Source organism: Parus major, chromosome 10 (assembly GCF_001522545.3).
Source record: "Parus major isolate Abel chromosome 10, Parus_major1.1, whole genome shotgun sequence".
Lineage (NCBI taxonomy): Eukaryota > Metazoa > Chordata > Aves > Passeriformes > Paridae > Parus > Parus major.
In genome coordinates, this window is record NC_031779.1 from 3,116,381 (window position 1) to 3,239,595 (window position 123,215).

Sequence of the window (123,215 nt, forward strand, 5' to 3'; positions counted from 1 at the left end):
TAACCCTCAACAAATCATCTAGGGAAGCACATAGAATCTTAGAATCTTTGGCAAAGGAAAGATCAAGACCCTAGACCTGCATCACAGGACAATACCACCACAGTTTGTTCCAGGTAACCTGTAAAAAAAGAGAAGTGGGCTCTTGCACTTTTCTAGTTAAACAAATATCAGTTTTTCCTTGGGATGCTGTGACGACACACAACAATTGTATCACCATTGGTAAGTACAACTAATGCCTGGTGAACAAACTTGAAATCCACTATTACTTGCGAAGGAGATTTGAGGCTCACCTCTCCCAGAGGGATTAGCTGACACCTAAACCTGTGTTGTTCAACAAGCCACAGCAGAAGACAGTTCCACCTCTACTTAGCTTCACCAAGACCAAGCTAAGTTTCTGCCCAGATTGCCATTCCCAGGCAGCCCCAGGTAAGCACATAGATTTAGCTGTGCCAAGACAGCTTCATCCACACCTTTGCAGTTGTTCAGAGAGCTGCAGGACTTCTTCACTTGCTCCCAGCCTGTGGCTGAACTCCCCTGCACCAGTGGCACACACCCCCATCCCTGAGGCCTGGGAGGGCTCCCCAGGGAGCATTTCAGCAGGGCAGGGTGCCCAGCAGTCTGAGAAGGGGATGGGGGAAAAGTATCACAAGTGGGGTTGTGAGGCTGTCTTCAGCCCCACAGTAAGGTTCACATTGTCACTCCCCCTTCCATTCCCCTTCCCCTAAGCGCTGTAACTGTGTTCCTCATGCAGACAGGGCAAGGAGGTGAGGGGTAACTGTAGGACTGCCTGCCCTACTGATGCAGGTACACTCTGGGTGGGATCACCATATCCTCCTCTCACAGTGTGGGCAGCCCCCGGCCATCTCCCCAAACATTAACTATTCTGGACACTCCCATGGTGACTGGTGGGTAGTGTAAAGTTTAAATGGGTAAAAAGAGCTTTCCCTGCCTTAAATGTTACCTTCTCCTTATCAGATCCAGAGAGCAGAGCTACTCCTCAGCAGGCAACTGAAACAACAGCTGTGAGATGAGATGGGGCACAGCCAGCCCCAGGAGCAGAGGGTTGCCTTCCCCAAGCAAGGAGATGCTGCTGTATGTTAGGTTACATCCCAACCACAGGTGCACACACTGCCCCAGCTGCTGAACAGCTTTTTCTGCTTACAGATAAGGCATGGGGATGCCAGAGCAGCTGCCAGCACTGTGCAGGTAAAGGTAAAGGCCCTTTAAATGTCAAAATAAGCCTCAACAGGGAATCTGAAAGAGGCAGTGGAGACTTAAATACTGTGAGAGCTGCTGCACACTCCTTCAGGGCATGAGGGAGAGGGACTCACCCAGCCAAGAAGCCATGGATGCAGCAAGGCAGCTGCAGCCCCCCTGACTGATACGGGCCTGTGCAGAGCACAGACCCCTTTTCTATCATTTCCACCCAGCATCAGCAGCACTTTGGGCCCTGGCTCACTCTTACACTCATTACTCTCCTACCCTTCTCCCTCTTATCCTCCCCCTCACTGCCTGAATGCAACTGAAATGAGGCCTCAGGTGCTTCCATCTCATGGCCTTATCTTTATGAGCAGCAAAGACTGATAATGCTTGGCTCTGTAACTGCAGCCTTCAGCTGAATTATCCTCAGCATGGACAAAAGTTTTAGAAAGGATTTGGCAGCTCAGTTAGCAGCTATCACGGAGTCCAGGCAGATGAAGGCCTCAGACTTGACAAACCCAAAAAAAGCTTTCAAGAGGCACGTTGCTTGCCCCAGGGAGATCCCTGCAGAACCAGAGCCACTCACCCAGGAAATGGTGGGTTCTGGTGCTTTCCATGCACTGTAGCCATCTTTATTTTAAGTCGTAAGTGAAACAATATACTCTTTCCTAGTTATATTCTTGGAAACCACCCTATATCTTTAGCATTTCCAGATATAATTTAATCCATAGCAAAATTCAGAATGAAAAATTTCACCCAGAATCCTGAAATTCTGAAAAATCTGACCTCCTAAAACTGCATTTTCCTATTGGCAAATGCTATTTTTGCCTAACCCCCATCAGCTCTACCTACATAATAGCTAGAACTACTCCCAGTTTGACTTGTCAAAGAATTACAGGGTTTTCCATTTGATTTTTTGGCAAAATTTTAAAACTAGAAGACTGGAGAAAAGGAAATATCAAAAATGTCTTCTTGCTGGCAAATACAAACAGGATAATGTCCCAGCTCATTGAACAAAATAAACTTCAACATTTCTACTTTTCAGGGGTTTTACCAAAATGCTTTCCATTAAAAAAAAAAGTGGACATTCAAAATGTATTTTAGGTTAAAATTGTTTTTCAGTGGTAGTGTGCAACCAGTCTTTGCTTCCTACCAGCGAGGAAAAACCTCTGTTTGGTTTCTCTCCATTCCCTGCCACTGCAAAACTCTTCAATCCTGAACCAATCTTGCTTTCCATCAGAACATACAGAAATTCTGACACCACCACTCACATGCACCACCTACATCAGATGAGTTTACTGGGGACTCTTTCTGCACCCCTGCAGCCACAGCAAACTGGGAACAAGAGCAAGCAAACTGGGAACAACTGGGAGCATCAATACCCAATACCAAAGGTGGGGAAATATTCTTTTCTTCATCACTTGAGTTAATTAGGGTTTGATCTTAACAAATCTTAACAAAGCAAAACCCCTCTAATAGCAGCAAGTTTATTAAAGAATGAAGACTGCATAGTTTGTTATTGCAGAGCTTCCTGGGTAGATCAGCTTCCCCCTACCCATACAAATTCTTCTTCTGTTTAGTTCTGCAATGCAGTCATGGTGACGTGTTCTCATCACATCGCCCTCCCCAGCCATAAAAATAATTCTACCACAATTCTGAGCTGATTTCACCAGGAGATCCAGAATGGTATGTTAGAAACAAAATATCTGTTTGCCATACAAACACCACTGAATATTTCATTAACTAGGCAAATTAAGCTAAAATACCTATATCTCTTGATGCTACGGCTCTTTGCTTCCTCTGCAGATCAATGTTTCCAAATTATTCAGGTTAAACACTGATCTTTGGGGAACACAGATTATGATCTCATCTTTGAGGTTTTAACTCATTTCTAGTTGGGATTAAAAAGAACAAACAAAATCCTCAGTTATAATGTTGCTCAGAGCAAGGAGACAGAAAGGGAAACCATTTAGCCTCAATGCCCTGGAAATGCAAAACCAAAAGTATCCACAAAGGGTTAAGGCAAAAGACCAGGCAGCTCACTTCTCTGGAAAAAAAAAGAAATAAAATCAAATGGACAGTGAAGCCTATTTCCTCCATGCTAATAGAATTACAGAAATTATCATAAGAGCATGTGTCTGGGACAAAGTGAATGATGCTCTGAGAGATAGGGCTAACTGGATAAACAAGCTCAGTGCCAAGAACTGAACCCATCCAGTCTGGTGCTCTTTCTCCCACTGCTACCTCTTAACACAGCACCAGATGGGGTCATTGCTTATCCTTTCCTAAGGGCAGGCACTGAAGCACCTATTGGTGCAGCTCCTGTCCCACAGGGCTTCCTTCTCCTCGGTTCTAAAAATGAGGGTAGAATCCCATATTTTTCTCTCCCCCCTTTCTCCTTTTACATGGATGTGTGCAACAATCACTGCATGAGCCTTGCATCGCCCGGTCGTTTCAGATGGGGAGGGCAATGCAAAAGGTGACATGTAAGTTAACAAGGAAGGTGATGGCTACCTGGGAAATGCCTCATTTTGCAAATCATGATTTTATGGCTGAACTTCAAAAAGTTCTACCTTCTTTCTAGTGTCCTTTTCCTTGAACAATAAGGTTTTGTGGGATCGAGTTGGGATCCTGTGCTGGTATTCCCCTTCTCAAATGTCATCTTTCTAATCTATAAAATAGGAATGGTCCAAAGACAGTTATTCTCAAGGGTTTGGTCAAGCTTGATTTCCATTCAAACATTCAAAGCCCCAGATTCTTGCCTGATCCCAGCTTCTTTGTTTATCACTCTGGGCTCAGATTCCACCAACAATTGTACATGCCTTTAATTACTCCTTGGGAGCAGCACATCCTTTTTACATGGTCAAGCATCCAGCACATGTTCTTGTGACATGGGACACAAGCAGGAAAAAAACCTCAACAGCATAATTGGAAATCAGGTCCCAGGATCTCAGTTCACTGCTAAAGCAGGCATCCCTAATGTTGATGTTCATTTCAGAACAATTAAATGACAAGATTTGTTTTATTAAATATATTTGTATTAATTATTGTATTAATTAAACTTCCCCTAGGAGATTGGCATGAGCTTCTGATAGATAAGGATCCCATATAGCAGCTGGCTGGAAAACTCTTCAGCGTTGTCAGATTACCAGGCTCATTTATGTCTCATTTTACATTTACATTTGCCCACTATCTGTGCCAGAAGACTGCTCCTTGCCTACAACAACATCTGTTTTTCCTGCACTTTATTTGCCATTTCCAAAGCTCTGACAGCCTGGGTAGCTTGAAAGGGGGCAGCACAGCAAAGCTAATGGGAGCTCAGTGCGCAGAGGCACACTCAGGGTCCTGCTGGCTGCTGCTTGCAGGCATTTCATGCATCGGAGGAGCCGAGCCCTCCCTGCTCCCTGTGCTTCTACAGTCCTGGCAGCGAAGCTCATTCTCAACAGCCCCTGTCCACAGGCAGTAATTCATAACACCATGGAGAGCCTGAACACCCTCCTTCTAACTGCTGCTGCTTGTTTTCTCTGTCAAGGTGAGTGATCCTGAATTTGTTATTCTTTGGTGGTGAAGGGAGGGCTGAAAAGGGGAGCAGGAGATGGTTTTGGTGCAAATTATTTTTAGGAAGTGCAGAAGTGCGCTCCAGCCTAAGGGGCAAATGTACAGAATTGTGGTACAGCTCTTTCTATTACATAGCTTGTTGTTCATTTTGGGGGGGAGTTTATCTTTGCAAAGTAGTTAGGTAGTCCTGATTAAAGATGCCAAACAGGACACATAAAGACATTTTAACATGAAGGAAAAGCACCTCACACATAAAGGTGTGGTTTCACATATTGCAGAGAAGACAAGAAAGCGACAACATTAAAGAGCTTTAAGTATGTGCTGCAAACAGCACATATTCTCTCTGCAGATATGGAAAGCACAAAATATTTAAACAAAAAAAACACATGAGTGCACTTTTCTAGAAGCAGTGGATGCTAGATTTAATTGGAGTGCTGATGACATGTAGAAAGGCTGGCAGTTTGGGATTGACTATAATAGTTGTTAAGATCTAGATTTAAAATTATTTACCTAAAAGATTAGGGGGTATTTATTCCAGGAAATCTCAATCTAAGAGATAGAAGGTATCAAGAAATAATATAGGCAAGACTAGCCATTAAAAAGTGTTCAAGCTTTAGTTAGCAAGTTGGCTTGAATGATTTCACTAATCTGAAAACAAAATTGCACTCCAAATGAACAAGAGAAGGCACAAGGGGTAAAAATCCACCAAAAAAACCCAAAAACAAATAAAAGAGTTTTTAGCTGAATAATTTCACATGAGGGGAACCCTTGTCTTAGGGAGGTGAGGTCTCACAGATTTGAAAGTAACACCTGCCTTGTGTAGTCTATCACCTGCAGATACTTCTGCCTCCCCCCTATATCTACTAAAAAACAACTGGCAGAAAATAAACATGTAATTGCAAATATTCATCTCATATATATCTATATTTCTTTTTCAAAGGAAATGTAGAATATTTGTTTGTGATTGAATACTTTGTGTCTTTGCCAAATTTGCATACTGCTATCCATTAATGACAAAACAGACCTTTTCTGGTGTTTCAGTTAGAATTCATGAGGATGTGTTGTCCAGAAGAGAGTTTATAGCCCTCTAAAAATAAAAAGCCACTGGCTTCTAATGGTGTCAAGATGGTTATTGCCTAGATAGTTTGATAGTAAAATGGCAGTGTAAAATACAGGCTCTCACACCTCATCCTGAAACAGGTGAAGTACCTTGTCGTTTAAGAATTTCAGTTTGTAGCTTTTTTTGTTTGCCACAGGGTATGATGAACTGCGCTTATGAGTGGCAAAAGGACAATAGGAATCTGTTATAAATAAAAACTACTTAGAATAATAAAGAGGTAATAAGCATATTTCTTGGAGCGTGCTTAAAAGTCTTTGAATGTAACAGTTAAGCAAATTTTAATCCTTTTAAAAATATATTTTAAGAAGCAGGCTGTTATCTTACTGTAATCGTGTAAACATGACTCAGATTTCTCATTTCCTGGGACTTCTATTGCAAGGCATTCCGACCCCTTACCAAAGGCCTGGTGTGTTGGGCTATATTTTATCTTACCTCCGCTCCACAGCCCTGTGGCCTTGACAGGTCTGAGGGACTGGGACTGTGAGGGGAAAGGGCTTTTCTTCAGTAATTCCCCGAAACTATTAACTCATTTGCAGACTTGTTAGAAAACCTCTGTCACAGCATTACCTTGCACTGCTCTCCTTCTCGCAGCCCAAGGGAATGCGCCCATGGCACAGTGCTCCCCTCTTAGGCGGGGCTGGGGTTCTGCCCAGCCCGGAGATGCTGCAGAGCAGTCGGGGCAGTGCCGGGGCTGCCCTGCCCCGCTCGGGGCTGCCCCGCCGCTCACCCCGTGCCCTCCGCAGGCTGCGGCGGCTCCGAGGCCGAGCACCGGCTTTACGTGGCCCTCTTCGAGAGCTACAACCAGTTCGTACGCCCCGTCAAGAACGTCTCGGACCCTGTCATCATCCAGTTCGAGGTGTCCATGTCGCAGCTGGTGAAGGTGGTGAGTACTGCCCCGCCGGGCACCGCGGCAGGGCCGGCGCTTCTTCCGACACTCCTCTCTTTTCCAGGACGAAGTCAACCAGATAATGGAAACCAACTTGTGGCTGAAGCACGTAAGTAGCGCTCAGTGACAGCCGGGACAGCACTGGTTCACTTCCCCTCCGGCGTGGGAGTGTTCCCTGCTCCGCCAGGGAGACCCAGGGCGGGGGGAGCCGCCCGCCCAGCGAGGCGTCTGCGGGCTCCGGGAGCACCGGGCTTGCGGGGCCGGCGCCAGGTTCGGGTCCCTCGGGACACAGAGGCATCCCGGGACAGCAGCCCTGGACGGGATCCCAGGGGAGCAGCCCTGGACGGGATCCCGGGAGAGCAGCCCTAGGCAGGATCCCAGGGGAGCAGCCCTGGACAGGATCCTCGGAGAGCAGCCCTAGGCGGGATCCCAGGAGAACAGCCCTGGACAGGATCCCAGGGGAGCAGCCCTGGACAGGATCCCGGGAGAGCAGCCCTAGGCAGGATCCCAGGGGAGCAGCCCTAGGCAGGATCCCAGGGGAGCAGCCCTGGGCAGGATCCCAGGGGAGCAGCCCTGGGCAGGATCCCGGGAGAACAGCCCTGGACAGGATCCCGGGAGAGCAGCCCCGGTTCCCCCCTCCTCTCCAGCAGTGCCTCCAGGGCCCATCCCCGGGGCGCTGCTGCCCCCCAGCGGCCGCCGCGCCGCCAGGCAGCCGGGGACAGAACGGGAGTGGAGCCGCGGGGACGGAAGGGAAGGGAAGGGACAGGAGCAGAGGAAGGCAGCCACACTTACTGCAGTCGCTAAATACAAGATTTTGTTCATACAAGGGAAGCGCCTCGGCTTCCTTCTGTGTGAGGTCCCACACAGCGCCACTTGGTGCTTGTTAGCTCCCGTAAAGTGGCAACAAACCAAAAATATGTACTTCATGTTAAAAATGCTTTTTAAAAATGCAGTTACTCACCGTAGCAGTCCCCTTAGCAGCCAACTTAGTTCCCACCTTAAGCTTGATATTCAAGTTCATTAAAAGGGGGTTTAACAAGTGCTAGTGATTGAGGCTGTTAGGTGAGCCATAACACGCAGATGCTCTCTCTGACCCCAGGTCCCTCAGTTGATGCTCACATCTTACACCACAGCCTCCAGGAATTTGTTCTTACTGTCCCACAGATACTTGGTTTTTTGAGATCAAAGTTATTATTACAGTCATACACTCTCTGCAAAAGAGTGTCTTATTCTTTTAGCTTTTTCCAGCAACTGAGTAGGCATTCCTGGGCCAGAGTCACATATATTTAAGTCATATATGGGTATGACCAACAAGGTCTAGATATCTAGGCCTACCTACAACCTGCATATGAACTAACACCACACGTGTTTGTTAAAGAAACATCTGAACACTGTAGTATCCAAAATAAATCAACTCAGCAAGTGGGTTTAGCACTTGGTTCAGATCTACTCCACTGAATTTCAGTTTCTTCACAAATCTAACATAGACTCATTTCTACCATAATTAGATCTGGAATGATTACAAGCTTCGGTGGAATCCAGCAGACTATGGAGGTGCTGAATTCATCCGAGTTCCATCTGGCCAGATCTGGAAGCCAGATATTGTTTTATATAACAAGTAAGGCTCTTGCATATTTAAGTTCTTAATTCAGGGAGAGGGGGGTGATGTTACCAGTTCTAAAAAAAACCCAGCAAATCAGCAGCAAGTTCACAGAATGCACTGAAATTCTGCTTTTCAACACACCTCTGTCCTGCATCCCCCCATTGCTGCTCTCACCTTCCTGCCAGCTATGTCAGCATCACTGGGCAGGATCCAGCTCTAACCTGGAGCTGCAAACCTGGCATTTCCCCTTCACAAGCCCCTGAGAGTCATAACATTAACTGAAAGAAATGCAAATTCTAGCTTTTTAGCAGTCAAATTCACAACTTGACACCTTTGACAAATAAAACCTACAGATAAAATTCAATTTAGATGACAATTTCTGAGGCTGTAAAGAGTGAAACCATAACTAAATTGATCTGTAAGAAGGCAATTCTCAATAAAATGGACTCAGCTACACAGATCCAAAACTCAGGTCTATGGATCAAGAGTGATGACACTCCTTTTCTAACTGGGGCCTTAAAACTTCAAATTACCCTTTAATTTTATCTTTTCATATACTCAACTGGATCATATAAGTTAGCAAAGTGTGACTTAAAAAAACCTCTTACACTCCTTATGCAAAGATACATCCCAACACTAATCCCTCCTTCCATAGTTATTACCTGCACTGTCCAAGGAAGAGGTGGAAATACCAGTAATATTCTTATCATCCCTTGAATTCTGATGTGCTTGATCAATCTAGAATAGAATAGAATGAAATAATTCACTTGGAAAGGGCCCACAGGACTCATTTAGTTGGACTGCCATTTGCAATTGTTATTTGCCATTTTGAATATTGATTCCATCAAGCCATGCTATTAATAAGGGAGAATATTTGCTTTCAGCTCCTCCCTGGTGAGTTTATAGAGCTGTTTGTTTCAGTTTAACCATGCAAGTTTATGATGGTCCATCTTGCATGAGCAATTCAGCTCCAAGCAAACAAGTAATTGCTGACTTCCCCAAAACAGAATAAAGAGTTAATGTGTATGATCTGAATGTATGAAACTATCTGGCGTAGATCATTCTAATTTTTGTTATTTTTACTTGCTTTACAGTGCAGTTGGGGATTTCCAGGTTGATGACAAGACAAAGGCCCTTTTAAAATACACGGGTGACGTGACCTGGATACCTCCAGCTATATTTAAAAGTTCATGTAAAATAGATGTAACCTACTTCCCATTTGATTATCAGAACTGCACCATGAAGTTTGGTTCCTGGTCTTACGACAAAGCCAAAATCGACTTAGTTCTAATTGGCTCTACAATGAACCTGAAAGATTACTGGGAGAGTGGAGAATGGGCTATAATTAAAGCTCCTGGGTATAAACATGACATCAAATACAACTGTTGTGAAGAGATATATCCAGACATCACATATTCTCTTTACATTAGGCGTTTACCTTTATTTTACACGATCAATATGATTATTCCCTGTCTGTTGATTTCTTTTCTGACTGTATTAGTTTTCTATTTGCCCTCAGACTGTGGTGAGAAGGTGACACTCTGCATATCAGTGCTTCTCTCTTTAACAGTGTTCCTTCTTGTTATCACAGAAACCATACCTTCTACTTCCCTGGTAATTCCCCTTATTGGGGAATACCTCCTTTTCACCATGATTTTTGTAACTCTATCGATTGTCATTACAGTATTTGTACTAAATGTGCACTACAGAACACCCAAGACACACACAATGCCCGTGTGGGTGAGAACTATATTCTTGAACTTACTTCCCCGGATCATGTTCATGACAAGGCCTGCCAGTGATGAAGACAGTAATCCAAAGCCAAAACCATTATTCACTTCTGAGTTTTCAAACTTAAATTGCATCAACGGTTCTGAAACCAAATGCTGCAAAGACGGCTTTGTTTGTCAAGATATGGCATGCAGCTGCTGTCAGTACCAGCGCACAAAGTTCTCGGATTTCAGTGGCAATCTCACTAGAAGCTCAAGCTCTGAGTCTGTAGATCCTATGCTTTCATTTTCAGTTCTGTCACCAGAAATGAGAGATGCTATTGAAAGTGTGAAATACATTGCAGAAAATATGAAAATGCAGAATGAAGCAAAAGAGGTAAGAACATATTTACTGTTATTCAAACTGCAGATACCTTTTGCCATTAGAGTGTTTGGTAAGAAAAAGATCTGACAAGAAAGATAAAAGAGATCATTATTATATGCAAGTAAATTACACAAGCTGTATTACAAATATGTACAATTTTGAACTTATATAATTAAGAAGCAGCTCTGCTGCACAGTGATCTCTTTATTGACAATATATATACTGAGTGAGGCATGTTAAGGTAACCACTGCTAGGGGAATGTACCAAAGCACCCATCCCATGAGAGATGAAACTAGGATTTTCCAAGTTATAATCTAAATAGTGGAATTTGTTGACCCTATGGCCTTCAGAAAGTTACATTCTCCTTCCCACAGCTTACCATCAACAGAAATGTAGGAGTGAATGTCCCTCACAGTGATGATGGTGCTCGTTCTTGTTGCTGATGCAAAGTGCTATGACTAAATGAGGCCACTACTGTAAGACAGGGACCAACATCTTTCATAAAGCTGCATCTTAATACAATAAAGGAGAAAAAAGAGAAGGGTTTTTTAGCATATTCCTTAAACATACTTTGAGCAGTAGACACACCATCACAATTTTTAAATACCTGAACTGTGGCACTTCATTATAACTTCATTTTGTTTATACTGAAATCAGAACTCTAGTTAGATTTAATTGGTACAGAAAATATAGGGTTGCTTTGGGTTTTTAAGTTTCTCTTAGCAAACAAGTTCTAAGCTAAAAAGAACAAATTTCAAAAACAACAAATGCATTATTCATTTCTTATCATTTGTGAAGAAAAACAAAAAAATTTGAATTATAATCTCAATAGTAACTAAAATGATCAATATATAACAAATAGAATACTTCATTGTCACTCTTGCTACCAAATTCACTGTAAATAAAAAAGAAAATTAGAAAAATCAGGTTTTTTGAAACTTTGTTCCCTTTTTACATGAAATATACAGAGATAAATTTTACATCATGCATGAAAACAGTCAGATTTCAGTACTACATAATAAAGTACCAAATAATTATATACCAATTAATCTTTGCTTTTTACATACTACCTAAAGACCAGTAGGAGCAATCTGTTTCAGGATCATTTTCTGGACAAACTTGTTCATCTAAGAATGTAAAGTTTTACACTTTCATTTTTGGAATAGAGAACTTGTGTCTCCTCAAGTCCAGTGTCTTGGTGAACAACTTTCTGGATTTGGTGCAGCAGTTTTTGGCTTTGCTCCAAAGAGCATATTCAAATAAAGCTTCTTCAAGATGAATTCATTTGACAGTGAAACAGATGTGTAAGCTGTGTATTCATAAGGATATCTACATACAGAAAAAACTGTGCTTCTTATATGAAATGGTATTATTGCTAATGCAACTTATTCACCTAATAAACATGACAACTTGTTATTCTTTTTTTTTTCTTTTCAGATTCAGGATGATTGGAAATATGTTGCTATGGTAATTGATCGTATTTTTCTATGGGTTTTCATCCTAGTATGTATTCTAGGAACAGCAGGATTGTTTTTACAACCTCTGATGGCTGGAGATGAAATGTAAAGATTAAATAAAATCTTGTGAAATCAAATAAAACTGCCAACCAACTCTGCATCCCCCTCTCAGCACCTCATGTCTTTTCCATGTGTAGTAGAACAAGGATCTTCCTTGGCTTCAACTTCACTTGACCACGACAGCTTTGTTCAAAATGCAGAAAAAGAAATTATTTGGAACTTTTATGACAGCTGATCTCAAAGTAATACAAGCTACTTCCTGCAATAACTGGAGAAGATGGAGGCAGTATATTAAACTTTATAGGAATGATTTAAGCAGCAGTTAACAAAGAAATGGAAAATTCCATGAATATTTGGAAAGTCAAGATGTGTTGAATGCTTTGGGCTTCTAGGTTTGTTCTGTAGTCTGGTGCCAAGCCTCTTCACAGCATGACAGGATCTTCTGGAAGGAGTTCATAGGGGGGTCCATGTATGGAGGATGGAATGGTGGCAAGCACAAGTACCAAAAGGCTGGAGTGCAGACATTGCCACCTGCTGTACAAACTGACCCACACAGTGGCAAGAAAGGACTGAGGAGAGGTTTATTACAAAAGGAAAACAAATAGGTAAATAATAGATTATGGTAATAAAGCAGCCATAAAGTAAACTCTGTGTATCCCCAGACTGAAATGTATGTGAAGGCTGTCAGGAAAATAAGCTGCTCAAACATAATGACGTTTAGAATTGTGTACGAGTAAAACACAATAAGACAGTCTGCAAGTGACACAAAGGATCAAAACACTCTGACAGGATAGTTTGGATACAGAGGCATCCTGCTGTAGTGAAGTGTTTTATGTCAAGGGAAGGCAGGCAGACAAAAATAGTCCTGTAAAGTGTGCTAAAATTGTTGCTTAGGCATATATATATTTTCTGTTAATCAGTAATTGCAGATTATTTAAGATCATGAATAAAGAATGCAACAAAACGCTGTAATCAGAGCATATTTTGTAAAAATACCAACTGCTCTCTCTGCACCAAACTGAAAACTTTGTGGAAATACAATGTATCAAGTGATATTTATGAAAATAAAGAGAATCAAACTGTTGAAAACTGTGCCTTTTTTTTAAATTTATTTTGAGCAAGTGACAGAATGCTATACGGTAGCATTACCTACAGTTCAATACATTCAGCAGTAAGTTACAGAAGTAAAAATCCATGCTTCTGAGTATATTAACATTATTTTGTTTCAGATACACCTGATAAGCAAAAGACCCCAAGGATTCCAGTGTCAGCTATGTTATCTGAATCTATCATGATCAGACTAGAAGTCACTAAAAGAAATTCATGCATTTGCAAAAACTGTGAGTTACTATAATAGAGTGACTCCACTGGGCAATGTGCTGTCCATCATGATATAACTGGGCAGCCTGGAGACATCATTTAACAAGGAGAAAGAGATGAAATGGAGAGTTAAAAAAATAAGATATATATCTAATCTACAGTTGTACTCACTTTGCTTTCTCTTCAGGTAAATTTCAGTAATTCAAACCTATGGAAGACTTTAAAAAGAAATGTAGTATTTGAAGAGGAAACAAGCTATCTGAAGTACTTCTGCAACTTGAACTCATAGAAAGTCATTGATGCATTGTTTAACCTCAGTAATAATGAGAAGTTAAAAGGTCTTATATTAATGAATTAAACCAGACAATCTTTACTAATTAACCTTTAAAGTTATGATTGGAATAAAGGAAACATATGTATCTAATGTCTGATGTAATTGTGTAACTGAAGAAGAGTGACTCCCTAACTGCTAATAAAAAAAAAAAGGAAAAAAAGACAAAAGGCCTGCCTGATATCATTTCCATACCTGTGAGCCTTTAAAGGCTACACAAAACCAAGAATATCCTGCAGATTAAAACTTTTTGAAATAAATATTTAGTTATATATAAATTATATCATAAGTAATCACTATTATAATCAGTGCAGGGCTATTCTAAAGGAGATCTGGGAGGGGGTGTGGGAGAAATATCTATCTGTTCTAATTCATAATCACTATAAAAACTTAAAATTATCAAAGATACCACAGTTTACATTTAAGCTTCTCACCTAAACATGTTATTATTCATGTGGTAATTTAAGGTAACAAAAACTTCCTAAGATTTCCTCTAGCCTGGCACTCCTGTATTAGGCCTACAGGATGAAATTTTATTATGAACAATACTGAAAAAACTTTAGTGTAGGAAAACACCCAACTATTTTAGAGTCTTTTCCAGAAATAAAGCTATTAAGAAAGGAAGAAAGGTAGCATTGGAATCAATGTAAAGGACATATTTTAATGGAATAATTGAAAAATTCTAAGTTTGCTTTCAATGATCTTAGGAAAAAGAAAATATTGAAAATTCTAAGTCCTTGGTGTTTAGAATTACATATGGTTTCATAAGTGAAAGAACTAATCCAAGGTACCTCTCTTAAATTCAGTTTAACAAATGTGAAAATCATTAATCATCTCCATTTGGTTCCACACCATAATGATTTATAACCCATTTCCTTCAGAAAGACACTCCACAAATTCCTTCTCCCTGTGCTTAAATTCTTCATTCTGAGTAACACTCAAAGACAGGAAATAATGAACATGTCTGCAATTCTTCATCAAGGGTAAAGAAATCTGAATGTTCCAGCCCCTTAGAATACTTATGCACTTTGTGAATTTAGTTAACTGCCTTTGTCTTCACCTTCCTTTCTAAAATTGATGGAGACATCAATATATACACGTGCTTTAGGCATTTTAAGGCTTATTAAATGCTCATGTTGGTATCACAGAATTAATAAGCTTTAAAATTTAGCAGCGAATTCCAGTGAAAATTTATAAAGGCCAGACATGGCCAAATTGCTGTTCTTAGTTGTATATTATAAATACAGGAAGTTTAACTTGTATTTTTATTATTATTTTAAATTACTCTGGTGAAATTTCAGACTTCTACAACACACTGAAGAGAACTTATAAAAATTCTCCTTTATATACTAAATTGAAATAAGCAACTCTACTGTGTAACTGCAAATATTTAATATTCAGTATAACAATTTATCTAGTAATTAAATAATTGGACTACAGTGATCATCATTAAAAAATTGAAATCCTTCTATATCACAGTAGGTGTCAGTGTATGCTTTTTTGATAAATCATACATGCCATGGCTTGAGAAGGTTCTTCTAATTCTGAGTTGGCTTAGCAGTAACTCAGTAGACTGGTAATAAGCAAATGGACTTCTATTGTGTCCTGGGAATGCCATGCTTTAAGATAAACCTAATTTTCTAGTTTTGGAAATTTTTTTTCACTCTATCAGAAACACGTCTACAAAGAACGTGCAGGGAAACAGAGCTACTGCAAAACTTAGAGCCAGATCAGCAGGACATGGCTCCAAAGGTATTTTATGCATTTGTACTGCCTATATGTGTAGGTACTATTATACTTGCCCATTTATGAATAACAGGAATAAATAATACAAGTGATCCAATTATTGAAACCAGAAGAAAAGCCCACAAGAACATTCGATCAAGCACCTGAGCTATGTATTTCCAGTCTTCAACAACCTAAAACACAAAGAGCACAGAAGTTGGTCAGTGTGTGCAAGAACAGGTAAAAACACAGTACCAAATCCTGCAATTGTTAGTTATTTCAAAGTATGCTTTTTTCAACCATGTCCATATGATAACCCTTTTGAGCAATATTTTATAATAATACTGTAAGTTAGAACAGGTGCAAGCTTCCCTCTGTTAAGATTGATAAGCAATGTAGATTTTGATGCAGAAATTGACCCTGACAAGCACCAAACATCCTCATTTGTAGGGATGAGACTGGCCTGCCATTTTCTAACGTACTGCAGGATTCATAGCACATGACATCATAAAGTGGAATTCCCAAGCAGGAACTGGAAGCAAAAGCTGTAAAAAAAAACCCAAACAACCACCAACACCAACTGACAGCAAAAAAGTAACCAGAAAACCAAAACCAAATCCCCCAAGTAGTAATAATATTTTTTTTTTAAATTGTTAGTACAAAGCAGCTGTTGTGTTCCAAGCAATTCCTGAAGGCTGCAAAGTTACTGCTGCACAGAATTATACACTGGGGAGAATACTCACAGAATACTCAAGACTACTTTCCTTTTTGATAAAATTATTCATATCTATACACAGTTTTGCAAGTATTGCAGATATAATTATGAAAACAAAATAAAACCCTGCCAAACAATTGTCTTGGATTTGGACTGGAGCTGTCCAAGCCTAATGCTTCCTAAAATGTAAGGCTACAATAGTATTAGCTGTTTAGTGTTTATTAACAACTTTTGTAAATAAAGTTTGCATTCTCTGGAGCCCATAAATAATAAAACAAGTGAATCCCTGGTCAGCTGTATATTAATTTCCAAGGTTTACTATAAACAACATTACACTTGAAAAACAAAATACTTACTACTTGTCTCTCACAGTCAACCCTTAATTTACAGGAAATTATGTATTTAATAGCAAACCATTCTATTTCTGTTGTTCATACAATTCAGGGTTATTGGATGCTGCTTTAACAGTACAGCAGATGCATTTATTAAAAATCTAGGCCACATCCCTTGAGACAATGTCAGAATCAAGTCTTGAGAAGGCACATAGATGAGGCACACTACTCCTAATCTCGTATGGCTGAACAGAGCTCTCAGCAACCAGAACCTTCTGAAGACAGCAATTCCCATATAGACTGAAAGAACCTCAGGCTTTGCCATCAGAAACAGACAGTATACAACAAACTTCTAGATTTCTATAAGCTTCTACACTAGACCGGAAATTGCATTTAAGTTTCTGATGTACCAATGGTGCTAGCTTAAAAAGCATGTAAAGAAAACAGATTTCTAATGCTCTTACACAAATGTTGTAAACATTCATTAAGGATAATTCAGAGTGCAAATGCACAGACTGAAAAAAAGCCTCTTTTGATAAAACTTAGGGACAAATAATAGTAAGGTAGAAGAGAACACTTAGGAAGTCATTGAGTCCATGTTTCATTTGAGCACAATATGACCAACATATGGTTATAGCCTGTATTTAAACTAATATAAGTTAGAGCACTGAAACTGTTTTTATTTGGAACTGAAAGCTGCAAGGTAAGCCTTGGCAGAATTTATTTGGAAAATACAAGACAAATGAATTTTTCAAGATAGCCTTCAGGTACAAGAATAAAGTGAAAAAGAGCTCCTCCCATCATCTCATCAGTGCTGTAGGGAACAGTTACAGTAGATGCTCTTGTCACAGCCAAGTGTCTTACAACATGGAACTAGTAACAAGAATTTCTAGAAGAAAGCAAAAGACTTTTAAAGACCCCAAATACTGTACTGTATCAGCCAAATATTCTCAGTATTGTACCATATTTGCACTTTTTTCCACTGGAAACAACTACACAACTTTCAGCAAAGTACAAAAGCTGGGAATCTGTAGCACATCTTTAATATGCAACTGCACAGTAAGACACTTGGTTTTCTAATTTCCACTTGTATAAGATCAGTGTAGCAGGACTAACACACCCACCTCGCGAACTTCATTCTCCTTCATAACGTGTCTCGTAATATAGCGGATGGAATCCAGAGCTGCCTCCAAGGTGTTCCTGGATGATTCTGATACATTCATATTTGCTGTTTCCTCCTTCTGGGCAAAGTACCTATCAACGTGGCTTCTCATGCAAAGCAGCTTGGGCAGCTTGTGCAGAAATATCTTGCGAACCCAAGGTGCCATGGCATTGTGTGTGGACGAGGAGCGGTGGTGGATATTGATAGCAAAGACAGTGATCACAATGGATAAGGTCACAAAGATCATAGTAAACACCAAGTACTCTCCTATGAGCGGGATAACTTTAGAAGATGATGGAATAATTTCTTCAATAACCAGAAGAAAAACAGTCAAAGATACCAGTACTGAAGTGCAAAGTGAAATTTTTTCACCTTCATTTGAAGGAAGATAGAAGACAAGGACAGTTAAAAATGAAAGCCCAATACAAGGAATAATTAGAAACAAAGTGTAAAAAAGTGGCAAACGTCTAATTATAAATGAATATGTAACGAAAGGATACCAGCAGCATCCATCAGTCCTATTGCCTTTGCTCCCTGTCGCAGTCACTATTTCCCATTCTCCATTATCAAAAAAATCTCTTTTGTCAACATCATAATCTTCAAGAATTAGATCAACCTGTGAGCCATCGTAAGTCCAGGAACCAAATTTCATTGAGCAATTTTGAAGGTCAAAGGGAAAGAATGTTACATCAATAGTACAAGAACTTTTGTAGTTTGCTGGTGGAGTCCAAGCAATGGTGCCATCATATTTTACCACAGTTTTTGTAGATGTTCCCTCAAAACGCCCATCTGCACTGAAAGAAGAGAGATAAATGCAGGTAATTACAATGGGATGTGGGGCTGTAGTTAAAGAAGAAATATGCTTTGTTAATATCATTCCAGCTGTCTATCCCTTGATAACAAAAATTTTGTATTGTCTTCATAGCCAAATTTTTTCCTCTAATCTGAATCTCACAGAGGCAAACAACTTTGGAAGACTGAAGAATATTTTCAAGTCCTGAAAAGATCTGTGCAACTTTAAGTGGTCCAAATGATTTACAAAAGGATTGTAAAATCCTGATCTTTAACATGAGCATGACCCAGCTCTGGTGTTTCTATTAGTAAGACAGATTTAAGTACTTTTAAATTTGGTCAAATCATAATTATTAAAGAAAAAGAGTCACGAAACAGGTAAAATAATACTTGTGTCCAAACTTGAATTTACAATCACTGCAACAGTCCTTTATCCTGACTCAACAAGTCAGGAAATGTAAAATCACTGTATATGAACCTGAATTGTGCAGAAGGGTTAATTCAAAAGTTATTGTTTCTGAGATCAGCTGATTTTCAAAAGAAACAAAATCAAAACAACCCAAGCCCCCCTTACAGTTAAATGTACCCAACTTTCATTCCATGCTAAATGTTGGAGTCAGAGGCATGAAGTGTGTGCCCTCATCTATGATACCTGGCTCTGACATCCAAGAAAACACTGAGTTTCACATAACACCATGGAAACAACTGTTAAAGTTAAATAGACAAACTAAGAGTGTGAGTGTGTAAGTTAGAGTTTTCTTAAGTCACTGGGTAATAAAGTTAGAGTTTAAGGTTTAAGCTCTTTTAAAAAACAAAAAAACAAGATGAAGGATTTAGGGTGTTGTCTCTTCTTCCTTCTTCATCTTCTTCTTGTAGGGGTTTTTGGGTAATAATAAGTGATTGGATAGAAGATATCGCAGTGCAGCACACAGGTGTCAGGTCATTGGGTCACTTGGAAAAATAATTTACTTGGCATTTGTTAATTGGATAAATAGACATATAAAAGGTGTTGAAGAAGTTCTTTGTTAGCCATTTTGCACCTTTCTATCTTAGTGTATATAGCTCCCTCTACTCTGTATACATGTAATATAGATTAGAGAAGAATAAACAACCAAGTCAGAATAAGAGAAAACTGCCTCTCTCTCATCAATCAGTCCAAGGGGAAAAGAACCCAAGGATCAGTGTCACATCCCAACAGCTAAATATGACTTACAACAACATTAGTTGCTTCTCTCCCATCACTCTACACTATTTTTACCCAGCACTGTACAAGACATTTTTTTCCAATTAAGAAAAAAGTTTACACAACAAAATGAAAACAACCTTTTCAAAGGGACTAGAAATTCCATTCAGAAACAAAACATTTGACATTTAACATATCAAGGAAGTCCATTTTCATTCAGAGACAAGTTGCTCAGAGACAAGTGGGTTCTGAGCCCACTAAATGTACATTATGTCTATCCCATGAGCCTTCTAGAAGTAGTTTGGTCAGTGAAGTTATAAAGTATGTGCATTTTGTATTAAAAGATTCAAATCTTACTTGTCATACAGCACAATATCTGGAATCCAAATAGATTCTGACGGGACACGGATAGATGTTATTCCAGCATAGTCTTCAGGATTCCACCTTAATTTTACATCTATCCATTCCTGTGGATATGTGAGATGTAAAAATCATTATTATTGGGAAGTGGATTCAAGCAGGGTGATACCAGATGAAAATAGATAACAAGGCAATTAACAACAATCAAACTGGTTTCTAAAATTTGCATAAAACAATGAATTTGCTGAGGAGGCATGTAGTTACCTCACTCAGTATTTGTTTTCTGTTAAGAAAGAGCTACTTGATAATGTTTCTGTACAGAACTGAAGATATGATGTTCCTTTTTCAGAGCATGTATTTATAAGTAAGAGCTATTATAATGTAATTTAATTGTATAAATTAAATTTGAAAAAAGCTTGTTTTGGATGAATACCAATGACTGGAAGCTAATCAGAAGCAATTTAGACATTTTCATTATACAAAAACCCCATCATGCTCCAGCTCTTACAACTGGTTCAACTTCAAGAAGATCTGCAGAAACTATTAAAGAGGGCACAACGAATCATCAACCCACATGGTCATCTCATATTTGCTGACTAGTCTCAAAGTTTTCCTAAAAATAAAAACTTGGCCTAAAATTGAAGTTACTGGAAAAGAAGGAGAATGGGAAGCAAAAGGAAAAAAATCAAACAAACAAACAGAAAGGAATTAGCACAAACAAAAATAATTCCATAAGCTAGTAAATATACCCAGCATCTGCAAAGATTCTTCTTAGGTAAATCAAGAATGATTTGTAAGCAGCATTACCCAAGTAGATTGTGGCAATTAAGTTTAGCACTGGACTCTTACAATTACAAAGCTGGAGGCTTTTTCTTGCCCAAATCCAAATATTCTTAAAAGAAAGAAGTATTTCCTTCTAGCAAGCATATTTAACTTCGAAACTGGAATTCTTCAGTAACATATATCCAAAAATTTCAAATATCCCACAGGAAAAAGACCTCAAAACAATTATACAGAAGAATATACCAATGATACTTTTCATAATAAAGCTTTTGAATGAAAACTTTTGTACTGAAGCAGCAATTTATGGTTGCATATATACACCTTGGTATATTAAATAGCCATGCAATGCCATATCAGATTTCTCTAAATTTGGGGAGCTTTTATTTGCCTTGTTGTTATGGTTTTTTAATTTTTGTCACAATTCATCCTTTAAAGCTTTTCCAGGGACCTTCTATAAAGATACCATGTGAAATAAAATTTCATGCAAGAACTAAGTTTTTTTAATATACAATTAACTAGAAAAGCTTCTCCCAAATTTTGATTTGCAATTATGAAGCTTCAGAATTTTTCATCGGTATTTTACACATACCTGTTTCAACCATACATTTGTTGTCATCAATTGATTTTTCTCATCCTGTGAAATAAAGCATATATCACAAAAAATAATCTATCCATAGGAAGTAGCTGCTTTAGTTCACAGAGGTCTGTAACTTAAAATACAAAACACACTGCTGAAAACAATCTAATCACTAAGTATGTTTATATGAGAACATTATATATCCATCTACAGGGCATTTTTATTACACTGATAATAATTTAAAATGTTTAATCTATTGTATTTAACAGGCACAATTATTTCACATGAAATTATGCTCTTTTTAAAGTTAGTGGAAAAAACACAACTTATTTACTATACATACCACATCTACTAGCTGAGAGATTGCAAGGCCAAACTTGATTTTTATTGTGTCATTCAAGCGTTCCACTGGACGTACCCATCTTTGATAGTCTTCAAATAAATGCTTAAACAAACGATCTTCACTTTTAGCAATAAAAGAAGGTTCAGATACAGCTATATTAAAAAAATAAAAATAATAACATTGATTCAAATGAGCAGTGTTCATCTGCATTCTTGTGTCCAAACAGTTACAGCTTTTTTTATGCTGAATTCAATTTCTCATCTCATCCCCTTCTCTCCAGAAGCATGCCCAAGGTCATGGAAGTACAATTTTATAAAGTTACCTGGTTTTATTAGCATCCTCATACCATTATCATTATTCTAAAGTCGATGATTCAAGAACATTAAGATAATCTCAGTAGGCAAAAAGCTCTTGTATCATTTACCTTATATCATTTACAATGCCTTGCAACTATGGAACTCCCCTAAATCTGAAAGCTGATCTATGACTGAAGTTCTGTCAACCTACATCCACACTACACATCTGTAGAATGTTTCATAACTTGCAATCCAGTTTAAAACTTCAGTCTCTTCATGTTTAATGTATTTCTTCTAATGTTTGGGCATATTTATTGCATATACATTTTGCTGCACTTGCAGAGCACTTTCCCTCACACTGTTTTGTATCTTAGATGTATATGCCAAACTATTTACCAGTCGACTCTCTAGCCATTCTAATGTTACACGGACTGGAATGCACCTTTCTAGCTCTTTTTCATAGCTCTCAAGGGGTCAGTTTGGGGAAGATGGAGAGAGAGGGGAGGAAAAAAGGGAAAATCAGACTCCAGCTAAATAACTTGAGTAAGAACAGCTTTCAAAGGTGGTGTGAAAGACCTGAAGATGGCCACGGCCTTCAGAAGTATGAACTAAACACATCACCTTGCATGGAAGGGTCTCCAATCCCCAGATGTAAATTAGGATGACCACCAGAAAACACTGACTTATGTTCTAGATAAAGATTTTTACTACTTACCAATGAAATTTAAAAGTGAAAAGACATAGCAAATATTATCACCAGTTTAAGGGACAGCATAAACAAAAGAAAGGAGCTCTTCACCATCTCTTTTCAATGCATACTTAAAATATTATGCTATTACATAAATCTGTGGCATGACCTCTCTAGAAATGATGTGCTCACTAACAGCATCCATCTAAAAAAAGATATATCAGAAGCAGAAAATCACCAGAGAATGTCATAAACAGATTAAAACCAGAGACAGTCATCCATACAAGGAGAGATTTAAAAGATTAACATTACTTTGTTTGGAGAGGAGGTGAATTTAGTCAACATAACAGAAACAGAATGATACAAGCAGGAAAAACATTGGTGGTATTTAATCTTTCTCATAAAAGAAGCTAAGGGAAACAAAGTATCAATTAAAGACAGCATAAATAAAGTCTACTTGAAGTTCATTACCATCAACATTTAGTAAATCAGCAATTAAAGAGGAAGAGAATTAAGATTTTAGAATTGCTTGGGCCGACTACTCTGTATGTCAGGTAGTGTCACACCTGCATAGGGGATCAGTTCTCATTCCCACAAAACTTGCAAAAGCTACCCGAGTTTGACCAGCACTTCCAGAACTCTGCATTTGTGGCAGAGGCTTGGCTAACACCACTTAAGCCATTGACTTGAACAGATCTAACTTAGTCCCACGTGACTGCAGCCACTGCAGCCTAGACAAGTTAAGATGGCAGCCTAAATTTTACATTCCCTTTCACTCATCAAAGTGTGACAGCAATGCATTCTTACTCTGCTGCAAAAGGCTTCATGTACAGGTCCTTTGGATGACACACCTAAAGCACTGCAGAGCCCAGCAAGGCAGTCCCCCACCTTTGGCACTGCAGGTGTACAGCAGTCCAGTAGAAATATTATTATCTCACACACTAACCAGATTTCTCTGAAATAATAGTAGCAGCAAAAGCAGAATGTAGCTTTCTTAACAGGATCAGTGAAGTGGGAGCAGCAGGACCTCTTTTTCCTACAAGTCTCACCCTACACTAATCTGCTGCTGAATGGTTCTTGCTGTGGGCCGAATCAACATTTGGGGTTTAAGACAGATCAACCTTCTGTTTCAAAACACAAATCTTTCTGTTTAGAGTCCATTTAATTTGCTCATAAAACTACTGTTCTTTGAGATATATTGTTTGTATGTGTCCTACAATTCGACACGTCTCCATTTCAAGATTGTGGACTTGTGGGATGTGTAAAGAACTGATGGGAAACTTACACCGTACCATAGCTCAGGATGATACAGGAAAACTCACAGGACATAACAATTGTTGCCAAAAAGGATCCAGCAACAGAATGCTGCACACATGCAAGTTTTCTTGTAACGTACAAGTTCCAAAAATATATTTAACTGGTTCAGTATATTCTTATTAGCCAGTGATTTTTTTTTTATTTGTAACTATGCACAGATTTGCCAAGCACTACATTTTACAGATATCCAAAAGAATGCTTCCTGAAGACACAACTTAATTTCTCTTTTTCTATATCCCTATTTCCTGAATTATGAATGGTTTTGTGTATATTTCAGCCTAATATTTCATAAATACTTGATTTTTATATTAACATTAATTACATTTCCCTCCTCCAGTTACAACTCTCAACTGAATTTTTCATACAATTTAAGACTGAGTATGCAGCTGGATATTATCTCTCCATTAATTGACCTTGAAGCAGTGCAGAGGTAAAGTTGCACTTTCACCATTTCTGTGTTCCTGTAAGATGACCTCCTGTGCAACGATACAGCATCTTCAGGGTACATGTTGTTTCCAGATTAAGCTTCTCTTAAAACACAGCATCTTTTCTGCTGTGCTAAAAGGGGCCTGTTCTTTTACTACTTTTATATACTCACAGATTATTTTTCAAACATTTTATACTCAGACCTACAGTATACTTCCTGATCTATTACAATGAGCATTATTTACTAACAATATAGTTCAATTATTTCTTTTTTTTTTTTTTTTCTGATCACAGATGTAACCACATTTTTCAGTATTTCTAGTTTACTCTGTTTATTAATAGACTGGGGCAAACTGGTCTAGAAAAGATATCTTAAACAAAGGAGAGCTCCATGAGGAGGCTGGGAAGGGTAACAGTACTTGGCAAAAACAAAAAAGGTAATCACTCCTACCTTGTACATTTTATTTAATAGGGGCATTCAAATAATTTGTTACACAGACTGCATATGTTTTATATCTCTTTTTCATGTAACTATGATTTTAAGATTACAACAAGAAGCTGTGATTCTGAGTTATTGCTTGTATTAACATCAGTTAAAAAATCATGAAGAGCTGGTGACAAGTGGAAAAATGTAAAGAGAAGAAAACAGGTGAAACAGTTTTAGTGGCTTAAGGCAGCAGAGCAGCTATGCTGGTTGGAGAAAAACAGAAAGAGAAACAGAAAAACTAGCAAGATTAGCAAACAAACAACTCAAAGTACAATCTCATACTAAATCAGATGGCAAGAGATTATGGCAACACTCACTCCTGCCACCAACTCAGTGTACTAAGAAATACTTAGGAGATCCGTAGCCTCTGAAGGACAGTTGAAAGCCTGCCTGAATTTGAATATCTTCATTTTTATTGAGGTAAGGTAATCTCTGTAGTTTAAATCCAAGCTAGATTTAAATCTGTAGTTTAAATCCAAGCTAGCTCTCTGCACTGTTCAGTGGTAACTCCCGATGATAAAGTTTACTTTATTATTTGCACCTTAAACTCTTCTCATTGCCCCTCAGTATGAGTCCATATTAAGCAACAAAAAGCAATAAAAAACCACACCAAAATCACATATGATGTTGGATGGCCTAAATTTTAATTCTGCACAAAGGAGAAAATGTTTATGCACAAAGCAGACTATAATGATTCAATATTTTTAAAACTCTGAAGTAGCTGAAGAACACTTTTGACAAAAGGCTAAGTAAAAATTCAAATTAAACACTTGACCTTGAAAATATTGTATTTAAAAATTCAGTTCTACCATTTCCTCTATAAGTTTTTATTAAAGTGCTTTGGAAGAACTATTTAGAAAATTGGATTAAACATTACATGGACCTTGGATGCATGAATAGCATGATAAAACATGTACACATCTATTCATCTTAACATTCACGTTCTCAGGTCAAAATTTTGCGTGGGCTGCTAATGGCTGACTTTTTAAATTTTGTAGATAAGAAACAAAAAATGGATTTTACAAATGAATAATACTTTTGTAATTTACTGTACCATTATGGGATTAAATTTCCTAGAATCTTAATATGATTTAGTAACATTATTCCTTTTGTAAGAATTACCATTGAAATACTTAGTGTTACAGGCTTGATCCCAGACATATTTTCATAAATCTTTCTTTTTAAATAGGAGAACATCACAGTCCATGTTTCTCCAAATAATAAGCTTTCTTTGAATTCTGTATTCCTCTGTGCTTCCTTAGATAAAGAATCTAAGAGCAAGATTGACAATGCAGGTGTAACACTGGCCCTTACAAATTAAACAGTGCAGTTCAAAGCATTTTCTGATTTAAATAGTGTAACTCAAAGCATTTTCTAATTGACAGAATTGAGCATTAATAATGTCAGGTTTTCTTCACATCACTACTGGGTGCAATTTCAAAGGAGGCCTTGGAGAAAGAGAAAGGCTCCCTTTTTAGAAGTGCAATGTTAAGATGTATATTCAGAAGTAGTATATATTATTAATGCATGTTTATAATCATATACCATTTTTAAAAAAATGTTTATTGTCCTTATTACTAAGGACAATAAACATTGCAAAATAACCAAACTTTTCAGTTAACATTGTATTATTTAACTCTGGGCTATTATAACACAAACTATTATCCACAAATATAACTGCTACATACTACAATGAATAATTTGCTTAGAAATCTGGAAGGTGAATGAATATATACAGTACACCTGCCTTCAGTACTCTAATATATTTATTATCTCCCATCATTATTTCATTAGGTAGAAAAGACAGTTAATGTATTAAATTGAAATTTTATTTTTATACTCATTCCTCTGGCTCTTTGAAAAGGATCATGAGGCATACTTCCTGCATGGTCTTTAATTTTTTGGCCTACTTTTCCTTCTATGCATTAGCAATTACCCAGAATCCAGTAACAGTCAAGAGTTTAATTAACAGCAAGCATTTATAAAGATCACAATCAACTAGGATGTCTGTAAGTCAAAGCAGCAATACTAACACTATTCCATTTACTGAATAGAAGTCAGAAAAGCCAACTATTACATTATGAACTTCCCAGAATTATCTTTTCCTCCTCTATTTAAAAAAATAAAGGTAAACTGTAACACCATACCTACAAGCATGGAAAAGGTGGCTTTAAAGTTACTGGGAGGATTTGGGCCTTCTCTCTTACCCAGCACATCAACCTCCAGCCAACCAGTAGCAAAATAAAATTACATATTGGACATGAAACTGTGAGGAATTTTGAACTGCAATACTGCTTGGTACTTACCAATATGCACGGAGGTACAAGAACTGCTCATAGAAAGCAGGAAAGGTGTTTCTTACATTCAACTAAAATTTAAAATGCTAAAGTTACAACTTTACAACTATTACAAAGTTAGAACCATTCCCATCTGAATACCCTTCCTAGGGATTCTGGGGTAAATCCACACCATGTGCCAAAGAGCCTCCTGACCTCTGCAGCAGCAGTGGCAGCTGCTTGCAGCTGAAACTGCAGGTCTGTGCCATGCCACAGCACTTCCTCCCGAGCTCACTGACACGCTAATGTGCTCCACTCAGTTCCCACAGACAGAACGGGGATCCTTCTCCCTGCCCAACAGCCAGGCCACAGGAAAAGGCTGCTTCATGTCAGCCTGCTCTGGGGAAATATCCTGTCACTCTGAAGGAAAGAGGATTTTCCTGTAACAAATACAGGATTTTGTCATCTCTCTTTGAACCGCTTTTAATCATTGCATCATTTTCACTGATTAATGACCTATCAGTAAAGACTGAAGATGTTCTGTGAAGTCAGCACCAAGGAATGCAGAAAGCAAGCAGCAAAAACCATGTATAGAAGTACAGATAGGAAAGAGCACAAGGAAGAACAAGTGTGTAGAATCTGATAAATAGAGCCTTTTATAAATGTAGAGGCTATGTGTCATGGAATTAAACACAAATCTGAAATGTGTGTAAAAAAGATGTTATGGAAATAAGAAAGGCCAATGCTTCCCACAAGCTGCCAGTGCAGCCCTGGGTGCTGCAGACGTTGGGCACTGGCCTTACCTTCTGCCTCAGGAGCATTTTGCCCACTCAGTTCCACACTAGTCTTGGATACACTGAAAGAGAGAACCCAACAGCTCACAGAAATCAGCTACATTGATCAAAACCAAATAAAGAGTAGGAGATTTCAAAACCTAAAATATCACAACAACCCCACCTTTCACCATTCTAAAATGTGGGAAACTATGCAAGTACTTCCTTCCACAGCTCCTTCTACAAATCAACACAGACATTTCTCCACGGATTGATGCTCACATTTATCCCCCTAAGAATCTCTAGAGAAAGCACAAAATATTTTAAGAAAAAATCACAAGAAACCCATACAAACAGGAAGGTTTGCAGCTTCCTGTTGGATAGGGAGAGGGATTTGATCTGTTAAACTGAGTGGAAAATGCTTGGATGCATGAACTGCCAAGGAAACACCATCACAGGTCTGCAGCACAACACAGCAGGGCTAGAGATTGTTGTTTAACCTCAACTCTATTTGGGCATTGGAGTCTAACCTGTTAATTTAAAATTCAGAGCAAGAATAAAACTTATACTTTGACTGTATTTTAAATCAGCAATTATTTTCTTCTGACAATTCAGAGTTATCCAAGATAAAATATTAGTTTTCTGTTAACTGAAAGAAACACCAAATTAATTTACAAGCACTCCTATAGCAAATTTCATTTTATTTTAGAAAAAACAAGTTGTGAAAAGAAAGCTTTAGCCTCACTATATATGATCAGGTCTCAGTGAAGTCAAAACTGCTGGCTTGTGCCAAAAGGCAAAACTTGGCTTACCCTGATTGCAGATAATTACATGCAGTCATATAAATCACATAATGTAACACAATGATTTTGCATCTTCTGTCATGAAGAACATGAAAAACACTACTTTTCTAAATGTTGAGACAAAGAATAATCTTTTAAATCACATTCAGCAATAACAGACTAAGTATTTGTAGGCTGAATTAATACCTATGTCGATACAATCAACTTTACATAAACCATATTCACAACCACTTTTCCAATATTCAGTTAATATAAAAAAAGAGTCAAATTTATCTTTCATTAATTTTCTTTCTGCCTGTAATTATTGCACTTCGGGTTTCAAGACATTCTGCAAAACTCTTGGCAATGTACTTACAAATTATGTAAGTGCAACATTTTAAAACAACTGTTTCCAAATAAACATGTGGAAGAGAAAGTGATTTTGGTCCTTTAATCTTTGTGTAATTCTATAAAAACTCCAGCTTCACATGCTATTTTACATCCTCCAACTCAGAAAGTTAAATCCTGATTGAATTATGAGACTGCCTCTTTTGAAGTCAAAGAAATAACGCACAACCAAACACAAGAGAGTTCTGTTATAAATTCTTAAGAGGGTTTTCACGTGCAGTCACATCCATATACGAAATTCCAGTTATTAAAATATATTCTGCAAGTTTACCTCTGTACCACAGGCAGATGCAGAGCACGCACCACAAAGCCACAACTGCACCTCCTCTCAAAAAGTGAGCAGAGCAAAAACTGAAAGCCATGGCAGCTGAGATCTTTAAAGATATATATATATACATACACATCTAGAAAATATGTGTAATGTAAAGAAATGTGAGGCAGTCAAGACTGATAATGCACCTGAAAAGCTGTAGTTTGTAGTTAAAGAAATTTTCTCCCTCTTCTGTGAGGGGGCAGCCCTGGTGAGCCCGTTTGACAGCGGCCTCAGGAGGGGAGTCCCGCTCGTTTTCCCAAAGCCAGCGGAGCCCTGCGATCGTCCCTCAGCAGCCACCACCGGACTCGGCACCAGCCTTGCCTTAACCTCGTCCGGGAAAAAGTTGATGGCGTGGAAAACGATGGTCTCTGGTGCGCAGAGACCCTATCGCCGGCGGCGTTCCCCCCCGGCAAAATCCCTCTTCATTTCCCCTCAGGAACTGCTCCCGCTCCCGGCGCTCCCAGCCGGGCACAGCCGGGGAGGGCAGAGGTGCCCACAGACCCCCGGGCCGCGGGAACACCTGCTCCATCCCCGGCGGCCCCGCACAGCACCAGGTGGGCTCAGAACCCCCGGCCGACCGAGTCCTCCCCTCCGACACCCTCCTGGCTCCTCACCGGAGCGCCTTTCACCCTTCACTCTTCTTCCCAGTGGCCCTGCCGACCCTCAACCCCGGCGCCGCCCCGAGCCGCCCTACCCGCGTGTGAGGCTCCGGGCTGGCCGAGCAGGGGCGCGCAGAGCCAGGTGAGGAGGAGCAGGGACGGGGGGCGGCCGCAGCGCAGCCGCGCTCCACGCCCGGCCATGGCTGGGGCACGGCCCCCGCTCCCTCGGAGCCCCGCGGCGCGGACGGGGCGCGGCGGCGGGAGCCGGGAGCCGCGGAGGGCCGGGCTGAGCTGGCACCGCCCCGCGGGGGCCGTGAGGGGGCGCGAGGGGCGGGAACCTCGGTCAGCGCGGCCCCGGCGCCCACCGCCGGCAGCCTCCCGGGCGCGGTGCGGGAGCGGGTTTCGCCGAAGGGGCTCCGGGCAGGTAACGCGGGGAGGAGGCGGCAGCGCTGCACCCACAGGCTCGGCCCCCCGTGCCCGTCCCGCAGCCCGGGAGCGGCTCCTGCCGAGGTCGGGCAGGTGCGCGCCCGGTGGGGCCGGGGCCGCTATCCCGCTGCTGCAGAGCTCAGTAACACCGCCACATCCACCCGGGCAACGCCTGCTGCTGCCGCACGGTGCTTTTGGGAGGGTGCAAGTGTAAGTGAATTCTGGCGAAAAATATATTATTCATTGCATTTGGAACACTCCGTAGGGTGTTTTCTTTTTAAGCTTCCGAATCAGTATGATTTTAAAAGTTTCTAATTCAGAATATTTCGGAACTCTTAGTCTAAAATAGATAAACTGGTACAAGCTAAAAAGGCTTAGGATATTTCCACATCTTTAGGTATATTATAAATATACAACATATAAATACTCAGTAAAAAACACCACTTTTTTCTGTATCAGATAAATAAATCTGTTACAAAAGACGACTTTCAACACACAAACTCTGAAATTTAATCAGTGATTTCTCCTAAATTATCCTAATGGAAATGTACCGTGTACACATTACCACAAAAAATAGAAGCAGCTGGCATTAATGCATTTTTTACATCTAAGTGTTTAATATTTTATAGAGAGAAAAGACTTGGAAAGAAGGGCTAAATAACTTTACAGTGTTAATCAGCTTCTACATGAAAAGTGCTGGATATCAAATTCCTCAGGAAAATGGTCCTTCTTTAACTCAAATAATTTTAGCAACTTTACACCTTTCTAAAATGAGCCCTACCCAGACAGCAATTTCATTAAGCATGTTGTCAATTGTCAAAATTATTTTATACCAAGTGTTTATTTTACAGAAAAACTGCATCTCTCTGTGTAAACGGTGAATATTTTCAACGACCAAAACAGAATACCGGAGCATTTCAAGCCCTTCCTTAATTTTTAAACTCTTTTTTTTTTCTGTATTATCTTTTCCTGTAGCCATATTTGGGTTGTGCATGTCTGTGCAAGACATAATGCAGTCTGTACAAGGACACCAAAAAAAGCTGCTTACACAGGAGTTTCTTCCAGCACACTTCTAATGACAGGCTGTATTGATTTGAATGCTCTGCAGTAAATATGGTCATTTTATATATTGAGAATCCATTTGTTTATGGCATATCTTCCACAATCATAATAATTATGTAAAGCATGCAGCATGACTCTTATTTTGAAATTTTGTATATGCAGTGGTCAACTCAAGATCTTACAGTAAATGAAAAATATATTTTAGCCAAAACAGGGCACAAACCCCCACTTCTTTTTTTGTGACACTCTGTACTTCTGATATTTTCTGAGTTCTTCAAGAATTACTGGACAATATCTCTACTGAAATTGCAACTCTGTAGTTTTTGATGGAAGCTGGTTCACTACTGCACTGCACCTGGTGTTCCTAACATAATCATGAGATTATCAGGTAAAATCTGTATTTCTCTCCACTGCAGTAGATGCATTTTAGAGCCATAATGTCTTGCTACCAATGTTGAACATAGCTGCCACTGGAACATGCAGGACATAGGAAACTGGTTTTATTACATAACTGTGGATTTGTGTGCAGCTGGGTCCTAACTAGGCAAAACAGATGCTGTAGGATATAAAAGGATTAAACAGTCTGGGTTACATGCCTAACATTTTGCTAAATATTTTATGTAGCATCATCTGGCACATGTTAATTATGTTGCATTATTACTGTTTTAGAAAACAGTAGTTATAAATAAATAGCTGGTTTTTTCCTGCTGCTTTGAACCTGGAGCAGAATGTTAATAGCATCAGCAACATGTTAAGTTTAATATTTACCATGAAGTGAAAGCCTAAACAATTACATGAGTAATGTTGTCTTTCAAAGGACCCCTGTCAGCAGAAGGTGATATCTGAAGGTCCCCACTGAAGTACGCTCTAAGAATCTGCAATAAATTGGCTGATGGCAGCTTTTACTGCACACCAAAGAGTAGTTTAACTGGAAAGCCAAATGCCAAATTAAACCCAGATAAAAATAGCCGGTTGCTCAGTTCTATTTGTAAAATGAGAAATATTCTAAGAGTTTGTGAAGCTGAATTTTCTCCAGATTAAAGCAAATGAAAGGCAGTCTTAGATCCAGTAACTTTAGAGGGTTTTCATATTGTAGTAGAAATAACTGCAATTAAAACTTCAAGATGATTTTTTACTGCAGAACTGTAGTGGAAAATACTCTTTAAAGAAAATGAAAGACATTTAAATAAGTCTTAGAATCTCCTCCAATCTCCATTTCTCTCATGTATGAAGTATTTGAGTGCACCAGCTTCTTGGGGCTTACTTGTCTTGTATGCTGAGCTGTGTTATCTATGTATCACTTACAGTTCTGAGGCCTCTGAAACCACTGAACACCTTTCAATCATTACATCCATTTTCACAACACAGTGGAGAAGTATTTTTTCCTAATTTTAAGGTTATGAACAGAAAGAATAAATAATTATCTTGGAAATACATAACAAACCAGAAGCAGCTGTCAAATTTAACATCGGGAGTCTTTAGTTGTCTCTTAATTTGTGTGCTTTTGTAACTGACAAATATCTGGATGAAGAGGGGAGCATACCTAAAGGAGGTCATATAAGAAGCAGTCTTGGAAGTTAATTTGACTTTATTTGAACAGAATACAGTCACCTAGAAAACAAGCTAACTATTTTTAAACACTGACGGATGCAAGAGACAGCACAGGTAATTATTGGAGAAGCAGTAGTTTCATTATGTCTTAAACTACTTAGAATAACAAACCACATTACAATTTCTTAGGACAATCTATTTGTGAATATTTGCATATTTGCCCTAACAAGTTCTATCATGCACTCAAGTGAGATATAAGCTATCCAGTTTTTTAAGATTACAAACATCATATTACACAAACAATTTTAAGTAAATATTTTTACCTAATTTGAAAAATGTCACCTTCCACAGCACCACATGAAGTTCTTGTTTTAAAATAACATTAAATCCACAGCAATAGCTAAATATCTTAAATACTTATGTAATACACTGTAAACTCTACGTAAACACTACGTACACCAAAAAAAAAAAAAAACATACAAAGAACAGGAAGATCATTTTGATTAGCAAAGATACCTCAAATGTATCGCCAGAATCATTTTTCTGTTCTTACGACTTATCCCCAAACCACTCCCAGGAAAGGCACAGTTGGTGGTGATTTTTTTTTAACTTTTTTTTTTTTTTTAAACACACAAAGCCAGAATCAATATAATAGGCCAATGCAGTCAAACACTCCTCTTATTTCTAGGAAGAACAGGTAAGAAACTTGCATCAGTGTCCAGATGGCTCAGGAAGATTTTAATCATGAAAGATCTCCAGCATCTGCTTACTGCCCAAGGCTCAAATGAAGAAAAGAATCACAAATTAAATTTTGGTTAGGAGAACTTGGCTGTACATATTGGACATGACTGCCAGCTACAGTTACTTTCCTATTCCAAGGCAGTACTGAGGCTCAGCTCACAATCAGCTAATAATGGCACTCAGGAGAGATGATGTTCTTTAAATTATATCGGTAATTACTGTTCAAAGATCATACTCGAAAGTATTAGACAATACTTCTACCACTTTGTGCAAACAAAACTTTTAAATAAACAGATTTTTTAAAACTTATCACACATGATGCTTCAATATGTTTATTAAAGTCATTCCAACTTATTATTACAGTATCTAAAAAGTTCTCCTTTACCACCAAATGATGCCATTTTTGGCAAAGAAATGGTATTGGTAATTCCTTAAACCAAGATATGCATATATGAGTTATCCCCATTATTTTAGAAAAAGATGCTTCTAAGAAAAATATTTTAGTAAGTCTATATTCTAAGCTATCTGATAATACACTAAACAAACTGCCTTTTATGAACTATATACATTGATGAACACAAGCTCAGATGCTTTAACAATTTCCTAGACAACAGAAAGCATTGCTGGAATCTATCACGCATTGTTGCAAGTAATCTTTGAGATGTGAGAAAAAACTCCATTTTGGCATTGCTGCTTTTAGAGCATATTCCAAGCACTTGTATAACCATCATCAGTGATCCAGAAATCTGCAAAAGATGCTGATATATTGCATTCATGGTATCAAAAAATATAAAGATTGAGCACTGAATTTCTACATAAAATGGAACTTGAGGTATTTATACAATCCTTTGTAATGGAGATTAAATATTGCCCATTGCATGTTGTCTGCAACTATTCAGGACTTGTTACATGAAATACCACTCCTGTGTTGTTATTTGGAAGACCTACTGTTGCACAAGGTGTAAATAAAAGTCAGTTGAACTTTCATTAGCTATAAAATTTGAGTATTGACAAAGTGCTATCTAAGTCTGGTGCTAAAGACTAAAGCACCAAGACTTATAGAATGACCAAGCAGGTCCTGCAGAAAACCCACAGCCTCCCCCTTCTCTGTACAGAGGCTGCCAGAGTGAGTGCAGGACAAGTACACAAGCTGAAGCACAGACATCTTGAGTCAGATTCCTTCCCTTTGTTCTCAACAGTGACTCTTACAGCAGTGAGCTCAAAAATGGGTTTAGTCGAGAGGAAGGGTCACTTCTGGCCATGTTGACAAAGTACATTTTAGTCAAAAATGTCTGAGATGGATTAAAACCAACAAAACACTGTATGGATGCACTCAGCTCCTTTAAATGGTCATATATACATCACGTATATAAGAGTCCTAAATACATCAGATATCCTTTGAGGTAAGAAAACCAAACCAAACCAACCTTCAGGATGAGTACAATTCAGGGTGGGCACAAATGGGCTGGATGGCCACTGTCATAGTTTGAAATTCAGCAAGGCCTTACTTTTAAGCATGGCACTCAGGCTTTTCACTTTGCTGTTCATATCTGAATGGGTGCACATTAATTTTTAATAACTTTGTTTTTGTTTCCTTTGTTCACTCCAGATCACTTTTTTTTCACAAGTAGAAGAGATTTTTGCTAATCTGACAATCATACGTTTTTTTGCATTCAGAATAGGGGCAAGCTGGACAAAAATGACTATGATTCCTAATTAATGCACAATTATGATTTCTTGGTGGTTAACTGGTTAGTTTTCTTGACTGGTGTGTCAGAAAAAGGAGCTAAATTCACTGGGGAACTATCAGCAACTCTAAACTAAACATAAAACATCTCAATTTCCTTTCAGGATAAAATGTGAAATAGTCAACATGGCCTAAAAATCATGCACTATTTTACTTACCTATTTGTACTTTGACAAGATAAAAGCATTTTCACGTGGCCTTTGTAAAATGTCTTTCTAGTTTGTGTGAATATAACTAGTGTTATATGATTAATTCCTTAGAAAACACATGCACTTGTGAAGGCTATGATAAAAGGAACACATTTGCTACAGGGCATTTTTTAAACACTACTGCTTGCAAGACCATCAGTTTGACAGAGCCTGCTATAGAACAAAATAGCCCAAAACTAAAACTTGGCATGCCAGCACACTTTAATTCTGTATTTGTGAAATGACTTTTCAAACTTAGGAGCTCTTTTCACTACCTTAAAAGGAAAACCCACAGATACACACAAAATTCTAACAATTCTAACACCGTATTTGTTCTTTACCAACTAGCAAATACCTTGTTTTAATGGTTTAAAGCAATTAAATTCCTCAAGATTGTGCATATCCACGCATTACTGAGGAAATAAAGACACCCATCACTATTCTTCTTAAATTTTATTCCATAATAAAAAAGATGAAAGAAAGAGTGTTCAAGAATTAAAGCAATTATTGGTCAATGTAAGGAGCAGTAAACTAATTATCTAAATGATGACTAAGGTCCTGGTTCATCAAAAGTACTCTGGGTCCTACATGGCATAGCTGTAGGCTTCCACAGCATAGAAATCCAGATTATCTTTTGCTGAAGCAGGTCCTTTATTATCTAGAGAACACTTGATTTCATATTCTATTTATCCTTCTCTTTTTGTTCTTTCTCCTTCTTTTCACGTTCAGCTTTTGCTTCCTCCTCCTCATGTTGTTTTATCAATTGTTCCACCTCCTTTTGCTTCAGAACCCTTATTACTGTCTTTCCGTTCTCTCTTGTCAGTGTTGCAATTTCAACTGAAACACATGGAACAGACAGCAGTGTTTAGGCAGAGCAATCATCAGCAGGGCAAGGTTTGAGATTACAAGTGACAGTGAGGCAGAAGGCTCCAGTGCTCCCTGTGCCACACAGCCTGGCTGGAGGCAGCCCCCCGCAGTCCCCTCCCTGCAGCAGAGCACAGCAGCAGGGGAGCTCCTCTCAGGGTTCTGCTCCCAGACACGCAGGCATTTCAATCCCCAAACTGCAGCCTCACCTCTGGAGCTGGCCAGCAGGGATCAGTCTGCACTAAGCTATCTGGACTAAGCCTCTTAGGCTAAGGCTGAGAACTCCTGCATCTTCTGAAAACATTTTTTTGTGACACCTGACACTCCAGTGAGCCACATCTGGAATATGTGCACTCACTTCTCCCTTTGTTTAAGCGAGGTGCTGTCCCGTGTCAGCAAACACTCACCTTTCTCAGCAGAGAGCTTGCTGACATCCATGGTTTTGTTTAGAACCTTAATGGCCAATGCCAGGGCAGTCTTTAAGGTCATTTCCCCCTCTTTGTAGTCTTGCTTCAGCATTGACACAGCTGCCTGTAAATTTCACAGAAATTAAAATGGTGTCTTTGTGCAATCAACCACACAGCTGGGGTTTTGCCAGATAATACCAACACATGAGTTAACAGCAGGATTTCTACAATTATATGTAAATCTCTCCTGCACTAATAATGAACAATTCAGCTTAACTAATACAGTACAATTTACACTTTTTAACTCCTCTTTTTGTGAAGAAAAAACCCAGAACTTACAGCGCTATTATTCCCAATGCATGTGGCTTTCCACCCTCCATAATTTCCACTAGGATCACTTTGATACAGCTGAAATCCATAATGCTTATCCCAGCCAATATAGAGCAATGAAACACCAAAAGGACGTTTTCCTGTTGAAAAGAAGGCTATTAGCAACCTAAATTTAGTAACAAAATTGGTCATGAGTGACAATTATTTTCTTTGATTTTGTTTTTCAATCTATTCCTGTGAACTAGGATTTAGCAGACAGTTGTGCACTTCTGTTGCTTGAGATAAGCACACCAGCATTTCCTTTTAAGTGATGGGGTGGGAGGCAGCAGAGGTCTATTCCATTTAACCTTAAGAGCGGTTCATTTTTCTCTCCACAGATTGTAATTTATCATCTCAGGACTTTAAATCAAAATTTAATATTTCAAGTATTAGCTGTTAAAGCATTTAACTTAGCAGTGTCAAAAGTCAGGTAGTTTAAAAGGTAATTCTCTCCTGCTACATATATGTAAAACACCAGAATCATCAGTTCACATACTGAGGAACACAACTTACAGTATCATTTTCTAACATGTTGCTTGATCCATATAAACAGTACTTTTTTCAAGTGTTAGAATATGGATACCCACACATACAGCCTTGGTTTTGATTCATGGTGCCATTATGCTGGATGAGCCCAAAAGGTTGCCTAAGCAATTCTCTGCTGGACTTTTGAAGGCATTCATTAAATGCAAGAGCACTCAAAGCACTCTATACAATGGGCCAGCATCTCAGCCATCAATTTCCCAAGCCATAAAAAGTAAAAAAGCCTCAGCAGCAAAAACCAGTAACCATGACTACCCACTCCCCTCTGAAATTAGGCTATTTTTTTCTTAAGTATAACTTTTAAAGAGAATTCAGCAGAACTGTCCACAGACTTAGATCCTTCATATTATGTAAGAGAATTGTTCTTGAGACATTTAGTAACACAATGATTCATCACACTTCATTACCTCCAAACTGTGTATAAGCCTGCTTGATATCACATAATGCTGTTACTAGTTGTTCACAAGGAATGGGCTCTTGATACTGTAACAAGTACCTAATATCAAAGAGGAAAAAAAACAGTTTTCAAAACTTATTTTGCTGGCCATATCCTGCACAACATTTGAGAGCAGACAAGTTCCCAAATTAGAGCCTCTGTGATCTTATTGTTCCATTTCAACCTACTTCTGATCTACTGAATACATGTTTATTCTGATCTAATGCATAGAGAGTTAAACAGCACAGGCAAGTAAAAACCATGTTAGCTGACAGCAGACCTACCTCTGTGCAATCAGTCTCAGCTCATTTGTTAGAACATTGGCATCTGAAGTTATTCCTGCAACACTGCACGCCATATCCCTACAAGAAAAGCATACAAATTAACTGAATTCCTGTCAATCTCCAACCAACACACATCTTCACAAAGGGGTACAAGCAGAGCACCTGCAGTCAGGCTTTTCTGATCAAAACTACACAGCTGCCACACAAAATGGGTTCATCAGCTCCTGCCTTTAGGGTGCACCAAAAATATCAGTAACCATTTGCTAAGAGCAAAGGTGGACAGCCAAAGTCAGTACGTCAGTATGTTAGTACACATACAGTTCTGAGAAGAGGGTCATGCCAAGGATGATTAAGTTCTGAGTAGTTTCACAAGAACCATTAGGCACATACATACAGGTGTCTCTCAGGAGGCCACCTGACACAGCACACCCCAATACTGAAGGAGCCACACAGATGTGACAGGCCTTCAGTGGGAGTTGCTGGCTGATACATGGCATCTGTGTAACTGGAACTTCATGGTCTTGATAGGCATCTAAGAAAAATAGGCACTTCCATCCTTGATTGTTTTGTTGGATCTTAATTTAGTGTCTCTAGCTCAATCTGATATGCTACAAACCTTTTCCTACACAAAAAAAATTTGTGAAATTAGGAATTTTCCAAAAGATGGAAGGGCTGTTCTAGGTGACTACTCCAGTATGCTGTTTCACTGCCTCCTTGAAAATCCAGTACTTCCTACCATTCAGGTGCTTTCAAGATCAATATGAAAGGGGAGGCAGACAGGATGGAAGACTATTTGTGCAACTTCTGTCAAGGATGAAGCTCTACTTCCCTTGCAACATGAAAGCATAATCCATAAGACTCTTTGCTCTGACATAACAAATTTAACTGCCAAAGGTTAGAATGAAAAAGGTTATAGAAAGACTTTTCATCTCTGCTACAATTGTGGCAAAGAAGCCTAAGGCACATTTTACCCAGTTATCTCATACTTTTCAAGCCACCAAAGAGAAACAGAGAAGGGAAGGAAGGGGAGCTGAAATAGCATGGTAATGTTTGTGTGCATTCTTTATGGTGTTTTGTAAAACTGAGATTTCCCAGTTCTCTTAACTGCTGCAATACTATTACCGTGTATGACCTAGTACCAACAATAGGCTATTCCACCTACAAAAATCTCCTAGAGATAAAAAAAACCAATACAGCAATACTTCTACTTTAGAAGGGGAACTACTAAAGTGAACAATGACAGAATAGTCATACTTATCCAAAACACCAAACAAAAAGATTATTAACACTTCAAATAAAATAAACCCAGGTTATGTGCTAATCACGGCTTTGTTGTTAATAACATCATTGGACATTTAATCACCATTTCAACTTACTCATTAAGTTTGTATATTTTCTCAGAGAAAAACACTTCATCAAGAAGCTTGTGAATGTTGCGCCGCTCTGCTGCCAGCAGAACTCCATCGTTTGCTAGAATTCCCAGGCAAGTGCCTGCATGCCCGATGGCCTCCATTGCATACTCAACCTGGTACAGGCGACCTGGGAAAGATTGGAATTCCTACCATCAAAAAATGACACTGAACCAGACCAACTACACAAGGTGACTTAAAGTTACAAGAATCTGACAAGGGCTCATTATCCCATCTACTTCTTCAGTCTCTTACCAGTCAATTGTAAATTAATTGGCTGAAAAGGAGGAAGAAGTCAGAGAAAGAAAATAAGATAATACTGGACATGGCCACTGGGGGAAAAAAATCCCTTTTATTAAAAAAAAAATAAATAAAAATTTAAAGAACTCTCTGCTGCAGTTAAGCTAAGACAAATTTTCAATAAACAAAGAAAATATTTTGTACTGGATTTCTTGGGTTCATTCCATCCAAGAAGTAAGAAAACATGCTTTGTACACGTTTCAGCACGTACAAGAATAACAAGAAGAGGTGTGACTGCACCAGCAGGATATTATTCGTTCTCAGAGGATAGTGACAAAATCTAACCATACTCAAACAAGTGATAAATGGTTACTTCAAAAACATGGCAGTGATATTACTCACTGTTGGGACTCAGTCCCATTATTGCTTCAATTAGAATGAATTTGAAAGTGTCCGCTTCGGACCCTTGCTGTCCCTACAGAACTGGGTGTGGGTAAATATGATTTCTTTAACTTATATTCAGACAAAAACATGCTATACTAACAACCACCTTTTGTGTAAGTGTTTTTATAGCTTTGAGAAGACAGAACAGTCAGAGTTTACTTGAAAGTGTCGGGTTAAAAAATACCTTCCGGAGAAAATATAGTAGTTCTGGAGTCATATCTTCGAGACTGTAAAAGGAATAGCTCAGTAAGTATCACCAATCTCTTGTGTACCAACGCCCTAAAGCCCCTGTATAATAGACCCAGACACTCGGTGACCTCGGGCTGGCCACTGGCGACCGCCGCCCCCCCCCGGGCCGTGACTCGGCAGGACCCGCGGCTCATCAAAGCTCCAGGGAGGGCGGGTCACTCACCATGGTGCCGGGGACAGCGGGCCGGCAGGAGAGCACAGGGCACGGGAACCTGCACCGGGCCTGCAATAGAGCACAGGGCACGTGAACCGGGCACCCCGGGAACCGGCACCGAGCGCACCCCGGCACAGCCCCAGGGGGCGCTGCAGCCCAAGCCCGCACTGCACAGTCATCCTCAGCGCAGCAGAACGCGAGGGCCGCGCCGCCTCCCGCGCCGCGCAGAGACGCGTCCCGCGCTCCACCGCCCACCCGCCGCCCGTCCTCACTCACGGCAGGCCGGAGGGAACCGCTGGGCCGGGCGGGGGGCGGCGAAGCCCGGCCGGCGGGCAAGAACCGGGCGCTGCGGCCGCGCCCGAACCTTCACCGCCGCGTCGGAAATGGCCGCCGAGCCTGCGCGGTGCCGCGTGCCAGCCTGGGGCGGGGCCTGCGCCCTTTCCTGTCGCCACGGGGCGGGGCTGGCGCGCGCGGCCCGGAGGGTCACGTGCGCGTGCTCGCGCTCCGCCGAAAGGGGCGGGAAACGGCCCCGTCTGCCGTGTGAGGGAGAGTAATGGTGACACCACATCCCTACCGTGTGAGGGCGAGTAACGGCCCTTGTCCCGCCTGCCGTGTGAGGGAGAGTAATGGTGACACCACACCCCTGCCGTGTGAGGGCGAGTAACGGCCCTTGTCCCGCCTGCCGTGTGAGGGTAAATAATGGTGACACCACACACCTGCAATGTGAGGGCAAGTAACGGCCCTTGTCCTGCCCGCGGTGTGAAGGTAAGTAATGGTCACGCCACACCCCTGCCTTGAGGGCGGGTAATGGTCACGCCACACCCCTGCCGTGAGGGCGAGTAACAGGCCTTGTCCCGCCCGCCGTGTGAGGGCCGGTAATGGTCACACCACACTTGTGCCGTGTGAAGGCAAGTAATGGTCCCAGCGCACCCCCGGCGTGAGGGCGGAAAAAGGCGCGGCTCCTGCCATGAGGGTGCATAATGGCCACATACACTCCCCCCGCTGTGAAGGTGGTAATGGCCACACCCCTGTGCCCGTCGTGAGGGCGGTAATGGTTTTCTCTCTCGGGGAGATGAGCCTGGTCCCGCCCCTGCCCGCGGACACAGCGCGGCGAACGCGGCCCATCCAGCCCAGGAAGCGTTGCCTTTACCGATTTATTCAGTCCGGTGTCACCCCCAGTACATCAGCAGCCGCGGACCTACGGGGCAGGTGCATGGTGCGTGTACGCCTGGGCAGTCTCAAACCACATCTTCTCCACAGCTTCCTGGCCCACCTCAAACATTGTCATTAAGTGTTTCCAGCCAGTTTTGGCCGTGACTGTGAGGTACTCCTTGTTCTCTGGGTACAGCAGAGCCGTGTGGGCGGCAATGACAAGGGACTGTGCAAACCTCCCAGTCACAAGGAGAAAGAGGGCACCTCTCTCCTCGGCCGTGAGTGGCAGGATGCTCTCAAATCCTGCAAGAACGTGTCCCCCAACACTCAGAGGGTCTGGACTCTCAATCATCATGTACATAATGGCTATCGCAACCTCAAACACGTAATACCCATAACTCATGTCGCTAAAGTCCAGGATGCCAGACACTCTGTACTGGGGATTCTCCAGGGAAGCAGAACTGGAATCTACTAGAATGTTGTGGTCATTAAGGTCTCCATGATTGATACCTAAACACAGAAGAAATAGAAACAGAATTTAATAATTATTAAACACCTGAAACAGCTTTGGGAAGATGCATGTCAAACTAACACTCAGCTACAAAACCACCCTAGACCCCTGCAGCATCAAGTGCTGCCTTTCACACCTTTACTGCTTCCCATGAAGCTCCATTGCATTGCCAGATGACCAACAGCAGTGGAGAAGAGGAAGCATTACAGGATCATGCTCCAGCCTGCTGTGATACACTCTGTGTTTACAAACGCACAACAGTAGCTTCTAATTACAGAACTGTCACATTATCACCAATGTCAACTGAATTCCAAAAATTGGATTAAGTACTTGTTTGCATTAAGTACTGTTCTCCATATATATTTAGTAAGCTGATAAACCAGCATGAAAATCATAAACTTAACTGGAAGTAAACTCATCAGAAAGATAAAGAACTGACCCTGACTGGACAGAACACTTCTCTTGGCTTACTCTGTACTGCGCACATTCAGCACAGTGTTTGTCCATGTCTAGGCTAGGGAAAAGAGATTTACTTTTTTCACTATTTTTGTTTTCCTTCTCTATGGAGACAAACCTCCTGTAAGAAATTTCTGTGTCTCAGTTCAAAATAATTACAATGAGAATAAAATACTCACAGGCTCGGAAACTGCTTAGCTTGGGTATTACTTTGCCTTTAAACTGTTCAATAACTTGCTCCACCACTACACGGTATTTGTTCTGACCCAAAGCATAAATATACTGATCTAGAAGAGGAACATTTGCCAGGTTCCAAATGAACTGATCTCGATGCAGACTTTTTACTGATGGATGCTGGAATTTCTTTGGAAAAAGCACACAATAATACAGGCATAAGAAAAATTGCAGACTTTTTGATTAAAGAGCTTGATTCAAAACTCCTATTAATTTTAACAGGTTTCTAATAATATCACTGAAAAACACCATGAGTTTTGGACTGTTGTTTTATATCAAGTAAAAGAATAACCCAAAGAATGATTAAGGCAAGCATCTAAGTGTCTACATACAACCTGAATGGTTTTCCTCCATGTTTTAGGTACAAAGATTACCTTAAGTAATTTGTCAGTTTGATAGTGTAAAATTGCTGTTGACTGTCCATAGGGTAACATTATGTAGAAACTTTGAACCTCTGCCAAGGCCAGAGTCCTGCTCTGGCAGAGCTCAGCCTGCACAGCTGATGCTGCAGAAAGTTGTGGGAGCACCAGACACAAAACCTGACAGCATGCTGTGAGCAGGCACACTGTGCTTTTAAAGGTGGAACCTTTGGGGGACAAGCCGAGGAAAAGCTGGTGTGTGAAAAATCCTGAGCACAGTGGTTTATGGAGACACTGACCATGGTTTTATGCTTATGAAAATTTGTCTTTGTACATCCAGACCTCACTACTTTAAACATACAAGGTCCTTAACCCCTCTCTCACTAGCAAGTGGACAGGATGGTTTGGAAAGTGACATTCAGAGAGGAAAAGCATCTCTCCCACTGCACACCCCATGCTCATCTTAGACTCCTCAGATGCTTATTAAGGTGACCTCTGGGCCAAATTGAATCAATGCATAGGGCAAATTTAAAAAAAAACAAAACAACAAACTTCCCACAAGAATATCTGGCTTCCTTTTAAGAAGAACTATGCTTGTAATTTAGGCTCCTAAAGATCACTAAATGATAATCAAAAGTGGACAGTGTATGAACAAGTAAAGAGCCAGATCGACCCTAAACCACCTTGATGGATGATAATCCATATGTTAAGGGAATAAAGAACCTTTTCCATCAGAACTGCTTCCTCCTTAGTAGGATCAGTCACAGGCATATTTTGAGACTAGCTTATTTTAATCAATAAGAGTGTGATCAGTGTGTCAGAAGGCAACAGTAAGTTATCTTTCACATATATATATAATTTATATATCATTTAAGAATGTGCCTAGTAAAACTGGGAATTCACATCTCATAACTGTCTGAAACTGGTAGCCAGAACATGAGAAGGAAAGGTTAATGAAAGGTTAATAAATAATGTGAGGTCTTTCATACATCAAACTTACTTACTGGCTGATTGATCAGCTTTATTATCCTGTGTAACTACAGAGTACAGACAGAACTTACTTTGCATTAAGACTGAATGGAAGTGATGCAAATGAAAAGTGTCACAGATCTTTGTTTGCTGGCACAGCTGGCACTGTAGGGAGGGTACCACTGTGCCATGGTCTGTGAGCACTGTCACAGTGCTAATGACAAGAAGAAAGTCAGTAAGTCAAAAGGAATTCAAAATAATAGATCAGCCAGCTGTGCACTACACAAAAATCCTTTAAAACGAGCTTGGCATTCTTCTAATTTGATCACCCTAGGGTTGATTCTCCATTATTTGTCAGGTTTGAAACACTAACAGGTGAGCTTTGCATAAGTAAAAAGAACTCCTTATTTCCCTATTCATGGTACAAAAATGCATTGCAGAAGGATCACCAGTACCCTGTCACTTGTCATGTACTTGTCATGAAAGGCTTTAGTAGCAGCCAGCTTGGAGGCTGCAGCTGAGCCATGAGTCAAATTCACATCTGCAGTCACCAACTTGCATTTTGCAGGTCAGAAAAGCAGGCAGCAAGCATGTGAGCAAATGCTGAAGAGACATTGATTAAGAGAGAAGTCTGAGGCTGAAGCATGAGAACTCACCTCTGAGAGCACTTTATCCATGCTGGCAGCAAGCCTCCCAATCTCATACAGAATCTGAGCATTGGTAGTGATTTTTGCCACTGGAGTACCTGGCAGGTAAGTCAGCAGTCTGACTATGTATTTCTTGCTCCCAGGTCCTGTACCTGACAAGGAGAGATGCAGTCAGTCACTCTGCTATGTACTACTGAGTATTAGTTAATGCAAAAGGTAAAAAAGGTGTATCCCAGGGTAGAAGTTGACAGATGTAGCTCACAAAACAGATTTCATGCCAAGATTTGATTTACCAGAATGTTGTATAATAATGTACAAACCTTAATACACTGAGAAAATCTATGCTGGATTTTTAGTCCTTGTGTTTGGACCCAACTCAGCACCAAGCAGGGTTCCTCCAGTGCCCACACACACCCACATAAAGTTTTTCAGCAGAACAGGTCTCAGGAATCCCAAATATTGTATGGAAATTACAGTGACAGTAAAAGCTAAATGCCAACACAGTTTTTCTTCCAAACACTGTTAAAGCAATTTATTCTGGCATCAGAGATGGGCTAGAACTGTATTTTACACCACGGTGAAAGCAAATAATTTCAAGCACCATGTAGTCAATGAGGCATTTTTAACTTTTCCTGTACATAGACGCAAATGTCAGGTAAATGTTTTCTCCAATTCCTTAAGCTGAAGTGTTTTCCAAGGTAATTATTACTCTCTCCGAGTTGTTTTGTTTCTGGTATTTTACGTTTGGACTATTATGGCTGGAATACAGGTTACATGATGCATATCCCTACTATTCAAGTACAAGCCTAGAGTTTTCCTTTAGCATACACACGGTATGCCATACAGCAAGCTACTGTGGAGCTAAGGGTGAGAGCGGGGCAGTGGAGACTCACAGCGGCTCACCTCCTGACTCCAGAGACATTATGTTACCAGCTTTTGTCAGATAAGGAGTAGCTGAAGGGAAGCCTTCAGCACTGAGAAACATCATGGCCTGGGTCTGCACTTCAATGAGGTCAGGCTGCTGGCTGTCTTCTGAATTGGTGATTTTGAGGACATACTCATCAGCACCTTCAGCTGAGACACGCACGTGGAAGTTCTGGTCATCATAGCTGGGGAGTGACCTGATCCAAGACACCTTCAATCCAAACACCCTGTCAACCAATTCAGCTGCCTCCCTCTCACCAAGTGCTGGTTTGGTCAAGGTCTGGGGTTGACAGTAATTCCCAGAAGACATTGTGTCTATAGGAGAAAAAGAAAAGCTGGATCTAATCTGTATTCTGACACCAGAAGCAGTAATTACTGCAACAATTCATTCAGCTACTGGAGAAGAGTTTCCTACATTAATTAAGCAAGAAAAAAACAAACCAACCCCCCATGCCACCTTGTGTTTCTTACATCACAGCTTATCAAATACTTGGGCTGCAGCCCCTCCAAAGAAAGACTGCTAGACAGATGCACTCAATCTCTTCAGAACAGCAGACATGAAGAGCTTATTAACCAAGCTTTTATTAGCTCACTTCTAGCAGCAGCCTAACCTGGTATTTTTGATAGGTGGAAATGACTCCCTGAGGAACGGAGTTGCTGAATCCCTGATCAGGAGATCTTCAATTCGTGCCTGCAAAAGGCAAGAAGTATTTTAGTAAATTATAACGTTAAAGTAAATTAAATCTTTTCGCTTGGTCACAGCCTTCCAAATTCCTGTGCTAAGAAAGGCAGCCCAAACCTACAGACGCTCGCTCGTCTCTCACCTGCCCAGCTGCAGGAATCTCGAGTTTCCCCAGACGAACGCAACCCTTGGACTCGGCGGGAGCCGCGCCAACCTTTGCCCAGCCCGAGGAGGCTGCAGAAGGTGCGGTCAGCCGGGGGCCCGGCCAGCCCAGCCCCCGCCTGGCCGGTTCGGAGCCGGAGCGGGCCGTGCTCAGCGGAACGCGGGGCTGCGCCCGGGGGCCCCGCGCTGCAGCCGGGCCCGGCCGCACCTCCCGGCCGCGGGCAGCGGCGCCGGAGCCTTCCCGCGGCGCAGGAGCGCTGCCCCAGGCCGTGGGCCTTGATTTCCAACAGCACGAGAGGGGAGGAAAACTACGACTTCCTGTCACAAAGGCAGAACTCTTAAAAAACCTTGCGCCCACAGCGGGCAGGAGGGAAGACGTCCGTTTTATATTTTTGCTTAAAACCCTTTTATCAGCACACCACATCAAAATCTCTGCCAAATGCTTAGGTTGAAGACCGCATAAAATATATATAACAAACCTGAGGCATCTTGCTCAGAATGTTCTTTAGACTGTTCCAGTGAAATTTTTTACTGGGACAATGGGTCCAGTCCTAGAATATTTTGCCCTTAATGAAAGTAATGCCAAAATTACTCAATTTTAATATAGATTAAAAATATATATAAAATTATAATAAGCTCTTAAAAATATAACTATAATATAAATAATAAATATAATATATATTATATATAAATAGATATTATAATAATATATATTTATTATAATAAATATAATATAAAATATATAATAAAATTACTCAAGATTAATATAGAAATATCTTCTGAAACTCCTAATGGAAAAAAGTAATCTGCCATGGTTGACATCCTGCTATGACAGAATTAGGAACCTGAAGAAAAAGGAATTTAGGAAAGGCATGCAGAAAAAAAACCCAACAAACCCCCTCCCCCAACCCAAACATCAACAACTAAAGCATCTTGACTTTAAGTAAATCAGTAAAAAATCCTCTATCGCAAAATTTCAGTATTGTTTGTAATATTAAGGACACAAAAATGAAAACATTATCTTAATCAAATGTCTATTTTAATCAAATAGGGAATTTAGAAAAGGGAAACTATTTCCCCAAGAAACAATTTTTTCCTCTCCAATTTCAGAACAGATGTTAATAAAAGGAATTGACAAACTCTTCTCACTAGAAATCACAAAATCGAGGCTTTTTTTCAAAAAAGAAAAGAGCTCTGTGAAATACTTAGAGTTCCCTCTCCCGATTTCTGAGGTGCTGAAGCTTTAGCTCATTAGAATAAAATCAATACAGTGGGAAAGCATTCTTGCTGTGGTTTAACATAGCTGATTACAGAAATGTCCTCCTGCTCTCTGCAAGCAAGATGACAACACATTTTGCAGATCTGTACTCCTTACTCTTGCTTCAGTTGCCACACTGGAGTGCCAAAACCAAAGACCTATAAACTTCTGTTTCTCCTGCCTGCCTGGTACTCTGAGGGAAGCTCACTGTGGTTGTGAGGCAAGGCAGAGTTTGAAGGTTGTACTTTGCCCTGTCTTATTATCTGTAGAAAGACAGACTTGAACAATTTAGCATTTGTGAGTTGAACTCCAGTCTAATGCTTGTGCTGAAAGTGAGGGCTGAAGTAGGTTAGTGCTGGACATCCCCAAATCACTTCTGAGGATCTTGTCAGAGTTGTAATCTTGGCCAACAGTTTGCTTTAATACAGGATTTAATCTCAATTCTAAATTAGACATTTTTCTGAAATGGGAATTTTTCAAAAGGGAAAGAAAAAATTATTGGAAAAGCATTTGATATAGTATGCAGAGTGGTGTCTGGAGCACAGCTAACCCAGAGAACAGACTACACCAGCTAAGCATACTCTGTGCTTTGTGAGCCCAAACTCACTCTGAACAAGTAAATGGAACATGCATCATTATATAATTACATAATATTACCCCCTTTCTTTATTCACCTGTCCCTTCACACACAGTACCATTTTAAGTGTATTCCATACTATCTATTCAAAGTAGACGGTAGCATACAAGAACTGTGGTACAATTTACTTTATTAAAAATAATTTACAGCATTGGTAACATTTTATGCACAATTTTCATCAACTGAACTTAAGATATATCTATACAATACTTACTGAACTTAAAACTTACACTGTTCCGTTGGCTTTAAACAGCAGACAATGATTTGCAGTTGCTTAAATAGGATTAATATACATAGCTTCTTGTCCTTATACTTAGGTGTAAAATGTATAAACATCAACGCTATCCCAGAGCTTTGTAGTTTGGGATAGGGAGGAAGAGGGAAGCAAGAAGAGGAAACATTTACAAAAACTTCAACAAAATTCTCTCCCCAAATCCAAATGGAGAAAAGTCTAGGTTAAATACATCTAACACACTGAGTCACTTGTCAAACAGGAACATGTCCTCCTATGCTTTAGGATACTAAAGAGAGGTCTAATTGAGTGTTTCATGTGTGAGCACAGCAATCCTGACTGTCCCGGGCTCTGCCAGAGGGCTCCTGCCACACCTGCCCACCTATGGCCCTCAGGGTCCCAGCAGTGTGTCCAAAGTTAAATGTCTTCAATGGCTGCTGGGCTCCTGAGCTGCACTCTGCAAAAGGGAAAGGGAACAGGGCTGTTCCCACGGGTCACAAGCCTGGTGTTCCCTGCACAGGCAGTTCCCCACCACTGAGCAAGTGGTACATAGGCAGTGCTGTCCCACACAGCACCGCCACACCACAGGGTCCGGGTCCAAGGGTAGGAGTCAGCCTGCACACCTCAGAGATGCCACTGACTTGGGCTTGTTTAGAGCTGGACCAGCTGCAGCAGCAATAGGAGCCACCAGCAGAGCAGTCCCTGTGCCCAAGCACACCACAGAACCTCTCTCTTGTGGACTACAAGACACAGTAGTGCAGCAGAATTAAAGCAGCTGCCAAGGTAATGAAGCCCCATGTCTCTAAAAAGAGCTGACTTGCTTTACTGCTGACAGCTTGCAGGTAAATCACATGCCTTGAAATTGCACTTCACCTTATCAGTCTGATATGGCTTGGATCCCTGTCTCCTGAAACAAGGAGAGAGGGCAGGGGGCTGTGTTTCCTTCAAGCATTAGTTACATAAGCTGTAAATAGGCATGGAGGTGCAGTTGTATCATCTGCATGAGGCATCGTATGAACCAGCACTAAACTCCCATTTTCTCTGCAATAACATTTTCTTGAACTAAAGCAAGAATATACCTTCGAGCTGGGATAAAACAGTATTAGACACTGCTGTACAAGAAGTAATATCAGCCCAGTCACTCTGGATAAAATTAATGGAAGTGTACCACAGAACAGGAACTCGTTCAGCATTCAGTTGAATACAATATTTAAAACTGCATTGATTTATCCCCCTTAGAAGTGGTAGGAGTCAGTGGAATGATTTTCATCTCACCTAGAAGAAAATCATATCAAACTAGTGAAATATAAAAACAGATTATACAGAGCTTCAAATTTCAGTGAACTCTAACAAAATAGGAAAATATGTATCAAATTTATGTCAATCAAATTAGTTTGGCCTTTGAACTGTCAAAAATGAATACATTATATTGATATAATTATTCAAGAGGCTTGGGGTATTTTGGTTTGGGGGCTTTTTAAAGGAATGTCAAACATACTATTTGAAGATTTGAACACTGCATCTGTTAGTTCACAAGTCAACTATCTCAGTGTCTGATTATAAATTAAAAGCACATGTAAATAAAGCCAATATAGTCCTCTTTAATGGTTTGATATTTAAGACAACATTTGTCAACAACAAAAAACCTTAAAGCAAAATCCTGACAATTTATAGGCAAGTTCTGCAGTTTTGCTCTCCAGCAGAAATCAATCTCTACACAAACTAAGTGGAGTTACAAAGCTTTTCAAGACACAGGAGAGCACAGGTAGAGCCTGCTAGAGCTGCAGACTCATTCGCATGGCTCAGACACAACCAAAGCTCTGTGAAGTGGGAACACAAGCTGCAGCAACTCTGCATCTCCTGCCAATATGAGCTATGGAACTTGGGCTTTACCCTCAGTGGGCTGACAATTCCAGCCACAGCTACTGCAGTGTGGTGAGACAGGTTTGTCCAGTGCTCTGGGCTCCTTCTCAGAAGGGGACACTCTGTAAGAGCTGGGAGCTGCCAGCAGGTAAGAAAGCACTCAAAGGCAATGTGGCCTCCTGGCTCTTCAACATCTGACAGGTGTAACGTATTAGACATAGGTTGTATTTAAAGCAGAGGAATTTAAACAGCCCTAGCAAATGTTTTAAAAGGTTTTTAAAGGTTAAAACAATTTTAGGAGGTACTTTATCTGATGATATTGCAGAGAGCACAATAAAAACAGATGTCACAAACGACAAAGTGCATCCCTTGAAGCAGAAGTGACAAACTTCAACTGAAGGGTATGAAGAAACATGGCTTAGCCTGCATGAATGAAACTGGGAGATATGTTTTTAAATGCAGAAATGTTTCCCATATTTCTAAGAACACAGTATTTCACATATTAAACGGTTTGAGCAGTTTAAATCTGGATCCAGATGAAATATAATCCCATAAAGGTAAGGAAATCATCATCTGTGATACAGGATACCATGGGCCTCATGTGGACTGCATTTTATTCAACCCATAACCCAAAGAAATTGAACTCAGTATCTTTTCTAAGCTCTGGATGAGGAAAAAAAAAAAAAGAAAAAAAGCTGTATGGCCTTTAAGATCCCATGCCATCTGCTACTCTTAAACCAACAAACAGCAGTACACAGATTTACAGGTCCAAAAACTGAGTGGAAACAACTGCAGAAAATCTTCTTACGTAATAATCTTCAGCACAATCAGTTTCAATTTCGCATAGTTTATTTACAAAATGGTCTGATAAAACATCCCCTCCATACTTACAGCTCTCTTGTCACAATACACATGTTGATTTTAGCAATGTTTAATAGCACCATTAGAATATTATTTAAAATCAGAAAGGATCTTGTTGCAGTTACAATGATTCACAATCTTTTACATCCATGGACGAAGTAACTTTGAGCACACTAGGACTGTTTGCAGTTCCACAGTACAGATTCCTGGGCTCACACAAGGCATTTGCTGAGTTAGCAGTTATGCAGGGTACCCAGAGAGTCAGTAGCTACTATAAGAATCTTCGAGCTACAAAGTTTAGACTTCCACCATTCTTGTATAAAGTTATCTCCATATTGTTTTCAAACAAGGCAATCACGCTGAATACTTTTCCAGTGCTTGTCTTCAAAAGAAAAGCAAAAAAGAGAAACCAATTAAGCTTTGCTTTCACTTCCCCTTGCTTATTTCTCAGTCAACATTCTAACCCCAGTTTTGTTGAATACAAGTGAATTCAACCCTCTGACATGTCTGTACAGCCCCAAGCCTGCTGGGGCCAGATGGAAGGCAGGCTTGTTGTAGCACAGCTCAAATGCAGCTGGGAGCACACTAGGGGCCTATAGGCAACCGACCACATCCCTAAGATGGCACTGACTGTGTTATGGGCTTGTTTACAGAGCATGGAGAGCTGAAGCCTCTCTCAAATCCTCACACCTATGTGAGACAAACTCATTTCTATCCTAAGACTGAGCCCAGAAGGGGCAAAATACTACTCAGAATGATCAAGAACATCAGGCTGCATACAAAGTTGTGTACAAAGAACATGTGTATATGTACTTTGGGAAAGCCCCAACAGCCATGACAAACTTCAGGCAGGACTATAAACTATAACCTTCCAAGAGAATTAAGTTTTGTCTTTTCTGGCTTTGCTTCCTATCAACAGAATTGTTTTTTTTTTCCTCTGCATCAGAACATCCAACAGAGAAATGAAAAATACTGCAAAGATACCTTAATATCCAAAGTCATTCTGGGTGACAGGTCTGGAGGGAACAATATAGAAAACTGCTCTCTGCCAGTGAGTCCCAAAGTACTTGGATTTTCCCCAGGACGAAACTGAAGTGGAGCGATGCCAATTCCAATCAGCTGACTCCTATGAACCTTCTCATAGCTCTCAGCTAGGACAGCTTTAACACCCTGAAAAAATACAAGCAGAGTGTAACACAGAAGTAACACAGAAGTAACACAGAAGTAACCTTCAAACACAATTATGTCTAACATCTTGTAATTCAAACTCAAGAGTAGAGAGAGTGCTTTGCACAGAGTCCTTTAAGTACCCTGGTAACATCTTTTAGCTTCCCAACTAGATGGAAGCAAACAAGCCAGAGCAGGCCCCTGCAGTGTGAAATGGAGTTTATTATAGACAGGGACCATGCTGTAGTTAACAGGACATGAATCAATGGCAGACTTGGAATATATTGTCAATATTAGTGGAAATTAGTCACCAACAATGAGATACGGAATACCTCATGGAGTTCAAACAGAGATCAGCATAGACAAATCCCTAATTTGTTGCAAAGTCTGGTATCCAAGACAGTAAATTACATAATGAGGAAGTTCAGATCTAGCCTGACTAGTGATTCTCTCCCATGAATATTCTAATGAAGAAATTATACAATGTGTTTTCAGGTATTTTCAGAAAAAAACAAAACCACTCCCAAACCCAAACAAACCAGCAGTACCAGTAAAAAAGGCCCTTTTGCAGCCCAGTCTCTTGAGCTACCCAGTCCATACTTCTTTCCTGCTAGAATTATTACAGGAATGCCTTCCTTCTGGTACAGCTCCGCTGCTTCAAACACATCTAGCTGTGGAATGACAAAGTGACACATTTTGAGTGAGTTCTAAATCTACACTCTCCACTCCAGAGTAGCTGTGCAAACAGATTTATTCCTACCGTTTGTCCTGATGGGAAGTGAACTGTTTTAGGAGCTGGCTTTCCAATGAACTTATTCAGAAGCTTGATATTTGCAAAGGTACCTCTTGTCATTACAGCATCATTACCTCTTCGAGCCCCATAAGAGTTGAATTCACGAGGTGTGAGTCTGGAATAAAGACCCAATTGAAAGAAATCTGTTAAAGATGATGTGATTTAAAAGGATGCTACAATTTTTTTTTAATAATTATTGCAGCATATCTAAGTCTTCAGTGGAAGATGCAAAGAACTAGACCTCCAACAAATGTAATTATTATAAATCATGAACAACATGTTCATGCTAGGTTATTCATGAGGAAAGCTGCAATTTTAAATTAATTTTCTACAGTTTTGTTATGAAGTGCTGCAAGCAATGTGGTACTTACAGAAGAATTATGGGGAGACTGGACTGCTCTAAGAAACAACCCACCTTACTAATCCCTCTTACCATTACCAGCTTATCTAGTAACATGGATTAATTATTTTGCTTTTCCACATGTAGTCTCCCCTTTCTGCATTAGAAAGGCATTTCTAGAGGAAGGTGACAGTGCTGATGAATTTCTCAGCAGGTGAGCAGTCCTGTGGCACAGCAGAGCTCACCCTTTGCTGGTCAGGTACTTGGCAGCAGCACTGCTCCTCGCAATGCTTCCAGCAGGGGAAATATGATCCGTGGTGACAGAGTCCCCCAGGAACAGCAACACATGAGCATTCTCAACTGCTTGTGGTGGAACTGCTTCTTTGGCCTGACAGGGCGGGGGCAGAAACAACAGAAAGAAAGGAACAAAAGGAACATTAAACGTTTTCTTCCATGATCTAGAGATATAAAACATATCTGCAGTATAGAAAGGCACCTGGATGGGCAGGCCCCACTCATTCCAGAGACACAAACAATATTTAATAGACTGAGAAATATTAGTGATAATGAAATTTGTTGGTTCAACATTGAAGCGTTCCTGTAATAGCTATTCATTTACTTAAATGCAATGCATATAATCTAGTGGATAGATCCACTGTACTTACAAGTTTATCAAAAAAGGAAGGACATCTAATATAAGTAGATTTTAAATCCCAGGGAAATAAAGTTGACTCTGGTGCTTCCAGTAAATTCCATCGTTTGTTTCCTTTCTACAAGGAAGAAAATTAATCAAAAAGAACAGAAGTTAATTTATTGTATTTTTACACTCAAAAACTGAAGAAATACTGATGATTTTATTAATTACTGTTATTTAGTAAATAATTTTCTATTACATATTACATCACTGGGTATTATTTAGGAATCACTTTTAAATACAAGTACCCATCTCAGTTAAGCCCTCCATTACAATAACAGAAATAAATGGCAAACCAATCAAATTCAACTGCAAGATATTATAAAGCTACAATGAAATGCAACCTTTAAATTATGTAGAACAGTCCACTCTTACCTCCATCTTTTCTTTCAATTCCTTAAACATGGATGATATCACACACTCTTCCTCCACTGTGTGAAGTTCTTGTCGGGTGGGCCAAATATCTCGTAAGTAAATACTTTTGCCGTTAAAGCCAGTGCCTGAGTAAGATTTTAAACACAACATTAGTTTGGAAGAATGAAGTATTAGACTTGAGATCTGTATTAGAATATAGATGTATATATATTCAGGCCTGCAGAGATGGTACCAGATAGGCAAAGAATTTGATCAGTTAAGTGAATGCTTTGCTTTAGTCATGAGCAAACCAAATATGGCTCTGCTTTCTCTTCAAATATATTGATTCTGGGCACTGAAATCAAGTGCAGAAATCTGTGCCCATGTGCACCAGCTGCAGAAACAGAAGCTGTAGGAAAACACTCACCCAAAGGCTCCATGTCAAAATCTATCCGCACAGTGCCCGCGATGGCGTAGGCCACGACCAGCGGAGGGGACGCCAGGTAGTTGGCACGAACACAGTCACACAGGCGGCCCTCAAAGTTCTTTGTGCCAGACAATACCCCACAGGCAATGATATCACCCTGAAAGGCAGACCCAGACATACTGGTCCAGTAGTTTGGGGTTTTTCAACAGCTTATTCTATTTCTGTTGACTAAGTGAAATGTGCTTTTAGCGTTCCACTTAAGTATTTACTCTTAACACTACAAGTGAAAAACATTTTGCTCTCTCTCACTACCCTTCACATTTTCCCTTCTGAACCTCTGATGTGCTCTCCAGTCACTTCAGTCAACTCCTCTCCTGCCATTTATTTCTTTTATTTTAATTCTGCTTCAGAGGAGAAAAAAGCTGTAGTTGTTAGACACAGCTGGTTAAAATTATTCAAGCTCATAGGTCTTTAAAACCCTCCTCTTCACTTATGATACAAAATCTACACATTGCAGCCTCTGCAAGATTAGATCATATGTATTTATCATATAATTTTTAACTGTATTCTACAAATACTACTTATGACATTTATTTTACATAGCAATGAACTGGCACGGTCTCATTCTAACATGCAAATACGCTGTTAGCATAACAAGCAAACATGATGTTAGCATCATGCTAAGTCCAAACCAAAAATGAAGTGTATTTTGCATGGATTACTGTATTTCTTGATTTCTTGACTGGGTGAGAAATACATTTCTGTGTTCAACAAGCCAGCCAGAGCTTTACCTGTTTGATTGCATTCCTGATGGCTTCTGGCAAAGGGGCCATGTTCCCAACACAGGTGGAACATCCATAACCAACAACCTCAAACCTATAAGGGAAAAACAATCAAGTTACACATGGTCACAAGCAATTTGCTAACATAACTGCTTTTTCTTTTATTAACAATATATTTTGTCCCTTGACAGTTAAGACTTTTTAGAAAATTAACAGCAGATACTACATGTCACTGATGCAAACAACAGCTAGGGACTGTTACAGAATACTGAACATATTCTCTTACTGCTACAGAGCATCCAAAAACACACTAAACAACCCTTGACAGCAGCAATGATATGAGAAGACTAATACAGACTATCCTGACAAATTTGCAGTTTCCACTTTTAAAATACATCAAGTACATCCTGTCCTGCAAGTCACTTAAAATTAAGTAATTTGTGACTGGAAAAACAGTTCCGATGTATTAGAGCTACACATCATAAATTTTGATATGGGGAATACAATGAAGCAGAATAATTTTAAGTCAACAAGTAAATAAAATGGCAATATATTAAATTAGGCATTAGCCAACCCCAAGTGAACAGCAGTCCTATTTATCAGCCTGTACAACCTGCCCAAACTCACCCCGGGAGCCAGGTCTTACCCAAGCTTGCTGAGGTATGGCAATACTCCACTGGAACTGAGGTAATGTGTAACCATGCCACTGCCAGGTGATAAACTTGTTCTGATGTAGGGTTTCACCATGAGGCCAGCCTCAACAGCTTTTTTGGCCAGGAGTCCTACCAAACAAAAAAAGAAAAAAGGACACAGATTATGATTTGTATATCCCTTCATAGGAGATCTGTATGCTTCTACCTTAGTTAAATCAAGCATAAGAAAACCCAGAGGATTAGACAACTTTCAGTTTATTAAACTATTCAAGCAATCACTGGCTTGAATCAAGTTTCTTAATGCATAACAATAGCATGCATGGTTTTATTCCCATTCCTGGAATGTGGACACCCACTTTACTTTCTCTATGACAAATCTCTTTCCCTTGTTCTAGCTCACAGTGCCAATCCATTCAGTCTCCAGAGACAGCCCACACAGCCCTAAGGGGAAGCTCATCTTGGCCACAGAGGATGTTAAAAAGAGCAAAGCAAAGTCTGACAGATGAGCTGTTCCAGCAAAACCATGTGCAGCTTGTGAAGGTGTGGCAGATACCCCTGAAGCACTGACAGAATAACTGCTCAGCAGACAGAGTTTCTGTCCTGGCTGTGGCATCACAGCTCATCATCCAGGACATGCTGGAAGCTAAGGCTCACCTCCTGCATCAGCTGTGCCACTGTGTGCATCCACCTGACAGGAGCCCTAGAACTGCTTACCTTCTGTCATACTACTAAATGTAAAGATTTTGTAATTACTCTCCTTAGTACTGTGTTATGGGACAAACTTAGATCGTATTATGGAAAAGCAACTTTCCCTATATAACATCCAGAAGCTACAAGCTAAGGCTACAAGTCTGCAGTTTCAAACCTACACAACTAGGTTACAAACCTAGGTGAAGAGAACCTACAAAGGTGAAGGTGAGGGCTATGAAGCATGGGAGCACCATTGAGATGTCTGGTCCCAACATACCTGCAGCAAGCATGACAGATGGATTGCAATTGTTTGTGCAGCTGATGACTGCAGCAATGACAACGCAGCCATGGGACAGCTTGTATTCATTTCCTTCATATTGAACAGGCACAACGTCATTCTGCTTCTCAGCTGCAATCTGAAAGCCTTTAACACCAGACTGGATGACAAAAATACATGTTAGCAGCTGTTACAGTACAGAGAAGATGACATTACAGCAAGACCAAGTGAACACTGGCTTTGAAATAATACTCAGCTGTGCCACTAGGAACCCTTACATGATTTTAAAAGCAGCCCTCAATTCATGTCCCTGTCTGTACACTGGTCTCAGCCTTCTTCCTTCACAACTGCTTTAATTTTGCAGCAACTGTGAACAAAGTCTGTGTGTGGCTGTTCCACAACTATCTTCCTTTATACATGGAAGAACATTCCCTTAAGAATACATGTCTAATCTACACAACACTTGTTCCTGAATTAGAAGCATGTCCAAGATTTTAATTGCAAGAGGGTAAGTAAACCAGAGTAGGTCAATTGGCATTTTCCACTTCAGCACTCAAACATCCTCCAGAGGTTCCCATCAACCTCACCCTTTGTCTTTCACCATTAGCTACAATCTCTCTCTAGCACAACTGAATCACAGTACCACAGGCCTCATTATAAGCTGTTTCTAATACTGCTGCCAGTCTTGAACCTGAACAATAAATGAAATTAAAAGGAAGGTACATTCCTATATTAGCTGCACTCTCCAGATACCTGTGGATATCCCTAACCAAAACCAGCACCTTCTGAGTAAAAACATTCACTCTGTGAATTAAGCTGTAAGCAAAAATCATTTGCTAATGCAAGAACTCAGAACACTCAGCTACAAATCTTGGTAGTCTTTCCTCAACCCCTTTAAGGTATGATGAGTTTTCTAAGGGTAAATTCTGTTTTGGAAATTAAGTAATGCACAATTGTCTAAAAAAAGCCTGAAGAAATGAAAATGTTTGCTAAACTCATACTACGGACTACCTAAAGTTCTTTCTCCCTAGCAATCTAAACTGTGAAATGAAGGACTTTGGGAAGATCATGTTCCTGCCAAACACACCAATGATTTACTCTTGGGATGCCTGTCAAGCAAGAACGGTCAAGCACTTGTGTAGCAATAAGGAGGGTTCAGCAGGTATGCAAGGAACAGGTAATATAACGTTTATTCATGTGAATGATAGGAAATACCTTCTGAAGCGACCATCAGCAATACAAACCTTTTCATTTAAGCAGGCTTGGAAGTCACTTTTCATGTTATTAACAGCCACTCTATCTTGGGATCTCTTGGGGCCACTGACATACGGAATTATAGAACTTAGACTAACTTGCACTACCTAAGGAACCAAAAAACAGAAAGTGCAGGCATTACCAACCCAGCCCTCCAGTGCATGGAATGTATTCCTGAGACACCCAAGAATTCTTGTTCCAAATTTCAATGTTCTCAGACATTTAGAACTCTGGGATTCCATTTTCAACACCACTCACTATAATATTTATATTTATACTCACTATTCCTCTTATTCTAAATGTTTTGACATTATCCCTAACATTTCTACCATTCACAGTCCTTGGGATGACTGGAATTCAGTATCTGTATTGACATAATGTTACCATGCTTCCCTTTTTTATCCCCACCCCCTCTGTTTTACAAATTCTGCTCTCTCAAAACTGTGAGTTAATAAAAACAACTTTGCTGAAAGCAATGTAAATTACAGTGGGAGATGAGACTGTGAAATAATCCAAAGTTATTTTATGAGAATCAAACAAACAACTCCTTTCAAGCATACCTGAGAATACTCAGGCTCTCTGGAAGAACTCTCATAATCTCTAAATAACTTCACAGCTTTAAGATATGCTTCAGTGACTTCAAGCTTGGCCTTATCAAAACCTAAAGAAGATAATTTCAAACATGAGAAAAGTCACATTAAAAACATAAATAAAACAAATCACACAACTTTCAGACACTTTGATTGTTTTTTAAGTGTAACATTCAAAGTACTATTTTCAAGTACACCACTTCTATATCCCAATGACACACAAATTAAAACATTTATAAATTATTACAATTTTTTCTAAATTAGCTTCAATTATCTTCTTATGTCAAGGAACAAAATAAGCTATTCCAGCTCTAGCAGTGGTAACTCTAAATTGACAGTTGTGTCCCTGAAGTCCATCAAGCTTTTTTTTGTCTGTTAGGGCTTCCTTGTTTAATACAGACCCTGTGCTTAGCTGACAATAGGCAGTACTGATGGCTACTCTTCCCACTCACCTGCTCTGAACTCATCAGACAAAAATGTTTGCTATTGAAATCATTTAACTCTTATTTGAAGGTGAAGGATTTCAGTCTCAGAAAGTCTCATTCATGAATAAGCTTTTTTTGGCATCTGTCACCCTGTGTTTTTCTGTTTGCAGTAGCTCGATAAGGAATTGACATCCTCCTTGTTTACCTTGAGATGCAAGTGAAATCATTCACTTCAAAGGGAAACATAAACCACTTGGAAAAATCAGAGACATGGTCAGATTTGTTCTGCAGTTTCCCTTATTTCTAGTAATCATTTTAAATTTTGATGTAGTAAAGAATCTCCAGGTGGTTATGGGATTGATTTTAGATCAAGAAGACTTTCATTCCATATATATTTCAAAATGAGTGAAAACTTCCTTAATATTTTTATAGGCTTACATACGCTTCCAAAAACCAGGACTCTGGATGTTGAAAAGCAGTATCATGTTTGTAAATCAGGCATTAGACAAATGGACCAGACTGGACACAAACCTCAAGCACAAGTCTAATTACACGTTAAATCCATATCACAACTCTGCAGAAAAGCACCATACAATAATTAAGGAGCTTTAAGCAAAAACTCAATAATTTTTGGATTACATTGGGTTTTTCTGCAGAGCAAAATACATGTATTACCACAACTGAAAAACACAATTACAATGAATCCCTGCTTTACTTTAATATTTACCTGCATGCTTTAAGTGCTTCAATGTCACATTATCAACAGGGAAAAAACTCAGAATAGCACCATATTCAGGACACATATTTGCTATTGTGGTTCGGTCTGCTATGGACAGTTGGGAAACACCACTCCCAAAAAACTCAACAAATTTTCCAGCGACATCAGCTTGTCTAAGATGCTGTTGGAAAGAACACACAATACCTGGTATATGAAGGGAAACAGTGCAAGCAGTTTTTGTCACAATTCACAAGTCACGAGCATTTAAAATAAAAAGTTGAAACCCTAAGGCCTATGTTTGAAAAAAAAATATTATGAATTATTTTTAGTTGAAGAGGATCTATAAGCAAAGCACTATAGAGGGGAAAGAAAAAAACCCCACTACTTCAAAGAACCAGCAAACAAAAATGGTTAGAGATTATTTGTACCTTTCTGCACTGCCATGATTAAAGGTATACTAAAAACTGAATTTAATTCATTTCTCAAACACCACTGGCAGTACTTGCACAAATCCCTATTTTGTTTGAAAAGGCACTGAACTCTTACCTTTGTAATGCTGAGAACAATATCTATAGATGTGGCAAAGGGGCTGACTGTGCCTGTCAGCTCACAGCCCACCACCTCGGGCAGGGTGAGGGTGAGCGGCATTCCCAGCATCACCGCTTCCGTCTCAATGCCCCCGACGCCTGCAGGGAGAATGGGACACGCTTGTCACACCTTCACCAACCTACACTCCACGTGTTCAGGCCCAAAAACATAATAAACACCTAAGCCTAAACACTCATGACAATAAACATATTGCTGCTTTTCTCTCACAAATGAAGGGCATCACTCCATTTCCAACAGACACAGCAAGAAACATAAAAGTTCAATTAAATATTTGCACATCAAAAAGAAAATCAAGCAAGACTATTGCTCAAGTTAGACATCACAGTCAACTAGAAAATATTTTATCTCTAAAACTGATTTTCTGTGAGAAAATAAATCACACAAATTTCTGCTGTGGAAACAGCAATTAAATTTGAGAATCAGCTGGTTTTTGGTTGCCTTCTCTTTAAATTACAAAGAGTGGTTTCTCAAGAGAGATAAATGTTATTCAAGATTACCTGTAGACAAAAAAATTCAGAACAATAATTCAAGACAGTCTGTTATGCTTGAGATACAAACATCCAGTGGGAAGAAATATTTTTTAGCAAAGCTTTAGTTGCCTTTCCAAGAGCAATGAAGTTCTGAGCATACTTACCCCAGCCCAAGATACCCAAGCCATTTACCATGGTTGTGTGTGAGTCTGTGCCAACCACGCTATCGGGATGCAGGAAATCTTTCACATCGTCAAAAACCACTCGGGACAAATATTCCAAGTTCACTTGGTGCGCCATTCCAGTCTCAGGTGGAATTATGGAAACATTCTCAAAAACTTTTGAACTCCACTGTAATTTTTCCAAAAGGAGAATAAAAGAGTTGGATTTTTTTCAAAGCTATATTCAATTCTTAGAACATAACTAGAAAGACAAAACAAAGCCACAATAAGAGTCCTTGCTATTTACGCAAGTGGCTTTTGTCCCTCTGTCAAACAGAGGTGTGTGATTTCCTTGGCTACGTTCTTAATCATCAACAAAAGCTTTCACTCAGTTCCTCTGAAGGTTGAATCAGTAATTCATGCCTACCTTTCAAAAGCCAGGCTGCAGAAATGTCTTTCAGTTCACACAACTGATTACAAGCCCACCTAAGACTGCTATTTCAGACAACAGAACCTAAGCACTTGTATCTATAACAGAATTTACAGCATAATTGAATTTGGGTTTGACACTTCAGGGTGAAATTGCTTGCAGACTCAGGATGGCACATTTAATAGAGCTGACATGGAAACCTGTAACAAGATTCAGCCTGGCCACTTTTCTCTTTAATAATGTAAAAGCTAATTTGCAGCTTTCAGAATGAAACCTCTAGTCTACATCCATGAAAAGAGTTTTAGATCATTGCAGTGAATTCCTAAACCACGTGAAAACAGAGGATAAGGATCAAATAGGAATGCTGCAGAGCCTGCCCAGCAGCAGAGGAGCTGATGTTCACTACAGGACTTCAGCTGCCCAGTTTGAGCAACCATGTCTGATCACATTTCTCCACTCAACACTTCCACCTTCAGGAACCTTTGTTAACCCAGTTATGGATAAAGGGCCCTTTCAGCCAGAAACTCACTGTGACCTAAGGCACTCAGCTCATGACAGGCATTAAAAACACTAATGCTTCATAAATCCCCACTGAGAAGAACCAAATCAGAGTAAACTTTTTCAAGTTAGAAAGCAAATTTTCTGTTCTTGTTTAAAATCTAACACTTCCAAATAATTACACTTATTTTTTCATCTAAACCTGAATATTCATAGACAAATTATTCTTTAAAAAGACCAAACCACAAAGCCTGCAGGTACAGAGACATACCTTAAAAAATTGAAGCCTCTCTCTATTTCTGCCAAATTCCATTTCTTGATTTTTCAATACTGTTTCAGGCCTAGGAAGAAAACAAGTTTACAAGTACTGTCATAATTTATTTCAAATTACAGAAGAACAAGTTGTAATTTTAGTTTGTTTGATGAAAGACTTATTTAAGCCTTCAGGACTCTTTGAAGAGGTTTATTAGAACAAAGTTAATTGCTTCCCTGCAGCAAGCTTTCTGTAAACAGTGAGACATAGCTGATTTCATATGTGCCATGTCTGAGAACCTGCTTATTCTAGGTATGGTTTGCCTGAAGTGTGATCTCAAAAATACTTTAAGAGATCTATTCCAAGCATGTGCTGCAATACACAGAAGCATTTTTACCCCCATCAGCCGATTCACACACTGCATATCTCAAAACTCCATACGTTAAAAAACCAAGATGTACACTATTTCAATTGTAACTATCCTCCATTTTTGTATTTTCCTCCAAGCCACAAGTTTTTCTTCACAAGTACTCATTAGTACAGCCTCATAAAATGAACTATCCTTTCTTAGTATATATTATTTATTAAGATACTGATATTTGTTGTAACAGAGTAATCCATAATTTAAGAGGAATAACCTCTGCCTTAAGGAGCTGAACAAGGAAGGGAACACACTTGCTTAGTACCAGGAAGGAAGTCCTCAATTTTTAGAAGTGTATTTTACAGTCAGGATACTTCCCTTTCCTCTCTGCAGCAGGGTCAGCAGCTCTCCTGCTGCTTCACCAAGCCCCGAGGGACAGTCATTCTTCACAAGTACGACTGCTGGTGTGCTGCCAGAACACCAATATTACTGAAAACATCACTCATTCTGCATTCCTACACCTGTACTGAACAGGAACATTTCCACATCCATAACATTACCACAGCACTCCACACAGTATCACTGTGGGATACAGATCTGACCAGCATGGGCAGATAGGGATCTCAACAGTCCATCAGACAGAGACAGCAGCTGAAGGAGGAGGATTATGCATAATTGGCATAGATGGAACAGTGCAGAATGACCTGTTAATAACACAGAAACCTGGGAGAGGCACAGACATGAGGCTCTGCTGGGCTACTACACAGGCAGGGTATTTACTGAATTTTAACTCCGTTACAGATGGACTGTGAGATCCTGTACAGGTTGGGGGATGATGTATTCTTTAAGAACAAGAGACATCCAAAAAGTTATTACAAAAATCTATGAGTTGCTTTTAGAAATAAATTCATGCCTCATTGAGTTATTCACTCAGGCTTTCTTTGCAAGAGACAGAGAATTACTCCTATGCTTAGTTGTTGTTGTAAAGAAATAAGAGAAGGACTAATATTTAATTTAAAAGCCACAGCCATAAGCCAATAGGTGGCCTCTGCAGTGTGTTCAGTAAAGCTCTTCTTGTAAAAAAGAAAAATTTATTGTAGACTAATTCTTACCTGCTACATCTGACCTACTTCTAGATACTGAAACAACTTTTCTATGGCATAGCTGAAAACTACAGATGGATGTTTAAAAAAAAAAATAAAAACACATTTCCCTGAGCTGTCACAGGCAGTGCTCCACAACACAAAGGTACAACACAATTTAGCAAAGGAGCTTTCATACTCAGGCACCGGCTGCAGGTGGAAGGGGCAGAGGATGGGGGTGTTCTCGATCTGCGCAGAGAAGGGTCCTGAGCTGCGGCCGGCTTCCCCCGCCCCGCACGAGCCCCGGCAGCCGCTGTGGCCCCGGCACGGGGGCGGCTTCCGCAGCGGTGGCTTCAGCGGGGACAGCCTGGCCAGCGGCTTCTGCTCACCCCCACCGGGGTTGGGAGCGTTCTGGATTGCACTGCAACATCAAACACAGCGTTCATTGATACACCAGCGATCTGCTTCTTTGTGCACACACCCCGTCCCCACCCCCTGTCCCCCCCATCCCCACCCCCGCCCCACCTCCGGGTTTTTTTGCAATCCCTTCAACAGATTATAAAGCAGTATCTGAAAAAATAGAGTTCCTTTATTCCAACCCTGTTGCAAAGTAAACTACTGCTGCATAAGCTTGGTTAAGTAATGTAGTGTGCTAAGAAGTGAACAGAACTCGATTCTCTGAAAGATTAACACCAAACAACTCCTTCCATTTGTTCACAACAGACCAGAAATCTTTATAAACATCATTGCAAAGGCTGAACTCAGAGTTTTAAACTTGGAAGGTGTGGGTAGAGTCTCATCCAAATGGCAGACTGAACTTGTTTTTTTTAAGACAGTGCTGTACATGTTCTGTTAAAACCACAGAGGAATGACTGCTGGCAAAGCTTTCTCAAGGAAATAAAAAAATAATCAAATAACTTGATCATAATTAGGCTTTTTATACAAATTCTCAAAGGTGCAGATAAATTATAGACACTATTCAAGTCAGAAGTAAGAGAGAAAAGACTTCTTTTTTTTGAATATGAAGTCCATATAGCACACTACCCTCTATTTGTGTAGCACTCAGTCTCTGTAGGAGAGCAAAGAAAGCTTATTGTGAAAAATGAATGATTTTCACCTCTCTCCATAATTATTAAATCACAAATTTGCAATTAAAACCACTGCTTTCTTCTGCCTCAGTAATACAGCCAGATCCTTGGTTATCCAAGTGCAGGGCCTCAGAGGATACCTTGTCTAAATCCCACTGCAACCCACTAGGCTGTGACCCACAGATGGGAGCTCTATAAAAGCAGCACAAACCACCCTGCAGTGAAGGGTTTCTTATCACAGGCCAGCAGCTGCTGAGCCCCCACAGCTTTCCAAGGGGCTGCTCCAGAGGCCAGATTTATCATCACAAAGCAGCATGTGGAGACCCCTTGCCAACACCTGGTCTGCCTGATAATTTTAGGCTGGCCTAATTGCAAAGGAATCAGCTGTGCCTCCTGACACAGGCATGGACAGAGCACACAACAGACACGACACATATGCAGCACAACAGATCATCTGCAGCTTCTTGCTCTTCTAACACTCAGCAAACTGAAATCCTGTGAGCGTTTGGAAGGTTGACAGAAATGACTCATGCATCCATGTCCTTTGACCACAGGCTTTTTCCCCATGAACTTTTAATTTCCAAAGAGCCTGAGCAGTTTATGCAATTATGCATGGGTTTTGGAAGGCTCCACAATTGAGAAGCAGGGGAGAAGGTAAAGGGAAGCTACATTATTTAGTATTTACTTCAGCAAACACTAAACAAAAGCTTCAAGTTTTTTTGTCTTCTACAAAAGCTCCAAGTTTTTTGTCTTCTGTTTCTAGCAAAGGCAGCCCCAGGCTGTATCCATCACATCACTGTCTGTCAGATAAGGAAAACTACGCTAGTAGCTTTCCAGTCCCCTTACTTTTCCAGACTTTTCCCAAGTACACTTCTCTCTGAAAATACCCACAGCCTCATTTATCTGGTGTTAAATCAAAGCCCATCAAAATCCCAGACCAGTCACAAGCCATAGGCTGCAATGAGAGTCTTTCAAAACGTCCAGTAGAATTGCAGGCCCCTTCCCTGGAGTTGTGTGTGACAAGGCAACCATGTTGAGAAACAAAGTTCTCTTTAACTTGAACAATAAAATCAGAGGAAAGCAAAATAACTAATGCTCTCTCTCTCATTCTCTTGAGACATGTTATTTTCTGGAAACCATGCCAGATCCCATTATTTCAGCAAAATCTTGCCCAGAATTTCGATTATCAGACAGCTTCACCCATAAGGCCTCACAAACATTCCTTCTCTCCCTCAAAAGTGCTTATCCATTTTTATCCAACCCTTTTTCAGATACCACCATGTCTTGTTTTAGGGATCCACACCTTCCCAATGATTTGTTGGGACAGTAACTAGACCTGAATGAATCCACACTTCAGTGTCAGACAACAATGTTTGGCTTGTAAAAATAAAATAAAAAAGGTACATTACCATTTGCTGAAATCAATCTGCAGAGAATGGTCAACAGTGAGATCAGTTGGGCAGGCAGGATTGACTTTCACCGGATCTCCTCCAGCATTTCTCACAGCTTCCCTCATGGCAGCAAAATCCACCATTGCTGGAATTCCCCTGACAGATGGAAAAACAAAATAGTAAAACATCATGAGACATTAACTCACTGAAATGCACAAACTTCTTTTTAATTTCATTTCAATCTAGAAGGAGCTGTATCCTATTTCAGAAAATATACCTGCTATTCTATATTTCTAAAGTCACTGGAGTTGGTACCCCCTCTCAACAAGCAACAGCTTGTCTGAAGGCAAAGTACCAAACAAGAACATGGGACCATCTCAGAGATAACCACACTTCTCTTGTGTCTTGCTTTACTTCTCAAGTCTGATGGTACTTCAGCACAGAAGGGATCTTTAGATACTCCTTACCTTTACAACAGAATCTTGCTATGCAAGCAAAGCTCATGCTATACACATTTAACACCTTAGCATGCATCATTTGTCTAACAGAGCCATTTCTGAAGCTTGTAGCATTTCACAATATTCATATTGCTGTACAAAATAGACAGAGGCAATGTTTATAGAACACAGTACTATGTAAATCTTATTGGCTTTGCCTGCTAAACAAATGTTACTGCATTTTTATTATCATCATAATTCCTTTTTTTAATTATCTCACTTCTTAATAAATATATAGTCAGCAAGACAGCTTAAATTGAGTATTTGCAAACTGATGAAGGGCTGCCCTTTTAGCTATGCCATAGTCAAATCACAAAGAAGTTAACATCCTAAGAGGCTGCTTTTTCAATATATGTATTATTCATGGATTTGACTGGATTACTCAATGTGGAGTAAGCAATATCTCATCTTCAATTATCTCAAGGAAGAGCTATCAGTGACAGTATGAACTCTCAACTGTCTGGCTACAGCCAAAACATCACCACTTCCACTTGTATTCTGGTTCTTATCCTGTATTCTTTGAAGGCCAGCAGTTTCAGCCTTGCCAACTTGCCCCAAACCAGAGTACCCTACAGAAACAACTCCTACCCTCACATCATATGGAATTATCATGAGGAATCTATGGCACAGCAGAGACAGTGCACAGGTTTCCACCTGGGTATCAAGAGGGGAGGTGTAATTTATTCTCATGCCAAAGAATGGAACACAAAGTCGGTGAGTTTGCACAGGTTTTTTGGGGGTTTTGCACACACACACACACACACAGACAGACACACACACACTCTCTTACGTGAAGTCTTGAAGAACAACTCTGGCAGGACAGAAGGGCACTTCAACATAGTTCTGTTTTGTTTTCCAGTCCAAGATGTTCATAGCATCCGTTTCTTTCACTAAAAAGCCATCGCAGTTCCGGACACTGGACTCAAACAACACTCGGATGGAGTAAGGCAGAGTGTCTGAGGTGAGGAAAGGAACAGACCCCATGAGTGCAGCACTTGCAGCTTACAGAGTATTTTAAAATTACAATCTCACATTTCTAAGGAATTCCACTTTTCTAGGGTTTGGAAGGATGAGAGCTTCAGGAGCCTGTTTTTCCAGTTGCCTTTGGGTTTGATCTTCCCTACACAACATGGAACAGAGAACTGCACAATGTACACATTGATGGATTACCCTATGGGATTTTCAAGGGAGATCCCAATGCCTTGGCCACACCATTCTGACAGTACATAAGGTATATTATGTGAACAGGGGAGAAATGCAAGGAATATAGACCTGGGATTATTGATCAGAGCAGGTCAAAAGCAACAACTACTGGAATACTGAAAACCATTTTAACTGTAAATTTTGCCATTCCATTACTCAAGAGACAAAGCCAAAGCAACCAATGCCAAAATATTATTTTCAATAAGCAGTGATACAAAGACCAGAAACCATTCTGCCATGTGCCCCTTTTAAGATTAACACACTTCATAAAATATAAAGAACATTTCATTAAATAAAACTTGAGTTAGTTTGCTACTGATATGAATCAAGCAGCACTTTCCTTTGCAGAAAAAAAAAAAAGGGAAATGGAAACGAGAATGAAATAAGAGGGAAGAGAAAAAAAACCCCAATGTCACTATTCACTGCAAACAAAATAACCACTAAAGAAAAGAAAAATCAAGATTGATTGTCATTTCTCCCCAAATCTCATTATTTTCAGCATCATTTAAGCAGGCAAACATCTTCATAAGAACATGAAAAATCCTAAAAAAGTTAGCTGGCAGAAGGTGAAACAATTAAGTTCAGGCCTTAATTAAAAAAAGTTTGGCTGTCTGAACCTAATCCAGTGGTTTGTTCACAAACTATTAATACAGAACTTGCTGACTCTGTTCTCACCAAGTCTTTCTGAGATAACATCCACTGTTATCTAGTTAGATAAGTCACTATTTTGAGTTTCAGATTTGAGTTAATTTGAGTATAAAGATATCATCCCATAAGTCTCCTGTATCTTCATGCCACCACTCCCTCAATTTAAAAGCCAGGTTCCCAGAGAAGAACTTGTTTGCTTTCTTGTGGGTTACAAATCTCACTGTCCCAGGGACAGCTCAGCACCAGCTCTGGAGGAGCAGCTGCTTCTCTCCATGAGACACCAGCAGTTCCTCTCTTCAACACCATGTGCAGTCTGGGGCTTCCAGGATACAGGACAGCTCCAGAAATGGGATCACATCCAGCACAGGGCCCTCTAGGAGGCTCTGGGACTGCTGTGCCTGGCACACAGGAGCTGCAGGGAGAGCTGGTGACCAGGCTGCAGTGCCCAGCACCTCCCAGGGACTGCAGCCAAGGGGAGCCCTGACTTAGCAGCGGTGCCCATGAAAGCACAGGAGGAGTCCCAGGGTGCAGGAAGGGACACTGGGACTGGGCACAAAGGAAAAGCAGCCCAAAGGAGCACGGTTAAGCACAGGAACATGGAACCTCTGTCCTCCCAGACTAGCACAGCTTAACCATGGAAGGTTCCCCATATCAGCTCCAGCCTCAGCAAGAGCCTGGTCTAGATCTCCACATGTCCTCTCTGCCCTAAATCCTTTTGAACCCTTCTCATTTTCCCCATAAGTCTTAAAACACTAGAAAACTGGCAACTAAATCAATTAACATTTACATTAGTAATCTGATTAATATTAACTGGCAATTAGTGCCAAATTACAGCCAGAAGCCCCAGGGCAGAGGGCAAACAGGTAAACCTCAAACTGTTCTAGCAACAACTGCAATGAGCAATTCCAGATGCTGGATTTGCTACCAGTGCTGTCCCACACTGTGTCTAGATGTTATTTAGTATTTTGCTACCTTGAAGTTAATATGAGGCTTCCAACTTCTGCACAGAAGTTTCTATTGGAAGATAAAGACCCTCTTAGTGCAGTCTGTTTAGACTCCTGAGAATATCTTCAGGAATACCCATTGCTGCTGCAAGCTTTATGGTACATTTTAACAGAAAGTTGTATATTGTCGTTTTATTTCCACTCCTGTCATGAGGCTTTTCACAAAACTGCTGGGAACTGCCTGGTTTTGTTACTAACACAGCACTGCTGCTCTCTGGACCAAGCCACCAGCAGAAGTACCGTTTCCTCCATGTGTGCTTATCTGAAAGATAGATTTTGTTACTACAAGCAGGGGAAATGTGCAAGAGCACACAGCTGTTGCACAAAGTTTCAGCAGACACTGTGCCCCCCTCTCTCTCCTCTTTAAACAACATGGGGTTAATAACTGTGGTCAAATATGGTTTTAAAGTGAAATATCCACTGATATGTTTTTTATTCAAGAAGCATATCACAAATTCTGTGAACACTGAAGAATTCAGACCTTGCAAAACTGAAAAATAGCCCAAAAGCCTTTACTAAGTAGCCCATGTAAGTATTTCAGTTTAACATGAAGACAAAGGGAGAGGAAAACACCAGCATGCTTTGATTACCTGCAAGACTAAAGCCTGCTCCAGCTGGCACTAAGCAAAGCTCCCTCCCACCACACGTGCAACACTCTGAAAGGCACTTGGACACAGAGACCCAATGAAGGTCTCTCTGGCACAGACAGCCACTGCATACTAATGACAAGCTGAGATTAAGCAACAGCACCACAAAACCTCACCCTGCAGCAGGAGCCATGTTCTAGCAGTCACCCACTATGTGAGGCTGCTGGGGAGGAGAAAGCAGAACACCATGAAGCTGTACAAAACCAGAGTAAAACCTGTATTTATTCTTGAAGCACTAAATAGGAGTTTTTTATCGCTTCACTTTTATTCTAAAAGTGTAATTCTTCTGATTTGAAATACTGTTGAAAATTGCAGAAACACCTGTACTGTGTCCCTTACTAAAAAAAAAAACTACAAGTAGTATCCCTGCCAACTCCATAAAGCACTAAGAAACTGGGATATGATCAGCTTCCAAACACACCCATTAGGCATTCCCAGCTGCATCTCCTGCCAGCACAGGGCACCAGTGGTGCAGTTTGCTGATGGAACCACCCTGATCACCCCCAGAGAGCACCGTACCATACTTGGCACCTCCGAGCTTCGACACGTTGTAAAACTTCTTCTCTGGGTGTCCTTCCAAAGCTTCAATGGCGGGCTGGTAAGGGCTTCCTGCGGGACAAAACAAACAGTTACAGCCACAATAAAACGGGTCGTCACAGCACTGCCTGAGGACTCACAAAACGAGATTTTACTTCTGATTCTGCCAGAACTAACGTTCATTTAAACTGTAAGTATATGCAATATGGAAAGGTTTCTAAATGGATTGAGACTCCTCGTGATGTGGATGTGTGACTAAGGAGAATTTGAAAAGCATCACTAACAGTAGGTCCGTACAGGTCAGTGCAGGTCGCCAGCACAGCCTGAACACAGCTGACCTTTGTTGTCTCAGTTTGCCATCTACACACAGGATAACACACCACAGCAGTGCCGATAAAAGACACGGCTTTTAATACAGCAGGAAGCACAAAGCACTGACTGCCAAGCCAACGTCAAGGGAACCAGACACAAAAATAAACCTCTCAGCAGCCATTAGGTGTTCGGAAAAAATAACCTCCGGGAGCGAGCAGCCAGCGGGGCGGGGACGGGGCCGCTTTCCCCCCCCCGAGAGATCCCCGCGGCCTGGCACAGCGCCGTTCGGCAGCGCTGTGGGCGAGGCGTTGTCCCGGGCCGCGGTGTCCCGGTGGGCGGCGCGGCCCCGGCCCCGTCGCCGCAGTGACCGACCTGTCCTGGGAGGGTCCATCGCCGGCGACCATGTCAGCGAGAGGAAGCGGGCCGGGGGGCGCCGGCGGGCCGGCAGCTCTCGCGAGACTGCGCCCCGCGCTCCGCCCCCGCGCCGGGCTCCGCTCTCGCGAGACTCCTCCCGGCGCCCCGCCCCGCTGCCACAGGACGCATTGCTCTCGCGAGACTGTGCACGCCGCCCGGGAAGTAAGGGCACGAGATCGCGCGAGGCTTCGAAGAAAGGGCGGAAGTAGCGAGGACCGGTAGTCCCTGCTCTCGCGATAACAATGACGAGCGCGCGAGCAGAGCTGCCGGTCAGCACGCGCCGGGGGCGTGCTGAGGGGTGGAGCCATAACGGGGTGGAGCCATAACGGGGCGGGATCTGCCGGGGCGGGGCCTGCTGGGGGCGGGGCCTGCCGGGGCGGGGCTGCCTAGGAGAGGGGTCGCGGGGCTGTGCGGTGGCGCCGCCTGGTGGCTTGGCGGGGTCGCACGCGCGGGCGGGTGATGCTCCCGGGGCCGGGCCGGGCCGGGCGGTGCTCCCGGGGCCCCTCTTGACCCATTCCACAGCCAGGGGCCACGCGTGCGAGGCTGACGGGTGCAATGGGCCCTAAAGATCTTGAGCTCCTATTTCAAGCTCCATCCCACCTGACGTTGGGGCATACACAGCCTCCCTGGACAGCCTGGTCCAGTTCCTCACCACTCTCACAGTAAAGAATGTCTCCCTAATATCTCATGTAAATTTTCCCCTTTCATTTTGTACCCGTTCTCCCTTGTCCTATCACCATAGTTCCTGTCCATCTTCACTGTAGGACCCTTTCAGGTACTGGAACCTGAACATTCCAGAGCCTTGTGAGCTCCCCACACACAGCCTTCTCTTTCCCAGGCTGGATGGCCCCAGCTTTCCCAGCCTTTCTTCACAGCAGAGCCCCTGTGGCCTCCTCAGGAGCTGCTCCCACAGATCCAGCCCTGTCCAGGCCGGCACACAACACAGCTCATGGTCCCTCCTGCCACTGCTCCGATGGCAAAAGGTGGCCCTTAAGGAAATAAACATGTGCTAGAAAATTTGTCCCAGGGCAGGCCATCAGAAGTCTCCATGAGCTGTGTCCTAGTGCAGGGCATGAACATCACCACAGCCCACACTGAGCAGAAAGGTGTGTGCTCAGTGTTCTGCCCTACAGCTGGCTCTTGCTCCAAGTCTCTGATGCGAGATTTCTTCAGAAGGCTCTTTCCTTTTCATATCTTTCTTCTTTTCTTCCTCTGAAATAAGAGGCTTTTTTCTTTGCTGGATGGTGGGATTTTATTTTTGTCTTCATCTTTAGTGCAACAGTAGCAGTACATGAGGCCACACTCACTGGTGAACAAGTCAAGCAATAGTCATTTCTCCAGCCTTATCTAAGACATAGGTAACACCTGGGGTTAGACACTAATGCAGCCAGAACTCACCACCAGGTTCAAGCAGAAAAGATTACCAAAAAGATGTCTGCATCTCAGCCTCTAATCAATCCATTTTCTCTTTTGCCTGCATCTCTTTGGTGCTGCTATTGCCTTTCTGAACACTAACAGAGGGACTTGACACACTGATTGCAATAGTTATGCTCAAAACTGTATGAGCAACCCTAAGTCTGGCTTCTTTTCTCCTGTTCCAGGTTGCAATGATGTCTGGCCTTTCTCTGACAGACTGCAGGAAGAGGGAACAAGATGGGTGGAAAAGCAGTGGAGAATGTGGCCAAGATGTGTTTAGAGGGGCTCCCCAAATTCTGCTGTGTAAAGTACATTCAGGGTGCCCAAAGCTGTCCATCTTTAGAGATTACTCATGTGTGACATCTCAGGGGTAGCTTTTACCCTTGCTGGATCAGTGCAGTCCTTTCCCATGAGCCCAGCCCAGTCCCTTGCCCCAGCACACGAGGCTGCCCCTCATGCTGGCCACGCGTGAGCTCCACGGGAACCAGGCAGGAGTGTCTGGGCTCAGCGCTGGCAGCTGTGGTGACAAGCAAATGAAGTGTTGGCAGACAAATGCTGGAGCTCTGTCTCTTGAAAAATTCCAGTAAGAAGGGTCTCCCAGGGATGTGCTGCAGCATCACTCACCGGCTGTTTTCCTTTGCCAAAGGCACTCCAGATTCGAAGGGCTCAGTCCTCAGGATGCCAGTGAATAAATGGCTGATGGTTATCTCCCCCTGTTGGCTGAAGGTCAACTTCGGTGTGTCAGGTACATCCAGGGAAAGGAATTTTAGGCAGCATGGAGTAGTTCTTGCTCAGGTGCAAAATCCTTTAACCCCAAATGTTTAGAGGTTTGTGCCCTTCCTACATACCAGACAGATTCTTGGAAAGCAAAATGTGTATATATTTGGTTTTAACACAATGTTTGGCTTTCAATTTATACTGAATATTTTCTTTCTTTTTGCTTATTACCACCTGAGCTACTGAACTGTTCTGCTTACTATTTTTTTATGTGATTCTTTTAGAATTAAATCCCTTAAGAAAATGTGTAACTGTCTAGAAAGAAAGATGGTTTTGCAGTTTCCAGAATGTATTTTCCATTTCCCAGCTGGCATCCAACATCCTGAAATAAGTCAAATTCAAGGGAGAGCTTATCCAGAAGAAAGCAGAGATGGGTACTGCTGGTTTGTAATTAGAGCTGAAAGAAGCAGGCTAAGCAGAAGTCTTAGGGAAAAAGAGAATGAGTAGAGGGAATTACATTGTGCTACTTGTGTGAAAGGCAGACACCTCATAGAGAGAATTTCAATATTGCTCTTCACCATATCTCAGCCTTCAGAAAAAGCAGTTTTGCTGTGGAGAAAGCTGAGCTAAATATTGCTCTCCCTGCAATCTCCTCAGGTCTGTGTTCCACAGCACTGTCACACAGAAGAGATCACAGCAAGCCAGAGAGAATCCAGTGCAGTGCAAGACCCTTTTCTGGTTGTGCCCTTTTTTTGTCTTCCTCTATTTTCCCTATAAGGACAGGTGAAAGGCAATAGCAGTGACAAGCAGATGGCACCCACACCATCCATTGGTCTGCAGGAGAATCAGGTTGATCCAGGAGTTTGAAGTATAGCCCTTTGAATCAAATTGATTCTAATCCTGGCTTCCATATGACTGCTGTATGTGAAGCTCAGATGAACCAAATCTTACGCTGTTCTTGTAAGGAAGTGAGAGATCTTTAGAGGAAGGGAGTAAAACTGTTCATAACTACCTAGAGATGGGTAAAGTAACACAGCAACCTGGTTTTATTCCAACTGAATGAATGCATGAGATTTAGAAAGAAAATATGGGAAACCTCTTTAGAATATTTACTTAAGAAATTTAGGTCAGTCCATTCAATTGAGTCTAAAATCCACAAGTGGATGTACAGAGTGGGTAAGACACACAGTAATCTATGCATAGTCAAAGTTGGAGCTAGTTGGGACAGCTTATTAAAAAGATTGTGAAGATATTTTAACATTGTTATATTTCAGTAACAAACTGGAAAAAGAGTTTGTAAAATTCAGATTGGGCAATTTGTAATAAGAAAAATCAAGTGGTTACATTCTCCTATGTCTTGTGCCACAGAAGCAAAGCTACAGAAATTAAGTGAGCTGTAAACTGAGAACATGGCAGACTGGATACTTCAGTAAGAACATGACTGAATATTTCATTTTGACACCACATGGTCTGAGATACAATCTTTACTTCTGTAAATTATTTTTTTTGTAATACAGTATCCTCAGTGCTACCATGTCATCTTCAAGAATATGAATGTAAGCTTTGCTTTTTATTGTATATTGCTTATAATCACTATACAAAATCCCTTATGTCAAAGTAAGAAAATTCATAACTGCCAGAGGAAAATGCATTTCTTCCTGACACAAGGGTATGGCAATGAGTCTGTGCTCTGTGAGTCTGTATCACAAAAGACACTGAAAGTCAAGTTCCTTACCCATGCTAAGGCTCCACTAAGAGATAACACTCATACCTGGAATATGTGTTACCTCAGACTGGTGTTTATTAATTGATCTGCTGGCAATTCAAGATGCTGTCGTAATTTTTCCTCTAAAAGGCACTCAGGAAATAAAAAAAATCCATTTCAATCTATTCTTACAAGAGCTTCTACTTAAACAGAAGTACAGAACTTTAACACCCCTCTAAAAGTCCCTCCCTAGCATTCAGGAAACTTAGTAAATCAGATGATAATGCTGCTTTGTGAGTATCTAGAGATAGTGCATGAACTGTTCTAAGGTTCAGATTGGGTAAATGAAGAGACTCAAGTATCTTGGAAGCTGCTTTTCAGAACTCATTTCTTGGGCTCAGTACATTTTATTCTCCAGGTGAAGGAAAGGTGTTCAAGATGATTTTTATTTGTGAGAAAGTGCTTGTGTACAGAATCATGTAGAAACTGTTTGGGAGAACAGCCTTGCTATGAAGAGTTTATTAGTACCAAAAGCAAAATTCAGTAAACATGCTTACTTCCAATTACATCATCTAATAGAGGAATAGGATGATGAACTTTTGCCAATCTGAAACCAGGCACCTATTTTCAGGTTGCAGGACTGTTGGGCCTCCTGTACCATTAGGGAGCTTGAAAAATTTCCTTTTCTAGTTACTCAGCAGAGTCTAAGTGAGTGCAAAGCCTTTTCCCAGAGACGTCAGGAAGAAGAAGGACTCTTTTGTGCTGATGGCAGATTAACTGAACTCTGAGTTGTGAGCCTGAGGTCTTCATTTCAGGAAGTTCAACAAGTGACTGGGGAACCTCAAGCTACACTGCCCAGCTTTTAGAGCAGTCTGTGAAGTATCAGGCTTAACAGCCCTGGAGTTCACATCTGGTTTGGTTCAGGCTGTGGTTATTACTGACATGCTTGTTTTAAATGGATGGCATCTGTTGCCTTCTTTCCTCAACACTGCTGGAAAGGGAGAGGGGAGGTACAGTTCAGCTTTCTTACCTCAGGATTTTTTGCAAGCTCAGACACTACTGCCCTCTGGGAGCAAGTGTTTTCCTTCTCAGGAGGGTAGTGCTCACCTGCCCTCTGCTCATATGTGCTCTGGAGACACAAATTGCTTGCTTTCCTCACTCACTGCAGAAGAAAGCTTCATTTGGCAAGTTCCACTATGGGCATTTCTCACAGCTGCAGGGAAGAAGGTGATGGGGAGGTGGAATGCTGAGCACCACTGCTGGGTGCATTCCAGCTGCACAGAGCCCAGAGCTCCATCCCCCCAGAGAGCAACAGCAGCAGGGAACACACTGCATACATCCACAGGAAAGAAATTTGGGGCTTAAGTGACAGTGGGCATTCATGAACAATCATGAAGTAACACCCTCCAGCACTAGGCACTGCAATTCCCTGGTGCATAGGGAAAGTATGTGTGGTGTTAAAAGTCCTTTTAACTGCTGATTGCTATTAACTGCTTCTAATATGATGACAGCTCATCCCTACCTGACATCCCTCAGTCATCCACAGAAACCTCCACAGCAGGACAAGCCACTTCCTGTGCTTGTGTTCTGGAGACCCAGGGTTGGCTTGCAGCAAGTTGTACTTGGAGCTCAGTCACTGTGACCCAAAGGACAGAGAAGTGTTGGAGGTGTACTCAGGACTTCTTAATATATTGCTTAAGGCTTTTATAATTATATTTATTATATAATTATAATATAAGGCTTTTTAATATATTGTTTAAGGCTTTTAGCAAGATAACCCCCAGCTCCTGAAGCTAATGACCATTCAAAACTATACCCCTCCTTCCTACAAACTGTCAACAGTGCATTGTATCCTCTGTCTGAGAACATGGTCCTCAAGTCAGCACTGGGTAAGAGTCCCACAGACCTGCATATGAGGCATACTGGAAGAGAAATCTGCTATGGGAGCAGACAGCTCCAATCTTTCTGCCTAAATATTGTCAAACACACTTCTACTGGAGGTGGGATGCCCCCAGCTCTACAAGGAAAGACCTTCATCTTGCAACCTGAAATAGGAGGGGTGCCTGAGCAAACCAATCTCCCCCAACCCCTGGACCCTGGCTGAGAGAGGCAGTTTTCCTGGCACCCATCACTGCAGCTCTCTCCACAAAAAGGGGCTGTGCTTCCTTCCTGTGGTGCAGGCAGGGAGGCTGCAAGAGATGGAGTGTCTCTTCTGTCACCTCTTTGACTACTAGAATTAGATCTTCCCTTCACAGCTGTTGTAGCTTGCAGGAGGCTGGATCAAGTGGCTCCTGCAGATGGCATCTGCATCCTAGGGATGGAGTGAAATCTAGGCTAGAGCACATCAGTGCATTAGAGAGATGTCAAAGGAACTTTGACAACTCTGAACCCTAATTCTGTCACTCTGTTCAGCATCCCACTGGGATCACCCATCTGCAGCTCTTTAGATGAAGAGGGGCTGCTCCAGTCCTGCTGTCCTGGCTTCTTCTGCACAGACACTCTGAACTATTTTCTTTTAAATTTACACTCTCTGTTACTCACTTCCAAGTGCAATTAGAATCTTCCAGCCCCTCTTCATCCCTGCATTGCTACTAGAGATTTCTGCACCCCTTTATCCACAGCAGAGACAGAAACACTTGTTATTGCTGGTTTTACAGTCCTTACCCTCTGAAAGTTTCACCTCCATGTGGCCTGTCCAAGGAAATAGCTGTCCTGAGCAGCTCCCTTGGCACACGGGGTTGGCTGGCTCCAACCTGTAGAGCAACATCTCTCACCTGTAGAACCAGGCAGAACATCCAGCCCTGGTGCCCAAGCCAAGGTAGAGGGGAGAGCAGAGCAGGAGTAACCTGGCATCTCCCACACTCACAGCCCCACTTGTTCTTATGGGCAATTCCATTTCCTTATTAATAGCCCCCACCATCACACTCATCAGTGTTGTGCAGAAGGTTGTTGCTGGGAAGTACAGGGGATGTAGGAATTGAGATTGTTAGGTCTAAAGCAAATACACATAGAAGAGGAGAAAGAGGAAGAGGAGGATGAGGAGAGAGTAGAGGAGCAAGTATTTGAGCTAAGCTGAGCAGGATGATGCAGTGTTCAGAAGGAGGGACAGCAGGAAGTGGCATTTACTGGAAGCATTCTTAAAATCAGTTGGGGAGCAGCTGTGTTGATTTTAATCCAAATGGACTAAAGTGTCTCCAGAAGAGTCAAAAAGCCCTTTGATACCTACCACCCAGGCAATAAAATGTTAATCACAGTTGAAAGTCTTTGTTCTCTTAGTAGCAGTATTTTTCTGTTTAGCAGAAATACACTGCTGCCTCCAGTCCCAGACCCTGCTGTGGTCCACATATGGACCATGCACATGGAACAGAGGCTGCTCCTGCTGCAATGGCCTCAGCATCTGAGGGCTGGCAGGGAGCTCAGAGTACCAGTGACCATCAGGAGCAGTAGCATGGTCCTTCTGCTCCCTCAGCACTGCCCTGTGTCTCAGAGACTGCTTGTCACGGGCAGGTTTTCTGAAGATGGGTGATATTGTGGCTCTGGGGGAATTTTGGAAATGTGTGAAAGTCTAAGAGAGCTAGCAGGGCAAATTTAAAAAGGACCAGACTGAGGTTTGAAGGGCAGGTGTGAAATAGATTCTCAAAAGTATTTGGAATGATTAATCAGTAGAGGAGAGGCCTTGAAGGGCCTCATTTCCAACCCATCCTAGTGAAGTCAGGTGAAGTCTCCCTCTGGGAGGTCACAGACTCCCATGATATATGTACATTCTCCTTGGACAATGGATTAAACCTTATTAATATAGGCTTCCAGCTATTCTTGCAGCACTGATCTCTAAGTACAGCTATTCCAATGGTGCATGTTCCTTACACCTACAGCCTTGTTCTTAGCAGACCTTAGTGATAAGTTTGTATTTTTTGTACACAGAACAGGCCTACCCTGCTGCTCGGGTTCATGAGGGCTCAGGCAGTGCCTGTGTTATCATCCAGGAATGCTGTGAGGAGTTTGACAGAAATGAACCAGGCTTCCTACTTCCCCAGATGGTTTACCCCATCCTTGAATTTTCTCAGTTTCATCTCTGGCTCAAAATATGTTTTTTTTCTATTCAGTTTCATTTAAATTATGCCCCATATTTTCTTAAAAATCAAAGGAAGTAACACGAAAAGACACTCCAGCCTTGCTGTATTATCAGATAGCATTAAGTGTGAGCTGATAAGATGACCAGTATTCTGTTTTAGAAGTGCATATAGTTTAGATTTCTGTCTCTCAGATCTCTTCATCACTTTCAGGGATTAGGAGAATCTCCAGGCTGCCAGAAAGCTCTTACCAAAAGCAGGCATCTTCTAGATCATCTGACGGAATCTCATGCATTATCTAAACGGGAAGAGGAACTTGAAACAAACTTTCCCATGTCTCTTGTAATACTGTTGAGTGCCAAAAAATTACTGGGATGTTTTCTACAAGTACTTTTTCTGTAGAAAATTCTACTCTAAACCTACTGAGTTTTCATAGTTAATCTTCCATGACTGATAGGAGAAGTTTGGGGCCTGACTGATGTCTCTTGACAAAAAGAAGTGTATTTTTGAAAACATCCTGACTGTTTTCAACTTAATGCTCTTTGCTGAAATATTTCATTTTTCAGAGACGCTACTCCTTCTATCTGCAAATAAAGGTAGAGGGGTCATGAGGTATTTCTGATGTTCATTATGACTGTTCATGCTTTCATGATCTCAGTGATGATTTCCTGCCTCAGCCTCTTTTGTACACATCTCTTGGAGATTTTAAGTAACCCTCCATCCTTGCAGTTTTTGTCTATTTCTGCCTTTTACTGTATTAATAGGCTCCTTTATGCTACTACCTTTGTTACCCTAATAATCTAAAGCTGAGGTGAATTCTAGGCATAGCCTGTTTCCATTATTATCTTTATTTTGAAGGAATCATTTGTCTTCATTATCTGCAGCTGCATCCTGAAGGATTTTGAAAGGGTACATATGATATTTTCCACTTACAGGAGCTTGGGCTTTACACAGGGCTTTCCCCCCCTCCTCCTGCCTGTTAAAAAAAGAAGTTTCTACTCCACTGCTGGTGTGACAGTATAGAAAGTGTCTCACAGACAGACTGTCTCTCAAAGAAGCAGGAATCCTTAAATCCAGCAGATCCATGTCTAAACCTCATTCTTTCCCTGCTGCATTATGAATCAGTGTACCCTGTTGCAGTTTCTTTCCCTCTGTGGTTTTCAGCATGCTCCACCTTTTTAATTTCCTCTGCAGCTCTGCCTACAGCTGGCAAACTAATCAGTTTGTATGAGCAGTGCACCTCAAAATATTTGTTTATGTGGAATGAGTCTATCTGCATTTTGTTTCCCATCATCTGCTGGTCATCTTAATCTTCTTCAATGTTTGGTTCATGTACTGAGCTCAAAGAACAATTATTTCAGGGCAAGGAAGTGAGGCACTAGAAAAATCATAGCATGATCTAGCTGTGAAAATGAGTGTTTGGCACACTTTTAGCATGAAGAGAAGCAGAGATTTGTAACAATAGCACGGGTAAGAGAGTTACAAGGTCATTGTGTGGACTTACAGAAATGTACAATTCCATTTCTTCCCACTACAGGGTCTACATGGCTACAGACTTCTGTTGCCACAGAGTTTTTAATGTTGCAAACATCTGGCTTAGACAGCTGTTGAACATAGATAATTTCAGTTTCACTCCTTTTGCCTTCAGTCAATCCCTCCCACAGCCTTTGTTGCTGTGACCTACATTGTGAGCAAATGCTTTCTGATGGCATTTCAAAGGAAATGAATCTTGCACTCAGACTGAATCATGGCTGGATTAATCTGTGCTCCATATTCTCTGCATATGTAAGTTTATTTCTCCCTCCATCCCAGAGCAGCAAATCCTTAATGATCTGTCCTTAGACACAGGCTCACAACTGCCTGGAAGGAAGACTTCCAGGGTTTTTCTTTCTCCAAAAACTAAGCTGCTGCTGACTACAGGGACTAAAAATTTATTAATGCTACCCAACATTTTTCAAAATTCTAATGTGCAAAGGAAGATAAAAGCTTTAATTAATAACTTTAAAAACATGCCATAAGACTAATAATGATGCTCCAGTAATTACCACATACCCTGGTTATACTGTGCTAACCAAATTCCCTATCCAATTGTGCTGTCAATAATACACCATGTGGAGAGCAGGATGCCAATGTCAGTGTTTTCCTCAGAGTGAGGCATCCTCACGGCCTCCAGAGCTCTGGAATCAACAATGAGACAGAGCTAAAGAATATTACAAAAAAGGCAGCTACTCAGAGAGCTCTTTTAAGTCAAAGAATGTACTGTTAGATTTTTGCATGAAAGTGGTGACCTTAAAATGGTCCTTTGAAAACAATGTCTCAATATTAGTCTCCTAAATATATCGTGTACCCTATGAGGCAACTTTTTCTCCAAAGTACACTGCCCGTTCCCTTCCTGCTAAAGGTGCTGAAGCATCTCAACTGCTGCAAACCATAAACTTGTCCTTATTGCTTTCACACAGACAGTGCAATTTCCTGTTCAGGCATTATTAAAGCCTTGCTATTACAAGGGGATAGTCTGATTTAGGCCTTGCTGGCGCTGTCATATTTACACAAGCACTCACTCCATAAGAGGAACTGCTGCAGACAAAGTACTACATTTATGGACCTGAACCATGCACTACCCACTCTCAGGTGTGGAAGGGTTTGAGTTTGCATCCCTCTGAAGCATCCTGTCATGGACTAAGAGCAACAGAACAGAATAACAGCAGTCTCTTTCCAGTCCCCTCCCAGGACATCACTGGGATTGTCCTGCACCCATAGGCTCCTTTACCCAAGTGAAATGCTTCATGCTGCTGCCAAAGCTGTGACACGGATGCAATGGGGAATGAAATCAGCTGCAGTAATTTCTGGCACTGAGGCCCAGGGCTGATGGGCTTCCTTCCAGGGACATCTGGTCATTAACCCTCACAGAATAAGGGCTTTTAGGTCCTTTCAGTCAGGACAATGGGTTATATGCTAGGAAACGCTAACTTCATGCAGCAGAGACTTAATCACACCTTTTGGGACTCTAAAAGCTGGTAGTTATTGATTGAGGCAAGGGTGATGAAGCGAGGTCACAGCTGCCTTCATCTTTCATATGGGGTCCATGGAGACCACACGTAGTAGCATGCAGAGTTTCCTATTGATTCGAGTGGCTTGGCAATTAAAAAACCCTGTTTTCATCCTTTCAGTCATTTACCTTTCACCAGATGAATCCAAGAGGCTCAACCAACCTCAGCCAATGGCTGCCCAACCAAAGTGGATGCACTCAGCTGTAACTGCTGATAAAGCTGAGCACAGCTTCATTTCATGCAAGTGAGAGTTGCCTGACACACACACACCCCACAACAGATGGGGCAATGTTTCTCAGAAACAGACTGAGGCCAAAAACCTGGTGAAGTGAAAATCGTGTGGCTCCAGAGAAAGGCCTTGCTGTGGGGAGAGGTAAGAGGGGAGGCACTGAAGCAAGGCTGTGTGAATTATTTCTTTTCTGTGCCCCTTAAATCTCCCTCTTGTACCTCCAGCTCACCATTGAAATTTAAGAGATGACAACCTCTGTGTGGATTATTTGAACCCCATGGGGACTATTGTCTCAGGGTGTTTACAAAGGCTGATGCTTGGGAGGGCCTCAAGCCATCTTTGTTCAGCACATAGCACAGTGGAGTTGGGGGCAGCAGAGGGGCTCAGTCCTCCAGTGCACTCCAATAATTCCAATGGTAACAACTGTGGCAAGAGCATGATCTCAGCCCAGTCAGCTCCGGGGCTTAAAGCACACGTGGACTTCCCATCAGGGAAGTGGATGTGTCTTTTCATAAATCACTTTGTTGCCTAAATAAAATAAAAGGCCATTTCAATTTCTTAGCCACAGTTCTCTGAAACAATTGTCAAGAATGCCCAGTTTATCGTGCACATGGATGACAAGACAGCAGAATAATGCATTCAAGCTACAAAGATTCCCAGGAACAACAGAGGCCTTTGCCATGTGTTGTGGAGAAAACATCTCTGGTGAGGGCTCATGCAGGCTGAATGTCTTCTGGCTATTCTTGCAACACTACACATGGGAAGACAGTACTTATTTTACCAATATAAGACAAATTATGCCTTAAAGTCATATATACAGACTGCACTGTTGCTATTTTCATAGTTAGAAATGCAGCTGGAACTCTCCAAACAGACTTTGAAAGAAATCCTTTATGCCTACAGCAGTAGTTTCCCTGAGCAGCCTTGCCCCAAGATGTCCTGGTGCTGAGGTGTGTGTGTGCTTGGACAGCATCTCCTCAGCAGCTTTGAGCAAGGAACTGTCCTGCTGTCAGGTGAGCAGCACTGAACACAGCTTGCAGGACTGAAACCTCAGCTAGGTAGAGTGAACAAGCTGTGTAAGACATTCTTAAATGCCTTAAATGTAAGGACACCCTTGCATCTATTTGGAAGGGATAGAAGTGTATCCCACACAAACGCCTGTTCACAGCTGCAATTCCTGACCATTCACCTTCCTGTCCTTTCCTCCATTCCTGAGCCTTATTCCTAGACTCAGCCAGAAAGACATACATATCTTGATTCTGTTCAGGCAGGGGCAGAGGAGGAGCAAGAGCTGCTTCCTTGACCAAAAGCAAGATTTGGGCTGCCGAATGGCACTGGCTCTGTGTATTGCATCCCTGTTGTTCCATGAGTTCTTCTCATTTTGTTGCCATGGATAATCCTCCAAGGCCAGCTAGCTCCTTCCATCTTCTGTGCAGCAATCCTAACCTCTGGACAGTGCAGAAACTCAGTGGACTCCACTGGGAACATTTGTCCAAACTACAGAGAGAAAACTTTCTTTTAAAAAGCACCTTTACATATATGTAGGTAACTATGGTAGTAAAATCCTTGCAAAGCAACAATGCAATTTCATAGGAGTAAGTTTAAAATTGCTGCCCGGAGTGCAGTATAACAGGGTGATTATGTGCCTCCAGGACTGGTTAACTGAGAGGGAAATTCACACCATTCCCAGTCTGTGAGCATCATGATGTTTGTTGGTTCTCATCATTTCCTTGAGACTGATCTCATCTTTTTACGACCAGCTATGTGAACTGTTCTATTTACCAGCTGGATGTGAGTGGGCTACCATCAGAGGCTTGTGCTGTGCCCAGGACAAAGAGTGGTGGCCCCCTGCCATCCCCACAGGCTGCCTCTGCCTCCAGCCACCCAGCTGTGACGGCTGCTGCCTGCCAGAGGAACGCTGGCACAGTGTCTCTCTTGAATTGGCTCTAGAAACTTAACAGTTAACTCCTGTCTTGCTCATAGAGAAATATATTTTATCCAAATATCTTCTTCAAGATACCAACTTCTTCTCCTCAATTTCCCTCTGTATTTACTTTGTGTTATTAGATGATGAAATCTGGATAATGGGCACCCTAATTATTTCAGCATCCAAATGACAGGCTTCAGGCAAAATGATAATTACTGATTCAAAAGTATTCAAAAAATTAACATATCCTGAATAAATTCAGGCTTAATTTAACAGGCCACTGCACTTATTACAAGCATTTAGCACTGCAATTGTTTAAACTTAGTAGAGAGCAACTTACTCTTTCAAAAAATATCCGGGTCAGAAGTAGATGTAACCATAATTTGCCCTAACAAGAGCAAATGTCAAACAGTTTAGGAAGCTATACAGCAATTTGTTCAAATGCATGTAAGTTAAAAAGCCTACAAAGAAGTTCTTCCCAGGCTTTTAATTATAGCAAAGTATCCAAACCTTTCCTTAAATTTTGTTTCTCAGCCAAAATCAAGAAGGAAAAAAGTTATAGAAAAAGTTAGAAATTCCCTTTCTCTCCTCCTTCTCCCTACCTTGGAACAGATTCAGGGCTTTATCCTGAGATCCTTCTATGGTTCCAAGTATTATATTTGTGATATTTTAGACTTTGATATGCAATGCAGAGTGTTCCTCACTGACATACTAACACACTAAGTACTGGCTATGGTGAGAGGGGAAAGAGCTATTTCACACTAAAAATCTCATGTTCCACAGTGTCAACCCCCACAGCAAAATCAAAAAACTTCAGGAAAATAATGGAATGGTTAATTTCATAGCACCAGTCACCCTACCTGCAGGAGTGTCCAGTATTCCTTCTGTCACTAAAACTGTGTCACCTGTACATGTGTCATAGTATTTCAGCCTCGTTTCCCCAGACTGGTGGGAGGTCTTTCAGTCATGCCATCTCTCTGTCTTTCAGTCAGGTAGAAGTGAATAGCTCTTGAACAAAATGGGTCATTTTCCAATAAACTGAAAGAAAAATGAGCACTGTGTTCATCTTTAGTTATGGCTACTGGAGCTGTGTGATAACCAGGTCCTGTGACATGATGGCTATTTCACACACAGACAAACACACACTGCACCTCTCTTGCCTCCTTCTTCCCTTTCTTGAAAACACAGTTTTGTGTCCATACCATTTGAGACCCTGACTGTGAGGTCAGGAGAAAGGTGTCCCCCATCCCAAGTCCTGGAGTATATTCTTAGATATTTTTCCAGCAGGATGAAATGCTGGCAGTAAGTCAGTAGATTAACTAATACTCCTGTTACTTTAGCAACAGCAGGGAAGAAAGTTCTGTCCCTGAAAATGGTCCTTTTACAGCACTCTGACAATTCCCATAGCTGCCCTGTGACCTGTTTTGAAGATTTCTTTTATTGCTGCTACAAAATTGACAACAGCAACATTTCTGTATAACCTGTACTAATGGAAAGCATTACAGATCCTTACTGTTTATTCTTCTTGTTCATCAGATAGTATTGATATCCAGTTCATTAAAGGAATTATGGAGTAAATCACACTTGAAAGTACATAATGCCAGTCAGGTCCATATGCTTCCAATTTACTTCACTAAAATACTTCTGATTAAAACACATTACTAGTGATGTGTCTTAAAAGGAACTTGGACTTCAAGCTCTGTAATAACTGCAATATGTTCTCAGTCTCTAGCCTTGCCACATGCCTAAACTCAGTGTTAAAAAGTCTTTCAGAAAGAGTTATTAGGTGCTTACTTCAGAGACAGGCTTTCTCACTGCAGTCATTGCTGATGTCCTGGCACACCCTATGGAGGATCATGCAAATTAATATCATTATTTAGATGTTCCAGGCTCACTACACATCATTATGGCACAGTGTCAGTTGTACATAAACTTCCACATATGGAACATTTTAAAAATCTCCCAACTGCAGCAAGAGAAATGGAAAGCAATAACTTCAGCAATCATCAGCATCTTAAAAGCAGCAGAATCTCGTCACTGACATGGACTATATATTAGTGCTCAAAAGATCTTTCTGAGTAACTTTGATACGCAGGCTCACAGAAGTCTCAGGGAAGAGTCTTAGGCACCGAATTCTGGAGGAGACCTTTACACTGACCCACTACAGCTATTCCTATCTGCAATTCTGTAAGAACACTGAAACTCCAATTGCACCTTTATCTTTCAGCACCAGTAGCTACTTAGACATGAAAGCTCCATCCCTTTGAAAACTTTCTGTGAACTCATCAGACTTATGATGAAATCAGTCCCCCAGCTCCACATGAACATCCTGTGAAGATTAACCTTGAGATACATATCTGCAGGGCTTTTAAGAGATCTGTAGTTCAGACAGTCACCTAGGCTGTCACATCCTTTCTGCTTGAGCAACTGAACTGCTTCTCCTCGTGAGCAGCTGGTTTGTGCAAGAGAGAGCAATATCTGGCAGAAGACTCTGGTATTGTCTGCTGCAGAAACCATTTCAAGCCTCACCACCTTCTTCTTTCATTGCAGTGAGTGACCATACATCAAATTCTAACAGCAAATCTTACCCAAGTTTGTAAAAGAGTTTAGCTGCCATGCTCCTCTTTGTTCTGAGAACATGGCCAAAGAATTCTGCCTGTCACAGATCATGTTGGCAGAGCATCAGGTGGTTCCACTTCTGACATGGCAGTGCTCAGAGAGCATGTATTTTAAAAGTATTCAAAGACTTTGGATAATGCAGCCATGTGGGATTTGGGGCTTCCTGTTAGCAGAAACGTTGTTTGCACTCAGTGTGCAAGAAGTGATCATTTGAGCTAAAGAAGCACTAGGTCTCCAGAGCATACAGCATGCAGTGGGACAGCTCTGATCCACACAAAAAGAGCTGGTGAGACAGATATCTGTGAACTGAACTATTCAATGCAGTATCACATTTCTGGCTGAATTTTTTTTTCATATTTTGAGTTTCCCACTGTGGATTATTTTGAATCCAACTTCACTGTCTGATCTGTTTATTGGTTAGGATGTTTATTTTTCCTGAAGAAAAACAATACATGTTTTATGAAAGCAGCTTAAGAATAAATGATGGAAAATCAAAAGAAAAGACTGAAATTAACTCTGTTCTTTAGGGCAGAGAACATGGTCACTGGATCCTACTGTTCCTCTCATGTCAGCAAGTCTTGTGAAACATTACCCATGTACCTAGTTGCTGCAGATACCCAAAAAACCCTCTCTGTCTCACTGTAGTAGTTGCTTATCAGCATCAAAGGTGAAGTGCTCAGTCCCAAGCCTGCAAGCACAGATGCTGGCAGTCACTTGCTCAGTCACAGCCACCCCAGTTGTGATGCACTCAGGCTTTGTCCCTGGTCTGCTGACGCCCTTCCAAAAATAGGTACAGCTCCCCTGAAGATTCTGCTTCGTACAGATGTGTTGGATACAGAGGATGTCTAAAATAGCTGTTGAAAGTTATGTTTAGGCATAATACCGAATACTAACTTGTACTGTATCCATTCAAGGACTTTCATTCAAAGGCTTATCCATTCAAAGCCTTTGAACTTCAAGGAGGAAGACTTCTCACCTCAGCTGGCTGCATTCTTCTGCCTTTGTGTGGATAAATGCTCTCAAAAATAAACAGTAGTGTGTAATACACCCACAAGGAAGGTTCCCTCATGCATTGGTTTCTGTGGTCAGAAAGTCCTTTGGCCATCAGCATGGAGCACTGCAGAGCTCAGCAGTCTGGCTTGTAGGGCACAGACATGTGCAAGACAGCAGATGAGGGGATGGTGCTATTGCATCCACTGGTCAATCCACAGCCATCCTGACAGAGGTGGGCCATGTTTGTCACCACTCAGTGCTTGACACCTCAGAGTGTTTCCAGTACAAGTGACAAAGTGCTGCTTAGAGCACAGCAGTATGAAGGGAAGTTTCTGCTTGCCTACTGATATGTGTAAATGTGAGCTGGGCTCTGTCCCTGATTGCCTAGAGCCATAGACAGCATCTCTCTGACTTGAATCTGGAAGGCAATATCTGTGAAATCCCTGGGGCCCTTTTCAGACATCCACATGCTATCAAATAATCAACAAACCACTTATGTAACCCTTAGGTGTTCCATTGTCCTGGCACCTTTGCCTATAAAAGTCCCTCCCTCCTGTGTGCTGAAAACTTTCAGGATCCTGTTCTGCTCAGTAACCATATAACACTCAGATATCATGAGACTTCATTTTTGTGGATGCAAGCTACAGTAACTTTACTCTGCTTCTGCCACCTCATCTAGAGGTGCGGGTGTGGGTGTGAATTCATGACTTTTTACACAAAAAGTGGATAAAGCTCTCTCTGTTGGCCATTAGTCAACTTCCATGTTCCCAAAGGAGCTAAATGTCAGCAATTAAAAAAAAAGCAGGAGACAACTGCAAAGCTTTTGGCCAATAAATTCACACCAAATCCTTGAGTGCCTAGATTTGAAGGCTTTTAAATCTAAGAGGACTCACAAAATGCAATTTGGCCTTTGCACTTTCAACAATGAGCCATAAAACTAACACCCTGGACCAGTTCTTGTCTCTGTTCATAGGAATTTACCCATGCACCAGTAAGTTTATGGTAACTTCACAAAAGTAAATCAAATGGTGAAGCTTCCACACTGAAATTATTAAAGAAAGGAACTTCTGTCATGCCAGACTGCAAACAAAATTTAGGGGAACAGCTTCAAGCATGGAAGAAGAAAGTTCCCAGTTATTCAGGGTAGCTCATATCTCCAGGGCCTGTTTTTAATCAAAACTCCTACAAGCTCGTTACATAGCTCACACTTTACTACTTGGATAGTAGCTGCCAACTGGACGGAAACCTGACTCGGTATTTTCCAGTTGATGGGAAAGTTTTCTGAAGGACATTTGCTTGAGCAGCAAAACAGCTTAGCTTGAACCTTCCTAGAAATGAAACACAGAAATCCCTGCTTCCATTAAATGCACTCACTGGCTTTAGACAGTGTGAGGCTCATGCCAATAGCTGGCTGAACCCTCACAAGTTTTAGACACTGGTGGAAAAGGTAATTGCTAAGAGTGGCATGTTTTCTTGGAATGGCAAAACAGCCCTGCTACTCACTGGCTTTGTCTCTACTACTTGCCTCTTCAGCTGGGACCAGCCATCATTCACTGCACAGCTTCTTGGAGGTGGAGGCAAAGCCTTTGTGGTGCTGTTGGGCTCCTGGTGCTCTGGGATATGAGTCCTGCAACACAGTGTTACTGACTGCTCAGCCTTTATGTGGCAAGACAGTTTTGTCTGCATCCCTGAGCAGCTTTGAGTGAGCTCAAAGCCTGGCACTTTTTTGTGGAGTCCCTTTGGGACAGCTGAGTACACAAGCAGATCCAGATACTTCTGAAGTGTAACTTGTTTATAACAAAACACCAAACTATTTTAAATTGAATCTTAAAAGAAGATAGAAAATAAAGACAGATCCCTATCATCCTCCCTATTGGTTTTGTTCTTAGTGGGGGTTAGCTTCAGCTATACCCAAGCCTCACTGAACTAATTTCAGCCCCTGCCTCAGTCTGGGACAGCATGTACTCTATTTAATTGATACCAACAGAACCAAGGTCTTGGAAGCAGGATTTGGCTTAAGGTTAGAGTGTGGAAGAAAAGAACCCTCTTTTCAGCTGCAATATGGTATTTTGAGTGCTGATGGCAGAGAAAGTAAGCATGATCTGTCAGAGCTTACAAACCCTGTGTGTTTCTCTCCTCTTGTGCCTCTGTAGGCCACACTGCAGTAAATAGAACAGCTGGCTGAGTTCTCCATGGCAGTTTGGCAGTCCTATCAAAGGGGATTTCTCTGCATAGCTATGTGAGGGATGAAGAGACAAAGTAATTTGTCATGGATGTCTCAAGAAGAGTAAATTTTGGTCCTATTTTCCTTTTGTGAGTAGTGAGCAAAATCTGCTGAACAAGGCATATATTCTGCTAACACTGAACTTCTTAAAAATCTTACGTTATTGTGTGACATGAAGCAGAAAAATTATTCTTACAAAGATAAAATCTGGTCAGATAAGACTGGATATTGAAGTGAAATAAGTAGTGCTCCTAGTCTCAATCTCCAGGCACTTCTGAGGCTGAAGGACTGAAGACTATCTGGTGCATTAGTGGAATGACTGTTCAGCTTGAGTCTCATACTTGATAGTGCTGCAGCCAGAACTCTGAGCCAGAATAAATACATTAAATTTAGTGTTTCTTTCATTTTTGAGCTATTGCCCTGGTTTGTGAAACACTTAGTTGCTCAAAGAATGAAAGGTCAAATCACCAGAAGTGAGAGTTGTTACAGGGAGGGGGAGCGAAGCCATTGGAAATTCTCATCACAGGTGAGAAGGTAGGAGAAAATCAGCATTTCTCAGCTTTATTTTTTTTGTGGCCAAAACAAGTAAAGTCTGTCAGATTCTTCTGGCTCTCTGGTCAGGCCTGAGGTGCTTGGGTGTGATGACAACAAGTGTTAGTCATGATCACAATGTTTTTTGTCCTGTAGATGCAGCTGGGTTTTGTATTTGGATACTGTGTGTCTCCACGGGGGAGTTTGGGCATTCTTCAGAGACACAGCAGGAAAGGGAAGAGATCTCACCTTGTTTTGTCTGGTTCAGCTGATCCCAGCAATCACAGTATACACTAATTATTCCTTAACAGGGAGGAAGAGAGAACAAGAGAGAGAGAGGAGAAAGAAGGAGAGAGGACAGGAAGAAGGAAAGAAGCAGAGCTCTGGGATCAAGAGAGCAGCCTGCAGCTCTGTGAAAGGCCTTGCCATCCACTTGCTCTCCATCCCTTTGTGTTGCCCTAGGAGGTGTTCCCTGACAGTTCAGGATCTGCCAACAGCAAGGAAACTCCACACTGACTTCAGCAGAGGGGAAAAAGTGTTTCAGTCCTAACCAAAGCACTGCTGGCTTTTCAATTAAAAACACCCCCAAACAGCTGTGAGTTATGCCCAATAAGTTTAATAACTGAGGAAACCATAGCAAGTGACAACTACAAAATACAAAGCAGACATGAAAATTGATGGCATTCAAAGTGGCAAGGGATAGTGTCTGAAATGAAAACTGAAAGCAAAACACACAAGATATAACACACATGGTCACATACAATACCGCATTAGTAATAGCACACACAGATACTCCTTATACTGGGGGTTTTCACACTTCATCCCAGATGACAAGTAAATTGATGTTTTTACTCTCTTACATAAATTCTTGTGCACACAACATCATCAGCACCAAAGGTCTGGAAAAGAAATAAAAATCAATCAGAAGACATAGAACCAGCAAACATTTAACATAATTTCAAAGTGTTATTTTTACTAAAGTAACTAGTTCTATAGCAGAAATACTTTTTCTTAAGTCTTTTGACAGATGAGAGTAAAGAAAAAAGTAATTTTGAAAGAGGAATGCAATGTAAATGACCTGTTTTTCATGGCAGGATGGATTTCGTCAGAATGATAAATTATACATAAATTCTCTTTTTCTGTAGTTTCTTGTCATGAATTGAAAAATAAACATGAGAAAATAAAGAGAATTTGGAATGTACTGTTGTTATACTTAGAAACAGTTGCAGCACTTTGAACTAGAAATGCTGAGGGTGAAATTCAGATGGCACGTTCCAAAGGTATTCTTTGATATTTGCAGATATAAATCCAAGCAGGCAAATGAAGTCACTGGAGGAAAGATGCAAACCAGGAGAATGTACACCTGTAAACATAATGTTGCTGCAAGCAGCTGACAGCCCATGCTGGGACACCAAACACTCTCTTCTGGAGAGTGGGCAGTGTCACTGACAACCTTCCTTCAGGAGGACACTGTGCCCTTAACCAGTGAGTTTGTTATCCATGATAAGGAGCTGGAATGCCCTACAGATTATCAGGACATGTAGGCAGGACAGTGATTGTAGGACTGCCTGAGAAAGCCAACTGAATCCCAAAGTGTTTGTATGCAATTTCAGGTCTGGCAGGCTAAAATTTAAGCAATTAAGCATGAAGGAAACAATAGGGGCAAGAGTGAGGAAATAGAGACTGCAAAAAACTTCACATTCAGCTATGCTGACAGAAGGTTTTGAGCTCAGCACTAACAAGCTCTGAGGTGGGATGTCTTGGCTGCAGTCACTGCCAAGGTCTCACTGAAAAGCATGCATTAAGAGCTACCCCAGTGCATTATGAAAATTCAGCTGGGCTATTTGTTTTAATGCTTTCTACACATGTTTTGGCCAATACTTTGAAAAGACTTAGCTTTAAAACTAACTTATACTTTGTTCACTTTGTTGGGGACACAAGTCTGCTAGTATTTTGGAGATACAGACTTTGTTTTTATGCATATCAATATCATATCAGTGCTTAATATATATTTTTAGATTATACATGAATACATCTGAAAATGAACATTAAAGATATGGATAGTTCTCTAATGTCCACAGCACCAGCTGCAAATACCCTTAATATGGCTTCCTTCAAAATTTCCAAATTATCCACAAAGGCAAAATTATTTCAGCAGGAGCTTTGCCAGAGAGAGGAGGTAAGAGTCAAGACCATCCAGGGCTCAAGGTTTTCTGTGGAGACTGTAAGACCCTTGCAGCAGTGATTGTTTTTCACATTCAGGCACTGCTAAGCACAGGGAGGTTTGGGTCCCCTGCTGCTACTTCAACACAAATGATAAACAGCAGTAGAACAGTTCCTGTGTAATGTTCTCCCAGAGCTGGCACAGCCCCAGTCTGGAGCTGCACAGCCATGCAGCCACCCCGTGAGATGGGAGTGGGTGCCACATCAGCCAGTTCTAATGAGAAAGGCTGCAGCAGCAGTTTGCCAAAACTCATAAAACCTCCCTGACAAATTTATGTCTGCTCTTCCAGGGAAGTTAAGAAACTCCTTCCTCTAAAGCTGTGCAACAGCAGTTATTCTCAGAACAGATCAGTTCTGTTGAGAAGGAACACTGCAGGGAAGAGTAGATTGAAATAGATGTGATTCATACTGCAAGGGAGCCACTGTAGATCTGAGTGTTTGAAATTGCTGTGTCCGGTTCTAAGACTGTGCTCCTGGGCAGAGCTTGCTCCTAAGGCATCAGTGTAGTCTGACTGGCAGCTTCCCTGGAAGAGTCACAGGAGGGAGTGTGGAAATAAAGATCAACATTTGTGGAGGAAGAAAAATGACATAAGACTTTCTGGGAAAGCTCAGTAGTATGGGTGAGTGGCAGCACGCAGATCGACTGCTGTGCACTCAGAGTCACAGCTCAGCGTGTTTGTGACACAGGACACAGGATCCTCATTTTGTACTTCCAACATCCAGCTCCAGCTAGACTTCTGGACTGAAAATTTCAGGCAAAGGACTACATTCAAATTAATCTGGACAAAAATCATGTGCAGAAAATATGGACATATTCAGGGAACCCAAATTTTAAAAAATCAATTGCTACATACAAGGACTCCTCAACACACCAGTCTCACAGTCTGGAAAACCACTATTATTTAACACAATAATGTCTTTAAATCTAGACTGCAAAGAGATAGAAATCAAGCAAAGCACAATTACAATTATTCTGAAGCACCATGTAACCACTGGGCACTTCTAAAACAACCGACATCCTTTCCTTGAAGACCCACCTTCATGTGGCTTCTGTCTTGTTTCAAGAATAAGTTGCATTTTTTTAGCACTTAGATTTCATACCTAATACACATTCAGATGATTAACAATGTAAATGAAGCACATAAATAAAGGGCTTTATTGTCACAGTTATGTACAGGTTTAAATGTGGACTTAAACAAAAGGTGTGTTCCTATCTTACTGTGACTTACTATCATTTGTTTATAAAACTCCACTCAGTGTTACTAAAGAAAGCAAGAAGGAACATGTTCAAACTTGCTGCATTCTTTTCCTGTGGTAACTCACAGAAATGTCTAATGTACAGCTGGGGCCTAGGTAAGGGAAGGATCCAAATCCAAAGGGTGTTATTCCTCTGTTCTTCACACTTAAATCCTATTCGGTGACAGGATAAAGCAGTTTAGTGTCTGTGGTTCTAATTCTAGACTCAAAAGAAGTGATAGTTCCTATTCCAATAATCAGACTTTAAAGATTTCCATGACCCAAAGCAGTAGAACTTACAAATGAAAAGAGAATGAGCAATTTGGTGGTGAAGTTCCATCAGAGCAATTCAAAAAGGTGCAATACTATCAAAATGTAATTCAAATGTAATGAAAAGATGCAGGATTTCCAAACACCACCTTCTCATTGGCTTGGAAAGATCCCATTTATCTCATAAAATGCTACAAGGCAAGGCTTCTATCTAAATCTAAAATAGGATTTTAAATGTGCAACGACTGCAAATTAAAGAATTGTTTTCTTCGCTTAGCTTGTCATAATCTGTAGCTAAGAGTCCAAAGGCACACTGCAAACAAAGCCCTTTGCAGGGGGATAATCCAATAAATTGACCTCTCTCAGTTCACTCAAAATCTGATGACCACTGACATCATGAGAGATTAAAAGAGAATTACAGGGCAGTAATATATTTCTGTAGGAGCAAATCTGCTTTTTGAAGGCCTTCTTTATAAACATTTGCTGAGGAGCCTTTGTGGTAAGTGGAGCACACAGTATAATGAGGAAGAGTGTCATTGAAACAATCACCTGGGAAAGATCACTTCTTCCAGTGTATGCAAAAATCCCTTTAGCTGCTCATGACTAATCAAAATGCACAGGCAACTTACAAAAGGAAGACAGAATCCATCAGCAATCTGATGGAGAAAAGAAGGTATTACTTAAATGAATCCTCAGAAAAGGCTTTGTCCACATGCAAATTTTCATCTATTTATCTAGAGTAAAGATATAAACCCTCACAACGAAGGCATGTTGCCTATTTCCATTCTCCTCCCGACTCCCATAATATTTTAGGAAAGAAGTTGATCCTTGCAAGGCCATAGTCACTGAAATGCAGCCTCCCTTTCAAACTTGGCTATTAATAGCAAATCACCCAATACACAACCTCATGCTCCTCAGGATATCAATTGACAACACCATGCAAAATTAGGTGATTTCTCAAGGAGCCTAAATGTCAGTATTTGTGTTTGAGCACTGCTATATGACACAATTTCCTCCAAGTCAAGCAGCAAACGAATGGCAGAGACCTGAGACAATGGCATCTCTCTGTTATAGCTGAAAGCCAAGTGCACAGAGGACATCTAAGCTACAAGTGATATTACAAAAGGCTGCATTCAGGATTGGGTGCAGCCAAAATGCAAATGGCTTTGGCTTCTTTCTTTGTTTGGGATGTGATCCAGACAAGGCTGTAGTAGTGAGCAGGGGCTGTAGATCCCTAAGCTCCCTTGTAAATCTGCTCATGGCAAAGAGTAAATTAAAGCATTAGGTCCATGCAACACACACATGCATTATTACAGGCTTCTGAACTTCTGTCAAGGCTGCTGTAATGAAGACAGCAGCAACCCCCTCCATCTGAGCCTGATATGACTCCACCCTTCTTTTGATAATTGATTTTATATAAGATCATTCTCCAAAAGTTATAGAAGAGTTAAACACTTAGGTAGTTTGACACTGTTTGATACAAGACTTAGGCACATCATGCATTTCAGCATTCTGCTACAAAATCTCTTTCCAAATCTGCATTGACCCTTCTCACCTACTGTTTAATTTCAGAAGCCAGCAAAATCATTTTTAAAATGTTCACTCACTCATCTAGGCTCCACAGTTCACCAGGTTTAATCAGCTATGGCATGATTTTTCTGAGGAGGGAATGTAGAATAGAAACCATGCTTGAACCCCCACCAATGTTCTGCTCTTTGACCCTTGCTACAATTGATTCTGAGAACCCCTGTGTGATAGGTGAACTGTGTAAAATGTGCTCAGAGGCTGTTTTTAAAGCCCTCCTCCAGTAATCATCCACTTTAAAATGTTTGTGTGCTACAGATTAAACTTAAATCTATAGAAGCATGAGCAGCCATGAAAGCAGCAATGTAGCTAAAGCGAATTTGAATATAAATGTGTCTCATTTGAATAGACAATATTTGTAAGCAGCATCTTTTAACTTTGCAAAGAGAGACCTTTTGTTCTTCTGACTTACATAAGTGATTGATAGCTCATTAATGTCCCTGACAAAAACACACTGCAACAACAAAAGCATTATGAGTATAATAAAGAGAAGAAAAGGCACTTAATTCTAGATCATAAATTTCAAACACATAAAAGAAATACATATTTTCGTGTTACATTCTCATCTTGATTGCTCAAATGCTAATCCAAATATAGTTTATGAATGTAGAGTTGTAAATACAGCTATCCTGACTCTGTGTATGCATTACAATCCTAAAGTACAATACAATATAAAGATACAGTCAAGACAAATAAATGTGGACTTTGGTGGGGAATTACCCTTTCCACCCTCCCTTGCTTGCACATTCCATGTAATTTTTATCTATATTGTCCAATAATTCTAAAAATGCAGCGCTGAAATCCCACCAAGTGCAGCCCAGCAAGATTAGAATAAACAGCTCTGTCTGACAAAAGAAGTTGCAGTGTTCTAGTTTTAGATCAATGTTCAAATTTTCAGACTATCTTTTTTATAAAGCAGAACTGACCCTCCTTCCCTTCCTTGGCTGAAAGAATTCTTTTTCTAACAGGACTTTGGGCCTACATCTGTCATTGTATGAGAAAAATATTATTTATCTACTAATAAAAGCAGTTTATTCTCTATGCTTCAAGAAGCTAAGGAGAACTGAAGGCAACTGAAGGAAAAGAAAGCCTTTGCTAACTAAATAATATATTCTCTGAATCTGTGTACCAGAGAATATGATGTGACTTGGAAGACCATCATTTTACTCCAAGGAAATATCTTTGAAGAACATAAGGAATTCTTCTGCCAGGATGCAAGAAAGATTAAAAATTATTAAGCAATATGGTTTCTATTTTAGCTCTGTGGTAGTCATGGCAAGTAAACATTGATTTTTTTTATTATTATATGGGCTAATAAATTAATTTTATTTAATAAGATATGTTGGAGAGAAAAAGATATCCTTACACTAGGAAAATACCATAATCAAATGGATCCCCTAAGCAATGCAGCATTTTAGATCAAAATTATTTGGCAAAGCACCAACATTTGTGCAGCCAACAGAATAAAACTAATTCCTTACCCCCTGCCTCCTACCCCAAGCCTTTCTTCAATTCATGCCTCAGTCTAACACAGTTTTCATCCTTTCTTGCAGCTTCTTTCAAACTGGGTATGACTTTTCTTGATTTCTTCTGCAAATGCATCTAATAAGTGAATGGGAAGTCTCAAGACTTCTTGAAAGATTTCTTTGGATGGAGGAACAGAAGCAGAGCCTTACTGAAGCACATCAGAGAGAGTGAAGGAACAGAAAAGATTTGTTAGGTAAGCAGGGAGATTTGAGAAGTGTGAAGATGGGAATTGTTAAATATTTGAAGCAGTAAGTGCAGTAAAACTGAACGAGAATGAATTTCAGGTCCTAAAGATTCCTAAGAGAGTTCTGAGGGTAGAAGAAGAAAGAAGACAGAGATCTCATCTTCTCATTGTGGTCTTGAAGACGTAAGATGTAAGTGGGGGTTTCCAAACTCAGACCCAAAAAAATTTCCCAAGCATAAAATAAAATAATCTAATGTTGAGTCTTTGTTCACTGTAGTGATGAAAAACAGTGGAGAGACAAGAGATCAAAAGTGTCTTCTCACTAAGGGTCCTTATTCCTACCTTGTTCCCTTTTATAGCTGCTGTACACACCTCAGCCAATCACTTCAAATAGTTTAGCTTCTAAAGCCCAGTTCTCTGAAGGAATGTTCTAGGGCTTTAAAATTAGGGATCACAGACAAGAGAAAAGTAGCTAATCCTCTTCTGTCTCTAAACAGTAGAATTTTTTGTTGCCTCCCAGAAGGGTTCATTTTGGCCATTTCAGCTTCTGCAAAGGACCAGAGGTCTCACACCACCATTACTCCCAGAAACACCTCATTGCTGAGCTTTGGACTGTCAGACCTTGAACATCAACCCATGTATTTAAAAGATCCATACATTTAGTCCCACCAAATGTCATGAGGGCTTGAAAATGTTTGTCCTGAGGACCAATTACTGTCATTATAATTAATAAAGCAAAAGAGGCCACTATGCTCAAAGAGGTAGGAGAATGAAACTGTGTATCATATTGAATAGTAAAAAACACAGAAAGAATGATCTGGATCATTGGAAACAAATAAACAAATACCAAATTTTCATAATGGCCACATTAAAATCACACATTGCAACCAATGAATGTAATTCCAGCTTGCCAGAGACAGGAAGAGGAAATGGAAACCAGAAAAGAATTAACAAAGCCTTTGCATATAAATCAGGATCATTTTAGGTAAGAGTAGGGAGATTAAATCACCGTAATATCAGGTGCTAGATTGCTAACAAAACAGTACATGCTATTCTGGTTTTCTTAATTTAGGAGGGAAATTGATAAATTGGAAAGGGCTAAAAAAGCACTCAAATAATGATTCAATGAAAGCTGTATTTACATCAAAAGACTCGAGGTTTTCCAGTGGTTTAGTTCCACAATCTCAAAGTTCTTCTAAGAGGTGGCCTGATCAGTGGTGTTAAGAGAACTATTTGCAATAACAAATTTTAGGCACATTATTTAGGTTCTTTTGGACACCATATGTAATGGCTGGAAGCTGAATCTACACATACACAAATTAAAATAAATGTATATATTTTAATGGCAAGGAAATTACCAGTAAACCAAATTATTGAAAGTTCTGAGTTCCTATAAATGGAAATGTTTTAATAAGAAGCAAGTTGTTGTAATTTGTATCCTAACTGGAAAAATAATTAATTCAGAAAAATTCAACAGACTGTATTAAAAAAGAAAAAAGGTTTAGTGGCTTTAAATCTTTGAATCCCTCTGGTATCTTATCCAGCTTCATTATTCTTCCCCAGCAGGGTAAGTTCACATTGCTGCTTGCAGGAGGCAATTGTATTATGAGCAGCTTTCTTGCTTTGCTTGGAGCAGTGCACTTTATTTAACAGCTGCCTCATCAGCTTGTTGCTTAAATAAAAAACTACAGAAATGTATTGTTAGAAAGCTCAAAAAGTTATAGTTGAGAATATATTTTGTCCACTGCATTTCACCTAAAGATGCAAAGCAGAGATCAAAGTACTTTGCCTCCTAAAGTTTTGTGATAATATAAAGAATTCCAGTGTTTGAGTCAAAAAAATTATGCAGCATTGGAGTATTCATTCATTAGAAACCAGTGTGATTTCACTAACAGCACACATCCTCATAAGGGGTGAGTGAACAGTTCCAAGGTGTCTGCCATAATATTAACACCTTAGAAGCTTTTTGTTTATACTTGGTTAGGTTTGGGTTTTTGTTTCAGATGCAATCTTAAAAACAGAACTCCATCTGCTTTAGAGAAACACTGGGGAGGCTGTTGGTTTGTTAAAGTGCAGAGGTTTAGTTAGTGTGACAGTTCAAAACAAAACCTCCCTGCTTCGAGTTTTCTTACCCACCACTCCAGAAGCCTGTCTTCCACGTCCAAACTGATGAGGTGTAACAATCTAATCAACTATTTATCCAGAATTCACTAGCAAGAACATGTGCAATAAAATGATTCTGAACTCGAGCTGATCTGTGCTGGTGTGTCTTTACTCAGGTGTGGATACTGGTAAATGAATGTGGAGTGACCACTGAGGAAAGATGCAGCGAAGAGAGCTCTAACTAACAGAAGTATAATCTGAATAAACAAACTGTGCATGATTGAGGGCAGGCACAGCCAGGAGGTTGCAGAGGTGCTGCTCAGAATGCCCACAGTCAGCCTGCTGCCAGATGGAAGCTCACACACCACTGGGGGGGTGTTGGCTGACAGCAAATGCACAAATCTCTGTATTTTTAAGAAACTCATGAAGACAATTCTGACTCAGAGGTGATCAGGGAATTGGGGAAGGTGACAGAGATATGGGAGAATATTTTTTTTCGTATTTTTCATAAACAGAAGGGATTAAAGCATGCTAACAACATGCATATCTTTCCTGCTATGTACCATGTGACCCTGGATAAGAAGCAACATTATGCACATGCCTAAAAAGAAGATTCTCCAGAAATTAGGTCAAATGCCTTGATCTCACTTTCACCAGAGAAAATCTGCAATAAATCAAGCAAATTCTTTGATGATGTTGTAAATTTACAGAGCAGAAGTGGCCAACTTGTGATTATTCTATCAGTTCAAGTATGGTGAATGTTCTAACAATCAAATGCAAGTCAGAATATGCATTTTTCTCCATATGTTTTTAAACAGAAAATTAAAAGAAAGGAAAAAAAGCAACATATTAATTGTAAGGCAGAGGATTATGAAAATGGTAATCTTCCAGTTGGATTTAAGTAAGGAAAAACAGTAACTTGTACTATGTGGTAACAAAGAAGCCTGCTAATGTGGTGCATGTATGGAGTGAATTCAAGGTTCTTACCAAAATCAGCTCATCATTAGCTAATTCTCGAGTCCAGTACGTTTTGGGACCATCTCCCTCAATAAGAGTTTGTTTGCAATAGATCTTGTTTTCATTCTCCCAAGTTGCCAAACTCTGCAGGCAAGAAAACCATTAGGAAATACATTAATTATATTCCCCAGCAGCACAAGACAGAGACAACAATGAGCAGTAGTGAGAATAATTGCTCCTCTAAATGAGCAACACATAGATAAGTAAAGGCAAAGGAAAAATCATCAGTGGAAAGTGGTGAAAAAAAAATTAAGGTGTGATGGGGAATTTTGGAAAGAGGTATATATTAGTAACAAAGTTATTGCAAATGTCTTTTCAGTGTGAAGCCACTCAGTTTCCATCAAATGCTTGATGTTGAAAAGTGTCATTTAGGAATATGCTAATGTAGTGTCTGCATTTCCAAGCATCTTTATATACATATGATTTGATCTGACATGTTATTTATCACTACAAAGTCCCCTAAAAGCATAAACAATTGTATATATATCATGTTGTGGTCATAAATAATGCAGTATTTGTCACTTAAAATCTTTCCTGCTCTATGGCACTGTGCCAAGCTAACTGTAAACACATTGAGCTAACAAACTAGAATAAATCACAGCTAAATTAAAGAAACATTGTTAGAATTCAAATGTTTGTGGCATTACTTTTTTAAGGTTGTGACTCTGGAGATTGAAATACCCTTGGGCATTTTTCAAAGCATTTGAATTTGAATAATGAATATGAAACCACTGAAAAACAAAAGAACCCCAAACTACACGATTTTGTTTACCTTTCACAAACAGGCAAGCCCTGTTACTTTTCACTTGAGCATTGAACTATTACTCCACAGTGCAATGGAACAGCTGTGCATAAAGATACCCTGTAGAGAATGTTCAAGTAGTTGCTTTATAACTACACAGGGGAGGCATTTATTAGTCTGTGTGTGTGCATATGTATGCCTAAATTCAAGTTAACACTTCTCAGACTTTCCAAGGGGAAAAAACCCTTTACTTTGATTTAAAATTTAAATTTTTAAAATATTTTTCAAAACAATAGATTTTATAAGCCAACAAGCCATCTCAAATGGCAGTTATAGAAGCTATGCCTTGAAGTACAACCACATATGATTCCCTCTTTGCACAAACAATGGATTAGTTGGCAGCATAAAACCCTCCACCCCATAAAGTATATGAAAATATATTACCAGTCAGCAGTTTTGCCAGATACTGCAAACTACATTCTGGGGTATTATTTTATTATCTGTCAGTTTCTGCTCTGTGGCCACATCTTGGTTATATACACACACAGCAGTACAACTTATTCCTGAGAGTGGACTATAAATAATTTCATGACACATGGAAAAAATTTACTACTTCACAAAACCCATTTCTTTCAATTTTTTCCAACTTTCATAGCTTACAGCCATAATTATTGGTTTTCCATCTGCAGAAATAAGTCCTTCTCTAGAAAGCAGGTCACATTTATCATATATGCATTATGTATGAATACCCTTTTGCCAAACAAGATAAATTAACAAAGCCAGCAACATTTCCTGGACAAACTGTTAAATATACGATAACTCATCCTAGAGAGCAAGTGGATGTCCTAAATATTCACTGATTCCCAGAATCTGCTTCCTTTTTCATAAATCTATGTTGACAGCAATTGCACTGAAGACTGTAAGCTCTGAATTCTTAACGATAAAAATGGTCTTAAAAAACAACCCAAGAATTAGGAGAGATCATATTTTGGAAAGTAGATTATTTCACCAACACTGGATACTTTTAAAACTGGATCCTCATTTGAGAATACATTCCAATAACCTGTATTTGTATTTCTTTTATAAGAGTTTTATATATGTTTATATATATTTCTTTATAATTATGAGTAAACTGCTCAAAGAAAGCATAATTAACCCATGCCTTCAATAACAGTTTTCAAAAGGCAGCTATGACCACTGCCCAGGTCCCTAAAGCTCAGATCCCACATATCTATACCAGCAAGAACCTGCTGTCAGATGCTGTCAACTTAAATCCCCCTTTATGGCCACAGAAGTGGTTACAAAGGTACAGGAGCAGGGTGTCACACACAGAATGAAGCCCAAAGCACTCCAGTGAATGCCCTCTAATGCACTTCTGCTCAAGGAGAGGGTGTAACTGTGGCTGGTTCAATACCTGCTGAAAGCTGTCTTAAACTTAAAGAGCTGCCTATCAGTAAACTGGACATATGCACTTGGCAAGGGTGTGAAAGACAATTTCAGACGCAAACCACCAACCGTCTGTGGTCCTGCTTGAGAACTCACCTGATTCAATCTAGGACAAAAGCTGGGTCAGATTTATGCACTAAATCCTGACTCTTGAGGTCTCTCTTGCTCCACCATTTCCCATATTTCTGTCAGGGACAAAAGCTGGGGAGAGCTTTCACTGCAGCTGAGGTCTTCAGGTGAGAGGGAAGCAAAAACAGAACTAAACCCTGCCAAGCTGGAAACCAGATACCTGAACTCTCCTTTTGGGACCTGTCATCAGATTTCAGTTTTATCCCAAAAGACGGACAAGAGAAGTGGTGATCATCAAGAACCTCCAAGAGAACTTCTCTTAAGAAGAGGGTGGAGGGCAGCAATGCCGCTGTCCGGGGACATGGGCAGCAGATGTGCTTGTCCCAACTAGAAAGAACTTGGTAACACACATAGCCCCCACACACATGCACGTGCCCAGTCTCCTCCTACCCTGCACTTTCGTCCATCCACCGTCTCCTCCTCAAAGCTCTCCCCGATTTTGAAGTTGATCTCAGTGGTGCGGACAGTGGTGGAAGTTTTGATGTAGAACTGGTCCCCGTCCTGGCGGATCTCTACGTGGGGTTTGGAGGCGGCCGCCACCGCCACTTTCCTGAGCATGGCATTGACACCTGGGCGAAGCGGGGAGGAAGCAGAGTTTGAAGTCGCCAGTCGTGCCCTCGGCTGACCTCGGCCAGCATCACGCCGATCGGGGAGCGGGGCGAGAGGCCGGGGCACAGCGCGCAGCCCCACGGCACAGCTGCGGAGCTCGGGAGCTGCGGCGCTCCGGCAGGCTCCGCACGGCCGGCACACGGGGCTCTCGCAGAGATCCCCGCGGCGGAACGCCGGGCCGGCGGCAGCCCAGCTCCCCAGGCAGGACCGTCGGAGCCCGTAGGTAGGGTGGGAACCGTGCCGTGTCTCGACCGCCCCTCCCCGGGTAGGACTATGAGCCGTGTCCCGCACCGGCGGAAGCCTCTCCTGCCCGCGGCCGACGCTCGGAGCTCTCCCGGGAGACACCGGGCACCGGAGCGCGGCTGCAGCTGCCACGCCGTGTCCCTTCCCGCGGGACACAGCCCTCTGCCCGGTTCCCCCGCGCCTCACCCAGCGCCTTGAGCAGCTCGTCGAAATTCTCGCTGCTCCTCATCTTCCAAGTGCCGGCGAAGTTGGGCATGGCGGGGCGGGCGCTGCGGAGGGCGACGGGGACGCGGCGCTGCTGCTCGCTCTCCGGCTCAGGCACCTTGTGAGTGGGGCGGACCGCGGCGGCAGCGGCAGGGAGAGCCGGGCACACCCACCTCCACCCCTTCCCCCGGGTCAGCACCACTCCGCCAGACAGCCGTCCCCCTCCCAGTCATGGCCATCCATCCATCCATCCATCCATCCATCCTGCCCTCTCCATCGATCACCGCTTGCCGCCTGCCTTGCAGGCTCCACAGCTGCCCCTTCTGGGGCTGCTCAAGAACGAGAGCCCGAATGTCATTTGTCCCACAAATGAGGTGGACAGTGAGGACTTGATGAAAAGCCCCAGAGGCAAGCAGGAAAGGCAGAGGGCAATCCAAGCAGGCGCGGTCTCTCCAGGCTCACGCTGCGCTGACCCCACCAAGGCAAGGCCGAGGCACAGCAACCCCTTACACCGAGCCCCCCGCACGCACGGCTCTGCCAATCTGCCCTCAACACTGCTCACTGGGAGCAGCCAGCAGGTCCATGGGGTGCCAGGGAGCACAGCCCTTTCCAGGACAGGAAACTGTTTTAAGTGAGCTGTCACTGCCCTGAGTTGAGTCTCCCCTTGGAGAAGGGTGAAGGACAGAGATTCCGAATGCCTAAAGCATTCCCTGGCCTCAGCCACACATTACCTCAGTGCTCTGTGGCACCGTTGGCAGCAGGAGGATGTAGGTGCAGAACTGGCATCAGGAAGAACAATGCCCGTGTAGGTCACAAGCTTTTATGGAGAAAGACAGCAAGCTATTTCACACTTAAATTAACACCAGTATGCTAAAAAGTGCTGTTCTGAGCCTTTCATACCTTTCATGACCATTTCCATTGTCTTTGCTTTGAATCCCTCAGTTTCAGATCCAAGATGCTAAATTAAAGCTCCTTATTGCAGCTATTTATCCACATGATAAAGTGGAACAGAATTTGACAGGTTAAGGCATATGGAGTTTTTCTGCTGCTGTTGTGCATAAGGAAACACTCAAAACATTCAGAGATCTGTGATTTCCCACTCAGAACAGAGCCAGATGTATTTTAATTATAGGAAAGCCTTTGCTGAGCCAGCTTCATGGTACATTCACAACCATTCTTCACTTGTTAGATTCTGTAAAATGAACACATAGGTTACTTGAGTTATGTATAAAATGTTCTCTCCTGGAAAATGAATAGTTCTGGGAGTTACTTTAGTATAGGCAGGATTCTATATGTGCTGAAATTTGCTCTCATTTTTTATTCCAGGAAGAACTTCACCTGAGTAAGAACCACAGTGCAGAACCAAGTATTTGTCTGTTGAATGTCACTCTTTTTCAACTGGTTTTTATTTCTGCCTTTTCAGAAGAACACTCTGGAGACCTGGAATAGCTCTTTAACTGAAATATTTTGATTAAAAATCTAGGTTTTTTTCAGGAAATTAACATTTCAGAGAGGAATATCTGGTTTCAATAACAGGGTTTCTCTAAAAAGAGAAACAGATCAACACAAACCAGAAACAAAAACCAGAGCATGAAGCATCCTTCAGTTGTTTTAGTAAATGACAATAAGTAAGTCTCCATCTGAAATACTTTGTTTAAAATTTCAAATCGCCTCAGAGAAAAACACTTGTGAAAAAAAAGACAGACACACATAATTTCCTCTTGTAAGTAGATTTAAGATTTTCAAATGTAAGGCTGTAGGCCCAACAAACACATACCAATCCTGTATATAGTATAAAACAATGAAGAAAAAGCCCTGCTCAGACCCTCAGTTTCAACTTTCCATCTGCACTACTGAAAACATGCTACCATGGTCCAGCTTTGCTTCCAGAATCCTGCAGAATGTGTACACCTGGAGCCCAACAGAAATGTTATGGCTCAGTCTTTGCAGGATAAGGTCCTTAGCACCCTATGACAATGAGTATGAGCAGCATAAACCAGATGGGAACTCCTATCTCTACATGAGAAAATAAACTGGCTCAGAAGATTATAAGGAAAGACAATTTATTCTTTAAAGGACCGTTTAAGTTCTTTTGTTTGCTGACCCACTGACAAAAACAAGAACTATTCCAGCAGATGTCACCTAAGAGACTGTCTTTAAGATGTAGGAAGTATGTTCTAGTGTTGCCCTGTGGCCATTGACCTATTCCACATGGACCAAGAGGGAGCCTTCAAAACACCCTTCATCTAAGAAAGTGCATCAAGCTGGAAGGAAGAAGTGTCTTCAGTCAATAAAGGCTCTATTCTGCAATGGTAACACATTGAACTATTTATCCTAAATATAAAGATATTAAATTACGTTTTTATTTATGTTATAATCTCACCTAAATGCCATTGAGACAATGTTCCACCTATACAATACAGCTCCTAAAACAAAAACCAGGTTACACTTTGGAGTGTCTAACTACCTCTCTGTGGCAATGTGTACAGATTCACACCTTGTTCATACAGAGAGGCAGTTTCCTTCCAGCACTGCACAATGCAGACTTAGCAGCTATTCAGAATTAGACCTCGAGGTTCCCCAGAAGGAGTTGCTTCCCTCAGGGAGTGAGGGTCCACTGCTGCCAGCACAGACAAGAGACAGGCATGTGCATTTCCAGAGCCAGTGGCTTCCCTCTCACCCGTAGTTCTTCACGTACACACAGTAGTTGAACTGATCACCAACAGTCATTCCCCCCTTACCCTTTGAGTTACACTTCTTTTTGTATCCTTTCTGCATGCTGTTTCTCATTTCTTTTAAATAATTTATGTTTTTTCTCTTTTTCTCAAAAATAAGCCTTCGTGTTTCTCTGGCTTTTAGAAGTCATCATAAAACTCCAAACTCAAAAGGAACCCAACTTCACTCCAACAAAAATTTAAAAGCAGAACATCTCTAGTATTTATGTCCCTAAGACAGCCAAAGCTCAGTGAGAAAAATGGTCTTTTTGTTCCATTTGGTGTTTCATGAAAATATTGTGGACTGTAATTCCACTGCATGGTGGAACACAAATGCCCACTTAGGCTGATAAGGCAACAGAGTGAGATGTAACTTGAATGGCAAAAAATTTAACATGGTTTATGCACTAGTTACACCAATTAATTTCATATAAACTAATAAATGATATAAAAGTTAGTAAAAGCTGAGTTTCTATTTCACAATCTGTGATCATATCAGTTAGCTCAATGCTATGAGACTCATTTGCATACTGAATTGTTTGAAGGAAAGGGAAGGAAAGATAAGGAAGAAAATATGGAAAGAAGCTTAAAGGAAAGGAAAACACAGGTGTGATGTAAGACCCATAAGGTATATAGCACCATTATAATAAAAAATTAAGACAATGTGAATTAGGATCAATTTACTGCATGTCAGATCACTCAAATGAAGGACAGAAATAACATCACTGGCAGACACAAGTCTCTACTGTTCTAAAGTGAAGATCAGAAAGTTATACTGATTTGTATTAGCTGAGAATGTTGCTCATGGATTTGACTTTATAGTAAGTAAGGACCCTCTTCATAAATCCTTTTTCATATGACAGAAGCAATAGGACATGTTTATCAGGTCATGCTGAAATAACCCAGACTAAATGACAATTCTACTTTTCTTTAAATCTCCTTCTGTATGTAATTTCCCCATTAATGTTACGAAAAACAGTTTGATTTTCAAAAATGTCCCTCAGCACTTTTCCCCTTGGCATTTATTTTATTTACCTGAATCCCCTAAGGCTGATCCTTTCCTACAGATGGACCTAATTAATCTTTCCAACAGTGCCTCTAAGACAAAAGAAAGTAATATATGTACAGATGGGACCAAGGCACTCCATCATCTATACAAATAAGTGACCAGTAATACAGCCAAAACTATCCCCTTGAGGTTAGTGACTGACCACTGTGAAGTCACACATGGCTCAGTGTAAACAATGGATTTTATTTACTAAGGTGGTACCCTAGGAAAAAAAAAAAAAAAAGGGAAAAGATTTGTTTAAGGGAGAATATAATAAATTATTTCTGAGATGAATAAATTATACAACTGGAAGGCAAAGTGCCATTGTAAAATTATCTTCCAAATTAATTTACAATGGGCCTCTAGCATGACAATAGGTGAAATGTAATATGAATGTGTGCAACATCAACAGCATTTCTGCAGTATATTCTACTGCAGTCTTAAGTTGAAAGAATACTGACTATTCCCAAGCTGAAATGCTAGAGCGATTTCCAATGCCAAGTTACCCTTTTGGTTTTTGAGACCTAATTAATAGGAAAGCAAATTAATTCTTACATTGTTAGGGACAAACAATAAAGTGTTTGCCAGTTTTATGTTCATTAAGAAAAATAGATATGATTATCTTCATTCCTTCCCTGTAATATTCCCTTTCATGGGGAGCTAATTGATCTCTGTTCTTTCCCACAATCAGGCCTTAAACTGGCCACCTGCTCCATCTTCTGATGTGCTACAAGGATAAAATAAAATTGAGAATTGTTTCCTTAACCAAAGTAAAATTTTCTCATCTGACTCTGAAAACAAAGGGAATTTGACTGTTGTTTTCCCTTGGACATTAATTCTGCAGACTGCTGAACAATTTGATCCTGATCCAGCAATGTGTGGTAGCAATGTAGTAACAAAATCACCATGAACTGTGCTCTAGAGGTGCTCATGAGTGTGTTTTCCTGGACCAGTACCAGAATAAAGCCACAAATATGAGGAAAGAGGAAAATCAAGATCACTCTGCCTCAGACTGATATTCTGTCTGTAATATAAATTAGTTTAGAACACTGTTTTGGAAAACAACTTACAAACTGTTAAATAATTTTGTAAAAGGGCCACACTGAATAATCAACATCCAATATAGCTTTTCAGTAGCTGGACCTTTTAATATACATTTCAGCATTTGTAACATAGCAAATTTGAGCATTGACTGAGAGTGTGAGGAACATAAGTGACATTACCTTCTGTCCAAACTGCCCAGTTACCACCAGCTGCCTTGAACAGTTCCTGCCTCCTGAAAGTCAGATTCTGCCTGTGGCTTGCCAGCTGAAAGGGAATCATCAATCCTCAAACCCCTCTGGTTCAGACAAAGCAACATGGCAGAAAGTGACAGCTTAGAAGCAGCATTAACAATCTGCCAATTTTAAAATACAGTATTGTATGAAAAGGAAGAAAAAATCTATTCACATGATTAAACAGAGCTTTCTGTTTTATTGGGCAACACAATGTACTTCAGAAAGAAAAAACTAAACCAAGGTTTTATTGATTTCAGAATCCATGGCCTGGGGTGAAAGTCATCCTCTGTGAAGAGCATTACACATGTTTTAACAGATTTTTTTGTGGAACTCTTAGCCAAGGATGGCTGTCTGAATGAAAAAGGTTTCAGAAAGTCCCAATAGGTTTTTGACAAACTAGCAAATAAGATGTTAGCATCCTTTTCGCTTTCCACAGTTTTCCTTTCCTTTAGCTGAAAGAAGCTATTCAGATTGACTTGACTATTTTTGAGGGTGTTTCCCTTCAGCACAATACCTTCACTTCAGACAAGATAACGAACATCTCTTGAAGCAGCTGAGTTACTGCACTTGCTCAATGGCAATCTAAGACAAGGACTAAGCCAAGGGAGTAGGGGATCTGAGGCAGGAGCTTCCTAGGCTCCTGAGGTGGGGATACACTGGTCTACACAAATCTCTGGGAGATAAGCCAGCTCCAAGACAGAGTCCTTCATAGGTATGTCCAACAGTCAGGAACAAAGTTCCTGTTCTCCTATCAGAGACTTTTAAGGAAATAGCTCACAGGATGTATTTATTAGATGTCACCAGATGTGTACTTCAGTCAGGCAAAAGGTAGAGGTGTTGATAAAGCATCTCTTAAAACCCAACCTTTCCTTTGAGCTATGTCTGGTAGTTTCCCCATGTGGTCACTACAAAAATCTGAACAATGCCAGAAAAGTGAGAGCGATGGTCTGGGTATCACAGCCTTGCTTTGCTATTTCAAATATGGCTGTGACATTGTTGAAGTTTGGTTGTTAAATTGGAAATGCTCCCTATAAAATTACTAGTGCAGAAGAGTTGTTTCTTTTTCATTAAGGGGTTACCATGACATTTAAAACCAGGGATTTTCATAGAGGCTTTCAGAAATCCAGCAATTTCTCTTTTCTTGAACAAAAAGCATTAATAAAGCCACAGCTGTCAATAGAAAAGTAATCAAACTGTGTCAGCTCTCTGAAGACAATGCAGGTCTATTAAGATTGACTTAGTCAGGCAGATGGACCGAGCTGATGTTTGGTCATTAGAGCTTCTTAAAGGACCTTCGTCTCCAGGGACAGAGGACCATGGTATTTTTTCCAAATGTCCAGAAGAAGAATGAGTGAATTCAAAGGAATATATTCTCATTTAGGTCTGGACTGAACTCCCAACAGGGCCATGTCCTGAAGCTATAGAGGCCATGCCATTTGCACAACTGCGGGTTTTACTCTGATGCCCTGACCTTTGTGTATGTGCTAAATTCAAAAGCTTTCCACTACATCTGTCAGACAAAAAGAAGATGAAGAAACTTCATTTTCCCTTTCCTAACAAAACAGTATTTAGCATTCCACATAAATTAGAACCAGGAAATAGGGATCTTATCCATAAATTCAACTTAAAATTCCAAATGTCTTGGAAAGGTTTTTCATCAGTCTATTTCAAAGCAATAATAAGTCTAAGTATTTGAGCTAGTTCTTACCTATACGAACAGCTATAGTTCTACTAGTTCTAAGGAAGACATGACAATTTATACCATGAGAAGATGAGGTCTAAAAATAAGTAAGGTGTAGATTGTTGGGTTCAGAGGCACAGAAAATAGGCCCTTATCTATGGTGCCTGGCTCTGACACCCAAGAGAGCACTGAGTTTAGCCTAAAACCATGGAGACAGCTTTTAAAGCTAAGTAAAGAAATGAACAGTGTGAGTGTGTAAGTTAGAGATTTCTTAAGCCACTGGGTGAGAAAGTTAGAGTTTAGGGTTTAAGCTATATTAGTGAATAAGAGACAACATGGAGGATTTCGGGCATTGTCCCTTTCTCCTTCTTCCTTCTTCATCTTCTTCTAAGGGCTTTTGGGTAATAATAAGTGATTGGATAGAAGATGCCGCAACTCAGCACACAGGTGTCAGTTCATTGGGTCACTAAGAAAAATAACTTACTTAGCATTTGATTATTAGACAAACAGACACATAAAAGACCTTGGAGAGATTCTTCACTCTCCATTTTGCACCTTTCTATCTTAGTGTACGTAGCTCCTTGTAGTCTGTATATATGTAATATTAAGAAAGAATAAACAGCTAAGCCCGAACATGAGAAAACAGCCTCTCTCTCGTCAGTCTTGGTCCTTGTGAAAAAGAACCCAACCACCAGTGTCACCATGACAGGAGGTGTTCTAACACCTATCAACTCTTCTCCCAGCTTTGTTTGTCCTGTTAAACTTTGCTCAGAAAATGACCTCAAGTACAACTGCTCCTTCTGTTGTTAACCCTCTGACCTTCTAAACTAACATCCTTTGCTCTTTTTAATTCAGAAGGTTTCTGGGGCTTATTAACTGAACAGGCCAAGTGACCGTTCCCAACAGAAACCAGAGTCCCTGACAAGGAGGTCATTGTTTTCCAGGCTTCCTCCCTAGTACCAGATCTGCAGATTTCAGACTGAAAAAGAATAATGCAGACATTCTTTGTTTAAACATTATCTGGAAAGCATCAAGATAACTCAAGCCACTTCCTCGCCAATTAAGATTTGAGGGGTCATCTCTAGGGACCTAAGTGATTGTGGCCACAGTTTTCAAACTTGGATGATGAAATTTGTAGCAAACTATATCATGAGGCATCTAAATAAAAGAACCTCAGTCTTCACAATTAATAATAATTTGAACTAATGTCAGTCAAAAGAGAGGGTACTCAGCACCCCTATGAATTGCAGTATTTTTACTTGTATCCCTCACTATATACTTAGATTAATAGCCAAAAGCAATCAAATTTGGAAAATGGGAACAAATTTCTCAAAAGAAGATTCTGTAATTAGGTTTCTAAGTTTGGAGTTAAGGATCCACGAAATCCTTGTATAATACATCCTGGAAAAACAGAAATTCTGGGCAAGATACAGGGGCATACTTCTATGGGCTTCAGTCCCTCAGGAACAGCAGACTATGTTCATGCAACCCATTAGTACAGCATTTGTCTCACTTTTCCCAAGAGCCCCTCCCTCACAAGAGGCCATTAAAGACAATCTAGGGAATCAATTCTCTACGTTTTAAAACCTCTTTGAACCCCTCTTATTTCAAAGGTGATGGCAGTAAGTGCACTGGTTCCCTGAGCAGGCTGCAGTTCCTCCCAGCAGCACCACCTAGTGCAGGGCACGCTCCGCGTCCCTGCGCCCACGGAGCTCCTCCATCTGTATCCCAGATGCAGTCAACCTTGAACATCTCCCATCAACAATGTTAACAGGAAAAACATGGGACAGGGACAGGATGTTATGGCAAGTAATTTCGAGACATGAGCTCTCAAAGTAAGGCTAGGTGAAATACTAGAGCTGAATTCCAGGAGGGTGTTTCTAGAAAAGCTGACAAATAGAAGGTTCATTACATAAGGTACACTGTTAAAGGGGAATTGCTAAACTTTACACTTGGTTGTGCTGATGCAATCTCTTTACTTTTCAGAAGAGCTGACAGAAAAAGGGACTACAGTGAAGTTGCAGGGATATTAAAAGTTTTATTTTAATGTAGTATTGGTTTATTTTGCAAAGAACAGCAACATCTTTCCCTGCCAAAAACCTAAACAGCAATCCCAAACCACAAATTTTTAGAGCAAAAAGTTAAAAACTTCCTTCTTACCATTAAGTACTGTGGTTCACTGAGTAAAGATCACTCTTCTCATCTGAACTCAATTTCTGCCACCAGACTGTCAGATGGCTATGGCTTTCCAGCCATACAAGAGATTCTCCCTTTAGAAAAGACAAAAAGAAAGGCATTGTTTTTCATAACATTTCGAGTGTTTGTGACTGGGAAGATACTTTATGAAAGCAGAAACGTCAGCACTTGCACATTTTAAAAGCAACAGTCTACAACTAAAGGAAAAAAATTAATAGTTCCATGTAAACAACCAGACCTAAATCATAAAAGGGCTGATGACCACGGACAACATCTTTTTCAACTATGCACTGTTCTCTAATGTTGCATTTAAGAGGCCCTCCCAAAATTAAAGTCCCCATTATGTCATATGCTATAGTTGTAATTCTGTCTACATTTTTCCATTCATAAATAATGGTGAATGCTATTTTCTTGGTAGAAACAAATCAATGTCCATATCTGGGACCCAAGCTGTTAAATCTCTGCTAAAATGAAGGCTACAAGCCTAAGCAGAATCTCTAAAGAGAAATGGAGCCCATATGTCAGAGACACAACTTCAGATTATCACAGCTGGAAATGAAGAAATTGTGGTATATTGATTAATTTTGATTTTGCTTAATGAGCTATGACAGAAAGCCACTAAGATGAATGCATCTTTCTTTCTGGAACAGGAGGGGTTCTGCTCATAATACCACTGACTTTGAATGGGATTTCTCTAATGTTTTTTTGGATTTGTTTCTAAAATTCCATGATCTGGTGCTAGTAATGAAAAGACAGACCGACCAACTTAAAGAGTAATGGAGGCTACTTTGGTGAACAAAGAGTATGTTTCAGTATTAGAAGCAAGCTTACTAGAAGGCCTGTCTGTGATCTAAAACAGCAGGAAAAGTGAATTATATCAAGGCAATTAAATTGTATTTAGGAGCTTCTTGTGCTCCAGGAATCTGAACTCACTGTCCACTAAGGACTTGATCCACTACAGATTTCAGTGGACTGTGGCATAGGTGTAGCACAGGTGTGGCACAGGTGGCAGAATGCCTAAACAGCCTATGGGATACCAAATACCTCTGCTTCCAAGTGCCACATATGGGAGCTGTACCTGCAAAGCGAGAAACTGAGGAGCAGAAGCCTTGATCAAAGGAGGGAACTAAGAACTGGATAGGATTCAGCACCTTGTTTCAGTCACAATGAACTCACACTCTCCAGCCCAGCACACAAGGACAGATTGTGACACTGACTACAATTATCTCTGGCAGTGTGTTACACATGTGACAGGTTTGCTGGTCTCCTCAAACAAAACAAACCTCCCTGCAAAAGAACCTTGCTGCTTATGATTGTGAGATGTCCCAGTTCTAGAAGCAGTATTTACCTTTGGAAGGTGGGCTAAACATCATGGACTTAATAATGAAACATTTCATTCATTAGAACAATTATAATAATGAAAAAAAGGTTCACCATCCCTTTGAAGGTAAACAGCATATAAACTCCTGACTTTCTGCTCTTAAATAGGACCTTCATTCTTATGATTTATTTCTTGCTTCAGAAAGACACTGCCTGTAGCAGTGATTAGACAGAATATACTTTCACAACAATCTCTAATGTGCTTCCCATGTTTTTAGACTAATGACTATGACAGCATAGTTTGCTGCTAGCTAAAGGTTTCAAATTCTGTTTTATCTGACAGTTCTAAAGACCTAGTTACACCATATTCACATGCAGTGAGGGCTGTGACACTGGCTATATACAGTGTGCCCACCACAAGTCACTTTGGGGAGGAAGAAACCCCACAAATACATGTAATATATTAATGGCTTAAGCTATTCCCTGCCACATATGAAATTACTCTCGCCAGTTCAGCTGGCACACTTTTCACATGGAGTCCCCAACCTTGGAAAAGGGTAGGCAAAAAATAGGTGAAGTATTTGACCAGATTGTATGATCCTGATGAGAGAAGCAGTCTGTGCAGTCAGCTCCAAAATGTCATTCCTTCCTGTGGATGCTGTGACATTAATTACATCTGACAAGAAGAGTAGGTGGGCCACCATGTTAAATACAAAACAGACTTACAGTAGCAATGAAAAGTGAGATGGAAGCAGGAAGGATAAATGATACACTGAAAAGATAAACTGACAGCTGACTACCTATGTGGGATTCTAATTGAAGTTGTACCCAATGTATCCTGAAGCAAGAACTAAAATCCCTCAGCAGTACCTTGCAGGATCTGTAAAACTTGATTCTTTTTTTTTTTTTTGGGACAGATCTTAACTCTTCACAATAAACCCACCAGTAAACTGGAAAAGATCTACAGCATGGTGTCCTGATTCTAAATGTGTAGCAAAAATAGAATGTGAATAGTGTGACTATTATATAATTGTTTATATATATTTATATGTGTGTGTTTATATATTTATATATGCTTATATATTTATATACATTTTTATATTTATATTATATATATACATATTTATATATGTAAATAATAGTGACTATTATACCCAGAAGCCTGTTTACTTCTGTTTGTCGCAGCCCAGCAGCAGCACACCAACAACCCTGGTTTCAGAATAGATTAAAACCTTTCATTTCCTGGCCCTGGGCACTGACAACAATAGAAAAGAGAAGGTCATGTACTCATGATACCACTGCTTGTTTTGGAATAGATGTGCTGGACTGTGATCTCTAGACACCATGGAATGTCATAGTGGATGAGAATATGAGGAGAGCATCGTGTGCATGTGTAGAAAGATGCTGGGAGTATTAGAAACATTTGCTTCACAAACCCATCAGGCATACAAGCCAACATATTGAAACAGTTTTTAAGTTTTTGGCATCTTCTCCAGGCTAATTGTTTCATTTGTGGGACAAAAAGAAATAATTGATATTTAGAATCTTATCAGAAGATTATGAAGAAAAATCACATCCCTTTGTCTGCAACTTCAAAGAATGCTACTGTAGGAATCTAATGCTTTATTACTACCTATCTGAGTATTATGCTTACATAAACCTGATAAAATTTAGAGGTGCCACAAACCAAGAAAACAGATCATAGCTGTCATTTTCTTGCAAATTCCTGTAAATATAAAGAATCAGAGAGAGAACATTATTCTGATATTCTTTCCAACTTATTTACTCCGTGAAATGTTGTCTCCAGTAAATTCTGGTGCTTTGCTCAAATCCCCTCTGGAGGCATCTCTGTCCTGTAGGGTTACTTTCTGTTTGGACATGGGAGGGAAAATCTTAGCCAGGACTAAGCATGTTCACTACAGTCACGCATAAGCACTCAGTAGCAGTGCCCCAGCATTCAGTTGTTCCACATCCTCTTTTATATTTTTATCAAATAAACAGTACAGAGAAAATCATCTAAAAAAATAAGATAAGTAGTAACAAAGCCACAGACTTGCAGGAGGACTCCCTGCTGCACCTACTTCAGTTTTAAACTCATTGCTTTAAATTGATTTGGTTTTCTGCCAGCTATATCTCACCAGGGTGCCTATTTTCAGCAACAGCATGAAAGCAAGCTCACACTTTAAAGTGAGATGCCAGAGTTGGATTTAGTAAGGAAAAAAAATTGGAAATCAAAATTTTAAACTCCTTGTTATATCCCCATCTTTACATGAAAGTGCAGTGTCAGAATAAGCCTCTGGGTCAGGCAAAAATAGAAAATAAAGATGAGACTACTGCACTTCACACTTGCAGAGGAACCCCTATGGCATAAAGCTCTGCATGAGGAATGTGGCAGAAACACAGACTTTCACTGCAGATGCTAATATGATCTGCTGCTTTAGAAAATCTTTATTTCTCTACTACTTGGATCAGTCATATTAACTCATACCAGAATGGATGTCACTGTACTGATACCTAAGAACTTCATCCCAAATTTATGTCTTTCACATATATATGCTTTTGTAAACAGCAACTCCTCACCATTTCTCCCTAACACGCAGAACAGTGCAAGACAGAATAATGAAACTTTATCTATGAGATTGATTGATGTCCCTCACTGGAGATATTCAAAATCCAACTGAATGCAATCCTGTACAATATTCTCTAGAATGACCCTGCTTGAGCAAGGAAATTGGACCATATGACCCACTGTAGCCCTTTCCAACCTTACCTATTCTGTGATCTGGTGATTTCACTGTTACACAAGCTTTTAGGAAAACACACTGTTTTATCTGGAACATTATGAAAATTCAGCTATTTGCTATCAAGTCCATTAAATGCATGTCACATTCATACACAAAGAGTATTTTCCAAAATGCTTGGAAAGGCTTGATAAGAATATACTTCTAATACAATTGAAAATGGGGGAATCTACTCTTAGGGAAAAGATAAAGAAAAGCAGGAAATTACTTATTTATGCCACTTTCAGAATTTTAGATATACTTTTTTACATCAGAGTGTACATAAAACATTGTTTTTCACCCTACAACATTTTAAAAATTAACTATATTATCTCCAAGATTTTAGTTATTATCCACTCCAAAGCAGTCAAGTGCTGACTTTCTGATAAAGTGTGATACAGAAAGAAAGACCTCAACACACCACACAAATAGACAAACCAAACAGAGGAGTATTATTCTTCATCATGGCAATGAATCTCAATTGCTATTCTAGGACAGTCTAAATCTTGGACTTGAAAGGAGCTGTTTTGTTCACTGAAACTGTTAAATCAAATCATCTCTCCGTGACTGTATGATTTTCTGTGGCCGCAAGAGCTATTTCTATTTTATTTAATGATATTTAATTAAGTCTTCATTAATGCTTATTCTAAAACAATTTCATCATTACCAAGAATGACTGCTATTAACTGCAGAGAGGGTAGTCCTGGGCACTGAAAGATCAAAGAGTAATAAATCAGCTTATTGGTTGAGCAAGGCACTTTTAAATCTGTCTATAACTGTCTCTTAAAACTTTGTAAACTTGCTAATGGTGCAGTATTATAGTTCTAATTGCATTTGAGTTTATTTAATTATGCTAATTATTTACAGTTTTCTTACCCTGGTTGCTACAAACTGAAAAATGACGTTTACTGTTCTGGTATATTTTTAAAGGATTAATAAAAAAGACAATAGGAGACAAAGACAATAAAGCAAAGAGTTAAAATGGCTGAGTGCTTGTCTCTCTGCCAAGAGCACACCTGGTGTTTTGGAAACACCCTTTATATACCATTTCTATTGCATCAACTTGATGCATATTCATAGACTTTATGCATATTCAAACTTTGCCATTAACTAGTTTACATCTTCTAGGAACTATTTTGCATGGCCACTCCTTGGATCTGCCTTTTTAGAGAATGTGCATTTCTTTGCTTGCAGTTTTAATTGTTCTCTTATCATCTTCTAATTTGGGCTTTGGCTCCTTCTTTCCACAGGTGGTGAGTGTTGATAATCAGCAGGGTCCCCATCATCTGTTCATTGAATGTTATCCTGACTAAGCAGACAGTTCAAACATACTATATCGACTATTACAGCAAAGCCATTTTAATATTATGCATATAGCATTTATCTCAATACTTGCAAAAAGCCAATATTATAATATGTATTTATAACACAAATCATGAGCTGATGGATGTTACAACAGTCTGGGCATTCATGCACAGGCATCTATTTACTTCATTTTTAATGCATGCTAACATGCTGATACATCTGTTCTTGTTACTTGACTGTTTCAAAGGACACTGATTTTGACATTGATCCAGTTACTTCATCTGGAGATAATTTATTATATAATAATAATAATAATAATTCAGAGCAGATCTTCCTACCCAACAGACTGAGGCTGGGCTGTCTGCAATCTCTCAAGTGTGCCCAGTGAAACCAAAGACGCTGCTCCAGGAGTAATGTACTGTTGCATGTGAAAAAGAGAAGCAGACTCCAGCCCATTGTTACAAGATTATTGCAGAACCCATTGTAGTGAGTGCCAGATGATGAAAGGGCCAGCATTTTTAGCTAGGAACAGGCTTGAGAGTGAAGACAAGTAGCTTACGCTTAGCAAGATCCAGTTACAAAAACGAGTGAGTCTGTGTAGATGAGTCAGAATTGTGATAGGAAAACTGTGGATAGAACAATACAAATCATCAAGACAGAAGAATATTACAGCAGCAGAGACTCAAGCCCCAGGATGAAAGTTTAGCCCTGTGCCTGTCATTATCATAGAGATGTTATGGGGAAAATCTCTGAAGGCTTTAGAGACTGACAGATAAAAACACAGGAAAGAGGTAAGTCAAAGATGATGTCCAAGTCTGAGAAACAGACCTGAGAAATACACTGAATTATTGTGTTTTTCTCAGTGACTGGGAAAGACATAGGGAAGATAATGAGCTCTTTTTGGCTAGCTTTAACTTCAGCTGGTTGTGAGGCCTTAATGAAAAAAGGCAGAAGCAAGTACAGTGATTCCAAATGAAATTATAAGGGGAAATTACATTACTCGGAGATATGTAAGAGAAGAGATTTATTTCAACAAATATGCTTTGATAATTACAAGCTGTTATTAATTTTACACTCATTTTACAAGGTCACTTCTACCTACAAACACAACTGAACAACTAGATCTACACACAGGATGTGTTTCCCTTGAAATAGTGGGGAATCAGAAACACCAAGGGGACTGACCTTTACAGAGATCTCCAGAAGAAATCTACAGTCACCTACTAGAGTGGGGTCCTTGGATTCATCCTGAATCCTCAAGTTTGATCTTCCTTCTCATTTTCAGACATATGTTTAGAGTTCTCTTTTCTGCAATGCTTAATAAGAATTGTGGTGTGACTTTATTTACACTCCACATAAATCCTTTATCACATACAGCCTCACACAGGATACAGCAGGATGCCAGTTCCACATTCCTGGACTTCTCATATCAATATTTTTAATTATAACAATTTTTCAAGAGAATATGCACCTAAACAACAAGAACTATGCCTACAGCAATAATTTTTCTGAGCATGAATACACTGCAATCTCAGGTTAAAACACATCTGATCAGAATTCAGTACATGGGTAATGTTTCAGAACACAGGACATGGAGACTGGTTTCATCAGAGATGAAAACAAAATATAGCCACTCCAAAAAGGAAAGGTTACAGCTGTTCAAGGAAGGAATTTGGCATGATATATAAAAAAAATTGTTGTCTTAACTGGATTGTATTAGGGCAGGATCCCCTAGGAAATACCGGGATTTCTCATATTTTGTAAGTAATTACGTGAAAGAGTAGAGAGGGCTGAAGGAAACTCTGGAAAAGTGCTAAATATGTTCCCCAGCCACCACGTATGCAGCACTATCAGTTCATGGAGAGCCAGAGGCAGTAATATCATGGGTAGCAGAGAGCTCCCCTGCTGCCTTTCTCTCCAACCTTCCTACTAAATGTGGAGAAGTTCTGGTTCCCTGGAGCCCAGTATCTGCCCATACTGCCCAGTTCATCTCCTCTTGCCTCAGCAAAGAGGTTTACATGGCTTGCACTAGCTGGATATCACCAGAGAGAAGCAGGTAAAGAAAGAAGCAGTAGACAGGGGCTGTTTCCTCTCTTCTTGCACAATGTAGCAGTCTGAGAAAGTTCAGATCAGCCTGGCAGGATGGTCTTTTCCGAAGTGAGAGAAATTACAGGTTTGTCTTTACAAACAAGCTGTGGGGCTGCTGATGAGATGAAACCAGCACTGAGAGATAACAGAAACAATGGGATGGACTCCACTGAGCAGGTGACAGATGAAAGGGACACTGGGGAAACACCACAAATTCCACAAGAGTTAAGAATTAAGAGGAGGGTTATAGATTAGAGGGGAATCTTAGGTATCAGGCATTCCGGGAAGTCTGTACCTCTGAAGTACCTTAGCCTATGAGGAAAGAGAGAAGGGACATACAGCTGGGAAATCAGGATAAAAAGGAGGCTGCGCCCTCCAAAAATCGAGAGACCTCAAGGGAGTGCCCCATGGCCTCTCCCTTTATTCAAATAAAGTAAAAGGACTCCTCTGTCTCCTTTTTGGACATGAACCTCTGGTGTTTGTGGATTAATTTTCCTGACAACAGTAACTTGCTGTGTATCTCAGACCTCCCTGAGGCTTATGCACTGCCTCCCAGATCTCTTTATCAATCAAAACGTAGTCCAATTAGGTTTTCAGCAGTTTGCTGAAAGTCATTCAGTGAAGAGCCTGGAAGGACTTGAGACTGTGTTTTCCAAGAGATTAAATTGCTTCAAGGGCAGAGCCTTCCTTTGCTGCCTCACACCTCCCTCTTGAAACCATTTAAACATTTGGGGAACTGTCACATTGGATTTTGTTACCATGCACTAATGCAAGGAGACTGGAAAGTGACCCAATTCATATAAAAAAGAAAAAATAACCCAACAGACTAGCAATAACAAAATGAATTTGTGCAGACAGCAATGCAGAGATGGAAAAGCAGAGGATATTGTATTTACTTAGCAATCTGATATTTTCTTGAAGGAGCAAGACAATGTAAATCGTCAAAGGCAAACCCACTCTGTCAAAAACTGGATTTGCCTATATTGGGGATTGGGTCCTTCCTTTTGTTGC

The 123,215-nt window shown here is 40.7% G+C and overlaps 6 protein-coding genes across 14 annotated transcripts; 1 reads left to right on the forward strand and 5 right to left on the reverse strand.

The window, feature by feature from the left end:
• Positions 1-4,325: 4,325 nt before the first annotated feature.
• Positions 4,326-13,062, forward strand: CHRNA3 (cholinergic receptor nicotinic alpha 3 subunit). Its single transcript, XM_015639291.3, has 6 exons — positions 4,326-4,732; positions 6,622-6,761; positions 6,829-6,873; positions 8,273-8,382; positions 9,462-10,473; positions 11,900-13,062. Exons 1-6 carry the CDS (start codon positions 4,573-4,575, stop codon positions 12,026-12,028), a joined length of 1,596 nt encoding a protein of 531 aa, XP_015494777.1. The 5' UTR covers positions 4,326-4,572; the 3' UTR covers positions 12,029-13,062.
• An 11-nt stretch (positions 13,063-13,073) lies between these two features.
• Positions 13,074-30,218, reverse strand: CHRNA5 (cholinergic receptor nicotinic alpha 5 subunit). Of its 2 annotated transcripts, XM_015639294.2 has the most exons (6): positions 30,063-30,218; positions 21,603-21,754; positions 21,272-21,316; positions 19,897-20,006; positions 17,527-18,358; positions 13,074-15,549 (listed from the first exon to the last, which is right to left on the reverse strand). In XM_015639294.2, the coding sequence occupies exons 1-6, from the start codon at positions 30,166-30,168 to the stop codon at positions 15,388-15,390; spliced, it is 1,407 nt and encodes a 468-aa protein (XP_015494780.1). In that variant the 5' UTR covers positions 30,169-30,218; the 3' UTR covers positions 13,074-15,387. The 2 variants fall into 2 exon arrangements, with proteins under 2 accessions (XP_015494780.1, XP_015494781.1); XM_015639295.2 differs by lacking the exon at positions 21,272-21,316.
• Positions 30,219-36,120: 5,902 nt separating this feature from the next.
• On the reverse strand, positions 36,121-41,474 carry PSMA4 (proteasome 20S subunit alpha 4). Of its 4 annotated transcripts, none has more exons than XM_015639313.2 (9): positions 41,358-41,403; positions 41,091-41,150; positions 40,863-40,905; positions 39,962-40,124; positions 38,586-38,663; positions 38,273-38,361; positions 37,293-37,423; positions 36,954-37,077; positions 36,121-36,519 (listed from the first exon to the last, which is right to left on the reverse strand). In XM_015639313.2, exons 2-9 carry the CDS (start codon positions 41,091-41,093, stop codon positions 36,365-36,367), a joined length of 786 nt encoding a protein of 261 aa, XP_015494799.1. In that variant the 5' UTR covers positions 41,094-41,150; positions 41,358-41,403; the 3' UTR covers positions 36,121-36,364. The 4 variants fall into 4 exon arrangements, with proteins under 4 accessions (XP_015494799.1, XP_033372824.1, XP_033372823.1 ...); XM_033516933.1 differs by having other exon boundaries at positions 37,293-37,438; XM_033516932.1 differs by lacking the exon at positions 40,863-40,905 and having other exon boundaries at positions 37,293-37,438; positions 41,358-41,474.
• Positions 41,475-42,217: 743 nt separating this feature from the next.
• On the reverse strand, positions 42,218-47,357 carry HYKK (hydroxylysine kinase). The gene is made up of 6 exons (XM_015639311.3): positions 47,158-47,357; positions 46,945-47,024; positions 46,313-46,648; positions 45,419-45,561; positions 43,380-43,563; positions 42,218-42,743 (listed from the first exon to the last, which is right to left on the reverse strand). Exons 3-6 carry the CDS (start codon positions 46,641-46,643, stop codon positions 42,280-42,282), a joined length of 1,122 nt encoding a protein of 373 aa, XP_015494797.1. The 5' UTR covers positions 46,644-46,648; positions 46,945-47,024; positions 47,158-47,357; the 3' UTR covers positions 42,218-42,279.
• Positions 47,358-50,885: 3,528 nt separating this feature from the next.
• On the reverse strand, positions 50,886-73,076 carry IREB2 (iron responsive element binding protein 2). Of its 5 annotated transcripts, XM_015639140.3 has the most exons (22): positions 72,756-73,076; positions 72,054-72,143; positions 68,823-68,988; positions 67,554-67,691; positions 65,256-65,477; positions 63,632-63,701; positions 62,436-62,622; positions 61,739-61,878; positions 61,202-61,373; positions 60,020-60,120; positions 59,450-59,566; positions 58,206-58,365; positions 57,232-57,367; positions 56,595-56,679; positions 55,804-55,960; positions 55,398-55,522; positions 54,994-55,098; positions 54,574-54,716; positions 53,956-54,103; positions 53,744-53,866; positions 53,013-53,198; positions 50,886-52,410 (listed from the first exon to the last, which is right to left on the reverse strand). In XM_015639140.3, the coding sequence occupies exons 1-22, from the start codon at positions 72,772-72,774 to the stop codon at positions 52,300-52,302; spliced, it is 2,901 nt and encodes a 966-aa protein (XP_015494626.1). In that variant the 5' UTR covers positions 72,775-73,076; the 3' UTR covers positions 50,886-52,299. The 5 variants fall into 5 exon arrangements, 4 of the variants coding, with proteins under 4 accessions (XP_015494626.1, XP_015494628.1, XP_015494627.1 ...); XM_015639142.2 differs by lacking the exon at positions 59,450-59,566; XM_015639141.3 differs by lacking the exons at positions 72,054-72,143; positions 72,756-73,076 and adding an exon at positions 71,956-71,974.
• Positions 73,077-92,874: 19,798 nt separating this feature from the next.
• CRABP1 (cellular retinoic acid binding protein 1) lies at positions 92,875-106,008 on the reverse strand. The gene is made up of 4 exons (XM_015639144.2): positions 105,778-106,008; positions 105,130-105,308; positions 102,393-102,506; positions 92,875-93,177 (listed from the first exon to the last, which is right to left on the reverse strand). The coding sequence occupies exons 1-4, from the start codon at positions 105,845-105,847 to the stop codon at positions 93,127-93,129; spliced, it is 414 nt and encodes a 137-aa protein (XP_015494630.1). The 5' UTR covers positions 105,848-106,008; the 3' UTR covers positions 92,875-93,126.
• Between the last annotated feature and the right edge of the window lie 17,207 nt (positions 106,009-123,215).

Excerpts from the sequence above, each read along its gene's own strand:
- CHRNA3 (XM_015639291.3), top strand. The coding sequence starts at position 4,573 with ATGCATCGGAGGAGCCGAGCCCTCCCTGCTCCCTGTGCTTCTACAGTC. Across the intron at positions 6,762-6,828 it reads TGTCGCAGCTGGTGAAGGTG|GACGAAGTCAACCAGATAAT; the intron begins GTGAGTACTGCC and ends TCTCTTTTCCAG. Across the intron at positions 6,874-8,272 it reads CCAACTTGTGGCTGAAGCAC|ATCTGGAATGATTACAAGCT; the intron begins GTAAGTAGCGCT and ends TACCATAATTAG.
- CHRNA5 (XM_015639294.2), bottom strand. The coding sequence starts at position 30,168 with ATGGCCGGGCGTGGAGCGCGGCTGCGCTGCGGCCGCCCCCCGTCCCTG. Across the intron at positions 20,007-21,271 it reads CAAATGTATGGTTGAAACAG|GAATGGATAGATGTAAAATT; the intron begins GTATGTGTAAAA and ends ACATATCCACAG. Across the intron at positions 15,550-17,526 it reads AGGAGAATGAAGTTCGCGAG|GTTGTTGAAGACTGGAAATA; the intron begins GTGGGTGTGTTA and ends TTTGTGTTTTAG.
- PSMA4 (XM_033516933.1), bottom strand. Across the intron at positions 37,439-38,272 it reads GGCTTATACACAGTTTGGAG|CCTTCTTTTCAACAGGAAAA; the intron begins GTAATGAAGTGT and ends GGTTGCTAATAG. Across the intron at positions 37,078-37,292 it reads GCATTGGGAATAATAGCGCT|GCAGCTGTGTCAATGCTGAA; the intron begins GTAAGTTCTGGG and ends TGAAATTTACAG.
- HYKK (XM_015639311.3), bottom strand. The coding sequence starts at position 46,643 with ATGTCTTCTGGGAATTACTGTCAACCCCAGACCTTGACCAAACCAGCA. Across the intron at positions 43,564-45,418 it reads TGGATAAAGTGCTCTCAGAG|AAATTCCAGCATCCATCAGT; the intron begins GTGAGTTCTCAT and ends CTTTTTCCAAAG. Across the intron at positions 42,744-43,379 it reads GCTAAGCAGTTTCCGAGCCT|GTATCAATCATGGAGACCTT; the intron begins GTGAGTATTTTA and ends TTCTGTGTTTAG.
- IREB2 (XM_015639140.3), bottom strand. Across the intron at positions 55,523-55,803 it reads TTTTGACATGGAGCCTTTGG|GCACTGGCTTTAACGGCAAA; the intron begins GTGAGTGTTTTC and ends AATCTTACTCAG. Across the intron at positions 53,867-53,955 it reads ACTTCCCATCAGGACAAACG|CTAGATGTGTTTGAAGCAGC; the intron begins GTAGGAATAAAT and ends GTCATTCCACAG.
- CRABP1 (XM_015639144.2), bottom strand. The coding sequence starts at position 105,847 with ATGCCCAACTTCGCCGGCACTTGGAAGATGAGGAGCAGCGAGAATTTC. Across the intron at positions 105,309-105,777 it reads CGAGCTGCTCAAGGCGCTGG|GTGTCAATGCCATGCTCAGG; the intron begins GTGAGGCGCGGG and ends CGCTTCGCCCAG. Across the intron at positions 93,178-102,392 it reads CTAATGATGAGCTGATTTTG|ACCTTTGGTGCTGATGATGT; the intron begins GTAAGAACCTTG and ends TTTCTTTTCCAG.